This window comes from Rhinolophus ferrumequinum, chromosome 4 (genome assembly GCF_004115265.2).
Source record: "Rhinolophus ferrumequinum isolate MPI-CBG mRhiFer1 chromosome 4, mRhiFer1_v1.p, whole genome shotgun sequence".
In the NCBI taxonomy this organism is placed as follows: Eukaryota; Metazoa; Chordata; class Mammalia; order Chiroptera; family Rhinolophidae; genus Rhinolophus; species Rhinolophus ferrumequinum.
The window spans coordinates 72,552,963-72,697,141 of NC_046287.1; the positions used below are offsets into that span (position 1 = coordinate 72,552,963).

Here is a 144,179-nt window from a genome sequence, read left to right on the forward strand (position 1 = left end):
CATTAATTAATTTGCATACATTGAACCATCCTTTCATCCCGAGTATAAATCCCATTTGATCATGGTGAATGATATTTTTAATGTGCTGCTGAATTCTGTCTGCTAGTATTTTATTGAGAATTTTTGCATCTATATTCATCAGGGATCTTGTCTGTAGTTTTCTGATAGTGTCTTTTGTGTCTTTGGTATCAGGGTGAGGTCTCATAAAATGAATGTGGGAGTGTTCTTCCTCTTGATTTTTTTTTTTTTTTTGAAATACTTTGACAAGGATTGGTGTTAAATTTTCATTATATGTTTGGTAAAATTCACTAGTGAAGCCATCTATCTTATTTTCATTTGAGATTTTTGACTACTGATTCAATCTCCTTACTATTAATTGGTTTATTTAGATTTTCTATTTATTCCTCATTTAATCATGGTAGTTTGTATGTTTCTAAGAATTTTTCCATTTCTTCTAGGTGGCCCAGGTTGTTGGCATATAATTGTTCATAATGGCCTCTTATGGTTCTTTGTATTTCTGTGGTATCATTTGTAATGTCTTCTTTTTCATTTCAGGAATGCTTTTTGTTGTGGTCTTGACTCAAGCTAACCGTGCCCCAAGATCCCTGGCCAAACTGGGCCACTTTCTCAGCTCTGAGAGCGATCAGCTCTGCCTGCCTACCTCCTGGCTCACGAGTTGCTAGGTAACACAGCTTGCAGGTGTTCTCGCCTGCCCTTCTGGTCAGTTGGGGTTGGGGGCCACGTCTGCAGCAGGTGGGGTGATATTTCTGGCCCCTGCCTGGGCAAGACTGGGAGGGCCCATTTTAGGTAACTCCTAAATTTTCCCAAACAGGTTTTCTGGTCAGGAGGTGCCAGGAGCCTCGCTCTGCAGCAAGTAGAGGTATGGCTCAGCTCTTCCATCTGGGCCTACATAGACCAGGCTCCAGGGCCAGCAGAACTCCACCGTTGGGAACCCGAATTAGGCAGATCTGCACTCTGCCGAATTCCCCGGTAAGACTGCCGCTTCCCTGACTGCAGATGAGCAGAGTTGCTGGTTGGGACTCCTACTTGGGCCCTGAAGGTAGGAATTCAGTCCTTCAAGGCCTGACTGCCGGTCACCGGAAGCCCCTCCCACTTCTCCATCTCCATTAGATGCCCAGTGGTGGAGCCACACATTCCCCTTTGATTCCTATGGGGCAGAACCAGAGTAGGGGCTCCCATAGAGCCACCCACCCTGCTGGGATGCTGGCTGTCACCCGTGGGCACTCGCTGCCCACTGGAGGGCCTGTAGGCTCTGGGGAGACCGCCTGGCGTGGTGCTGTGCCGGACTGGGGAGAACCCATGCAGTCAGCGTCCAGCCAGTGCTCTTCCCTGTGTGATGTAGTCCTGTGGTCCTTGGTCTCTGTGGTGCAGGGGCTGCCTCTGCCTCGCTCTTGAGTTATGGGATTCCCTCAGTGTATCCTGTCTTTAAATAGTTGTTAGTTGTTCTTGTGAAGGGGAGCTGAGTCAGGACTAACCTATGGCTCCATCTTAGTGACGTCACTCTTCTCCCCTTTCTCTTTATTTTGTCCCCATTTTGGCAAAATTTAATATGCTATTTAAAATTTTTCACATATTCAAAATGTTGATATAGATCATACCTAATAATTGAAAATCATACCGTGTGAATGTTATTTATCTCCTTGCAAACATGGCAACTTTTCTCCACTAAGTTTCTTCAGATCAAAACTTCAGTTCACCCAGTAAAGTCTCATCTTTTTTAAATCAGTAGACAGGAATGATTCTGCTTCAAAAGTGCATTTTAGCAAAACAAAATCTTTTCAGAACAGAACAAATTTAGCAGTCAGTGGTCATCAGATGTTACTGTTAGTTAAACCATATTAACCAGTTATAATTTCTAAAATGATAGATGACAAAATTTATTCCACTGATTAAATAGAAATGACAATCAAATTCTCTAGGATTCTCCCTCATTGAAATTCCGACTAATTTTGCATTGTTATACTTCAGGGACCAGGCTGGTGGTTAGCCTACACTGTCTTAGTAATGTAGCCTCTGGAATAGTGACAAAAGGTTAATAAAAAAGCTAATATTATATGAATTCATATTTCAGAACCAGAGAGTAAATGTTGCTTCTACTTTATTAGGTAGTAGACCTGTGTCGGAGAAAAGTGAGTTATAAGTTTTAGCATTTTTTAAATGGTGACAAATAAGAGATTCCAGAAAAAGAGAGCAAAATTATAACAATTCAAAATATATTATCCAAGGAAAAGTTAAAGTGTTCATTAAACCTGAAAGATAAACTTAAGCAATTACAAAGCTCTTCAATTACAGAAATATATCTATTAACCAAAAAAGGGTGCATCTCAACAATGTGCTTTGTTACTAGAAATGTTGATAACAGAGTCAGAAGATGACATCGAATGTTTTAGAAAACAAATATGCATCAGGAAAGGAAATCGGGAAGGACTGCAGATGCTAGCACATGTGAAGGAACGGGGTCAGGGCTAGCCGATGCATGCTGTGACAGGGAAGATTTGTATTGATAAGCGTGGCTGATGCGAGAGGGCATTGCTCTGCAGTGAAGAAAACTGTCATAGTCTAGAATGGTTTTCAAAATGGGCAGTTTCCTTAATATATATTTGTAAAAGAAATGGCTACTTCCTGTTCTTTTAACTAAGAACTAAGAGTTGGGCTTTCCCTCCCCTTGTTCATTGCTACACTTTATAATTTGCAGTGGCACGCACCATTTCTTGAGTTATTTTTTTTATCTTAAATTGCACTGTTCCCTTATGTTTGGAAAGTGTTTCTTGGGTGTTCTTTGTTTAGGAACTCCAAAAGGAAGCTTCAGGCTGTGAGAAACACGGCTTCATCGGAATCCCGGTCCTTGCCGCTATCTTCGCTTGGAGCACACTCTCCACCACTGGGAGACCGACAGCTCAAATCCTCCACCCCGGACTCTTGATCGCTGTTGGCAGACAGGTCTGGATCTGAGCTTTTCAAATTGTCTTGTGTTAGAATCAAAGCAGAGTCTTCATCACCTTGTGAAGGGCTCCTGGATGGAAATGATTTTATATTCCCACAGTAATCCTGGGGCGTGTTGGCTGCGCTGTTGTCTGAGGTAGAAAACCCTGAGTGTTTGCTGGGTTCACTTGGCTTACTCTTCACTTTACTGTGATTTAACTGGACTTTTTGGATTTTTTCCAGCCTCTAAAAAAGAAATAATCATTACAGGGAAAAGTCATAAATAATTTATCTGTTTTACATATGCATGTGTTTAATATTCATTACCTTCCAGCTAGGTGTAATGTTAAGAGCATGGGATTTAAATGGACTTGGGTTCAAAGGTAGACTTTATGACATTGAACAAAACAATTAGACTCTGTGAAGCTTGGTTTCTTCATCTCTCATATATGGATGGTAATACCTGCCTTAGCATAGGTTTTCTGTAAAATGCAAAGAATAACACAGGTAAATTACCTGGCATCCATTCTCATTCTTTCTATACCTATGTGGTTTTACATAGTGATTTTCATCCTATGAACTCAAAATACCTGTTAAAGAATCAGGAATAAGGGGTCCCCTAATTTTAAAAATTGAGATATAAATCACCATAAAACTCACCCTTTTAAAGTATACAATTTAGTGGTTTTTAGTATAGTCACAAGGTTATGCAACCATTCACCACTATCTAATTCCAAAATATTTCCATCATCCCAAATACCTATTAGCAGTCACTCCCCATTCCCCCTGCCCCACAGCCCCTGCAAAACCACTTACCTACTTTCTATCTTGATGGATTTGCCTGGTCTGGATTTTTCTATATAAGCAGAATCATATAACATGGCTTTTTGTGTCTGGCTTCTTTCTTTTAACTTATGTTCTCAGGGTTCATCCACATTATATTAGCACTTCATTCTTTTTTCTAGCTGAATAATATTCCATTGTATGAATATCCACATTTTGTTTATCCATTGATCAGATGATGGATATTTGGGTTGTTTAAAATATATTTTATCAGATTGCATCCTTTGGTGTCAGTGTGTGTGTGTGTTATTTCATATTATATACAAAAGCACTGCTAGGCAGTATGAGGAACAGAGACAAATACAGATCTAGCCTTAAGGAGCTTTGAGCAGAGAGGCAGAGCTCATGTCAGAGGTAAAAATTATTTCAGAGGGCAGGGTGGTACAATTAGAGGGAGAAATCAGGGTAAGGTTCAGGGAGGAAGCAGCATTTTAACAGAACTGTGAAGGAATGAAACTTGCTGGATATGCTGGTGAGGGTTAGAGCATTTCTGGCAGGAGGGACAGTGGGAAGGAAAGCACAAAGGTAGCAAGGTGTGTAGTGTGTACAAGAAGCAGAGAACAGATGAATTTGAACAAGGGGAATAGTGGAGAACAAAGTTTAAAAGGTACATTAGACTGGAGTGTGGAAAAATCTCACATGACAGGCTAAGGAATTTTGTGTTTGTTATAAGGAAAAAGGGCAAAAGATTTTTAATTAAGGTACTTTTAGATATCCTAAGTATTTTTTTGTTGTTGTTCGTATTAGGATGGTGCAAAAGTAATTGTGGTTTAAAAGGTTAAAAATAATTGCAAAAACCACAATTACTTTTGGATCAACCTAATAATATTTTAACAAAAAGACTATTGGAATAGATTAATAGAATCCTAAGCTTTTCATAAAGCTTGATATCTTTAGGGAAAGTAAATAAAACTGGCCCAGTGATGACATGAGTGGACTTCGAATGACAAAGCTTTTATACCGCAGCTCCAGAATTCTAAAAACCTAGTCTGTACCTTATGTAAGTTGTCTATATATGTTTGTAATTCAAGGTCTCTCAGCCCTGGTGGCAAGTCAGTTATGGCACTCTAAAGATTCTCCATCAGAATCGCCAGGCTTAGATAGAGGCCAGGTAGGCATCAGGAGTTTTCATATCATTATGTAATTGTTTTATGTTATTATATAATTATTAAAAGTGGAGAATAGATTTTTACAAGTACATAGATCTGATTTTGTTTTTTTCACTTTGAATCCAGTTATTTTCGTAAATTCTCCAGAAAGAATTCATTTTAGTACTCTTATCAGTAACACACACACAACCCTGACGCATTGTAGGAACAAACAACTAGTTCAGTAAACCATGGAAGGGAGCCACAGGCCAGATGTCGGAAGTGTATTAAGTGCTGCTTAGGTTTGGGCTCCGGTTTTCTGGGTGCTCACCTGATGGGGTTGTCTTCAGGTTATCCACTGACTAAAAATACAAAACGGTTCTGCTGCTACATTTCACATATCCTGAGTCATGAGGCTTTCATGGAGCCGTGATCATCCAGGAATAAGCACAGAAAATACATGAACAAGAGCAAGTGTGTCTTACTTCTTCTAGGGCTTCCAGTTCCTCCTCCAGCTGCTGGGTTTCCTCCTTCACTGCCATGAGGTAGTCTGTAACTGATTGTCGGGGCTGCAGTCCCTTTTCAAAGCGGTTATACATTCCACTCCAAAACCTGCAAAGGAAGGCAGAGCTTTATACCACAGCATCACACTCTGTTAATTCACATTCTCAAGTCTGCTAAGGTATGGTTAACACCACAGTCCTAGCAATAACCAAATGCAAATTACAGGCTCAAAAAAGCCACTAACTTAAGGTAATTTCATGTTGATATTTTCTTCTTGAGGCAGTAAACTTCTTTTGGGGAGAGTAAATTCATCAATTTGTATATATGGTACTCAATTAGAAGGCCTACAGTTTTCTAAGACAGGTTGAAGTACCTTTTTTTTTTCCTTTTGGGGGGTTAAGAAAATGGCTCTTAGTTTTGAAGTAAACTTGGAAAATTAGTGATTAACATTTAGAATCTTTCAGCTGCCAAGGGAGTCTTTTAAATTTGAGGCTTGTAGCTTGTTTTGATCTTTTTTTTAGCCTACACAATAAAGCATAATGGAATACAAATGGGAATAAGTAGTAGTATTACCCTAGGGATAGCCGTAGACCCACTCTTTACTTAGAAAAGTACTCTGAAGGCAGACTCAGTGTCATTCGTTGTTTTCTCCACACTGCCTAGAACAGAGCCGGATCCGCAATGGTTTATTTGCTGACTGCCTATTAAGCACCAATTAGTTGCACTACAATTGATTGCAGTGTCTCAGCAGCTCTCAAAACTGCCGTTTTACACAAAACATGTAGAATCTATTGGATGCTACCCTGCTCTCCCCGTCCCAATATCATTTATTTCCACAGGGATATAGTTCCACTAGGACTTGATTCAGCAGAGAAGGAAGGTAAGCTGTGTCATGATCACTATCTAAACTTGTGATTCCACATTTAACTTATAAGGTACTTGGTTTATTGAGTCCATCTTTTCTTCCTTCGATTCTCCATCCCTCCTCCGGCCCTCTCTCTCTCTCTTTTTTTTTTTTTTTTTTTTTTTTGCTTTTAAATAAATTTTTAAGATATCATTATTACAAAAGATCAATTTCTCAAGATAATTCTGTTTAGGCGGAAAGAAGAGGGAGAAAAGACAATGGCAAAAATACCAGGTCAGATATTTAAAGCATCCTCCTTTGATGTGTTTTGTGTCCAAAAACAGCCTTGAAGCTCAGTGTTTCATGCACTTTGGCCTCCAAATATTAAACAGTGCCAGAGTCTCAGTTCAGAATCCTCCCTAGTGAGGTCCTAGAAATTTACATACTTGTACATGAAGTTGCATGGCGTTGTGGAGAGAGGTAGGGTTCCCCGGGTCTGACTGTGATCAGCTCTGAATAGAGGATTCAGGTAGTCGGCCCGATTCTTCCACAGGTGAGCCCATAAAGAATATGTTCTTTCTTGAATTCTGTTATTTAAAAAAAAAAAAGGAAGCAGCTTGACAATGACCTATCTTGGTTCTTATAAGTAGTTGAATACACTGGAAAGAGACCAATAATTGTTATCTGAACATCACAAGTCCCTGTTTTATAGCAGGGAAATTTACAATCTCTATGTCTTCATGGTACAGCAGAACACTGCAAAAATCTCAACTCTACTCCCTGTACTGGCCTGGTCAAAATGTTTCAATTCTTCTGCTCTGAGTGTAAAATAAAACTGCCGTGTAATTTTTGGGTTGTTTTCCCCCAAGTAGTCATTGAACTTTTATTATTTGCCAGGTACTACTTAAATGTTTCACAAATTTTCTCTCATTTAATCCTCACTGAATTCTGTGAGAGATGTCTATTTTACAAATGAGGAAACTGAGGCTCAGAGAAATAAGTAGTTTCCCAAAGTCATATAGCTAGTGAGTGGAATAGCTGGGTGTCAAACCCAAACAAATACCATTAAGTTGGCTAGTCTATCACAACATACCACAAATCTAGGAAAACAGGTGAGCTTAAAGGATACACTCTGCTACTTTTAAATCATTACATGTATCAGGAATCACACTTGAAGTTCCTTGGAGAAAATATTAACTAGAATCCACTAGAAAAAGTCTTTCTTCCTCTTCAGACAACATAAAATTAGTGGAGTCTATTTTAACTGGTCATTTCCAAAATTATATCTGATACTGTGTAGACCACAGTTAATCATTTTAATTTATGAAAATTTCAAAACTTTTCTCATTTGCTGTTCGTAAATCACTTTGCAGTTTAAGTTTTTGACTTCATAACTTATTTTAAAGTTCACACTTCATGTACTTTTTCCCTCTGGATAAAGGCAATGCAGTTTTAGTCTGAATAAAAAGAAGGACTTGAGTTTCAACTTTGCTTTCCAGGTTATATTTGCAATTCTTATTATGAAAATATATCCACCAAAGATGTCTAACTTTTTAAATACAAAAATCACTTTCTTGAGTCAAAGAACTTTCCTATCAATATTACTGTGTCAAATCTACCAACCTGTCTGTGACTCTCAGGCAGAAACTGGGGGAAATGAACCTGTACCTGTCTTTGTCAGTTGATGACATTAAACCATTTATGAAGTGATATCTGGAAAAAGAAAGCATCTTTAATCTGTCAGTACAGGTGTGTGGCTACAATAGTTTCAAAATATGAGAGGCCATCTGAAATTCTGTCACAAAATTACTTTACATAAAAATTAGAAATACCAAAACACTTACTTGAGTTCTCGTCTCTCCTTTTGGCTGTTACATAGGAAGTTTCCAAACTGGCAAGAATAAATGTGATGTTGAATGTGAATCAGAAACCTCTCATTGAACTCAAATGCACAGGGAAATTGTTCCATTAACTGCCAAACACACTCAATAAACTGGTCAATAACTGGAGAGATTTCTTTTGGATCACCATCTAGATTGCCGTATCTATAAAATAAAGTGTTAGAGAAAGTTTATGGCAAGGTTGGTTGGTTTGTTTGTTTTTATTAGGAAGCAACCCTAGTTCCTAAATAATTATCTTACAAATCCAGAATGCAGCAGAAGTGGGAAAAACAACTATAAATTCCAATTTCAAGAGAAACTTTGTAATGAAGGTCTGGGTAGAGAAAGGGCATATTCATGTTATAGTTACAATAATAACTATAGTTACTACTATAGTTAGTGCTAGAGATAAAATTAAAGGAAACTCCATGAAAAAAGAGCATTTTTTAAACCAAATTTTAAAGATATATCAGAATTTTTGAAATAAATCTACTTATTTTAATTAGTGTCTAGTGGGAGAGGGAAGAAACATCTAAGCAACTTCAGAGTTTTTCACTTTTCATTATTTGGGGGGGAAGGAATGAGGAAGAAAGATAACTTGAAAAAAGGTGGTTTCCCAAGTTTCTAGGGATATTTCCATCTCTAGAGCAGTATTAAAACTTGTCATGTAATTTATTAACATGTGACCACATTCCAATATACCTTTATTTCTCATATCTTTGTTTTTCAAGAGTACATCAGAGAATCTTGAAACTACTTTCAAGAGTAGATCAATGAAGCCTGCGTAGTAATTTACACTACTGTATGAATTTTAGAAAGAATATAAAAGGGTAATTTGGGTGCCATCAAGTATAAAACAACAATATGGAACCTCATCTCAGCACTGGATGATCAACTTGAGAAATAGAAATGAGCAGGGATCCGTTTAGAAGTTTTTCCAAGTGTAGAAACATTAGAAATTGTCTGCAAACTTCTCAAAAGTTTCAGTTCTACTCACCTTTGGCCGCCTTAAAAAAAGGTTGCCTAATATGCTCTTTCTTCATAAAACAATTATCCAGCTAGTCTTCAGCCATTTCCATATGTTTTCTGTCCATCTGTCCTCTATCTCGGATATTCTAACTCTCTAGAGTCAGTAGAACCCCAAAACTGGATAGAACAATGTGATCTTAAGAAGGTTACTTCATTGATTTGGGGGCTTTACTTTTCTCCTTTATAACAGTAGGATTCCAGAAAGCACAGAATGAATGCTCAATTAATGCTAAATACAAAAACTATAAAAATAAATGTGGGCGGCTCCATGAACTTTGAATTTATTTTAGGAAATACCTTGAAGCAGTCAAAAATGTACATTAAAATATCAAATTATTTGCATGCTGCCTAAATTTAAATTTTCGCACCAAAAGACTAGACAACACTAGCTACAGCATTTAACACTCAGAGATCAGAGAACACCAGAACACAGGTCAGGCATTATCATCAATACTAAAAACGGGAGGCTGGTGTCTCCAAAAACAGTAGCTTCTGTTTATTGAAATCCTCGTGTGTAAGCCAGGCAAGGAGCTAGGCTAGTTATATATACTTTTCAAAAATACTTGCTCTAACCCTGCGAAACAGGGAGGGTAGCCCCATTTCACAGATAGGAGAACAATGTTCAGAGACGACAGATGCCCAAGGTCACACAGCTACTAAATGCCACAGCCTGGATTTAGATCTGGAAGTGTCTGGCACCAAAGCCTGAGCCACTGTCCTACATTACCTCTCCAGAGAGGTCTGGGACAAACGTCACCTGTGACACACGTCTCAGGACAACCCAATTTACTCCCTTGGTGAAAAATCAAAGAGAAACTGTTCCACAGGCATTTCACAACTTAAAGTGAATGTTTGCAATTCAAAAATGGAATAATTTAGGAAATCAAATATGTTTGTAGGAGGAAGGGAGAGCCAGTCATTTCTAGATGAATGAACAAGCACAAGATTGCCATGGGGATATGAAAGTTAATTTGGGGAATGTAATCAATAATGTTGTAAAGATTTTGTAGGGTGTCTGATGGGCACTTGTCCCATTAGGGAGACCACCTCAGGGATGATGTAGATGCCTGACCACTGCACTGTACACCTGAAGCTGAACAATAATGAATGTCAACTACAATTTTAAATATGTATAGTTACAAGAAGTGGAGTTCAGCATTAGGGATAGAGACAGTGGAAATGTAACGGCTGTGTGTGATGTCAGAGGGGTAGTGGATGGGGGAGGGGGGTTATCACTGGGTGAGGGATATAAATGACAAATGTCTATTACATTGTTTTGTACACCTGAAACTAAAAAAAAGAGAGAACAAGCATTCTCCCTCTCTTCTGGAACAATTTAACATTAACTAGTTCTTACCAAGAATACTCAGGGTTAGAATTTCATTTATCTGTGATACAATGTATACAACAAAATCTGACTTTCTGAATAAGAGTTACAAAGAAACTTTAAAAATGAGGCTATTTTTCCTACTAATTGAGAACTTCAGAAATACTTTTTTTCATCATAAACATTCAAAATAACAAATTTTTAAATATTTCTCACCTGTGATTAAACTTATGACCAAAGGAAATCCAGTCCTTTTCAATTAATACCTACACAAGAAAAAATATAAATATCATGGAGAGAAACAAACGAGGAAAAATAAGAGACTACAACCAATAATGTTGAAGGACTCAAAGGTTCTTAGAACAGAAGTCACCATCCTCAGGTAGCCTGCAAACGAATAAGCATTCATTACCCACCAATAAAGAGATGCTTATCGGAAGGGCAGAGTTGAAGGTCATCCATAAGAAAAATAAATAGGAATGGCACGCAGAAGCCTCAATACTGTCACAGGTAATTGGAAGTTCTCTGACATTTTAATAATAATAAAAAAAAAAAAGCCCAAGAGAGGAAACCTGCCTCTTCTTGCTCGTCCCCAGAGTGCCAGCTGGTATTAATAAAGGAGATCTTCCAGGAGATCCCCCATTTGGCCTCTTTTGTCAGCATCTATCCCTAGTATGGTTTCAGGATCCACTGAAGCACTTTCCACCAAATCCTGGTTCGAGAGGCAGGAACCAGGTAATCTCCCGGTCATTAGGAAGTCCCTGCAGGCATTTTAGGAAAATGGTTCCAGATTAGCCAAAGCTTCACCATACCAGGCAACTACACAGATATTCTGCAGTTGGAAGCAACACGTCATATTTTGACGCACACATAAATGGTGCAGAATCTGAGAGGATGTACTCAGAACTTCAGCAAAGAACACAAAAACACTGAAATTTTCAATATTCTCATCCAGAGTTGTGAAGTACTACTTAAAAAATAAAAGCACTAAGTGAAAACAGTTTTTGCTTTCAAGGATTTTTGCATGCTCAATACAGAAAATTTTGTCTCCAAATTATGTTTTCAAGTGTTTTTTGTTCATGTTACCTCAAACTTGAAATACTTAGGAGCAAATGATGTATAAAACTCACTATTTTACAAATTACTAAATATATTTTATATTTGCCCCCAAATTCATATTTAATAGCATTGATTCTGATTGGCTGCAATACCCTCCAAATTCACCTCTATTCCCAACCTATTTCACCTTTTCCCTTTAATTCATCTTGCTGAGTATATAAGAGAAAAATAATGTTGACAAGAAAATAAAAGTTGCCGATAGTTGCCAAAGGAGACGTCCATTCAGTTCAGGGTCCTGCGTGGAAAGCGGCCCGGCGACCCCACTCACCGCGAAGCCAGTGGCCCCATGGCTTCACCATGAAGCCAGCAGCCCGGCGGCCTGGTGACCCCACTCACCACGAAGCCAGCGGCCCCGCGACCCACTCACCATGAAGCCCTGCAGAGTCCGGTAGTGCGGATCCAGCAGCAGGCTGGCCACCGAGCACACCTGAGCAGTCCTGTCCCAGCCATCGGAGCAGTGGACAAGCACACTTGCCCCTTCCTCTGAAACTGCCTGAAAACAGGATGAGCAAAGAGTCACACGAAAAATCTCATCAGAACTACATTTGATTTTATACTTACAGAAACAGGCAAAAACAAACAAAAAAACCATCCAAACCAAAAACTATTCGTTTATTTAGTGTTTATGCCTGTATATAGTTAGGGCAGAGCCAAGGAGTGGTTTGGTGCTGCTGGTAAAGCTTTTCCTTCCCACTATATCCAGAAGCCACCAGCCAGGCCATCTCACCTAAGCATATGTACTACATAATATGTACTACTTGTGCAAACTTATCTCCATGACATAGCTCCTAGCCCACCTTCAACCACCTCTCCTCCCCTCGCGGTTTCCACCTTAAGCCTTTCCAGTATTGAAATTCTGGATCTCCTACTGGCCTCAGTCATTTGCAAAAAGAAAAGACCCAAAAATCATAAATTGTAAAACTGAAAGTAGAGACAAAAGGATAAGAGCCAGTAATGGATCCAGGGGTCAGGAAGGAGGAGAAAACAAAGATAAAAAGTATAGCAGGAAGTCTCTGCTAAGAAAAGAATTTGTTTGCTATTGCAAATGTGCATGCAATTTTTAGCTGAATATCTCGACAGGAAACAAAAATTGGGAAATGGTGATTTTGTGATAGCATTTATCACTACCTGAAATTCTATTTTTATTCATTTTCTGAATCCCTCACCAGAATGTAAGCTCTGTGAGGGAAGAGACTGGCTTGTTCGGCAATACATCCTTAGCACATAGAAAAGTGCTTGGTACTAAGTAAATATCTGTTGAATAAATGAATCATCTAATAAAGGGGAGCATACCATGTCATCAGAAAAGATAATGGTGGTCTTTACCTATAAATCTAAGAGAAATTTGTATTTAAAAAAAAAAACTGAACAACAAAATAGACTGAATCAAAAAATAACTTGTATGGCAGTTGCAGCGAGATTCTTCCTGTGGCAGAATCCATCTGCCAGGTGTGGGAATATGACTTGTGCTTATGCCATCATTAAAAAGGAGGACCTGTTTACTAAGATGGAAGCCTCAGGCCTCCATCACTGAAATGACTCACTTTGGGGTGTACTCTCCTATAGAAAGTTCTTCCCTCCGTCTAGGACCACGCCTGACTAGAGAGAATGTTCTGAAAACATTTTACCCCTTGATTGCTGTGCTATCACCTAAGCACCGTCCTCTCTGGCAAAATCCCATCTTCAGAGGGCAACCTGGGTGGAGGTCTGCAAAGCAGCTCCCCACTCAGTGCAGCAGAGTCTCACAGGGCAGCTGATGGGGAGGAGACAGACCCTCCACCCTGCAGTCTGTGTGCTGGCCGGTCTGCCCCTCCACTTAAGTTCTCTGCAATTGCATACCTTTGCAATGAAGAGTCCTGCATCCATGATGGCCTTAATGTGCCTTAACCAGCCAGAGTTCTCTAGTCCCCACAGAAAGTCACTCATGGAGGGAGATTTAAGTTCACACACTGCAAGATAAATCATGTTACAAAAGCCAAATAAAAGCAATCTCTTATTTTACATGTGATCATATTTGCAGGTAGTTTGCTAATGATTCCTTCATTGTAGTATTTTCTGGAAGACTTAAGATAAATGCCCAAGCTTACTAAACTTGATTCTGTCGAACCATTTCAAGTAAAGCTTTCTACCTTTTTTGTTAAAGAAGGATGCTGCATCTGTTTAGAAGTATTATATTTGTAAAACTTAAACACCAATGTGAATGAAAACCATTGAATGTTACCATAGTTTGCTAATGGCCCAGCGGAGAAGATTTAATTACCCTTCCAGTATCAAAATGGGCCACTAGGGAGCACGAGTTAAGAGTGCTATGGAGGAGAAAAATCATATAACTGACTCCAGCACTTTCCTGGTTAGATCACTCCATCAATCAACCACTTCAGTTTAGGACCATAAAAACAAAATAGAATTACCCTAAAACTCTTAAATGGAAAGCACTGAATTCTTCTTGCCAACAACTCCCACCCGACAGGAGTAAAGCATGTGAACTTAAAAATGAGACCCCTTCATCCTGAACCACCTCTAGAGCATCAAGTTAAGGGTTTTCCCTTTGATTGAAAATGAAGGAAACACAGGATCCCAATGATATCTAAATTGACACAACTAAGGCAGGTGTGTAAATACGCCCATTATAGTAAGCAATTTCATCTCAGGAGCTTACCTTTCAGTTAACATAAACCATGAAAAAGCTTTGGAGCTAGTGTTCTGACTACATAACGAGTATTACATTCCAAATATGTATTTATGGGTTTTATAGCTATAAAGCCAGTTTGTGGAACCTTATAAATCAGCTAATAAAACTAAATAATGTTCCCTAGATTTTTAAGTATATTTTATTGTACTGTGACGCACTGACACAGGCAGAGAGCAGAGAGCCCCTTCTCCTACTTCTAGCTCTGTAATTAGCTGTATAATCTTGCACATTTCAACTCTTTCAATGTCTTCATGTTTAAAACGGAACGTGTACTAAATTATATCTAAGTACCCTTCCAACTCTAAACTCCCAGATTCAACTTTGATAACTCTTCAGAAGCACTGCGCATTTGGAATAGAGTAAGCCTTAACAACCATGTTTAATTTAACAGATGTCCTTCCCTAAAATATGCCAGATAACAGAGGGTTCATTGGTATTTCCTGCAACACAAAAGCCACACAAACAAATAACAAGTAGTTAAATTCTGAGTCACAGATGGCAGCAGTGATGAAGGAAATAACACCGAGATTCCAAGCAGGAGGCCTGACTTAAAAAAAAAACGTGTTATGAATATGTTTAGGCAAGATTCCAAACCCTTCCTTCCAAACCTCTGCCCTGAGCGGGAAGTATAGCTCCAGCAACCATCTGAGCAGCTGGAGACCTGAGCTCTCTCTGGCATCAGAGCAGTGTCCCTTTGTCTGAGGTCACAGGGCTGCCTCCTACCGACCATCACCAGCAGGAAAGCCCCATGAATGTCTGGTACTGTACATGAAAACCAATACAGGGAAAGGTGCTTTGCTGCAGCCCAATGACACATACCGACGCATAGAATCTGCAGCTCTATTGATCAGCCCCATGCCCTGGGCACTCAGCAGCAGGCTGAGTTTTCCAAGGTTATGGTGTCTTTAGTCATTAAAATGTGGTGTTACGAAACACTTAAACACATAAAAAAGTTTAAAAGAATGTAACAGACACTCAGGTTGGCTACAATTGCTTCAGATGAAAGAAAAGAAAAAATGTTACAAATAAATTCCATATTACCATGCTATCCTGCTTCTTCCTCCTAAGTTTGTTAACATTCCCAAGCAGGTTTTTGTCTCTTCACTACTTACACACTAGCTGTGTGAGGTTGGAGAAGTTACTTAGTCTCTCTTTGCCTCAGTTTCCTCAGCTGAAAAGTGGGATAATAGCTACTACATCTAAGGGTGGTTTTATGTTAGCCCGGATTATTATCGTTATCCTCAAACAATTTTATATTGTTTTTATATGTATTTAAAATTTATACAAATATACTATATAGCCTTTTGCAACTTGATTTTTTCATTCAATGTTTTAGTTTTGAGACATCCACATTATATGAATAAGTCACTTTCATTCGTTTAACAGCTATGTAATAGTCCACTCTGAGCATATAGCATTTACCATACCCCTGCTGTTGGTAGTTGTTTCCTCTTTTTCATTCTTCACAAACAGTCCGGCAAAAACCATCTGTCTACAGTCTCCGTGTGGAAAATCTTCCTGTACACGCCTTTCCATAAGTGAAATGGGCTGGGTCATAGGGTCCGTGCATCTTTAGCCCTGCCATGTATTGCCACTTGCTATCCAAAAGGGCTGCCCTGGTTTATAGGGTCACCAGCAGGGTGGGCGAGCTCCTGCCCCCCCCGCCCACATCCTAGCTAACGGTTGGCACTGCTGATGCTTCCTGTTTTGCTAATCTTATCTCTCTAATGAGAGACAAGAGCTCTCATCAATGAGCTAATATTAATGCCAGCTTTTTGTTCATTTTCAACCCAGAACTGCTCAAGAGCCACACTTCCATATTTTTGTGGAATGCCATAGACAAAGCTTGATGAAGATAAGGAAAAATTTACAACACGCCAAGGCACAGTGTGCTCAAGGAAGAGCAAAGAGACAGAAGATACAGGCCTAACACCCCAGCAATATGATAGAATAGAGCAGTGATCTGGAACAGACTTTAACATCCAGAGGATGCCCAAAAAATGTATACACATTTTAAGAAAGGAAAAAATTGTATTAAAATTGTCATGCTCAATACATACCAATAACAAAAGATGAATACGAGTCAAGTTTGACTTCTGCAATGACAAGAGGTGCTCAACGTGGTTACCATCACCGTAATTTTAATACAGGGTTTTCCTTTCTTAACGTGTATACATTTTTGGGGGCAGCTTCTGTATTTGAATTGGAGCACGAGGATGCTCCTCACGTCCCCATCCCTAGGGTCCCAAGTTAGGATTCACTACAGATATTTGCAGGATATTTGGAAGGCGGAAGGGAAGCCGCAGCACTGAACTCTGCCAGGCAGTGCAGACCCCCCTCCCCCCCTCCGCCCTGCCCCAGGAAGGCTGTCTTCTCCACTCCAGCCCGTCCTCACTGCCTGATGCCTCAGGTCCAGCTTTTCTTCCCGACTGCCAGCCCTACTGACCTCCCGGGGCCTCAGGCCTCCGCCCAACACCGTAGAAACAGCCTTCCACCAGCTCCCCTCGGGGGTCCGTTTGTCCTTAGTGACTTTCCTCTTACCCTCGACCACCACCCTCTGCGCCCCAGTGTCTCTCTACTACTAACCCTTGTCCTACCCATTCCGTCATCCTGCTTCCCGGAGCAAACACTACCGGACAGTGGTTCCAAGAGAACGAAGCCAAACAAAATTATGAGACAATTACTAACTTCAGGAAAGACATAAAGTTGTTCCAGAAAGGAAATTTCACCAGAGTACACAAAAGGCCTCAGCTATGAATAATACTTAATAATAATAATAATAAATGTGCACACTGAATAAGACGCTAACTCTCGGAGGGAGGCAGATGGGGGCGGGAAGCCTGTGTTGTGAGAGGTAGAGAGGAAAGTATATGAAGGCCTTTGCTCCTCTTCCACAGAGGGATGTCAACGCACACGATGGAATAATCAAGCAATAGCAGTGAACTCCGGTGATGCCAGAAATATGGAGACCGAGGCCTAAGGTACGAGCAAGTGTCTGCCCTGAAAAGTAGGAATGCAGGTGGGACACACCTGGAGCAGAGGGCGGCATGTTGTTGTTGTTGTTGTTGTTGTTGTTGTTGTTGTTGTTGTTAGAAACATAGAGCTATTTGATTTTTTAGAACTTTCTACAAGTGCAACACTGATGCGGAAAATAAAAATTAAATGGAAACAAAATCTGAAGCCCTCAGCCTTCACTGGAGGCAAAGCCCCGCCCCTTCCTTTCTCACACCCCACCCTTCACCGTGGAAACAGCTCAAGCTCTTAACACTCTTCATTTCTAGCCCCTAGAGATTTCCTCTTTTTCTTTTCGTTTTTCTAACAGTTCTTTTAATGATATAATTCACTTACAATTCACTCAAAGTGTACAACTCAGTGGCTTTTACTATCCAGAGCTGAGCATCCATCACCACAATCAATTCCAGAATATTTTTCATCACCTCAAAAAGAAACCCCTACCCATTAGCAGTCACCCCCATTTCCCCTCTCCCACCCCTAGGCAACCATGATTCTACTTTCTTTCTCTATAGCTTTGCCCATTCCAGACCCTTCAAATCATACAATATGTGGTCCGTTGTGACCTGCTTCTTGCACTTAGCATGTTTCCAAGGTTCATCCACGTTGTAACATGTGTCTGTATTTCATCCTTTTAAAGCCAAATATTTCATTGTATGGATACACCACATTTTTTTTTTCTATCCATTCACCAGCTAATGGACATTTGGATTGTTTCCATCTCTTGGCTATAATGAATAATGCTGCTGTGAACATTCGTGCACAAGTTTTTGTGTAGACGTGTTTCCGTTCTCCTGGGTATATACGCAGGAGGTGAAATGCTGGGTCCCGTGGTAACTCGAGGTTTAGCCACTTGAGAAGCTGCTGGAAGAACTGTTTTCCACAGCAGCTGGACCAGGTTCCATTCCCAGCAGCAGTATATGACGGTTCTGCTGTCCCCATCCTCACCAACACTTCTTACCATCTGTGGTTTTGTTTAGAGCCTTCCTAGTGGATGGAAAGTCGTATCTCACTGTAGTTTTGATTTTCTGATGGCAATGCCTCCTTTCCTGAATGTTCAGTTGTTCATTTAAGTAAAGTTTTGCTATATTTATCTGGCACTTCTAGGTGTTTTTATCAGACGGTATTTCATGTTAGCTTAATCAGCCATCTTGGGGGAACAGGAAGGCCTCCATGTTTCACTTAGATTTTAGTTTTATGTGAACTAATCCATACATCGCAGTAAAGTTAATGACGTGTACGTGGACAACAGCCTGTGCTACTGCCCAGGGCGTGAGCTTCAGGATCAGATGCTCCAGCATTCAAATTCCAGCTCTGCCCCTGCCCGACACTGCACCTGGGGCCAATTACTGGAGGATTTCAAGGCTCAGTAACTGGCCCTTCAGTAACTGGCCCCATTTTATTATTTGTTCACCCAGGATGGTGTCCTGAGAGGAGGTATTACACTCACCCAAATCTGTGAAAACTGATGTGCAGAGAGGTTAAAACACAAACTAACAATGACAGAAGGAGAACACAAGTCTTCCAATGAACAAGCCTAGAGTTTTTGCCACCATGGTTATGTAGGCGGGCTTAACTAGAAACAACAACAATAACAACAACAAAACTTCAAGAGTGCTTACCAATGCCACTCTCCTAAGTGGCAATATGGTGGCTTTTTATATAGTTGTGTTTCAATCTTCATAACAATCAGACAAAGAAGGGACTGTCGTTATCCTCATTTTATAAAAGTGGAAACCAATACATAGAGAAGTTCAACAACTTGTTCCAAGGTCTGAAGCTGATAGGCAGTGAGGCTGGATTCAGTCCAGCTCCACGATGGTGCGTAAGCAATGCCCTCTCAATCTCAGTGATGTTGTTTTTCATAATTCAAACAAGGGCCAGTCTAAATGCTTGGCTCCCTCATGCCATCAGCTTAAAGGGGATGCATTTTACCTAGAACTGTACGATCCAGTGTGGTAGCCCCTTGTCACATGTGGCAAGTCTGCAGTGAGACACGTTGTGAGTGTCAAGTATATTCCAAATTTCAGACTTAGTATGAAAAAACAAAATGTAAAATGCCTCACTGATAGTTTTTTTTTTTTTGATACTGACTACATGTTGAAACGATAATAGTTTGGATACATAAGGTTAAATACAATGTATTAGTAAAATTAATTCACCCATTTCTGTTTAGTACTTTAATGTGGCTACTAGGAAACTTAAAATTACAAATGCTGCCCTCACTTGTGACTGTCATTATACTTCTAAGGGACAACACCGATTAGATTGCTCCAGGAAGACTAACCTCATTAGAAGTCTTCGGACATTTTTGCACATGCATCCCTACAATAACTGTTAAAAGTATGTACCCGCTCATGCACCCTGGAAAAATGCATCATGATAAGATGGCGGGTGTGGGAAAGGGTGTGCTTGTATTTTGCAAGGTGGCAAAGGGGCGATTAGGAAGGGCAGGTGGGAGAGCACTGTTGGCTCCTGGATGGAGCAGTGTGCCAAGGCAGGTGACACAGTTTCGGAGGAATACACAGAGAAGCTGACATTCTCAGAGCCAAGCCGATTCCCAGAAAGCAATGGATCCAGGGTGTACATACCTCAGCAGATCTGCCCCTGAGCTCAGGGTGAGTGTACCCCGTTCTGAAGACAGACCTCTGAATCTGACACAAAGACAAAATGCCAGCCCCCAGTTCAAACTGAGCAACCCCTGCTTTCCCAGCCCAGCCCATGGAGATCTGTCCATCCTGAGCAGCCCTTAGGAGTAGTGCACCAGCCCACCGGGCGGCAGGATCACCTCTTACTGTGCATAAGCCCAGCAGGAAGCACACAGAATTCCAGCACCTTCTGTGAGCTCTTGACACTCCCTGGGCGCCTGCTGTTTGGTCTTTCTGTCCAACCCCAGGCCATGAACCAAAGTGTTCAACTTAATCCCAAAGTATGCACATTCCACCACTTAAGAGTCTCAGGACTCCACTGATTCTTTTTAATTTTCTCTTGCAAACAGTCTTTTTCACTAAACAGGCTAAACTTTCCATTTGTTATGGTAGGGCTTCGGGTGAGTTGGCATTCTCCTTTATTTCAAAATGTCCAGGGAGCCTGAGGGATATCTTGGCATCGAGACTCTGAAGCTCAGCCCAAGAACAAATGATCCTTTTCACCTTCTCTCCCCACAAGGCATAGAAATGACAGCAAGTTAAAAATAAAGACACCAGGCTTTCCAGCTAACCTGGAGACCGCCTGTGCCAAAAGCAAGAGAGGAATGATGGCTCACAGAACAAGGCCCTAAAATGTCCTGCCAGAGAGAATGTTCCAGAGCTCACACAGCCAGGGACAGGCTGCCGCATTGCTTGCCAGGTCAGCTCCTTTCTTCCCATACTGAGAATGGCTCTTTGCTTAACATTTCTGTTTTCAGCAACATTAAAACTGTAGACCTTCAGTAAAATAACCTCACCAGGTTTTCAAGCAAGGTAACCACGGAAAGGCTGTTTTCCTCCCAAATGTTGAGTGGAGTGTTAAAAGCAAACAGTTCTACAGATGATTAATACACAGGGACAGATGTGGGTACACTTGAGACTGGAACAATTAGTGCTTGGGATTTTAAATATAAAACTGGTGAGTTTGTTTGACCTCACCCAGGATAAGGCAGAAATACTGATTTGTTCACTCTTATTGCCAAACCCAAACCAATATTTACAAACCATTTTGCTGAACGAAGTTCATCTCAGCTGACATCAGAGGCATATGCCACTGATTACAGAGAGCTGTACTTACTAACCGGGAGTTTAATGCCCGCGTCTAATAATATTTGTTTTACATAACAGCACAACTTATCCCGTAAACATACATAAAAAAGAAAAAACATATCATTATGGATCCTGAGGAAATGTAAAGTTCACTTGGAAGAAAATAAGCCTCAATACGATCTTCCTTAGATACTTCCTGCATCAGTCTCATGTCTTCCTATACAGTTGTTGAGTGGGTATCAGTGAGTGTACAAAGATAGTCTCCGTTTGGGATTGGGCTTTCTCGCCTCCTAAGATCTGAAGTTGAGATGTACATGGCCCTTCCTTAATTACCACGCCTGACATATGCCTGAGTTCTGTTGATGTAGGATTTGTCGCTTTCACATTCTGGAGTCAAGCCCAATGAAAGGGTCTTCAGAGAATCTGCAAAGTGATAATACTGTCCTTGCACTGAAAGTCTAGCTGGTAAAACCATTCAAAGAGAACTTAATTATGGCCTGCAAACCAGAAATGATTGGTTAAGCCTGTTTTGCAGTCTCCCTCTTTTCCTTAGAGCCTACCATGGTGACACAAAAGGAACTTCTGAGCCCTGCAGGGAGTTGTATTCAATTTATTAATGTTAGCGGTGGTGGGTTCCGAACCGACGCCAACCGACATGGGCCCTCTTTGCATTAACTGGAAGGTGTATTTTAGCTTCTCCACAGGACACCAACAAGATTAATTATTCTTTAAAACAATCCCAGTTTTGTTTATGATGCTACTTTCTGGAACCTTTATACAATAATTCTATGAAAGCTATTTTTGTATAGCCTTGTTTTCTTTCAAAGAATTTCATGATGATATAAAATGGTAAAGTGCAATTAAGCCTAAATTCTGAATACCTGTGTTAGCATTGCTTGAATTAGTAGCATAGAAAATAGTACACACAGGTACATGAGTACATGTGTGTGTCCAGCTACTAATAAACACGCATGTGTGTAAATGCATGCATACACACATGCATGTTCTACCACGTTTCCCCGAAAATAAGACCTAGCCAGACAATCAGCTCTAATGCGTCTTTTGGAGCAAAAATTAACATAAGACCTGGTCTTGTATTACATTATATTATATAAGACCCGGTTTTATATTATAGTAAAATAAGACCAGGTCTTATGTTAATTTTTGCTCCAAAAGACGCATTAGAGCTGGTTGCCTCGCTAGGTCTTATTTTCGGGGAAACACAGTAGTAATACTAATTGTCATTGGCCTAAAGAAGATCAAGCAGAAGGATCATAAAAGAATGTCCTATTAGCATTTATTAGCTTTGCATGTGAATTTGGAGTCTAAAGAGATCATTTGCAGCAAATAAATTAAAAAATATATTTTCCCATTTTTATTACGTGGTTTTCTCTGTGTGTTCAGTCAACACAACCTTCCATCTACAGTAGATATAATGATCTCATTTTTAAAAGAGGAATGGTTTCAGGTACTCGTGACACAGCTGGTACATGGCAATAGGTATCTACTTCCTTTGACTCCAACTTCATGTTATTTTCACTACAAATAGAGAGTAACAAGGTCAGTATACGCACTGAGGTAGGATTGATGGTAGGGCTTAAGACAGGCTAAGGTCTAAACAGAAAACTTAAAGCAAAAGGAAACAGAGAAGTCTAGACTGGGAGAAAGTGTTGAGAGTCTGGGAAGTCGGGAGGATGTAAAATATTAGAAGTAGGCACTGGAAAGAAGGCCGAGGAATCTTACAAGAGCCAGATGTTGGCAGCAACTAACTGAAGTGGTAAAATAAGCAGCACATGCAGCAGGGGATGACATGGGTGGGGACTCATTCCATGCTCATCACATCAGCTAGAAAGCTGCCAGGACCAACACTCTCATGAAATCTCAGACCATATTGTCACTGGCAAGCAAATGCTGAATTGCCAAATCCCAACTGCAGCCTTATGGAAAAACAGCTCACCTTGTCACTAAAATTAGCCATATCTATCTTTAGTTTCATGGGAGATACTTTCTTCCACAAGCACTCAGTTAGTAAATGTCCCAGTTACCCAAAACAAGCCATCATGATTAACAAAATAATAAAACAATAATTCTAAAGGTAAAAAAAAAAATCAGATTAATTGTTGAATTGCCTCAGTGAATGTCAAAAGAAAGCAGAAGTAGGATAAAAATAACCACTGTTCTCTCATTAAGTCACTTTATTCCCTCTTGTCCTCTCCTTTGATAATTTCACCCAGAGATGAAGTCTGCCGCTCTGACACCCACTTAAAACACGCAGCCATCCCGCTTACCCAGGGATAGCCCTCAGGGACATCACTAATTAGCAAGCAACATCTTTTCTTTCTGCCTGATTGTTGCTCTATATGAAAAATCAGTTACTTCATTTTGTATTAATGAATGAAGCATTTTTCTATCCAATGCGTAGCACCTTGTCTCAGTAATTGTGGATGAACAGATGAATGGTTGAGATAACTGTGGAAGCTTCTAGTTATTATGTCTTTACTATAAGCAGGCATTGTGCCTGGTACTCTGCATACACTGTCCACCATACAGGGTATTATTTACTAGCAACTTTCAGATTGCAAAGTGTGGCTTAAACAGGTTTGCTAAGTCATCCACAGTTACACAGCCAGTAAATAACTGAGCTGGAATCCCGTCCACAGCACCTACACCCAAAGGGTTTTGCCCTTTCCTCTGTGCCTTCGGGCTGAGGATATTATTGTCTAGATTAGCTGATACCGTGTTTCCCTGAAAACAAGACCTAACCGGAAAATAAGCCCTAGCATGATTTTCCAGGATGACATCCCCTGAACATAAGCCCAAATGCGTCTTTTGGAGCAAAAATTTATATAAGACCCGGTCTTATTTTCGGGGAAACACGGCACCATCCAGCACTCTCTCAGCCACATTCTACATCTTCTTACAACACCACAGATAGCAAAGGACATATCCTTGGTCCCTTTCTTTCCTCTAGTGACCCTGAATTGGTGACCAGCGAAGCCTGACAGGACAGACCAGTTGGCCTAGCAGAAGATTCATTAAAAAGCCTTATAACTGTTGCTGTGTGAAGCTATCTAGCTCCACTTTAAGGAAAAGTGGGTTTTCTATGTGGAAACCCACGCCATCTTGCTAAATTTGTAGGGTGATGACCAGATTTCCAGCCAGGCCTTATTGGCTGTGTCATCTAAGAGGTCAGCACTATGGGGAAATTAACAGGGGTAAAAAAGTCCGAATGTGAAGAACTTAAAAAGCATTAACCTTCCCATAGCCTTTTCTTAGCTCATATCTGGTAGAATTTCACAGCATAAACGTAGAGGCTATGTCATAGGAAATACTTTAAAATGAAAAACTTAAACAGGAAATATCTTTAATGGGTTGAACGCCTCCATTTCTTCAAGGTTGAATTAGCCATCATCTCACCTACGCAGGAGATGAGGAAAAAGTGTCAAACAACAAGGCCATTTGAACTGATAGCTGCATCCTTAACTCTCTGAGCAGAGAGAAATAGTTCACGGAAACCTTGGAGCTGCGTGTGGTAGGAACTGTTCTTTCCTGACCTTGGTGCACCTGGGACAACCTGGCAGGGAGACCAGAGCAGGGTGTCGGATGACCATAACACCCACTGCAGTCGTGCCTCCCAGGACAAACTCAAAGCTCTCTGCTTAAACTCTCCTTTCTACACCCAATGAAGGTTCTGAATAATTGGGGATCAGAACCTTCACACAGCAGCACAGATCAAATACCATCTCTGCGGCCACCCGATTTTGCCACAACACTTTCTCCGTGGTCAGTGCCACACAATTCCAGGGGATATGACGAAAGCGGTTACGGTTTGGGTCCTGCTACAAAAATGTTCAATCTTTGAAATCGAACCTGCTTGGTTCCTTCACTGCAGGACTGCCCAAAGTGCTGAATCAACATTGGGCCTGTGTTCCCGTGCGCTGGACCCACTCCTAGCGGATCCACTGTCAGGCTGAGGTTTGTGTCTCTACAAAACAACTTGCTGAGAAAATGCCCACGGGCCTGACATGGCATGTATTTAATTATTTTTTTCATGAACTTGTGCTGAGTGGACACAGACCACAAGGCAAGCACTTCCATGCCTGGCAGATTGTGTTGTCTTACTCCATGTCTCTTGAATAAAGAAACAGAAAAGTTACCCCTAAAAAGGAATGTGACCTACCAAATACTTGCCTGACGGAGTGAATTAATCTATAGCCCCATTACCTCATCCATTCTCTTCAGTGCTTATTTTTAAACTACAGCATTGCTTCCCAAGAAAAAGTATAATGCACCTCACATTGGAAAGCACTTGATGGTTTGCAAGGAATTTTTTTAATAAGTCTGGCTTGTATTGTTTTACAAATACAGGAGATGAGGTTTGTCCGCGTTTACTCAGAGACTAAGGCAAGAACCCAAACCCAGGTCTTCAGACACTTAGGTCAAGACACTTTCTACCCAACCCGCTACCTACAGAGGCCATAAAGCCAAGTGGTAAAGCGTGTTGTGTCTGGATTCATACTAAGATGAAAATCTTGGTCCTACCACTTACTGTTATGAGCTTGCACAAGCTTTTTAGCCTCTGTGCCTCAATTTCTTCATCTGTAGAATGGGGATACTAAGAATAGGTACACCATGATTGCAATGAGGATTACTTGAATAAATGTATCTTAAAATATAAAACAATGTTTTATATTATAAGAATATAAACACATCGTAAAATAGTAAAACAGATTGAACATTAAATCACTCCATAAATGTAACAGCATCATTACCACGTAGGGTGGGTATCTGTGAGTCTGTCTAATACTGGAACCACAAAGCAACAAGGATCGCTGTAAGGTGACAGTAAGTACTAGGCTCATAGTCTGCTTTGTTATGTCATACTGAGAAGGATGTTTTTAAAAATGCAATATAAAAATATGTTTTAAATGTAATATACCAGACTCTGTAACTGTAGAAATAAACTGCCATGTTGTGAACCGCTTATGTAGGGTCCACAGGGCAGAGAACTGGGGGCAGCCTCTAGGACCTAAGGGAGGCCCACAGCTGACAGCCACCAAACCTCAGGGCCCTCAGTGGAATTCTGCCAACAACCTGAATGAGCCTGGAAGCAGATTCTTCCCTATCCAAACAAACATCCAGATGACAATGTTGCCCAGCCGTCACTTTAATTGCAGCCTCGTAAGACCCTGGGCAGAGGGTCCATGGGTTACTATTTATATATGAGAGATGCCCAGACTCCTGACCCACAGAAACTGTGAGATTTCATATCTATACACACACACACTCACACACACACACACACACACACACACACACACATATATTTTTAATGTAACATACCAACCATAGAGAATGTTTTATAAATAAAGAAGGAAAAAGAAAAAATGTACCGGTCATCCTTCCATTCTAATCCAATTATTTTTCTAGGCATTCTCTCCTACTCTTTCTTTATATAGATGATTTACCATATAGTAAATCACAGTATTTGTACAATTTTACAACCTAAATTTTTTCACTTACATTATCCACATTCTCTCATGTTACAATATACACATATATTCTTCATATTTATTATTTTTAATGGATATATTTTCTATCAAGAGACAGAGCAAATTATTTAATCAGTCTATTATTGCTGAATATTCCTATGGCTTCTAAAATTCTATTATAAATAAAACACTACTATAAAAATAGGCATGCATATTTCTTTTTAAAAACCATATTTTGGATTAGTCCCTAAGGGGAGGCAATATGTTATGTCTCTCTAAGCCAATTTAAATAACACTAGAAATATTTAAAGCACCAGTTTTACCACATTCTTTTCAGTACTGAATATTTTACTTTTTAAAAACTAAGTGAGAAATGGTACCTTGAGGTTTTAACTTCCATTTCTTTAATTCCCAAAGCAAGTTTAAATGTTTTTCTATAAATATATCTGTTTCAACTCCTTCCTCTTTTAAAAATTATCTTAAATTGAGTTGTCTATCCTTGCTGAGACTCAGTTTCTTCACCTGTAAAGAGCAGATAATACCACGGACTGCACACTATTGCTGTGAAAATCAGATACAATCATTGAAGTGACAATACTGGAGAAGCCTGGCACATGGCAGTTGCTCAAGTTTTAGTTAAATGAATAAATCAAAGAGTAAGGGTTCAGTTACATAGAAGCACACAGCGGCCAACAATATTAATCTAATAGTCACGTAGAATCCAGGCACTAAACAGGTAGTGGGAAGAAAGTACAGTTTTCTAGGCAACACCCAAAAGTTGGAGCATGTTGATTGAAAAAGGAGGAAGATGTCACTGCCGTGATGCCTTTCCCGTAAACACCTACCTACCTTGAAAACAGATATTTGCAAAGAGGCATTACAGTGTAGCACAGCCTCAGCAAGCCTAGACGTGAAAGTATTTCTATCTACACGCCTCTACCTTCCTCTCAGTGATTTCCTCCCCAACACCAAGGATGCCCTAGGAGACTTTTACCTCCACATCTGATGATAACAATTTCGTTGGCCTTGGAAAGAGCCCATTTCAGGCTCTTCTACTGACTGTTTATATATATATAAAATCAATCATCCTTTTCTTATTTGAAGGAAGAACCAATTATCTATATGATCAAAAAGGGAGCTGCTGTGGAAAGCACTTGATAAATTATAAAATTGCTACATTACTGAAAGGAATCATTATCTGATTGGGAGGTATGACTACCACAAAACAGTTTGATTTAGAACTTATAAATCACACAAAATTAAATCAGCTCTATAATAAAGGACCTACACAGGATATGAACTTGGTCCTAGATTATAGTTTCTGATGAAAAATCCCGCAACTCTTGCTCACAGACAGAACTATTTGCAGCCAGAATGTAAACAATTATTGTCCTCTGTAACTCTCAGTATCTATTCTGATAATATCAATAACAGTGGTGTAAAAAAAAAAAACCCAGAAGATAATAATCATGAATGAAATGTACTATTCCTCTTCCTCCCAAGAGACCAGGAGTCAAGCCTCTGATGCCAAGGACAGCTGTTCAAAGGAGGAAACACCTCAGAAGGTGCGTCTGATTGCATCACTTCATCAGCTGAGGCTTCAGAGTGGTTTATAATTTACTTGGTAAAAACAGATAGTCAAACATTGGTCAAGTCCCCTGAAAGGCATCCAGAATGCTGTCCTTGCTCATTGCACTGAGCTGGAAAAGTGATGCAGAAGCACCATAATCTCTTATGAAACAGAGAAGAACCTGCCCTCTGGACCTCAGTGTGCATGTTGTTTAGAAACAGTGAGTCCGACCACAGATATACGGACAAGAAATGGTTCCCAATAAGAACCAAATAAGTGCTCACTTAAAAACTAAAGTCAAAAGGATACGTTAGTAGGACTCTTAGGAGCTACTTTCTGCATAGAAGAAAATGTATGCTCTCGAAAGTCAAATTATGAAATTACGAAATGAAAAATACAAAGCATAGCAATCTATATTGTTTTAATGATTCTGATTATGGTGAACACTCTTCATACTAAAGTGAGACTATCCTTTCAATAACAGTACAAAGCAGGTCCAATTTTTTGACTCCTAAAAAGCAAACTGCTCAGGATAATCTCCAGAGGTTTAAGAAGCTCAAACAGTCAGGCCCAGGTATCGTCACTGTGACCTGAGACATGGCAAATTTCCCCTAGAAGTAAGATGGAGCTGCCTCTGGGGCGGTGACTTTTTCAGATGCAGGACGAGATTCCTTCTAACCGTTCAAATGCTCAATGTTAAAGTGTTTGCAAGCAGGAGCATCAAATTGTTGATTTCACAGGCTGCCATGGCTGGAAGAAGCCATGAGTCCGATCCTTTCATGTTACGGCAGGTAGCGGAGCCCCAGAGAAGGGAATGGATGTGCTCAAAGTTTCACAATGACTGACATGACCCAGGGAATCCAGGAAAGAGGATGGAAATGGGCCTGCCTGTGACACTCTCTCCTGCCCCACTGTTAGACTCTCACTACACCCTGTTGTACTGATTAAGCAGAGAACTGCCTAGTCACCGAGGGCAAATGTGTCTCCTGGAAAAAAATCGTTCAGCACTTTGTCCCTCTTCATTCCAGACCCCACACTTCCTTTTCAGACAGCCGCTTTCCTAGCACTCAGCTCCCTGTCTCCAGGGCTTTCCCCCCAAGTGCAAGTGCAGCACTGACAGCCTCTCTAGGTTCCCAAGGCACAAATCTTCCTCTTGCTCTTTGGTTTCTACTAGAGCCAGAAGTGGAGGACCGTGGTCACAGATTCCTCCTTGGGCCTTTGTCATCACAAGGACCACAAGCAGTCAATGAAGCTGGTTTTACTTGAAATGCAGAATTTCTGCTAATCAGCTTATGGCTGGTTTGGCCACATGAATGACTCTCCTATGTTACATAGTTGGTCATTGTAATTTCCTTTCTGGTGAGTATGTCAGTCTGTGTGTGGGTGTCGCACTGCACATGACTGTGGGGTAAATAGGGGTGATCTATGTGTGGGCACATTGCCATGGTTACTGCTGTTTGAAAATGAGGATTGGGACTCCAACATCCTCCCTCCTAATGGCAATTCAGCCACTCGGACTCAGTTTATGAACCTCATCTCCACATAAGATCAGTGGGCTGTTGCTTTAACTGAAAGGATATCTCCAAATGGCCTCGAATGTGGATCAAACTAATATCATAAAGGAGAAAGAAAAACTATCCCGGGGCACTTTTATCTCAGACGTTATATACCACTGGAGAGTGCCTGACTGCTAACCAAGTGACAAAAATCACTTCATGATGACACCAAAAATACGAGAAAGGCTGTTAAATGTTTAAAGAGTCACTGCAATATGATATCCTTCCCAACGTACCCCACCGAGGCAAACGGCATCATTGTAAAAACACAGTTTTAAAATCAAAAGACTATCTTATTCCATGTTGGCATTAAAACATTTAATTGCATTTTTTAAATTCCATTCATAAGGAAATGGTTTACCTTCCAGCATTTTTTGCAGACTGTTCCTCATGACATGGATGTTCTCTATCCCGATAAACTGAAACTTGATGTTGGAATAGTTGTCTTCATTCTCATAGCCTTTCCCTGCAGCGCGATTGGCCATGGCATTAAGCTGCCATGGACAGCAAAACAGAACAGTCACCAGTTATATTCAGCACATGAAACAACCAAAACATTTCATGGATGTCCACAAAAGCATTCACAGTGAATGTTTTAAGTCACTGAACTTAGAATTGTGCATTGTGCTGAACTATGTAGTTTCAGACCCACGTGCTCAGTTTGTTTTCAACATAAACTTGTTGATGTGGGGGACGTTTTCTGAGCTGGGAAGAAGCATTCTATGGATACACCCTTCCGGAGATGCCCCTCGCAGTTCCCAGTCACTGCCGAAGCGAATATGGAATTCTGTCACAGAGGCAAGTTGCCCTGATTTAATACCAGATATTACAACGTGCAGGTTGACAGAAGAATATCAGCAGACACAGCTGTCAACATAAAGGTCTGTAAGTCAAATGATGATTTCTTCCAGTATTATACTGCAATTAAGGCCACCATCCAATAGGAATGGATGCACCATTCCAATTTGCCTGCAAGAATCCTGCAGACATCCAATTAAACCTTGAGCAGGAACCACTGAGTATAATGAAGAGAGGGCATGCAGATGCTAAATCTCAGAGGCACGTCTGCCAGCCACCTTATTTAAATCTAGAGACCAATTACAAGGGCTTTCTGATCATTTTGATGACCATAATTTTGTACACGAGAAGTGGGGGTATCCTTGTGCAAACAGGGTTCAATAATAAAGGACTTTGAAGAAATACATTTTTTGCCCTAGTCCTGTGTAACTAAAATCAAGAAGGGGACAAGTCCTGCCTTAGCTGGGAAATACAGATTTCTAGAATGGAGGCATTATTGGTAATACACAATTCTTGCTGTTTGGCTAAGTGGGTGGGTAATCATGTCCTAGAAAACTGCACTCACTGGCCATTCTCTTCCTCTGCCACAAAGGGCAGAGGGCTCTCCCAGGCAGAGAACTAACACCAAGGACTCACTGCCAGAAAAAAATGTCAGTTTTTAGGACCACAATGCAGTACTGGGTGGCATTAATAAATACTTTTTGAAAAGCTAAGTTTAAAAAGCTAAATTAAGTTAGAAACATACATTGTTTGACCCAGATCTCCAACTTGTGAGAATCTAAAACAGTTAAAAGTACCAGCATCTAAAGATAGATGTCCAAAAATGTGGTTTATTGCAACTTTTTTTTATATAAAAGTACAAAACTAAAAACCTATGAATATTTCAATAGGGCTATGACTAGATAAATTATGATATATGCATGCCCTGGACTACTAATTGTACTGAGAAAAAGAAAGAGAAAGAGCGCGAGAGTGAGAGAGAAAGAGAGAAACTGGAAATTGGCCCATGACAGGTTCAATGAAAAGATTAAGCTACAGAATAATAGTCATATAATTATTCCATTTTTTTTTCTGTAAAAGCAAACCAACCTACAGATAAATGTTTATGTTTATGCATGTTTGATTAAGCAGAATAAAAATGGAAGACTAAGAAATCGGCAGTAGTTACAGCAGAAAGATAGAGGTGGCAAGTGGCAGGGGGACACTATCAGTACTCCTCTAGATACTCCTGTATTCCTTGTTATAAAGAAGATATAGGAGATTTGTGATTTAAACAACAGAAATAAAACATATTAGAAGTGAAAAAGAAAACATCAGAGGACAGCCATTGCCATAAAGAGCTCATGCTGGCACATAGGTCATCACATTTTCACCGTAGTCCTGCTCCATGATTGAGTACATGTGACATCAGCTGAGGCACATTAGCCCCTCAAGACACTGTTTCCAGTTTACAAAAGAGTGTCCCCTTTCTCCTAAGCATGCTATGAGAATAAAGGGTTTGGCCTTAATCAAGAAAAAATATTAAAATAATGTTATTTTTAAGATAACTTATGCTCATGCTTTAAATTTTTTAAATATTTTAAGGGGAAATTTTTTCTACAATTACCTTTAGACATTATTACTAAGAAATTATAAAATATCACTGATTTGTCTAACCATTTTCCAAAGCCGTTGGCTTATTGTTTACAACAAGTTTTTTACTAGGATACTTGCAAGTAAACTTCAGCTACATGGACCTTGGGTTTATTCTCTATCTTACATAATTCAAGTTAAGCATACTCACCATGTACTACAGAGATACTCTTTTGAAACAGTTCAATGAATAAAACCCAAAATACTATTATTATTATTATTTTAATCTATAATTAGGCCTCTGCTCACATTTTTTAAATAGTTGACTGTCTATGACTTGGGAAAATGTATTGGTAGTCTTTAAAAGCAAAGAAGCAACACAAGATGGCTTCTTGAAAGGCAATGGTACTTCTCATCATGAACAGAAGGTGGCACTATTTAACCTACCATCCAAAGGGTACTTTCTAAAAGTTTCCACACATTTCACAGGACATTTCATAGTATGGCAAACGCTGAACCCTCAAAGCAGGAAATACAGTTATATAATTAATACAAATGCAAGAAGTGATAGTGTCCCTTACATAAACGAAACACTATTAGGAAGTCTAATTTGGTCCTGTCCCTTTGGCTGAGAACTCCATTTAACAACTGAAGGAAAAGCTATTCATTTCCGCCCCTAAAAATTCTCAAACAGATAAAACAACAGAGGTAACTGTATTTTGGTTTCAATTTATGCTTAAGGAACACAACAGACAAATGAAAAGTGGGACTGGAAAGAGTGTCCTGTTTTCTAACCCAAGATCACTCTGCTATTTGATAATCTCATCATCTTTGGGTGCAGAAAAGCTCGTAAATGAAACAAAGAGAACCCACCATTTCTCAACAAACACTTCATGAACACCTACCATGTGCCAGACACTGAAAAAAATAAAATGATGGCTAAACTGTTCCTCCCACCATGAGCTTACACTTGAATGTGTAAAGGAAAGCACGTAGCACCAAAGAGGAACGGAAAATACCCAGCAGGACTGGGCAGGAACTGAACGACTGGTCAGAGGCAGTGACAGTGGCGGCAGTTCTAATTGGGAACAGCCCCACGTGGCCCAGGGGATCAGGGGCAATGTGCCATGAAGGAAGGAGCACTTGAGATGGGCTATAATACTCCGGAAAGATAGAGAGAGAAGGAAGGGTATTCCAGATAAAACAGAAGAAGAGAAGAAGTGAGGGACACAAATCAAAGGAGCAGGTGGGTATTGGAGAGCCAACCAGTGCGAACAGAGTGGCAGGATCACGTATGGTGGCAGTAGCAAGAGAAGAAGCTAGGAAACATTTACGGTCCTCTACTAACAGGCCCAATGAAGCTTAGACTTCATCTGTGGCAGTAGAAAGCAAGTGAAAGATCCTGAGCAGGTAAAATTGAAAAATTGGAGTTTCCGTGCCCATGACACAGAAGGTCCACTGGAATGCGACAGAAGATGTAGGCTCCACAGGGAGCGTGGCTGCCCTGTTTATAACCATATCCCCACGCCTCGACCTGGCACCTGACAGGCTCTCAATGAAGATTTATTGACTGGCTGACTGACGCAACAAAGGACTGAATAATGGAATGAAGTTGAGAGGGTTAACAGGACAAGAAAGTTAAGAAATAGAATCAGATTCTTCCCCTCACCCTAAACCAATCAATAAACATACGAAAACCATGAAATCAATAATAATCTTGATATCAAGTTAAAGGTCAGCCTGCTCACTATCTTAGTCTTGGCTTCTAAAATTTCAGCAGAGTACATTCTATACCTGAATAATGATAGGACCTGATCTGATGTGGTTGGGAAATGAGAATAGAAGTTGATCTTGGCAGCAGGGGGATTGGGCCACATCCTAGTACAGAGGGTCAAACGATGGTCCTTTTCTCTCTGTCTGTAACTGGTGAAATTGAAGAAGCTTAACATGTAAAATCAACATGAAAATATATGATTTTATTTCTTGCAACTACTGTCTACAACTGTGCTATTCAAAACCCTTCTTTTCTACCCCCTAACAACATATTAGGCAGAATTAAGAGCTTTCAGATTACTCTCAGGAAATCATCATCCAGTTCAATTTAAAATTCCAATCCCATGTGTGATGCAAAATTGTCCCTTTCCCTCATTACAGGCTATTTGGACTGGTGAAGGTTCTGCTCTGGTACTTCTTCCTTTTCCCCCTTCCAGGCTCTATCTGGCTTTATCTAGGAGGGAAAAGAGAAGAGGTAATATCTCTTTACAAAGCTGGACAAGACTGCAATTCTCTCTCCATCGGTTGTCGCTGCTTCTCTGGTTAACACTTACTGGCCATCACTGTCCTCTCTGGCCTAAGTATCTACATGCTGAATCTCCTAAGGCATGTCTGTGGGCCCTTGGGGGTAGGAGGTACACAGTTCACTGACACGAGAGCCACCTTGGCTTCCGCCTTATTCCAATCCCCTCGGCTTCCCTTCGCAGCATGTGACCCACAGTCACTTGCTGCTGGGCGCCTCCATGGGACAAGCCCTCTCAGGAAGGATAACAGTAAAATGAACAGCATCCTTCCTCAGTGTCCACCTGACACGTGGGAAATTCCTCCATCCTTGTCCTGCCAAAGAGAGGAAGAACAGACTGTTCCACTGCTGTCTCTCTCCAATTCCCTTTCCCCTGCTCACTACCAGTGGTGGCCATCAGCAAGTATGCTACATACGTATCCCACTAGGAAATGAGGTCCATGATTCTTCTCTTTCAGGCACCCCAACCCTTACAACTGATTATCGCAAATCTCCCCTCACATGACTCCGTGAGTAGAAACCACCTAATTACTGATTCCTGTAATGAGAGAAGAAAAGAAAAACTTCCAATGTGACAGATTATCTATACAACGGAAAAATCACTTACAAGGTGAAATGAGAAGCCATAACCGCAGAGCTGCCTTTGGAGAAGAAGTGAGGAGGAAAGGCTGAGTGTTAGCTGAGGCAGGCGCCTGCCTTACCTCCCCCCTTCTCTTTAGAGCTCCCCACTACGTCCCAAAGAGCTGGCGTCAGCACAGCGCACAGCCCTTCTTGCTCCTCTGGCCCTGGCCTGATTTTGGATGAGCTTGTAGTGGGTTCTTCAGCTCTGAGTCTCTAGCTTCACTGAGTCTGTGCTCAGAGGGGGCAATCCTCCTGGGTCTGACAGTGGACACAAGGCTCCCCTGGAGACTTTTGTCAACAGACAGCACCGTGGTCAAACAGGAGAAGGGGCTTTGGCGTCAGATAAGCCTGGATCTGAATCTGGGCTGTACCCTGAACTAGGTGCCGTTGGGTGAATCATTTAACCTTTCTAAATCTATCGTATCCATAAGAAGACCTTACCCATAAGAAGAAAAGAACATCTCCTAATTGGCAAGATTATTATAAGAATTAAATGACAAAGTGCCTGGCATTTTTACAAGCTCAGCAAAGTCCCAGAACAAATTAATAATAAAGTCATGAACACAACTGAGACAAGGTGAGTTATCTCTCATTTTACAACTCAACAGCTGTGGCACCAACACGATTTCATATCTTTTTAATGCACCAAATCCTAGCAGTAATTTATGACCTCAAGGTGTAGTGTTTTTGAGTGGATATTCAATACACGCTGAGGATCTCACTGGGTTTCCCTCTCACGATTTTAACGTCAACAAGCAATTCAGAAGGCTTACATCTGAACAGGCAGCACCTGGGGCGAGCCCTGCTCAAAGGACAAGAATGATCCCCGCAGCCTCCTAACCCTTCCTCTTTTTAATTAAAACTGGGAGCAAACCTGGCCAGTGCCCCATGCGCCACTGCCCACCATCTATACAAACATGAACTCCGTCTCCGTCCCCTGGCTACCAAGGAAGCCTGACATACTCCGGAACAAAAATCAACAGACATGATCTTGAAAAGAATGAAAGCTCTAAGCAAACATGTTAAAACTCATGTGGAGTGTGTTAAAACACGCGTGGGAAAATATGAACAGAGGGCACAACTTGTATGAGACACCAATTTTCTTTACTGGATCAGCATCAAACTTCTTATTTGCTGAGAGTAAACACACTTAGTGCTAAATATACCACTTCAAATCAAATCCTTTGGATTAATTTACTTTAAATCTGGAATATGCCCGGCTCAACAGCTGCCACGTTTCCCAGGAAGTTTACATAACATAGTACACATTTGCATCACCGGCCCTTAAATCAGTAGGCGAATCTGTTTGTCTTTATTTAAATCTGGGAAAACACGATAGGAGAAGGACATCCCAATCCAGTAAAGGCCCTGTCTTTCCTTCCTTCCTTGTCTTGTTTAGTCTTCAGTATATGTGTCTAAGAAGCAGGTATCCACCATGTCATTTCTGACTGTTAGGAAATTCAGAACAGCTCCAACTGACTTACACAAATGGTACAATGAAGATGAGGGAAAGCAGTCAAGGTTAGAAGGAAGGGGTTATAGGATAATGAGCCAGAAAAAAAAAGAAACAAACAAATCAAAAGAGCAAAGTAAAAGTCAGAGATTTTTCTGGCATCTTTCAGGTGAGAACCTTCAAGCAGAGACCCTGCTTTTTCCCCAGTCAGAAACGCATATGGTGTATGTTGTGCTTTGAGAATTTATCTAAAAAAAAAGGAAATCCTTTACATATAATCTGCTAGAATGTGGCCCAGCGGCAATGTCTGTTTCGTCATTGATGTCCACGACTGATCTGCTGATCTGGCTTCGGAGACTAACTCCAGCCTCACTATGCCACCCACATCTTTCCCATAAGTACACTTCCATCAGGAGCGGAGGGAACTGTTTTGAGGTCAAGGGTATGAGTAAGGCACTGATCTTACACCAGTAAAACATCAAATTAAATGATCCAGACCATGAATCACAACATGTAATGACATGAGGGAAGCAGTGCAAATTGTCAGGGTCTGAGTGCCTACACAACGGACAGTATCCAGTTCTCATTATTTTTCAGATCACCCAGGAGTACTGAGTAGGTCTATTCTTAATATCACTGTTCTTAATGTCACTGTATACTTTTAAGTGACGTGGGCTGTTGGTCATATTTCCTCCATCCTGCTCTAATATTTCTTATGTCCTTCTGTTCTTTTTAACAATAGCTTCATTGACATATAATTCACATGACATACAATTCATCCATTTAGTGTACAATTCAGTGGTGTTTGGTATGTTCACAGAGTTACACAACCATCATGACAATCTAGTTTTAGAACATTTTAATCATCCCAAGAAGAATCACTCTACCCATTAGCTGTCACCCCCCATTTCCCCGTTTGCCTAGTCCTAAGCAACCACTGCTCTAGCATCTTCTCTACAGATTTGTCTGTTTTGAACATTTCATATAAATGGAATCATATCATGTGTCCTCTGTAACTGAATTCTTTCGCTTAGCTAACATTTTCAAGGTTCATCCATGTTGAACCTATAGCCAAATAATATTGAATGGGTATACCACATTTATTAATCCATTCTCAGTTGATGGATATTTGGTTGTTTCGACGTTGGGGCTATTATTAATAATGAATAAATATTAATGTACAAGTTTTTATGTGGACATATGTTTTTATTTCTCTTGAGTTAGGAGTAGAATTGCTGAGTCATATGGTAACTGTGTTTAACATTTAAGGTTTTTGTGCTCTTTTAATCTTTTTATGATTAAAAATTTTTTCAAACTAAAGTTTATAAAGTAAAGGTTTCTAAAAATCTTCCTCTCGCCCCACAGGACAAACCACTGTTAACAGTTCAGTATATGTACCCTCAAATTTTTTTCAATGTGAAGAACAATATATAATTTTTAGAACGCAATTATTACATAAATGGGATTATATTGTACATATTTTCTGTTTCTTACTCTTATTGCTTAATAGTAAATCTTGAACACCTTTCCATACCCATATGGAAAGATAGAGCTCTGTGTACCTTTCTCTCTCTTATCAGTCATAGGTCCAGGTATATTTTCATTATTGGCAAGAAATTGCAATGCCAAATATATTAATTAAAGGCCATTTTGCTCTGTCAACTCATTTTGTCCTATATATTTCATGAACTTATAGGTGATTTTGTTTCCACATGTTCACTGGCATATCCCTCTGAGGACTCCATTTGTTGACTGGTTTGCAAAACAATGGGTATAAGGAGTAAAACTGGAAATTATACTGAACCTAATATTAACTAGAGTAAAATGTAAAAGTGAGTGAGATGGACTTGGCTTACCCCTTGATGATTAGATCTATTATTTCCTATTGGTTGTTTTATTAAATTATAGCATTAACATACGAACACATGCATAATTGTAAAACAGTATTTTCAAACAAGGGACAAATAGAAAGTTCTCTACCTCCCCCAATCCTCCCTTCTCCATAGAATTTTAATAGATTGGTGTTTATCCTTCGAGATTTTTTTCTATTTTAATAAACTTTTTTGCATTCTTATAGTTTGGCTTTTTGTACATAAACACAATAGCATACATATTATTTTGTGACTTTTTTTACTTAACATTGTATTTTGTAAATCTTTCCAAAGCATAGATAAAGATTACTTCAAGCTGAATTTGAAATAATATAGCTGAACACCTCACAAAAATTGAACTGCTCCTGCTCCATAGTAAATTTCATATTGTCCGAGCAGATCAGGTCATTTTAGAAATGAACCAAAAACTAGTTTGGTGTATTTAGGAAAGCGATCTCCAAAATTAAACCACATGCATTTGATGTGTTCACTATGTACTCTGCACACTGCAGCAGGGGAAATATCCAAAGTACCTGACTGAGACAGGAGCTTAGGATACCCAGGAAGCAGCCATACAGGGCAGCCAAAAGCTGACTGTGCAAAGAGGAACAGCCCCTTTGCAGATGAAGCAACCTGAGCAGGTAGTCACTTAGCTTTGCTGTGGGTCTAGTCTCATGATTCAGAGCTGCAAAGTCATGCATCAGAATGGTGACACTTACCTTAGGCCGAGTGTCAACGACGTAAATGAAGTCGCTTCCTGGATTGGCTTTCCTGATGGCCTGGAGCATCTGCTCATCCTCCAGGCACCGGGCGCTGAAGCCTGACAGGGGCTGGCTGCTCCGACAGATGGAGGCCTGAGGGGAGAGGCCATGGCAACACAACAGCGTCAGGCAACTGTGCAAGTGGACCCACCAGAGACCCGCTAGGCTACCTACACAACACTGGCTTGTAAAAGTATCATGCTAATGCCTTGTGGAAATCAAGGTTGCTTTCTTTTTAATTCAGGTCAAAGAAAACAATGCAAGGGCAGGCAGTGCAAAAAAGTTCTCTGTGTAAGAAATTAGGATATGTAAGGATGTTTGAATAGGATCGAAGTTATGAAATGTAAAGCCATTTAAATCACCTACTTTCCTTTTCATGGGTAGTGTCTCATTTTCCTGCTGAAGGTAGAACTATAAAGTCAGTAACTATTCTCCTAAAATTTATAGGCATTAATGGCAAGACTATAGTTAAAAAAAAAAAAGCAACAAACAACAAACAAAAAAACACATATTTTTAAATATTTCCCATCATTTTTTACTAGTCCCTTTAAAAACATCAGAAATACTGAAAACCAGTTGATTCCTAAATGTGGCCGCTTTCACTGTGATGACAGCACAGGCTGCTTCTGGCTGTGGCACCAAACAGCAGGCACAAGTCTAGGTTGACTCAAGTGTGTTAGAAGCAAGGGGTTTCCTCGAAATCAATCTGCATTCTATTCTGCAATTTCCCTATCCAGCAATTCTAACATATACAATAGCATAAACATCTCCACGAGTTCTGCATAGGCAAGTATAGATACATCTTCACAGCTACAAAACTTATATTTTCGTGGCAAAGTACTTTTTATGGATTTAGATTTCAACATTTAAATTAAACTCAAATCACCAAATACAATATAGGAATGACTCTTTCTAAGAATCTACACTGAGACCACGAGACCACTGTGCAAGAGGATGGAGGCAGCAGTGGTCACTCAGGAAGAGAACCCTCTCGCTTTGGGCAAGCGAAGCAGGAGAAACTTGCACTGAAAATAGTCCCAGCGGAGCCCGCTCAGGGCCTCTGCACTGCGGGGCTCTATCCAGGAAAAGGCACCCTAGCTCTGAGTTCAAGCACAGCTTAACTGTCCCTAAAGCTCAACCCAGGACAAGTTAAATAGAGTCTGGAATTCTCCAGAAAAAGGTGAACTTTGGTACTCCTCAGCAGAGAAGGCAGGGATGTTTCTCACTAACTATACCATCCTTCGGCTGAGGACCTGCTGGCAGGACTGAGAATCACACAATAGCTAGACCCACAGCTGGGCAGCCATCTACGAGTTCCAGTACCATTCTGTAACAGAGAGGGGCATTTATTGAAGTGCTTCAGGGGATTTGGGGCCTGCAGCCTGGCTCAGAATTCAGGAGGGCCGTGCACGGGAAAGAGGGAAGCAAAGCAAAGGGCCAGCAGAGTTGCTCCAGGGTTAATTCTTGAGTTGTTTGCAGCAAAAGTCCAACTGCCATGTGGAGGAGAAAGGGACCCGAAGGTCCAAACATGGACAAGAGGACAGCCAGCTAGAGGGAGGTCCAGGAGAAAAAAGGCAAAAGTGATAGAAGGAACCAAAGTGGGTTGGGGAACAAAAGGCAGCTGCATCTAATGGATCGAAAGCATGTTGCCACACATGGCTTTTCACAGTCTTTCATCCAGCGTCCTGTGTCTTCTGGTCTTCAAAGGGGTCAGGGTCTGTCTGCCACCCTACTCTGAGCGAATTCTGACTCCAGAGAAAACAATTTTGAGCTGGCTTTATCTGACACTTTATCTGGGTTAAAGAAATAAGAGTTAAGGACAGCTACTACCAGGCAATTTCTTAGATTCTATCAGAAGAGTTAGATGGGGAAGGGAACATATTTAAATGGTGAGAATTTGTCTGAGAATGCACACTCCACACCTAAACGCACTGAACTACTGGGACTCCACCTATGAAATGAAGCCAGTAACTGACAACTATTACTATTACCTTCAGGTTGAGAACAGCTAGCGTTCAGCAAAGGGTTAAGTCAGAACAGAGTTATACTATGAAATGTGGTCAATACATTAAACCAGATATATTAAACAGACTACATTTTAATGCTTTGTAGTTATATTGTCTTAATAATCTACAGATATGCTCAAATAGAATTCTTCATTGGCTCAATGACTGCTAGCATATAGTTATCAATTTTGTACAGAGCCGTAAGTATTCTCTAAGTGCATTTGTCTACCAGATAGTCAGTCTATGGAGAGAATAACACCATTTTCTGGAAGCATTACTTACTGATGTCAGTCATCTGAGAGCAAAGAGAAAACTCCTCAATGGTAAACTGTCATGAGAGCTTCTCATTTACGATACTACTAATAATTAAAGTACCCAACATTTTTTGAATGTTTACTATGTGGTGGGAAGTAATACAAGAAATTTTCATATTTTTATTTAATCTTCCCATTTACCAGATACAGTAAGATTGATTATTCTATACATCAGGCAACCAAGACACAGAGAGGTGAAGTAACTTGCTCAGGGTCACACAGCTAGTAATAGGGAAAGCCAGGAATCGAATCCAGGCAAAATATTTCCTGATCCTGGATTCTGAACCAAAATAATATAGCACCCATGAGCAAAAATAAGTCAGGAAGCATGATCCAGAATTAAGATGTAGCATTCAAGAAGATCTGGTTTTTATTCCAAGATTTGCTTTCACTTGCTATATGATCTTGGGTAATTTACCTATTGTCTCAGAACCTTGGTTTTCTCATCTATAATATGGGGATAATAATACCCAAACTACAGGATATGATGAGGTATATAACACTCCTAGAACTGTACCTATCACATAGTAAATTTCAATAAACATTACTTATAAAAGGAGGACAAGGTCTGTATTTTTCTTAAGGAAAATTGCCTCTTTGGAAATCTTCCAGAATATGATTTCCCAGAGATTTGTACTATGATTTGGGGAGACCATGCTATTAACAATTTAAAGCAAAACTGCTTTCTTAAAAATAATTAAATACTTAAGAAAGAACAAAGGATACAGCAATTCTAAGGGCTTGTAAATAACAAACACAGGCTTCCTAACACGAGTGACATTTACACATCACTAACCGTGATCTACAAAGCTGTTAATAGTGTGATATCCAAAGGGAGTCAGGATGGCTCTATATAGTCCATGTGTGTGGTATAAGGCCTAAAATTAATTATTATGTGCTATCTCGACATCTGGTAAAATTGGGAGGGCCTCAAATGGTCTAACAGCAAGTTCCCCTCCACTTTCTGCTCCCATGGATAAAGAGTTTTCTCCCAACGGACCAAGCACAATTCCTGTTCATCCTGACTAGAAGGTTTCAGTTCCCTGCCAGCGGTGGAATTACTCAGACAAGCCAATCACATCCTCCTGCAGGAACCAGGGATCACCTCATGTCACCTCACCCTTCATACTATAAAGCCTGCCTACCACAAGCCCCTCGGGTCTCACTCAGTTCCTGAGTGCAGCCTCCATGTGGCCCTGCCTGGCAGGCAGTGTCCTCCTCCCCTGGGCAGTGAATTTACCTGTGTAACTAATAAACTGTGTAGTGTCAGGTGTCATGTGTTCAACCATCCCAGTAACCTTAGGGCAGGAATACGAACCTCACCAACACGTGACCAGGAGCTGATTAAAACACCCCGTATGATAAAAAGCTGACCCAAAGGGAATTACGTACCATCAGCGGGCGCATTTATATCAAAGGACCCTCAACAGGAATTCTGGTTCATGAAATGATGTTCATTTCAAGCTTCTCTTTAATCTAATCACCAATTCCTACTACCCAACAGTAGCCAAGTGAAAATCTTACGTGTTCCTTTGGTAACAAAGTGATACGTGGGGAACAGCATTTTAACTAAGAAATGTGCTCATCTTTTTCACACGCATACATTCTATTGGGGTAGGAATACATACTCTTAAGTCTAAAATATCTAAAATCACAAAAGTGAAGAAAGAAAGATCGGTAAATTTACATAATTTGTATCTGTTTCCTTTTTATGGAAGACTGCCTGGGTTATGCATGGGTTTTGCTGAGCACTGATAGCAGTGAAACGCTGCTTTGACATTTCACGTGTCTGCCACTTAACCACAGAAATCCATCTTCAATAATATTTCCCTTTATAGAAATCCCTAGTCACATCAGTAGCATTTACATAATCAACCTTGATAGTAAAACCTAAATGTTGTTATAAAACACACATCTGACCACTATTCCGGGTGCATGTAGGTTTTAGTTCCTGGGGGTGGGACGCTGGCCATGTGTGCAGATTCACATTACGGATTTCCCTGGGGTGATGAGATCATTTAGCTTAGAAACACATCTCTGTGTGGAGCTTGTGAGAAGAGCTGAAACTTGAAGTCCTGTCTCCTGTAACGTTTTCAAATACAGGAAATCAATTGTTTTAAACTCTGACTGATTGCTGTATAAGTTCATTTCCAAGCCTGGCGATCAACTAAGAAGAGCACGGGCTGGGTGATGGGCATCTGAGGCAGTAGACGAAGACGCTGGCCTGGGCAGTCTAATCGCTAACAATGCGATTCCACTCTGAGACAGCTACACACTTGACCTTACAATACTCATGCCGACAAAAAAACAGCAACAAAAAACAGTTCTCAAGAATATCAAAACAGAAGAAAAAGAAGTAGGACAAATACTATGCTCACTTTTTAAATACACAACCCATCTCCACCTCTTAACAATGAAAGAATAAAATATCCCCGCCCCTCTTACTTCTTTATCATTAGATGCTACAAAAAAAGGTAAATGTTGCTGGCATCCTAATTTCAAGTACAGCATCAATCTGTAGTCATTCCACCATTTTTCTTTAAAGGAGAAGCACATCTTCCTTTGCCTCTCACCATTGTATAGGTTGAAATATATTTGAAGTCAAATAATACAGGACATTAATGAAATACTTGCCCTCCTTAGACCCCATTTCAGAGCACTGAGTGTAACTCTAAATAAGACAATTTATATCTTTTCAACTAACAGAACGTATACAGCTAAATGAATATTTGCCTTCAAAGGAAGCAACACAGAAGGCTAGATGCTTGCTCTGGTGAAGCTGGCATGGCCTGAAGTATTTCCGGAAGCCTCCGTTTAGAATCTGACACAGACCCTCCCCAGGTACTCCCTGCCTAGAGGTCTAACCATGGGCAGGCACACTCACACACACCTGCTGCAGTTGTTTACAGCCTCACTTGGCTTTGAATCCAAAACTCTATCATCTGTCTTGAAAACCGAACTTTTTCACCTGCCTCAAGTCAAATAACTTCTGAAGTGGGTGGCAAAGACCATTCTTGTCTTCCCAGATTTGTTTTCTTATCTTCCACATAATGTAACCATGATTTTTAGTTGTTCACATGGTTACCCATAAGAGTATATTTTCTCACCTGCCCTGTGCAGTTCTGACCAATGGATGTGAGCAGAAGTGTCATGTGGCAGTTTTGGAAACATTCCTCAAAAAGCTGTGAGCGCACCATTTAGCCCTCCAGTATCCACCAGCTGCCAAGTGGAGGTGATGGCTGGTACTAAAGTAATCTCTTACACCACGTACTGAGGGCCTAACCCTAGGCATAGCAGACCAGACAGGTGAGCAGGCCTTGGGTCCCTGAGGCTGAGTGGTGGAGAGCCAAGATAGCAGGCGTGGACTGCCCACCTTTGGAGTTTTATGTCAGCGAAAAAGTTCTCCTTATTAAGCCACTGTTACTTAGTTCTGTTAGTTGCAGACAAACCTAATTCTAGCTTTTACAAATAATATTAAAAAGTAAAACCCACTCTCCAAAAACAACGATTTCTTATGCTGAGGACACTCAAAAAAAGGTGCCACTAAAAAACCCAGAAGGTGCCATAGATTTGGGGGCTTTTCTAAAATAGGCATTGCAAAAGGTCTCTTGATGACCACTTAAAAGAGGCCACACTCAGGTGGATGATAAAGTTTAGGTTTCTGACTCGGTCGGTCCCATTACTTTATTGTCAAATAAATGTGGAAGGTCAACTTCTACATGAGATAAGGGTTCGAGCATAGTTGTGTTGTTCCTACCACACACAGCAATACCTTGAAGAAGAATTCAAACATACATGCAGAGCAGTTGGCCACTAAAAAATGCCTGTTGGTGATAAAACAAGAAAAGCATAGCATGAAACAAAAGCATGCCTGGGACTTACATGGTTATCTTTATAGTAGTAAGACAGGGCAGGAAATCGCCGTCTGCTCCGGAATTTGGAACTCCCCACTATGATGTGTGCCGTGGCCGATTTGGGAACGTACAGTTCAGTTGGGTAAGAATCACAAACCTGTCACAGGAAATACAAGGGGCTTTTTTAGGGAATCTAGTAATAATTGAACTCCACAAGGAGTTCTGTTCGCCAGACTTACAGGTTGCATATTTAAGTTTTCTTAACCAAGTTATAGGAGACTATTTTGAGGAAACCAAAAGCCACTTCAAAGAAATGAAATGCTGCTGATTCTATGAAATCATAGTAAAGGAAAACAAATACTCTTTAGCATCTTGTCCTTGTGCACTGTCCCTTCAAAGGGCTCTTCGCATGAGGCAAGACAGTGACAAATGAACATTTCTTTCATCCAAAAGGGGCAAATTGCCATTCTGTATCCCAGCAGCTGAGGAAACTTCAGTTGCCTATTTTGACTGAAAGGTAGCCTAACACTGAGAGGGAGACAACTTCCTAAAATGCAAGCACCAGAGGTGAAGTCTTCAAGTCACCATTCTGTCCCTGCACACACTGTATGCACTCCTGTCTCTGAGCTGGCCGTCAGCGGATGCCCTCCCTGGATACGCCTCCCCTCCATCTTCCCAAGTCTCATCCATTCTTCAAGAACCATCTCCCCTCCTTCAGGAAACCTCCTCCCTGAACTCCAGGCTCATGTGAATTTTTAGACCTGACTTCCTACCACACAAGATAACAGCTTTATTTTTGTTTCTTATGTGTCGATTTTGTAAGTGGTGAGAAAGTATTTGCTCTCTCTCTCTGTGCATCCCTGTCAGTGAAACTCTGGTGCCTTAGAATGATCTTGTAATTTAGTCAGAAAGCAACAGTTTAGAACCTGGTTCTGATTTGCCAACTTCATGACCTTCTGGAAGTCAAAGGACACTGAGTGTTTGGTTTTCTGATCTCTAAAACTGATATAAATTAGAAATATTGTCCCACATGATTGACAAAAAGATCAAATCAGATAACACCCATGACAAAGGACTTTATAAATGATAAGGTCTGACAGAAATGTTAGTGGTGGCAACGTTAATGTCAGTTGATTTGCTGCTAGACAGGTATTTTGCTTTGATATCAGCCAGTCAATCTTTTTGCAATGTGAAGATGGTTTAGATGGCAGTTCCCTGGGCTTCGCCAAAGCAACTGTTCATTTCCTGGAAGTCAAGCATCTTCTTGGGCATTTCAAGAGGACTCCTCAAGCAGGTGTAGCAACAGAGGAAATGCTTTACCTGCATATCTTCTGTCCATCACCATCCCCCCTTTCCACTCTGGAAAGATGAGACTGAAGGGAATGAAAACCCACCACAAGCAAGATCCAAGCCTGCAAAGCTCATATACAGGTAGCCCCCATATAACACAGTTGTTAGGTTCCTAAAAAATGCTGTGTTATGTGAATCCGTGATATATGAAACAAAGAACTGGTACAAAAATGGGGGTCAGGTTCCAAAAATTTAAAAAACATACTATTATATTTTTATAATTAAAAGAAATATCTTTATTAAAGCATTTTATACCAAAAGTATAACATATTAATATGTATTAAATAATGTTTCCTTCAGCATCACTACTAAGCACCATAAAACCAAGGGTGTTTTCTTTTTGACAAGATATCTTCATCCTCTGAGCTTAATACTCCACAAACCAAATGGACTTAAAATTCTAATAAATTTTAAAATTTTGCAGTCAAATCTGATACGACATCCATGCTAGAATGAAAAATTTCAAATGAGACATCTTTTGCTCTTAAAAGCTCTTATTACGCTTCGTGTTGTTTGGGGATTTCTCTAATTCTCAAACCGTGTTAGAATGAAACAGTGTTCTAGGATTACGTGTTGCATGAGGGTTTCCCCCAATTCTCGAACTGTGTTAGAGCGAAACCGTGTTGTAGAAGTGCCGTGTTATACGGGGGTTACCTGTACATGGTTCTGTGATGATGCCCTCCCTTGCCTGCTGGCACTCATTGTCACTGGACTTATGAGCAACATAGAGTAGGAGATAAAAAGCCCACACAAGTGATACTTCCAGGCTCAAAGTGTAATTTCATTGTCAAAGTCATTTTAGGGAAGATTACCAAAAACTTGAACGTGGGTTCTGGCACTGACACACTGGAGGAAAATCCCATTCCAAGAACAGACAGCACCACCTACTTGGACCCAGAGAGCTTTTACCAGAATCGCTGGCACAAGACACTATGCTTCCTAGTTCCCCATGCAAATCTGTTATCTGATCCTCGCTTAGTCAGCTACACCATTACTACACAGACCACACCTGCCTGTCTGAGGTTCAAGAGACATGTAGTCACTGCCCCAGACTAATAACATTTTCTTAAAATAAGTTTTTACAAGGAAATTGGTAGGTTTTCAGTCAGTTGGGGATTGCCTACTTTCTTCCTTATAACAACACTAAGGAATGGCAAAGTTATTTATGATTCAATGAAATAAGAATAAGGAAGTAATGGGTGAGAGTTCTCATTACGCTTATTACATACGGCCTTTTGAATAGCAAAGAGATGAGCCAGGAACTCTGGAGCTCCTGCCAGATCCTCTTGTGGCCTCTTAAGGCCAGAAGATGCCCAGCTTGGCCCAGGTTGAGGCTCTAATATACACCATGTCTGGTATGGCATCAAGAGAGGAAGTATACACCCAGAGCCCACTCTCCTTGATACTCTCGGCCCCAACCTACTCAGGGTCCCCTTTCTTCACAAGGAGCAGGAAGACCCTCTGCCCTCTCATAGCACCTGGGCTCTCTCTCTGCACAGAGTAGGAAAAGGCAGACCTTTGGGGTTGGCCTGTGCAAGGGCCACGTGCTCCACAGCCTGAGCCGAGACATCAGTGGTCAGACTTCCACAAGCTGTCATGCCTCCTCTCTAGGAACACAAGAATGACAGATACAGGGACTCCTGCTTTCCCCTGAACACTGGGTCTAGGGGAAAAGACTCCAAGCATCAGAGCTTAAATACAAGGCATTCTGATAAGCACTTGCATGAGAATCTCTAAGAGGAGCTAAAACATCCTTGGAGGAAAGTTAGACTCATGGTGAAAACTAAGACAGGTTTCAAGATACTTTTTCACCAACCCGGAAAAAAGTAAGCACATCCTGCTCTCATGAAAGTAGATAGAACTTTCAAGTGGAAATTAAAATAACAAGCCTGGAGAGCACTGACTGCTGTCATTTTTATACAAGCCACTCAATTATAGTCAAAATTCTGACAATGAATAGTGCACAGCACTATTCACTTTGCTTTTATGCCACCAAATTCTGAAACTATTCAATACACTTCACAATATTTTGTCTGGTTTGGGAAATCAATAGGAAGATTACGAGAGAATACGAGAAGTTCAGAAAAGTGGAAAATGCTTTCCTTGCGACTTTTCTTTACACTGCCTGAGCCAATGAAAAGTGGATTAAGTTGAAATCATTTCTGCATTATTTTTTTTTTGTTTTTTATCAATAAGGAAATGATTTTCTTTGTCCTCCACGAAATAAATTAGCCTGCCTAGAGTGCCTGCATGTCTTGGTTGGCCTTGCCAAGAGGAATCTTTTTTTGTTAATTCTTTCACTCACTAAACAAGTTTTTACTGAATATTTATTATGCTCCAGGCATTATGTTTGGCGCTAGGGCAGTAATAAACACAAAAGAGTTGTTGACCTCTAGAACTTCGCATTCCCAGGACTACTGATGTTTGTTGACCTGCTAATAACCTTCCAGTCAATGAATCTTCCATTGCAGGGGAAGATCCATCTGCGATGGTATCCACGACATCTTAATCAGACCTCTGTACTTATTGAGGACTAATCACTCAACTGAGCATGAAAGTGAATTGTAAGGAACTGAGCTACACCTACGTAGACAACTTTCTTCTTAAATATTTACGTCCTAAATTTTATTTCAAGGAATTTACAATGTAATGGGGAGAAGAAGGTATGAGCAGCATAAAATGACTTATATGCTGGCGGGGGGGTGCCAAAAAAAATGCATACATGTGACTTGTATTCATCTTTTGTTATTGGTATATATTGAGTGTTACAATTTTAATAACACTAATTTCCTTTCTTAAAATGTGTAGACATTTTTGGCAGCCTCTGTATAAATAAAATAATACATAACACATAAAACATAGCAATGTGATCTATAGATGATGCATTACAGAATTATACACTTGAAAACTACGTAACTTCACGAATCGTTGTCACCCCAATAAACTTTAAAAAGAAAAACCATAGCTGTAAAGACCTAACACAAACAAAATTTTTAAAAAATGACTGGTTTGAATTATACTTTACACTTTATTCCAAGAGAAGTAGATTAAAATTTTAACCTAGTAATGAATGTCAATTATTTTATTTAAATAAAGACAATTTCAAGAGTTAGGTACAAAAGCATCTTAGTTTAGAGAGTTAGATTACCATTCACAGTGTCTTATAAAAAGGGAAAATAGTAATGACGATAGAGATGATATTTATGATAATAATAATTATCACAAGTAGAAAATGGCAGAAGTGGTTCTGGAACCTAAGTTTTTGTACTCCATGTATGGTTTTATTTCCACCATGGGCAACAGCTTCCTCCCCATCAGATGACATCACCAGCCCCACTTACCTCAAAGAATTTGTGGGAAGAAAGAACTCTTGGAAAAAAAGGAAAAAGTAAACATTTTCTCAACCATGAGGTTAAAAGCCCAAGTAATAGATGAAGACACAACCTTCTCAAATGACTATTAGACATTTTTTGAAAGAAACAACTTTCAGTGTATTTCTAAATTGGTAATAAATAAGGGTACATCATCTTTCTTCCTATTTCAATATTTGTAAAATCAGAAAATTCCCTAGGTTTTCATCTTTCCTGTTTCAACACAATTTGTGCATTGTTAGTTTTGGTTTGCCATATGCTACTTTTGAGAAGAAATGCTGAGTAACTCATGTTTTGCAGTCTCTACAGTGTGGGACTTAAGTGACTAAATGTGAGTCATGTTTGTGGTGCTAATTCTAGAAGAAGAAAAAAATCTCATCAAAAATAGGAAGAACCTCCTTTCCCAAGAAAATATTATTCCCCAAGATTTTCTTCCTCACCCAAGGGTGTATCATATTTTTTAAAAAAGGACATCCAATTCCAATTTTCTTTACTAAACTTGCGTTTTTCTTTCTTTCATTTCAAGGCTAAAAATTCACTGCAAATGTCAGCTTTAGCGTGAGAACAAACTATCTGACTCCATTAGTAAGATACTGTATAATGAATGAGACAAAAAGACCCCAAATGCCTACTTACAGTGTAAGGTTATGGTTGTCAGATTTAAGTGTAAGTATGAAGAAAATTCAGTATCATGAAAACATCCACTCTATCCCAAATAATCTATAAATTCAAGATATTCAGAAGAACAATGTGAAAGGACCTGACCTGTAAAATACCAAGATTTATTACAAAACTATAATAACCATAATTATTAAAAATGTAATTATGGAAATTATATAGTGTCAGATTGTATCGTTAGCAAATATACCAGGATTTAAAAAAATATATATGCTAAAACATGAAACAAATGGGAAAGATTGACAACTCAAAACTTCTGAGAATCAAAAGATGCACTAGGAACAGTATATAACTATCTTCTAAGAGGAGATATTTGCAACACATATAAATGAGAACAGATTATTATATAGAGTATATAAGGAACTTTTACAAATCAATTAGAAAAAGACAACCTTATAAAAAAAAAGATGAAAAATATGAATAAGCAATTAACAGAAGAGTCGACTTGAATCATCAATAAACACAAGCTCAAATTTGCTAGTGATGAAGGTGTGCAAATAACACCACACTGAGACCCATTGCACACCGACCAGATTGATATTTTTTCAAAATTTAACTATATGATTAGTTAATAAAGTCACATGGTTATAGAAATGAGTAATCTAAACGTCTAATAATTGGGAATACTTAAGTATATTATGTTACTTTCATTTGATGAAATGTTTTATGGTCATTTAACTGACTGATATGAATACTGTGTAACAATATAGAAAATCCTTATGCTAAGATGAAGAAAATAATCAGCATTCAAAATATGTGACCAGAAATTATCAATTAACAGGAGCTAAGACATAAATGGTCAATCAGCACATATAAAGCTTCTTGCCAAAGCTTCTGGTCAAAGCATGCATATTAAGTTTAAATGAGAAATCACTTGTCCCACTATTAAGTTGTCAAAAGATATTTTGAAGAAATAATCTCTTGACTAGTGCGGGTCCCAAGGATCAAGCATTTTCATACATAAATGTTGAGAATTTATATGAACTGGTCTAACCTTTCTGCAGTTCTTTTTGACAATATGTCCAAAAATGTGTGTCAAACTTTTGAACTAGAAGTTCCACCTCTAGGAATCTGTCTTTAAAATAAAGTATTTTAATGTGGACAAAGGTATAGGTACCAGGATATTCTCACTATGTTATTTAAAATAATAAAAAAATAGCAATAATATAAATGTCTAAAAATTGGAGGTTAGGTAGATAGAATGTAATTTAGCCATATTATGTAATATATAATGTTTCAAATAATATAAAATATATATTGACAGGAAAATACAATATGCTCTTGAAGAAAGGCAGAACACAGGCATATGTAGTATGATTCCATTTTTGTTACACAAATTTGAACAGTTCTTTTTCCTCTATATTTTCTCATTTTTAACAATGAAATTCATTACTTATAGAATAAAAAAGTTGCTAAGCTATGCAGATGAGAAAAAAAATCTGAGGGAAAATTTCAAAACCTAATAAAAAAAATGTCAGGGCAATGGATGGTGGGTTCTTTCATTTCCTTTGTTTTTTCTTTTGTCTCGCTTTTATAAATTCTCTGCAATGTTCTTACTTTTATTACTTAAAATATTTAAAAAATTAACAGGGAAATCAACACTGATTTCTAAACCCATCATTATGGGCTTAGAGTATATGGAATTAGTTCTGCCACTCCCATTTCCCTCCCTCTCCATATTCCTTTCTGCAAGTGTAGACACATTTCTCTAGGGAAGTCTCTTGGTGACCTTGTGTACCAATCAAGAGTTCAGAGAGTACAGAGGAGCTGGTGCCAAACTGCCATCAGCGTCTCTGCGACTTCCCCACTAATCACTCGTTGTGCTATAAAAAGACTTAATGGGAGAAGAGGTCTTGGCTGGCTCTCCCACTAACTGCTTGGCCATGAGGTCTGCTGATGGGCTTGTCTGGATTTCTATTTCCTCAACCATTAGAGGAAGAGTGTGGAGGGGATGGTCTTTGAGATCCCTTTGTTCAAACTTTCTGATACTAGAAGGTAGGAAATATAGCCAAGAGAGATTTAGAAATCGACATATTTGTGTCTACCAAGAGCTATAAAAACTAAAGGAGATCAAGCAGAAGTCAGGCTAAGCTACGTGAAACCATAATTTCATGTGGATTAATTATCTGGCTTTCACTAAATGCTGCCACTTACTCTGTAGTCTCTATTCACATCACTGAGCTGCCAATAATTATTAGGGAGGCCCATGCGCTTGTATTCTTCACTAAGATCAATCAGCATCCAGCCTTGTTCTCTTTCTTCTTTATCCAGCTTGGGGTTGAATGAAAAGCAGTATAACTCCTCATATTTCACTGCAAGAAAAGGGAGAATAAAGCATAATCAAGCTCAACGAAAGCCAGAACCAAATCTCCCCCAAACAACTCTGTCTGGGCTGGACCACACCGAAAGGCCAGCCCAGCTCCTCCCCCCTTGGAACCTCCCAGGATCACCTCATCTCTGTGGGCAGGGTCACCCACCTCCTCCCAGCAACCACACGAAGACCTTGGGCCAACTGGATTCAACTTTGCAAGAGCTACTTTCACTTTAGAAACAAGGCCTTCTCCATTTTGCACTTTTTTTTTAAGTTGCTTTTGAAAGCAAACATATTTTCCAGACCACGTAAGATACAGAGCATAAATATTAATTAGGAATGCTTGTAGTCATTAGACATCAAGAATTCAATTTGTTTATGTCTATCGAGCTTGGATTTGGGAGGGCATCTGGGAGGTAGACAGAGGGCTAGGCCACCGCCACATTTTGGTGCTCATGGTATTAACAAGGAAAACAGTTGAAAAAGCTGTAGAATATATTTAAATGTTTGTACTGAAAACATTTGCACTTTCAACAACTACCTAAATGCCATAATTGTACTGCTTATACAATATTTATAGGATTCATATAAAAATATCAATTCGTAGTGCATGGCACGCTGGTCCTGAGGGGCAAGTTGAAAGATGTATGATGAAAGTTTTCTTTCAATTTCTGCCAAGATATCTTTGTCCTTATGCATCGCCTTTTATGCTTGTGAGGCCAGACCCAAACCCACCACCACCACTACCAATAAGATCTAAGATTTGGTTTTCTTGTTCTGGTTTTCTTTGATGCAGGAAGCATCTAGGCCAGTGCTGTCCAACAGAAATGTAATCAAGTCATACATGTCATTTAAAATATCCTTATAGTCACATTAAAAAACTAAAAAGGAACAATGAAAATTTACTAATATGTTTTATTTAGCCCAATATATCCTAAGTACTTTCATTTCAACATGTACATAATATAAAATGTATTGATATTTTATGTATTTTGTTTTGTACTGTCTTTGAAATTCCCTATTTCACACTTACCAGCATGTTTTAGTTTATTCTAGCCACACTTCAAGCTCTCGACAGCCTCATGTGGCCAGTGGCTACCATATTGGATAGTGAAGGCCTAAGCGCTTCTGGTGATAATAAATCATGGCAGATAATGCACTGAACCTTTGTTTCATCCCAGATTTGTTCTAATTAAATGTATACTCCATCTAGTAGGGACCATGATGGGCCTCATTTTACAGAAGAGAAATCTGAAGAAAAGATAGGTTGAGGAATGGTCCTACGGTCACACAGCTAGTAAACGGGGAGTCTGGATTTAAATTAGACAATCTGGTTGTACAGCACATACTCCTACTCCCCACACATAGTGCTCCTCCAGGGCAGGTCCTTCTCTCTTCTCCCCAGATGGACCTCTTTTGTATCTTTTCTTTCCTTGTTCCATCCCCCTGATCTTCCTGTTTTTCTCCCACAGATTTCTTTCTCCTCACAGTTTTCTTAGGTCCCCACATTTATTCCTTAATCTGTTGATGGCATTTAGCTTGGACAATTTAATTCTTCTGAATGTATGTATCAGGCCCTGTAAAGAATCTCACCCCAGCAAAAGGCCACGGTTACACACAGGCAGCCTGAGATCAAAATTCAGTGTGTTGTGATTACTATTGAGATGACTCATTTACAAGCAAAAAGAAAGATATGGATCATATTTGAAGTACCAGACTTTTCCTTGGACATGAACGCTTCAGCATATTGAAGACTGTGGCATATCAGTGCGATAAATAATCTATATTCTATTTCAGTCTCTCTTGATGTCATGTTTGTAAACTTCAAAATTTAGATTACTGATGATTTAAGCAAATAAGAAGATATACACAAATAGGTATATGCACACAGAAACACAGAGTAGATAACGTTCAGCAGAAAGCATGTCTTTTTATCTTAGCTAATTGAGCAGACAGCATATAAAATTAAGATTCTGTTCTGGGAACAGTTGGCTTGACACTGACACATCTTTTCCATCACTAAGTACCATTTTCATGACTCAAGCTTCTGATATCATAATGTTAACCGCAAATGCAATTTGTTTAAGATGCCAAAAGAACCTCTTGAGAAAGCCTCAGTTCCCTCAGTGAAAGAAGACCTAATGAATATGGAGTAATAATGCAAGTTAAGTTCTCTTTGTTAAATATTTACAAATAGGTTTAAAGGTAGTAAAAGAAACAAATTCTATGACTACTGATAGTTTTCTGTGTGGGGGCTCATGCTTCTTGTCATTGGGAAGAGGCAAGGAAATTGTACCTAAATTAAAGCAAGAATAGTTTATAACAGGCATCGAGAAGATCACTCTTGAACAGGGATACATTAGAATGGGGTGCCACTGAAATTACACAATTTTTTTCTTTCAGTTATTTTTAAGGAAAAGGGTGACCAACCGTAGCTCCAGCCCAATTTAAGTATCATTCTACATGTGGGCAGAGAAACCTAGACTTTTGTCAGTCAGGGCTCAGTTCGTTAATGTGGACAAGCTTCCTACCCAGAGGCCAGCCCAGGGGAAGCCTTCAGCTGAGGACTGCCTACTCGGAGACATTAGAAGGTACCATTAACACAGGTGCGAAGTTTACTATTTCCCATTTACAGTATTCTGTTCCCCTCCCCTTCATCTCCTGTGAAATACCTGGCAGAATTTTCAGTAATTGGCAGGAAGGTAAGTTCAAACCAAGAGTAGACTATGTGAAATAGATTCTTCACAGAATCTGTCAGCACGGAGAGAAACTATCTGTCTGTGTTAGGAAGGGCAAATCCCTGATTTGTCATCCACTCCTAAAACAGACGTGTTAAATATTCCACTGGCTTTTCGCGTCCCACAGTCTGGGCTATCACATCCAACACAAAACATCGTTAGCAGTTAGTGACTGCAGGTTTCAACATGAGGTGCAATTAATTAAGGCCTCACCACCAGGGCCCCATTACTAGGAGGACACAAGAGCTCCTCCAGTAAGAAGCAAATAGTCAACACGTCTTAGGCTGGGGAAAGAAACTGAATGTGCACCTGTTTTCTGAAAAAGTGGAAGTCATTCTAGTATTCACTTTATTGACCTACTTAAATCATGTAATTGCTAAACAAAGGCAGGCTTAAAGGCTTTTCTCTCTATTTAGAAAGGAAAATGACAATTTCTAAAATACTACATTAAATTAACGAGTAGCATTTGGTGTATGTTTCTAAAAAAGCCAAATCAGTGTCTCAGAACTAAGCAGACAGCCTAAGCCAGACCCAAACATAGAGGTGCATGTTTTGACTGGCATTATTTTGTTCTGGCACTGTTGTTCATCGTGCATCCCTTAATAGAGGGAGGCACGCGCCACTATGATCACTTCAACATCAATTGCTCTCATCCACTCCTTCACTCACAGATAATCCCACTTCCTAATTCTTGGAGATTTACACCATCCTGGAATCACCAAGTCCACAAATGGCCCTGTCTCTGTAGCCAATTTCTACTGATTCCTTCCCATAAAAAAAGGGAAGGGGTGTTCATGGCACCAAATAAGAGAGCTATGGGTAAAACAAAGCAATTAGGGAAGAAAGAAAAATAATTTAGTTTGTTGCCCAGATTTCAGGATAAAGGTTATGAAAACATAATATTTAGGGGAAAAAATATGGGGGGTGGGGTAGATTCCTTCTCATTATAGATTAACTGGGAGAAACAAAAGGTAATTTAATATGAAAATCAAAAGCACTTTAAAAATCAAAAAGAAACTTGTAACGACCAATGTAAAACCTAAATAATAAAACTATATTATTGACTTTTCCCTTACAAAAAAAATTGTTTCAAAAAAAATCTAAAGGAGAAACAAACATGAATCAGCATTAGCAGAATGTGAAGGGTGGGTAAGGGAACGGAAAAGTCATCAGAAAGACACAAAAATGTGGGGTTTTTTAGACCCAAAAGAAAGCTAAATTGCTCCAAACCTTCTGCTTATTTCAGGCACCTTAAAATAAATGAACTTGAAAACCATTTTACACAGCTATTATTGAATTCTGTGTATTTAAAATAAAAGTCCTAAGGACTTTCCTGTCTATTTTCAACAAACAAACGCTCAAATGAAGCATGAGGACTGTGGACGCTAATGCTTAGTGGGAAAGGACTGCTGGACCCAGAGACTAGCCTCACTGTAAAGGAAATCACCACTGTGAAAACGGCTTAAACAGCAATGACTTAGACAAGCGCTGTGAAATGTCAAATGAAGCAATTAGGAGATTTTAAAAATCATAGTGAATAGAAGAATTGGGGACTAAGATGAACTGAAAAAATAGTTTAGTAAAAATGTGAAAATAAACAAAAGAGGATTTAAACACTAAAGGGCCCACAGACACTACAGAGGGAATGATAATTGCTACAAAAATAAACAGCAGGAGGCAAATTAGAGGGAGACGAAAAGAAGGAACATGGGAAAAATGGAAGCCCTCACTAGTACATTGGATTTATGGTATTAACTTATTTTCTCATCTGGGCCACACCATTATTTTAACCTAGGTTATTTCTTTACTAAAAATTAAGACGTTTACTGCCTTTACCCTTACATTATTTTTTTTTACTGGGATCTTTATAGTCCATGAACAAATTCTTATAAATCTTAATTCATACAAAAGGCAAACCAATAAAATCTCACCAAATTTTTTAGTAATTTGATTTTTACCCTTATCTCAGAAATACTAATTCAGGGAAGAGAGACTATCAAGAACTTTGAAAATATCTCCTTCATAGGCCTTGACTTAAATGAACTCCCAAACATTTCTTCTTTTTTACAAAAAAAAAAAAAAAAAAGTCCTCTATAGGACCTTGTGGTTAGCTCTGTCCATGAGGGAAGCTGAAAATATGAGATTTGTGTTGGTGACTAACCGGAATAACCACAGAGAGCTATATTGTGCCACTAGAATTCAAAATATACCACACATACACACACACACACACACACACACACACACACACACACACACCCGCCTCTCTTCTGGTATACCTAGAGGAGTGTGAGGTATATTTTGTAAAAGATCCTCAGATGGTTCGGATAAGCCTCTACTAACCCTAGTTGAGACCCTCTCTACATTTCCCCAACTCCACCCAGATTCAAAATGCTGATTCCAAGGCTATGGGCTGTAATCTGTCCTAATTTTAGCATTGCCTTTAACATTAAACTGCGAAAGTACTTAGGTTCTGTGTCATCTTCCCACACTTATTACAGTACTATGTTTTATGTGAACTATCATTTCTAATTCCAATGTTTCAAACTTCTGGTGGCTTTTAAAAATCTGTTAAGGTAATGGCTTTAATTAATTACTATGTTTTCCTTCTTTGGCCTCCAAGTCTAGTACCTAACTCCTAAAACTTCAACTTTATGAAAAAGTGTTTATTTTTAAAATTGTGGAACACAGTGATTTTCCTCCCTGGGGAACCTCACAATGCAAGTCTTGGCGCTGGTTGTCATCGGGGGCCAGAGCCCTCACTGCCACTGTGATCTTCCAGCTGCTTAGCCCTTTCCCAGGTCTCTGGACTATTCCTAAATCTCATTAATCTGGTCAGAGCACATTTATTACCCAGTGACACAGAAACTACTGGCACACAACTGTCCTCATATTCTCGGTTGCATACAACCTAACGTACATCTTCCCAGAACTCTGTTCCAATTATAGTGCCCCCTCTAAAAAGTTCAACTGCTTTTCTGGCTACCTCTGCAGTTTTTTTTCAACACACTAAGATGAAAAGCTGCCTTGAAAAAGGAGCAAATAAAGTCAAAATCATCAGATTCTCACAGCTCCCTGGCATCATTCAAATTATGTAACTTTAGTTCTTAGCTATCTATAGATATGGTCATATAAGAAATTGAGGACGCCTATAAACCAACCAAACGCCTTGATGAGTTTATAATCAAACTTCTTGTCCCAAGTCACAAAGCATTTAGCAAAGTAACTACAAGCCCATATGCTATTTCCTTATTAATGACTTCTGGGTGTCACTACCATGGATATTACTTTTATATAAATGATGTCTTTTCACTGTATTCTCCAAAAAAACTTAGACGTGTATTTCTTTCAAGTAAAAGAAACCCACAGCTCACACAAGCCACACAGGGAACAAGAAACACTTCTTTAGAAATGTGTAGTAAGCTAGAAATCTGAAGACCCAAGAAAAGAGATATAATGAGAGTAGCTGAGAGTACATACAAGGTGTGATCAAACAATACGGTGAATGTTGTTTAAATAAAAACAAGATTATTGTTACAGTAAAAGACACATTGTCATTAATCCCCCTCAAAATACTCCCCCTCGCTTCAAACACACTTATCCCATCATTCTTGCCACTTTCTGAAGCAGTTCTGGAAGCCTCTTTCATGAGTGTCTTTAGTTACTCTGTCGTGACTGCCTTGATGTCCTGAATCATTTTGACTTTGGGAAAGAGCCAGAAGTCCCACGGTGCCAGATCCCGTGACTAAGGTGGATGAGGACACACCATAATGTTTTTATTTGACAGAAATTGCTGTATACCAGAAGCGATGTATGACACGGGGTGTTGTCATGATGGAGGATGATTTACGGCACACTTTAAAACACACTTTCTCTCAACTGTAGCTCACACCTGACTGACTACACCGAACAGATTAAAACTTGTCATACACTGTTACTAAGGTTTGAAGAGCTGCTTCCCATATTGAAGATCCCTACCTTTCTATTGGATGGCATTTGGCAGCCGCACTCACTGTATTTTGTGATCACAACGGAAAGGCTCCATGTCACACATCGCTTCTTGTAGGGCTATTTCTGTCAATTAAAAACATTACGGTGTCTCCTCATCCACCTTATTCACCGGATCTGGCACCCTGCAACTTCTGACTCTTCCCCAGAGTCAAAATGACCATGAAAGGAAAACATTTTGAATCGATTCAGGACATCGAGGCAGCCATGACAGTATAACTGAAGACGCTCATGAAAGAGAACTTCCAGAACTGCTTCAGAACATAGCAAGAACGATGGGATTGGTACGTGTGTTAGAAGCGAGGGGGAGTATTTTGAGGGAGATAAATGGCAATGTGTCTTTTACTGTAATGATTTTTTTTTAATTTAAACATTCACCATATCTTTTGATCACACCTCATACTTTTCAAATTGACCAAACATTCTTCCCAGGAAACTTAAGGAGGTTCTGTTGAGAAGAATCAACAACATACCTTCAATATTCACTGATACTAATCTTGTGAAACATCTATTACTATCAAAAAGCAACAGAAACCAAACCTTAAAGGCCCCAAGAGAGAGAAAATTGCACTAGAATTGTTTGAAATCAATGTTTTCCACACAAAACAATTTGTCAGTTTGGTCTTAGACTTCAATCAAGGTAGTTCAATTATCAGAGTATCAAAAGGAAATAATTTTAAGATGATTTCACTCTGAAAGGAAATCACACTATAACCCCCACTGAGAAAAAGTGAATACTAAGAACAACGAAAGAGGTTCATACAGTCTACAACTCAGAGGGAGACCCTAAAAGACAAGGAACTATACCATTCAGATTTCTTGGCCTCATCTGAGGCCTCGGACAACATATAATTCCAAAAACACTATATAATTCTCAAGTACTATACAAATTTCTTGAACGTGATTTGTGAACTTTTTAAGAGAGGGTCAATACTGAACACCGAGTTGCCCTACCTGGCCTTGTAAGACGTATCAGAGAAATGTACACATCATGACAGTCTCTCTCCTGCGGTATGATGAGTTGTAATAGCTGGAAGTTCTTGCAACGAATAAGCAGAGGGCATCCAGTAGCCGTTGTTGCCTGCTTTTCAATGGTGGAAATCTGACTGTGAAGAATCTACAACCAAAGGTTAATGTAGATAAGCTAAGCACAAATAGCTGATAAATATGAAAAGGACTAACACAGACCTCGGAGACACACAGATAGACAAGAAACACTCCCCAACCTTCAGCTGGCTCAACACTGCACTCAGATGACAAGAACTGGGATGTTTTGGGAAAGAACCAACAGTCTAAATTTATCATTGTATTTGTCAACGCCAAACTTTCTGATAACTAGGCTAATTATTTGAAGCCAACTATTCCGCATACAATTTTGTGCAAGTGCAAGTAAGGGAAAAATATTTTGGTAGTCAAATGTTGATTGCAGTGAATAGCTAAAGTTAACTAAGATCATGAGAAGTTAGTAAAATAAATCTCGCGATCAACAAAAGTTACAGATGACTCAGCTGGGAGGAGCCGCCATGCTCCTGAATCCACATGGAATGCCGGAGTTCAATAGCAAGCTGAGCTTGTTGTTTTCTAAGCTGTTGGTGATCAGTCAGGCTGCAGAAGACATTTATTTTAAAGGAAATCATACTGAAGGGCATTTCTGGTGTTTCAGGAGGGTCTCTGCTCAGTCCTCAATGGCAGCATTTCTTTCTTTAAATTTCTCCCCACGTCGTCTCTGCCACCTTCTGCTAAAAACATAACCATGTCTACAGAATACAGGAAAGGCAAAATCCATAATTCAGGGACTCTGGCTCTGGTCCTACTCTCCTAGTTGGGTGGCTATCTAAAATAAAAAATATCTAATGGTCTCAATATTAAGTAGCAGACATACCTTACAATGGGGCTCTTTCATAGCTTTCCTTTTCTTTTTTTGATTTTTAAATTATCAGAAAAGTGGAGACAATATAGTAAAACGACTGTATCTGGAATATTGACATTATTGAATCACTACTTGTCAGCTTTGACAGGAAGCACTGGCTATTTCTATCTTAGAAGATGGCCAAATAATTGGTGTTTAAAATGAATAAGCAGATCAAGGAGATTTGACTCTGTACAGAAAAGGCAGAGGTCACATTCCAGAAACAGTCCTTTGAACATGCAAACACCAAACACCCACTCCCTGCGCCCTGAGGACAAACAAAAGAATGGAGACTCAAACTTTTTATTTCAAACAATGGAAAACATGTAAAGTTCAAAAGAAGGAATGCATACCCATGTTTCTTTTCTTGTGTCAGTTGCATTTTCCACGAATATGACATGAGTAGCCGTCAAATACAAAGTACCTAGGGCTGCTTTTTTAGAAGATATTCGATCTACCAAGCGGACATTTTCAACCTAGAGAAATCAGTTTGACAGTTATACTAAAGCACAATAGGTAGGCACAAAAGTAAATAACAAGCAGGTAATCTTGTACTTAATCTAAAATATAATTTTGAGAATTTCCCAATAACAAACAAAATTTGCCCCTTAATGAGATCTTAGAATATGATTCTGTATATCAAAAGATAAAAATTCATCCATTACTTAAACATACCATTCAATGTACCACAAAAGATTTATAAATCCTATTCATTAAGGATACCCTTTCTGTATTTTAAATAGGTCGGCATTTTTATTTCATTATAATTACATAATTCTAATTTAAGGCAAGAAGTGTATGGGCATCGAAGTTCTGAGTTTACACAATAACCATGTATGAAGTTCTCAATTAAAAAGATAGCATATATTTGTCTATGCGTATGTGTCTCTCAGTTGTAAAAATGGTCTCAAGGTTGTCTGCTTCCACATAAATGAGCATGAAATGTATTAATAAATACACATCTGGGAGCAAAAAGTGTCAGAGAAATGTTCTGCATGTTTACAAGGAAAATCTCCCAAATTAAGATGCTCACATTCATTTATAATTAAATCCCTCTAATAAATGGAAGTCTCACCATGGAGCGAATTTGAACTGTTAGGAGAGTTTTCTGGAAACAATTTTTATCAAGCATACAACTCTTGTATGCAAAGCAGTTGCAAGGTTATGTGCAGTCGGATGGAGATGTAATGGGAATGACAAGACAATCTCGACTGGGCAAGTGAAAGCTGAAGCAATGCTGACTAATAAGGCAGAGCCAGATGAACATGAGTGTAATGATGGGATACTCAGCAATGCTTCTAGCTACTACTGCTAAAGAGCAACCACCTACAGACACTGGCTCAACCCTCATCCCTCAAGTCAGGATGCTTTCTTGCTTCCACGAGGCAGCTGAGGGATTAGTGAATTCTACTTGTTCCATTCTTTAGCCTAATGTAGAAGCTGTGGCCCTGGTGTAACTGGAGAGTCCGCAGCTTCTCAATGGCTCCAGGGAAGACCTAGGAGGGTAGCGGATCTGACGAGCACGCCTCAGGACAACTCCAAGGGCAAACAGCACTCAAGACATCCAAAGCCTCAGTCTCCTCCCAGCCCTTTGAACCAAACCAGCCTTCAGAAAAGAGCACATAAGGATGCCATCCCACTTCTTCCCCATTTCCAGGGATATAATGAGGTAAATAAAAGATTAGGTATTTAAAATATTTTCCTTAGTCATACCATTCACTCTGGCGTGGTTGTATAATTCCTGAGGCCTTGTATGTTATGAATGGCTATGTAAGTTTAAGATGTCCGTTTAAGAACAGCGTCCTTAACCTATCAGCTCACGGTTTGAAAAAAGTATTTCGTTTGTTACTGATGTGCTCCACATTCTTTCATAAGTTTGTTCACTGTCTCTTTTTGAAATCATCTTCATATCATTGGTTTACTTTCCTACTAGGCAATCATCACTTCTTATATATTCATAAGAACTGTTTCTATAGTAAGGATAGTAGCCTCTGGCCTAATTTTTATGTGTGTTTTATAACTGCCTCTTTACCAAACTGATTCTAATAATTTTTTCAAAAAAGTCTCATGGATGTTCTGAGAGGAATATTTTCTGTAATAATTTGTCTCTTCCTTTCTAGTATTTATACCTCTTTTTTCCCTTTGGTTAATGACACCGTGTTTCCCGAATATAAGACCTAGCCGGACTATCAGCTCTAATGTGTCTTTTGGAGCAAAAATTAATATAAGACCCGGTATTATTTTACTATAATATAAAACCGGGTATAATATAATATAATATAATAAAATATAATATAATATAATATAATATAATATAATATAATATAAGACCGGGTCTTATATTAATTTTTGCTCCAAAAGACACATTAGAGCTGATTGTCCGGCTAGGTCTTATTTTCGGGGAAACAGGGCATTGAGAATAACAGTAAGCAACAGTGCTAACAGCAGTCAGTCACTCATGTTGTTTTTGTTTATTTTTTTCAATAACACTTTTATTGAGCTATAATTCGTATACCATACAATTCACCCATTTAAAATGTACTATTCAACGGTTTTAAGTACCATTAAGCTCTGTGTATATCATCACTGTGCAACCATTATCACGATCAATTATAAAACATTTTTTATCACCCCAAAAAGAAACCTTGTAACCATTAGCAGTCACCCCTCATTTCTCCTCCAACCACCTCAGCACTAGGCAACCAACATTCTACTTTTTGTCTCTGTGGATTTGACTATTCTGGACATTTCATATAAACAGAATCATACACTATATTGTACTTTGTGACTGGTTTCTTTCAATTAGTAGCATGTTTTCAATCTATGTTTCAAGTTAATCCATTGGAGATTTTATCAGTACTTCGTTTCTTTTTATTGCCAAATAATATTCCATTATATGTATACACCACATTTTATTTATCCATCTGTCAGTTGATGGACATTTGGGTTACGTCTACTTTTTTGCTACTGTCAATAATGTTGCTATGAAGATTCTTGTACAAGTGTTTGTGACGACATGGGTATTCATTTCTCTTGGGTATACAACGTCTGACAATGAAGTTCGCGAACGTATTGCAACGAGGTTGCTAATCGTCTTTTGATATCAGAGGGATTATTCATTTTGAATTTGTACCAAGTGGACAAACAGTTAACCAAGTTTACCATTTGGAAGTGCTGAAAAAGCTGTGTGAAAAAGTTAGACGACCTGAACTTTTCACCAACAATTCATGGCTCTTGCATCACAACAATACATCAGCTCACACGGGACAGTCTGTGAGGGAGTTTTAGCGAGTAAACAAATAGCTGTATTGGCACACCCTCTCTACTCACCTGATCTGGCCCCCAATGACTTCTTTCTTTACCTGAAGATAAAGGAAGTATTGAAAGGAAGACATTTTGATGATATTCAGGACATCAAGGGTAATACGATGGCAGCTCTGATGGCCATTTCAGAAAAAGAGTTCCAAAATGCTGTGAAGGGCGGACTAGGCACTGGCATCAGTGAATAGATTCCCAAGGGGAGTACTTTGAAAGTGACCATAATGGTATTCAACAATGAGGTATGTAGCATTTTTTCTAGGATGAGTTCACGAATTTAATTGTCTGACCTGGTACATACATATACACCAAGGAATGGAATTGCTGGGTCAGATGGTAACTCTTTGTTAAACCTTTTTAGACACTCGCAGACTGTTTTCCAAAGTGGCTATTCCACTTTATATTCCCACCACCATTGTACGAGGGTTCCAGTTTTCCCAACCTTTGCGAACACTTGTGATAATCTGCTTTTACAACCATCCTACTAGGTGTGAGATGTTATTTCATTGTGACTTTGATTTGCATTTCCCTGATGGCTAATGATGTTGAGCATCTTTTCATATGCACCTGCTTCCAATATTTACCACTGGGTTTGATGTTGACACTATTTTAAAATCACATTATGGAAGTGAGTTATTAGTTTACTAAGAGTTTTGACTTTTGAAAATCAGGAACAAACGTTATGTCTTTTTAATATGTATTTGGATAAATATTTGTTTTTTTACTTTAGTCCTATGTTATCAATAATTATAATAGATTTCTTAATCTTTAAAGAAGTCTTTAAAATATTTACTATGGATCATTCTTCCTATAGAAGTGAAGGAAGCCATACCACTTCGATTATTTTTAGAAAACCTCAGTGGAACTGAACAAGGTTCACAGATGGTGGTAGATTAGAGTAATAATGAGATTTTTCCATGTCTTCTTTTTAACTTTGGATGTTGTTGCAGTTCATTCTAAGATAGCCAGAACATTCTTGACGGTGACTCTAGTCGTCAAATCTAGATAAAATGAAATAAATCTCAAGAGTTTTGGCACCATCTTAAAGACCCACTGATTTAATAACTTTGCCTCATTGTTTGGCTAGATTTATTCCATCTCATTAACACACATGATAAACCATACGGTAATAAGGTTTCTTTCGTACTTGGAGAGATATGACTCATAGGAAACTACCAGTTTCTCTAGACAGAGTTATTTCAATTCATTTGCATGTTCCTAGGAACTCCATATTGAAGACAAAGCAGGTATTCACGCTCTGCAAATGGCAGTTCATCTATGCAAAACACATTACAGTATATCATTAATTTGGGGGCGTACATTTTTTTTATGTCCTGGGTGTACATTTTTTATTTCTGAAAATGGAATGCATCTTATGATTAATATGGTAAGACACCATTGTGTCATTTAATTGGCAGTGTTTTTGTCTTTCTTTGTGGTACATAATATCTTGGTGCATCTTACAATCACTAAGGTTTTAGATTTGCTGCAATGCAGTTAAGTTTGTAGTCATTGGCATATAAATGATATCTGAAACCATGAGACCTAAAGAGGTTAGTTACCTGGGGAGAGCATGTAGAGCAGGGGTGTCCAAACTGCGGCCCGCGGGCCAACTGCGGTCCGCAATCCATTGTTAATTGGCCCGCAGCAAATTCCAAAAATATATTTAGTTTACGTAAATAAACCAGGTGAGGCAATACGTACTTCACCTCGATTGAGTGGTCCGGCTGTTTGTGTATTTTACCGCATATGGTCCTTGGTAAAAAACGTTGAAAAAAGTTTGGACACCCCTGATGTAGAGTGAGAAGAGATCTGAGGAAATCCAACATTTAAAGGTTGGATGGAAGAAAAGGAATCAGAAAAGCAAACTAGGAAGGAATGGTCAATTAAGAGGAACATCAGGAGAGCGTACTGTTAAGGGAAGGTGCGCAGACTCATTAGGGAAGGTGCGCAGACTCAGCGGTTTAAGAGAGAAAGGGTGTGTATGCCACACACTGCTGAGAGATCAAGTAAGAGAAGAACTTTAAAATGCGCATTGAATTCAGGAACCTGGAAGAGGCTGGTGGCTTTAGCAGGCGTGGTCCCGGGAGCACTGGCCTCAGAAGCCATAGCAGCAGCGGGAGGAGTGCGCTCAGGAGAGCTGAGAAAGTAGAGGTTCTACTGCTTGCAGAAGGAAGGGTGGGATTGGGCCGAAGCCAGAGGGGGACAGCCTGGCCACTCAAACTCCATCCCAGAGCAGCAAAGAGCCAAAGCATACAAAGAGCTTTCCAGAAGCAACTGGCATGTCAAGATATTTTCAAGAAAGAAACCTATTAATGTTGCCAATGAGGGCCATCTCAAATTGTGATTCACACAGGAAAAAAAATAACTCCCATTAGGAGGAATTTGTGAGAAATAACGTTTTAAAGGATTAGAAAAAAGAGATGAGGATCACTGGGAAAGGACTTATCCTGCTTATGTTGGTCTCTCCAATCTTATGAAGCTTGTTACCCTAGCTTTAAAAACTGTTTTTTTAAAAAATTATGAAACATATACTTCTTTATGTAAGGTTTTAAGATTCAGAAATATAAAAGGAAAAAAAGAAAATCATTCCTAGTCCCATAATCCAAAACAAACACTCTTCATCTTTTGGTGTATTTTAGAAAATATTTACACCTCATTTTAAGCGTTGTTGGATTTGGTAGTGAAGTGCCAGGTGCAATAATCCCAGGGAAGGGGAGAAAGAATCTAATCTGTCTTCTGCTTTATGAACCTTCCCTTTGCCCCAAATCTTCAGGGGAATTGGTTATATACCATAATACCTTGATGTGCTAGAGAGGGCTGTATAATTAAGTAAGAGGAGGGTTCTAAATCTGCACAGCTGTGTCATGGAACAGAGATGCAAAAACATATGCTGAAACAATCTGTAACCTGAATGAATTCAGGCACATTATGTCAGAGGTGACTACGAAAACGCAAACCAACAAAGGAGTTGGCAGAAATTCTGGTTGGGGAGAGCAAGCTTTGGACTTCTGAAGGGAGTAGAATGAAGGTGTTCAAAATAACTTTATCCATATCTCATGGAACGGGCCAGTCGCAGCTGTCACTTGGTTTATGTAAAAATTACCAAAATAAAAACGAAAACAATTACAAATATTGTTTAGACTACTTACTCCATGTCATGCACGATGCTATCTATCACTTTGCATATCTGACCTCAGGGAATCCCTGTAATACCCAGAAGTGAAGTCCTTAAACACTCCCCACTTCACAGTTATGTTTAGAGACCTGACATGTTTCTCCAACCTGGAGCTAAGGTCTGCATAGCCCCAAAGCTCAAGCTCATTGCTTACCCAGGCAGTGAGCACTGGTGAGCCTGTGAGGTCACGTTAGTCCTGTTATTCAAAATTAATATGTTTAGGATAATCAACTCACAATTATTTTAAACAACTTTATGCATGAAATTAGTATTAGAAAATAGAATGCTTTGAGGCAAAAGCATACCATAAAACGAAATTCACAAACCCCTTTCAGAATATACTTTGAGATAAACTAAAAGACAGAAACCCCGGGAACAGGGTGCAATGGCCTACACTCTGGCCGAGGAGATGTCCCGGACTCTCAGGACTCATCAAAGTGAGAACACCAAACATCCAATGCCATTCAACAAAACGTCTATGTGTGACACTACACGAGGACAAAGGTTTTGTCTTCCTCGAGAATCGTACAGATTCAATGGAAAACACTGTGCCCCAGTTTAATAGTCTTTTCATTCCCATCCCTGCTTAGTTGGGGTTAGATTGAGGAAAAAGAAAAAAAGGTTTTGTCAGCTTTTCTAGGCCAAGGCTGAAAAGCTTCAGAGAAAATACCGGGCCCCACCATAGCAGTGCCAGGCCTGAAATGGGATACCCAGCTGAGGAACACGAGTCCAACTTGATCCTTCCCTCGCTGCCTAGAATCAGGAGGACCCTGTAAATCACCAAGAGATGGAGCCTCTCTTAGCAATTCCCCATCACGCCGCCTTCCAATTGCAACCTTCATAGAATATGAGACTTTACTTTCTCTCCTGCAGGCCGAATACTGGACTGTTGAGTATTTGGGGTTCCAGAATCATCTCAGACTATCTAGAAAAGTAAAGCTGTTCTGCAGGACAAGAAGCCCAAAGTTCAAGGTAGGGTTACCTTTTCTTGAAAAGGAAAGAAAAAACGAATGGCCCTGGCCACCAGCTTTGCTTGGGCCAAAGACATTCAATATCATACAAATTAGGCTGTAGGTCACTGCCATTTGGGGGAAAGAGATCCAGAGGTTATTCAACAGGGAGAAATCAAAATGTCTGCAGCAGCCAAAACCAAAGACAAGTTTATGTTCTAATCTAAGAAAAGCAGCTAGAAAAATAGTTTGTCATGCTAAATCTGGTATCATGACATTTCCTAATTCTACCAACATGAAAAGTAAAGTATTTGTGAGTCAGAAGGCCTGAGGTCCGGATCTGATTCTGATTTTGAAACTGAACTATGAGGGGCCAGCAGCTGAGTTACTATCTCTGGGTTTTGACTTCTCCTAAGGCCCTACTGGGGATTGAATGTCCTTCTCTATCCTGACAGGCTGAAATTCTAATTCAGTGGTACCACATAAAAAAGTTTCTAAGCACGCAAAACAGCAACGGTGGAAATATACACAATAATGCCTCAATATTAAATTGTCCAGAAATTCAGCCACTCAGTAATGTGGTTGACCAACAAAACTCTTGTGATTTCCTGAGGAAAGAAAGCACCAGACCCAGCAAAAACAGATGCTGCAACAGTCTCTGTAATTAGCCCAGAGGCTGCAGTGATTCCCAGTGTTCGAGGCCCAGTGGAGAAAGATGAATACGCCATGCCCATGCTACACCACCCACCAGCCTGGAGAGAAGCTGCCTGGGCCACACTGGCTTGTTTTCAGTCTCCAGGTTCCCTTCTCTCACTGAAGTTCTCCTCTTTCCTTCTTTGGGAGTATTAGGAAATCACTGCCTGGAAATCCTAGACTACTTATTAAGACTTCCTGAGTTATTCACTTCTGACAATTATCACTTGGTTTCAAGTCTGAATGAATCTTCATTACTGTAGTATTTAAAAGATAGTATTTTCGTTGCCTTTCTTTAACAAATGACATCAGATTGCATTTTTTTAAAAGCATTATATTTCATCTTAATGCTTACCAGACTGTTTAAGATAAACTGAAAGAAAACATTATGTGAAATAAATGTTTACTTCAGACTACCAACCTGGTTTCTGAAAACATATGTTAAAATCTATCTAGTCATCCATCTACTTTATATATATATATATAATTTTTAATGGTGATGTTCAGGCTACATGACATACAGACCAATTTGGCTCCTTAGTGCCCACCCATCAAAATTCCACACCACTCATCAGAAAGTGGCTAAGTGACAAGGAGAACTTATTCAGAAACCAACCTTGAGACAATTAAAATAATGAGAAGTTAAAAGTAAAGACAGAGTCCATTTTTCCTAAAGTGTATTTGAAATGCACACTATTAACGTAGGTCCATTACATTGTGCAGTGGTTAGCACGGTGATGAGGAGACAGTGGTGGGCGTTCCACTGCTGAAGCTCCCAGAGAGGGAAGCCATCCTTCGGTATCCAGTCTTGGGTGTGGAGGCTGTTCTGGATTTAGGCAGTGCCCACTCCCTCAGGCCCTCACTACTAATCAGGCCCACCCAAGACGAGCTTTCCAGAAAAGCTGATGGTAAAGAAGGAAGCACAATAGTGGCAGATTCCTTTTAACTTCTCCCTTGAGCAGACGGGGCAAAAGAAGGAAGGGTAATAATAGTAACAATACTCACTACCTTTTACTGAGCAACTCCTCACTGTCAGGTATTGTCCATATACTATTTCTAACCCAAGCTGGAAGGAAGACATAGTTATTCAATTTTACAAATGAAAAAATAGAAGTGCATGAAGAATAAATCAATGGTGCAAGTTCTCACAGCTAGAAAGTGGCAGAGCCAGAAGTGTCTGCCTCCCACATCTGCTTCCCTGGACCTCCCTGAGGTTTACCTCTTCATTCCAGGCCTACTACTGTAGTTTTAAGGAAAGGCACCATGGTTCAAAAGCCTGTCCTCCATTTTTCCTAAGTTTCAATTAGACAGTAATTATGGTTGACAAGGAAAAATATCTATCTAAAACAAAAGTATTGATAATTCAATATAGAGAAGCTTGGTGGGGCATTTTAACTCCCTGCCTGTTCATTTCATTTTGTCTACAGGGCCAGATCCCCCTGGTATGGAAGTCAGCCTTGAAGAGTCTGGTTTCCCAGGATTAGCTGGCCAGAGTCTTCAAACGTGCACCATTTTGTTTTAGGTCAGAAGGTGCAATGACCTGCAGCCTGGGCAGAACCACTTCAGGAATCAAGTTTCACTTCTAACCAGCCATGCATTAATTATAGAAACATCCACCCCATTAGAAATTCCGAGTGGCCTTATTTATGGTAGGTGTCCCTGTGTTGCTAAGTAAGATATTTTAAGTTTCTACCCATAGCTCCTGGACAATGAATGAATGATTCCACCTACGAGTAACTAACTGCATGTGTAAGAAAAAAAGAGAAAAGGTGTACATCTCAGTAACTGTTAATAAACGGTAATTATTAATAAACAAATCTACAAAAAGACTTTAGAGATTTAACTCTTGTTCCCACTGAATGACCACCTCATGTCTGTGATTTCATTTCCCCTGTTAAAGTAGTGTTAATGACAGAGTATGCAAGAAAGATTGACTGCCCAATTATAGTTGTAAAGTACCTTGGCAGAGAAGAAGAAGAAGTAAAGCAATCAAAAATTCTTCAGACAATTAGAATTGTTATAATCTCTTAGAATAGCAGGGAAAAAAAGCATTTGATTTTTCCAATTTCAAAAGAAGCATTTTCAATATTGTATTATATATCTGAAAGCTATTAAGAAAGTACATCTTCAAAGTTCTCATCAGAAGATAAAAAATAATTTACTATGTGAGATGATGGATATTAGCTAAACTTATTGTGGTGATAATTTTGCAATACTCATATATACATATATCAAATCATTACATTGTACACATGTTAAACTAATATCGCTCAATAAAACTGGGAAAATAAAATCATATTATAAAATGTTACATAATAAACTTGTTTGCAAAAATAATTAAAAGTAAAAAATTTTAAAAAGCACTTTTTTTCTACGTAAATAAAATTGCTTAAACAAGTAAAACGGGGTAGTCATGAAGCTTCTGGAGGTTTCTATCCCAGCTATTGGTAGAAAAATCAGGAACACCAACAATCCTTCTCCCAAAAGGCGGATTTAATCTGTTTAAAACTATAAAACCAATGAAAGTATTTTCCCAGGACCATTTTATTCAGAGGTCAGATATTGGAGCAGAACTGAGGGAAGGGTAAGAATCACAAAGCATAATCCAAGAAAATATATGATATGCAACCAGAAGAAATACTGACAAGATTCTGCCCTTCATAAAACCCATATTGTTAATATAACAGAGACAAATACTCATGGGATACAGACACTGAAACGGCATGCAAATAATCCTATTTTCAAGCTGCCTGAAAAAAATAACTCTTTTAAAAATTTATCCTTCTATGAAGCAAAATTGTGTTTAAAACATACTTAATACAGTCAGATGTAATACAACGCAAGGTACCTGCAAAAGAACCATATGAAAATTGGACAGCTGCCATCCATCAGTTCAAGTCCTTTTCTCTGGACAGAACCAGCTTCAGCCTAGATAACTGAAGTAGGAGGGTTCAGATTTAGAAGGATTAAAACCCAGGTGGAAACAGACTCATGATCCTAGGGGTTTAGACAGACTCAGGAGTAAATATTGGCATAAAAATTCATCCGAGTAATCTTGATCTCATTTTTACAAGTAAGGCTTTTGTAAAAGGAAGGATGGGTTCAGCCGGACCATTTTGTTATGCTGCTTGCACAAAAGGACACTGAAAATGAATAAAGATCCTGGAATTGTATGCATGTTAGAAGGATATTTAGTGTGTTAGCCGCCAAAGTAAAGAATGTACGTATTTCCCAATTTGCTGGAAAACTTAAGTCCTTTCTCCACATTGGAAATAGAGTGCTTAATATACATAGTTCTATAGTTTTTGAGCCATCTACAAATCTTGAACTAATTCCAATAAGTAAGATTATACTCCTTGAAAACTGTCAGCTTTGCAAAATTTGCTTTTAAAAGAAGAATCAAATCAGTCAACTTTCCTATACAGATAAGGATATTTTTATCAAGGTGAAGAAAATATCTCGATGATCTCAGATGACCTTGAATGCCTATAAACGGGCAGGTTGTTGAGTTCCATCTACCTATACAATTGTTAAAACAGTAGATTTGACTGACATTCAACTAAACTTAAAAAATGCCCTGAGAGGGATAATGAAGCTAAAATAATGACACAGAGCCATAACTACTTAAGTAATGAGAGTGCTAAGAATACTTAGAAAAGGCAGAGAAAAGGGAGCCCATGTTTGCTCAGAGGAAACTATAAACATTATGCCAGCAGCCAACTGTCCTAAATAAAAAGAGTCAGGAGCTTGAGAGCTTTGCACGGGGCCCATAGAGTTTATTTTGGTAAGATGACCCTGGATGTGTAGGCTTCAAAGAACATGTGCTGTTGAACGAGAGGACAGTCCCAGGACTTATTTCAACACCACCTTAAAATAACCTCAACCAAAAATACCATTTTCAACAAGCACAAATAAGAGAAAAAGAAGAAAGATGTTAAGAGGAAAATAAATGAAGAACAGATGCAGGGCCCATTGTTACTCAAAGAATAAATGTATGGAGTGACCTTTTCAAGACAGCTGTTTTAAAAAAAATAGTCACTTAAAAATATAAAATAGTAATGGAGAATAAGACCTTGCTATGAAGCAATATAGAAAGTCAAAGGCTTGCTTTATTACGATAATGATTTTCCTATAAAAATATATTTCTAAAATTCTAAAATGCTTCTGAAGTTGACATATTTTTGACAAAGGCACTAACAGCAAAGTCTAAATTGCCTACTTCTATAGTTGTTTGGGAATTATGGGAAAGTATTTTTCCAAAGGCAGGTTATGCCAAATGGAACTTACTATTGGTTCAAAGAGAGGAGACAGCCTGGGCACAAAGAGACCCAAGCTGTACACACCCCCCTCCCACCATCCTCTGGCAAGCACCAGTGCCAGAGGACGAAGGGGTACGGCCCATCCACCCAGGGCAAGGCCAGGTTCCAGCTCATTTACACAATCCCATGCCTCACCTCTGGGATTCAAGCCCCCAAGGACAGACTCCATAATTGGCACCACATTTTTCTCCTTCTTCTCTTACAGTGCAACCTCTGGTTCCCCTCAGTCCAATTCTGGGAAATGAATATAAAGAATGTCTTGCAGACACAAGGACCGGAGGAGGCCTCTTCCGAGGCCCAATAAGAAAGGCTGCACGAGTGCCCTGTCACCAGTCCGCTCACCCAGGACAATTGTTCCCTCCAGCCTAATTCTCAGGACCTGCCTCCTTTATGCCACCTCTCCTCAACCACTCCAGTCCCTGGCGATTATTCTCTACCCTTTGAATTTCTGTGACACCTCCAATCATGACTATTTACTTCCCATTTTTCCCACATTGCCTATTACATGCTCTTTTAACTCTACCACTCTCATTGTTTCCAAGAACATCTATTCTCAAGGAAGGCACCAGATCTTCTTTTCTTTCCAATATTCCCTGCAGAACCATGGACGATGCGAGGCCCACACTTACCTTAGAACATACATTAGAAGAAGGAAACAGGACATACAGTCCTTGGGTTCGTGGCTTCCTGAAATAATAGACCATTGCAATGACTTCAGAGCAACATAACAACCTTCAACTGTGGGATGCTTAAGGAGAGGGACTACATTTTTCTTCCATCTTTGTATCCTAATGCCTGGCACATGTATATGCTAAAATATCTGTCCAGTGAATGAAAACGAACAACACTATGGCACAAATGAACAATATGAGGGCTTGTAGACAGAATCAGGTATGATTAACCAGGAATGCTTTATTACTCAATTTGAATTTTCAGACAAGAAGGTTAGTAAAATTCAATTGTGGAAGATGGAGTAAGTACAAGAAACACAGATAAAAATAATAATAATAATTTCATCTGCAGAAGTGAAAACTAAATGCCATGTACCTAAAATGGAACTGAGACCTTTACTTTTTTCCATAACTGGAATACAGTATGTCATGGTAGTTGAACTAGCAGTCTTTAAAAGCTGCTGTGAACACAAGCCAGCAAGTAAAAATAAAAGCTGTACCGTTAAACGAGATTCAAGGTTTTAAAATAAAATCCAATTAGTCTGCACACTGGGGAGAGGTTGCCCAGTTGGTGTAGAATCTGAGAAGTTTCCAGAAGGTTAGTTTGTCTTTGCTCTAGGTCATCAGTTCCTTGTGTGCTAGCTGTATATGAATACCTAGCTCTTCATAACATTCTTTATTTGGAAATTTGAGACTCCAAGATACCAATGTCCTGCCAGTGAAAGGGGATAGCATAGAGCCGAACTTCGAGTTACTGTGTGAGATTGTGTTTTCGTGCTGTCAGTTGTAATATGCTTTGTGGGAATCCTTAAGGATTAAAGTTTTAGTGACAATGTTTTTAACTTGAAAGCCCGGTTTCCCTTGCAAAACTAAAATCTGTGAGCTTGGACCAAATGCAGGTATAACATTCTTATTGGAAGCCATACTTATATTTTCTTATAAAGTCTTTTGAATTAATAAAATATTAGCATCCTTACATTAAAAAATAAGGCAAAAGAAGAATAAGACACAAGGTTGTTGAAAGATACTGGAGCTTGGATACAATGTCACATTAAACCATGTCCTTGATTCATTCAGTCAAGTAATATTCACTGTGCACATCTACTCTGCGCCAGGCCCAGAACATTCTGGGTGTTGGGGATCCACCTGTGGCCAAGGCAAAGTCACTGCTCACAGGGAGCTTGCGCTCTGAGGATGGGTGGACAGGAGAATGGGAAACAAATAGGCACGTTAAAAACAAAATACATATACACGTGCCAAAAGGTGCTAGGAAGGAAATGAAAGCAGGACAAGCAGTTGGGTATGGAGGGCCGACCCTCAGCATGCCCAGGGAACGTCTTTTCTAATACAACGACTGGCTCTTTCAGTCGAGAACCAAAGTAAGTGGAGGAGCCAACCACGAGGAACTTTGGAAAAGGAGCCTTCCAGGCAAAGGGAACAACACATGAGAGGACCTGAGCAGGAACTGCTTCCGCATGTTCAAGGGTCTACAAGAGCAGAGTCTGTGAAGGGAGGCATAGCAGATGAAGTGCTACAGCAGGCCAGGGCGAGCGGTGAGCCTTTCCAGCACAGTGTTAGGACTTGGCTTTCTCTCTGTGGAGTGTGGAAGCAACTGGAATGTTCACGGGGGAAGGGTAGCAGGATCTAGCAAATGGATCTTCTAAAAATGGAAGATTTTCCTAAGGTCTTGGCTTCCAGTGAAAAAAACATATATAAGCATTTTAAAACACTGCAATGTTATTTTTTATTGTTTCATTCTTACCTACGATGTAAGTTCCATAAAACTAGGGACACTGTCTGTTTTGTCACCACTGGATCTCCAGGCCTAAAACAGTGCATGGCATACAGGAAGCATTCAAGGAATATTTGTTTAAGGTACAAATAAATGAATAAATGCATGGCTACTGTCTCTGAATCTACCCACTTAGCTCAAGAAAGCAGAATCTCTATACTCCACTACTCAAACTCGCTGAACAGCTCACTTCAATGTGAAAGTCAACTGCACCTGCAATTTCTGCATAGCTTGCGCTTTGCTATATGCCCTTAGGAAGGAAACGTTCTGTCATAGCTTGGCAATAAAATTTATGTCTCCGGGAATCTCTAATAAATAGTGTTTCTCCTCTTGAAAAAGAGGAGAAAAGTAAACATACAATTTTCATAAAGTTGTCAAAGCCTGCCACAAAATGTTAAGTGGGGGTTATTTTTAAACTATTTTAAGTGGCTGTGGGAGGAAGGGTTGGGTTTATGTCCTGGGAAGTACTTTTACTCCCAAAGGCTTCAACTAGCTGTCCACCAGGGGAAAGGGCACTAGGGAAAAAAAAAAAAGTTTAGACTGTTCCTGGCCTAAGAAATACAAAATGAGCTTCTTGGACTCCCTCTGAGTATAATATAAGAATACAAACATGAACCATCACATGAGACAAAGTCACGGAATCCTGGGTGTTTGGTCAAGAGGTTTAATTTCATGCATAGTTCACAGCTTGTCCTGTTCAGAATGGAAACACTGATAAAAATAAGCTTTAAATATGGATGAGAAAATATATGTCCATCTGTTCTGTGAAAACAAGCATTCCAGACACTGTTTTGTTTGCGGAGATGTTAACAGAAGTGATAACCCAACCCAATCAGTTACTAACGTAAGTTCAATGGGAAAGGTTGAAATTTGCTAATAAGTAAATAAGTGGACAAACATAGGAGGTTACAGTTTCATGCCTTTATCATTCCTCACCAATGTTTCAAGGCTATAATATAATCCCTTAATTACATCCCTTTCAAAAATTTAACCGGTGGCACAAATGTTACCATGTTACTTTTATCCACTAAAAAAAAAATTTAAGTGTGTTTCTCAGTTTCTTCACACGTCCACTCCAAAATACTGTCCCTCAGGAGTTCAGGGTAATGTCACTCAGACGCTGTCTGTAGGGCATATAAACCACTGCAGACTTTCTGAGCAAAACTTGACACCTTTCCCAAAATCCAGTCTTTGCAGAGTGCCTTCAGAGAAAAACAATAATAAACCTACTATATGGTGGGGAAGTAAGTCAAATGAAATGTTTGGATTAAGTAAATTCTTTTTATTCTCAAACTTCACAGTTCTATCAGCATACAAACATGTGACCACCTCCTTTTGCAAAGATTATAAAAAAGAAAAACAGTTTAAAAATGTACTAAATGCAATGTTAAGTACTCTAAAGGTATTCTCTCACTGAACCTCCTCATAAGAGATAGTTGAGGAAATCAATGCATTGAGAGACCTCAAGTGACTCAATCAAGATCATATACCTGGCTATATAGTCGAGACTGTGTGGTACACATTTGTGACAACATGGATGGACCTAGAAGGTATTATGCTAAGTGAAATAAGTCAGACAGAGAAGGACAAATACCATATGATGTTACTTACAAGTATATGTGGACTCTATGGAACAAAATACATGAACAAACAAAACAGAAACAGGCTCACAGATGCAGGGAACAAGCTGATGGTTGCCAGATGGGAGGGAGGTCGGGGGACAGGGTGAAAAATGCGAAGCGGTTAAGAAGTACAAATTGGTAGTTATAAAATAGTTATGGGGATGTAAAGTACAGCATAGGGAATATAATAACATGGTAATAACTATGTATAGTGCCAGGGGGGTACCAGACTAATCAGGGGGATCACTGTATCAATTATATAAATGTCTAACCACTATGCTGTACACCTAAAATTAATATAAAATAATATTTAATATCAACTGTGATTGAATTTTTTTAAAAAAACGACTATGTGGTACACATTAAAAATAGACATGGAGATAAAAAGAATAGAACCAAGTGTCCAGTAAGAAACCCATGCATCTTAAATGGAATAAGTCTTTTTGATAAATAGTGCCTGGACAAATGGAATCCCATGTGCAAATAAATGAATTTGGACCTCTACCACATATAAAAATTAACTCAAAATGGATCAAAGACCTAAACAGTGTAAATCTTTGTGACCTGGATTAGGCAATTTTTTTTTTGTTTTATGTACACACATACATACACACGCGCGCACACACACACGGCACTTAAAGCACAAGCAATCAAAGAAAACATAGGTCAAGGGTAGGTCAATTGGACTTCATCAGAATTAAAAACCTTTTTGCTTCAAAGGACGATAAGAAAGTGAAAAAAAGAAAAAGAACCCACAGAATGGAATAAAATATTTGCAAGTCATATATGTGATAAGGATCTATTATCCAAAATATATAAAGATGTACAATTCAACAATAAAAAGAGAGACAGCCTAAATGAAAATGAACAAATGCCTAGACTATAACATAAAAAAAAAAAATCTTGACCATCTTGAGTTTGACAATGACTTTTTAAATACAACACCAACGACACAATCTATGGAAGAAAGAACTGATAAACTAGACAATTAAAATTCAAAACTTATGTATTGTGAAAGATACTGTAAAAAAAATGAAAAGACAAGCCACAGATTGGAAGAAAATGTTTCAAAAGATATTTCTGGTAAAACCAACCCAATTAAAAAAATGGGCCAAAGATTTCAACAGACACCTCACCAAAGAAGACATACAGATAGCAAATAAGCATATGAAAAAACACTCTTCATGTCATCAGGGAAATACAAATTAAAATAACAATGAGATACTACCACACACCTATTAGAATGGCCAAAATCCAAAATACTGACACCACCAAATGCTGGTGAGGATATGAAGAAACAGGAATGTTCATACATTACTGGTGGGAATACAAAATGCTTCAGCCACTTTGGAAGACAGTTTGGCAGTTTCTTACGAAACTAAACATACTATTACCATATGATCCAGGAATTGTATTCTGTGGTTTTTACCCAACGAAGCTGAAAACTTACATCCACACAAAACCTGCACATGGATGTTTAAAGCAGCTTTATTCACAATTGCCAATACCTGGGGGCAACCAAGACATCCGTCAGTAGGTGAATGGATAAGTAAACAGTAGTACATCCAGATGATGTAATAGTATTCAGCAATAAAACAGAAATGGGCTATCAAGCCATGAAAAGACATGGGGGGAACTCAACTGCATTTCTCTAAGTGAAAGAAGCCAATATGAAAATGCTACGTGGTGTATGAGTCCAACCATATGACATTCTGGAAAAGGCAAAACTATGGAGACACTAAAAAGGTCAGTGGTTGCCGGGCGTTAGGGGGCAGAGAGGGATGAATAAGGGAAACCAGGATTTTTTGGGCAGTAAAACTACCCTGTAGGACACTATAATTGTGGACACATGCCATTATGAATTTGTCCAAACCCATAGAATGTACTACACTAACAGTGGACCCTAAGAGTCCATTCTAATGTAAAGAATGGACTTTGGATGTTAATGATGTGTCAGTGTAGGTTCATCAGTTGTACCAAATGGACTCCTCTGCTGGGGGATGTCAATCCTGGGGGGGAAGCTATGTCTGCACGGGGGGCAGGGGATGTATGGGGATGCATCTTCTGCTCAATATTTCTGTGAACCCAAAACTGCACTGAAAACGTCTATTAAAAAGCAAAGGATTAGAATAAATAATTTCTACCAAGAAGATACACAAACGGCTAATAAGCACATAAAAAGCTGCTCAACATCATTAGTCATCAAGGAAATGTAAATCACAGCACAATGAGCTATCACTTCATGCCTATTATGAGGGTTATTAGAAAGAAAGCTGACAAGAACAAGTGCTGGCAAGAATATGGAGAAATTAGAATCCTCACACATCGCTGTTGGGACTATAAAACAGTACAGCCTCTTTGGAAAACAGTTTGTCAGTTTCTCAAGAGATTAAACATATAGCTTCCATATGACCGAATAATTCTAATCCTGGATACCCGAGAGAATTGAAAACATATGTTCACACAAAAGAACTTGTACATCAGTGTTCATAGAAGCATTATTCACAATAAACAAAAAGTGGAAACAACTCAAGTATCTATCAAATGATAAATGGATAAACAAATGTGGGTATATTCATACAATGGAATATTATTCAGCAATAAAAGGCATGAAGTTCTCATCCATGCTACAAATATGGATGAATCTTGAAAATGATATGCTAACTGAAAGAAGCCAGTCATAATGGACCACGTGTTGTATGGCTCTGTTTATATAAAATGTGCAGAACAGGAAAATCTGTAGAGATAGAAAGTAGATGAGTGGTTTCCAGGAGTGTGGGAGAGAGAAATGCAGACTGAATACTAATGGGTATGAAGTTTCTCTTGGGGGTGATGAAATTGTTGTGAAATTAGATAGATAGCAATGATGGTTAGAAAACATGTGACAAAACCCACTGAATTGTATACTTTAAAAAAGTGAATTTTATGGTATCTGAACTATTTCTCATTTTTAAAAATTATGCCACCAGTAAAAAAACCCCATATATCTAATAAGTAAGTGATGGAGTAAGAATTTAAACTCTGGGCACTGACTTCAGAGCCACATTGCTTCCCAATAGCGTGCTAATAGGTGATGTACATTTGCCAAATTAAACATAGTTGGAATTCATTCATTCATTCATTCAACAAATTCAGTCACTCAATAAGTATTTATTGAGCACTGGTTACATACCAGGAAGTATATTAGTTTGCTTTTTGCTTTTTATTGTGGCAAAATACGCACAACATAAAATTTACCACTTTAACCGTCTTTAAGCATATAATTGAGTGGCACTAAGTGCATTCATATTGTTGTACAACGATCACTACATTTCCAAACTTTTTCATCACCTGAAACAGAAATTCTACAACTATTAAGCAATAACTCTCATTTTCCTTAACTTCCCCCCAGTAAACATTATTCTACTTCTGTCTAAGAATTTGCTCATTCTAGATACGTCAGATAAGTGGAATCATATATTTGTCCTATTTTGCCTGGCTTGTTTTACTCAGCAAAATGTCTTAAGGTTTCATCCATTTTGTAGCATGTATCAGAACTTCATTCCTTTTTATGGCTGAATAATATTCCATTGTGTGTATATACCACATTTTGTTTATCCATTTATCTGTTACTGGATACCTGGATTGTTTATATCCTTTGGCCATTGTGAATAATGCAGCTATGAGCATAGGCCTACAAGCCAAGTATCTGTTTGTGTACATTTTTAATGTTTTTGGGTATACACCTAGGAGTGGAATTGCTGGGACATATGGTAATTCTATGTTTAACTTTCTGAGGAACTGCCAGAACTGTTTTCTACAGCAGCTGCACCACTTTACAGCAATTTCCAAGAGTTCAATTTCTCCACATTCTTGCCAACACTTATTTTCAGGTTTTATCGTTTTTTGTTTTTTTTTACAATAGCCATCCTAATGGGTATGAAATGGTATCTCATTGTGGTTTTTATTTGCATTTCTCTAATAGCTAGTGATATTGGGCATCTTTTCATGAACTTATTGTTGATTTATAGACCTTATTTTGAGAAATGTCTACTCAAGACCTTTTCTGTTTTGAACTGATCTGCTTGGTTTTTGTTGCTATTGTTGAGTTGTATGTGTTTTTTTGTTTGCTTTTTGAAAACAGATGCAAATAACTGAACCAGAGAAAGCAAAGCAAAGCAGGATGTTTCCCTATTGCGAAGGAACCATCCAGCGTGTCTTTAAATATTACACTCCTCTCATGCTGGAAAACGTGTTTGTTTATAGTCCGTCTTGATGGATGATGGACTGTAAAGAACAAAGATTAAACCACTGGAAACAAATATATTATTTATATATCATACAAGGTTTGACAATTAAGTTCACAAGCTTGTTGTAACAATGTTGCTAACCTTTTTTGATATCAGAAGGATTATTCATTATGAATTTGTACTAACTGGACAAACAGTTAACCAAGTTGACTATTTGGAAGCGCTGAAAAGGCTGCAAGAAAAAGTTAGATGACTTGAACTTTTCACCAACAATTCATGACTCTTGTATTACAGCAATGCACCAGCTCACACGGGACAGTCTGTGAGGGAGTTTTTAGCCAGTTTTTAACAAATAACTATATTGGAACACTCTTCCTACTCACCTGATCTGACCCCCAATGTCTTCTTTCTTTATCCAAAGATAAACGAAATATTGAAAGGAAGACATTTTGATGACTTCAGGACATCAAGCGTAATACGATGACAGCTCTGATGGCCATTCCAGAAAAAGAGTTCCAAAATTGTTTTGAAGGGTGGACTAGGCGCTGGCATTGGTGCATAGCTTCCCAAGGGGAGTACTTCAAAGGTGATCATAGTGATATTCAGCAATGAGGTATGTAGCTTTTTTTCTAGGATGAGCTTGCGAACTTAATTGTCGGACCTCATGATATATAATAAAATATTCAGTATTATTAAATAGTTCTTTAAAACAATGAAATATATAGGGAACTATAACCTCCCATACAAACATGGTTTATGAGAACACTTTTCAAAATTTCTGCTTATTGACTGGATTTATGTACATCAGACGCTTTTCTAAAGAATTTGAGACCTTTATAAAATATATATTTAAAAAATAGCCCTTTAAAAAAAATAAAAGGATGCCACTCCTGTATTGTCATTCTTTAGTTCCTTAAAGAAATACCCAGATTTTATAAAGGAAATCACCTGTGTGTCTAATAGGACAAACTCTTACGTCCCAAATTGAGCTCCAGATTCCCTTTCACCTCACTCCTTGCAATCCTCTCCTCCCCTAATTGTCCCAACCTCAGAATCCATCCTTCCAGTGCAGGGGCATAACCCTGGCATTACGCTTGCCTCCGCATTTGCTCTCCTCTCATATCTACTCCATCAGTGAATCCTCACCACTCTGCTTTGAAAACATATCCAGTTTATTCCTATCTCTATTGCTACTGCCCCTTGGTCCCTTCTTTCCATTTCTGCCTACCCTCCCACCTCCACCCCGTTTATTTTTGCCCAAGATCTTGTTAAATTTAAGTCAGAGCTCTGATCCCTTCCATGGCTCTCTTCACACCCAGAGTGAAAGTCTGACATCATCTTCCCTGCTCCCTCTGAACCCTCATGTTCCACAACTACTCCACCCCTGCTTTGCAGCCACACCGTCTTTCTGCTATTTCTTGAGGACTGCAAGCACACTCCTACGTCAGGGCCTTTGCACTAGATGCTCCTGCTGTTTTCCTTAGATATACAGATAGCGTGTTCCCTAGCTTTTTCAGGTCTCTGCTCTATTGTCATTTTTCAGGAAGACCATATTACCATCATAAGTTAAATTTAACAATCCTAACTCACTCCAACCAATATCTTCCCCCTCCCCTTGTATTTGTTATTTTCCTTCATGGCATTTTCTCCATCACACACACCCAACACATATACAGTCTATATCCCTTTAACTTGAAAGCTACTTGACAGATACCTGCATTTGTATATAAAGCATGCTGGAGTGAATGAATATGGATTCTTAAGTTCTATGACACACAACGTGTTCTGTGTACTCAAGCCACACTCCAGACAGACTTTGTCACAGTTATTTATTGTAGTGACAAAATTGAGACAAATGAAATATCAAATACTAGGGGATTAACTGTCAAGAACTATTAAGTATCTGAGATTTTAACCTGCTTGCAACAAAACAAGTTAGCCTCCCTCAGTTTCTTGATGCGGAAGGAAGACACAAGACGCCTGGGGCAGAAATCAAAGACTTTATTACTCACTGCACATGAGGAAGCATGAGCTTTATGTTCACATCAGCTCCCTATACCTTCTGAGTCTAAGAGGCAATATGGAGCAGCCCAGATGGATGCAGCACACAGAGTTTATCTCTGTCACAGATATGGAAACTTAGAGCTTACAGTTTAAGAAAAGTCAGTCTTACCAGAGATCTGCTAAGCAACCCTGACCAACCTTTGCCCCCGAGGAAAACATTATCTTTATCATCCTGGATAGAAAACAAACCTGCTCTCTGCTCCTGATAGAGAAACTATTTCTGTCTTTCAAGGTTGTTCTCTAAAACCATCCTTGAAAACACAGGTCAGAACAAAAGTGCAGAAATATTTAAGACCCACAGAGAACTGTCTCCCAACACTAAATAACTTCTTATGCATCCACACAGCGTGAGACCATGTGGTTATGACAAACTGCTTTTCAGAAGAACGTTTAATAAAGTCAGAAAAAAAATTATGGTGTGACATATAAAAGTCAGGTTCTCACACCCCAAAATTACAGAGAGAGAGAGAGAGAGAGAGAGAGAGAGAGAGAGAGAGAGAGGGAGAGAGAGAGATCTAATTTTGTTTTATATTGCTTTTCTATTTATATGTAAAGAAAAAGGCTGGCAATATATACAAAATCAACAGTAATTTTTCATGAGTGTTGAAATTGTGCATGTCTTATTTTCTTTCTGTTGTTTTGAATTGCATTTCCTGTAACATATCACTTTTATAATCAGAAAAAAGTCTTTTTTAAAACTATACATAAATTCGATGTCAAAATCACAGTGACAAACGTAAAAATGGGTAAGTTGGACTACATCAAAATTAAAATCTTTTATGCTTCAGTGGACACCATCAAAACAGTGCAAAAAAACCTGACAGGATGGGATAAGACATTTCCAAGTCATATATGAGGTCTGACAATTAAGTTTGCGAACTCATCCTAGAAAAAGTGCTACATACCTCATTGTTGAATATCACTATGGTCACCTTTGAAGTAACCCCCTTGGGAAGTTATGCAGAGATGCCAGTGCCTAGTCCACCCTTCAAAGCAATTTTGGAACTCTTTTTCTGGAATGGTCATCAGAGCTGTCATCGTATTACCCTTGATGTCCTGAATGTCATCAAAATGTCTTCCTTTCACTATTTCCTTTATCTTTGGGTAAAGAAAGAAGGTATTAAGGGCCAGATCAGGTGAGTAGGGAGGGTGTTCCATTACAGTTATTTACTGGTTAAAAACTCCCTCACAGACAGTGCCGTGTGAGCTGGTGCATTGTCGTGATGCAAGAGCTATGAATTGCTGGCAAGAAGTTTAACTTTTCACACAGCCTTTTCAGCACTTCCAAATAGTAAACTTGGGTACCTGTTTGTCCAGTTGGTACAAATTCATAATAAATAATCCCTCTGATATCAAGAAAGGTTAGCAACATGGTTGCCACAAGTTTGCGAACTTAATTGTCAGAACTTGTATATGATTAGGAATTTACATCCAGAATATATAAAGAACTTTTGCAACTCAATAATTAAAAAGATAAATAATCCAATTAAAAAATGAACACAGGGGCCAGCCCGGTGGCTCAGGCGGTTGGAGCTCCGTGCTCCTAACTCCGAAGGCTGCTGGTTTGATTCCCACATGGGCCACTGGGCTCTCAACCACAAGGTTGCTGGTTCAATTCCTTGAGTCCCGCAAGGGATGGTAGGCTCCACCCCCTGCAACTAAGATTGAACAAAGCACCTTGAGCTGAGCTGCCGCTGAGCTCCTAGATGGCTCAGTTGGTTAGAACGCATCCTCTCAACCACAAGGTTGCCGGTTCGACTCCCACAAGGGATGGTGGACTGCACCACCTGCAACTAGCAATGGCAACTGAACCTGGAGCTGAGCTCTGCCCTCCACAACTAAGACTGAAAGGGCAACAACTTGACTTTGGAAAAAAGTTCTGGAAATACACACTGTTCCCCAATAAAGTCCTGTTCCCCTTCTCCAAGAAAATCTTTAAAAAAAAAAAAAAAGAACACAAAAAATTGAATAGACACACTTCTCCGAAGAAACTATAAAAATGGTCATTAAGCACATGAAAAGATACTCAAAATAATTAGTCATTAGGGAAATGCAAATCAAAACCACGATGAATACCACTTCACACCAACGAAGATGAACAAAATAAAAGATAGACAATAACAAGCGTTGGCAAGAATATGGAAAAATTGGAATCTTCGTACATTGTTGAGGGGATTTTAAAATCGTGCAGCTACTTTGGAAACAATTTGGCAGTTCCTCAAAATGTTAAACATTGGGTTGCCATATGATTGAATAATTCCACTCATAGCCAACTGAAATTCCATTTAAGAGGAATAAAGGCATATGTCCACACAAAAACTTGTACTCACAAATTCGTAGCAGCATTATTCATAATAGTCAAAAAAACAGGAACAACACAATGTCCATCAACTGATGAATGGATAAATAAAATGTGGCAAATCCATAGAATGGATAAAAAGAAACAAAGTGCTGATACATTCTACAACTTGGATGAACCTTGAGAACACTATATTATAATACTAAGTAAAAAAAGCAAGCCACAAAAGACCATATATTATATGATTCCAATTATACAAAATGTCCAGGAAAGGCAAACACATAAAGACAGGAAGGAGTACATTAGTTGCTGGGGGTGACAGGAGGAGGAAATGGGGAGTGACAGTTAATAGGTATAGGGTTTCTTTTGAGTGATGACATATTTGGGAATTAAGTAATCGAGATGGTTGTGTAACTCTATGAATATTTTTAAAAGCACAGAATTGTATATTATAAAAGAGTTAATTTTATAGTATGTGAATTCTATCTTTGGATATATATATGTGTGTGTAAATATATATATATATTTATATATATATATTTATATATATAGTATGCACATATATATATATGCATACTATACACACACACACAAATACCAATTATTAAAATGGAAAAACATATAAATAGATAATTCATAAAAGTAAAATGGTCAATAAACATATTTTTGAAAACACATCAACCTTACTAGCAATAAAAAGTACAATGAAATAACAAGATGCTATTCCACCCTTTAAATTAGCAAATATTTTTAAAAATAATAAAGCAATGATGATACAGTGAGAAAGACACTGATTCTGAAAATTGACATAACATTTTGGGAAAGTCATTTGGCAACATATATCAACCATAAAATTCTTCATCTTCTGTGACACAGTAATTCCATATTAGGCTCTATCCTAAGGGAGTAATCACATAAGCATATAATAACTACAAAACAAGATGTTCATCATAACATTATTGTAATAGCCTCATAGGGAGATGGTTTACAGTGATAAAGACATTTTCATAAGATTAAATCAATCATATAGTCTTCTAAAAGCATGTTTTTAAAGACCGCAATATGGTAAGTTAAAAAGCGCATCCCACAAAATTGAACTGGGTGATTCTAAATTTCTAAACAAACAAATAAAAAGTTTGAATATTCATACAAAGAAAAAAAACCCGATGGAAATATACTCAAATATTAACAGTGGTTAATTTCTATACTGTTTCTAATGTAGAATCAAAAGTAATATACTTTTATAACCTGAAATTATTTGTTAAACGAAGATAAAGAAGACAGACCATTTATTGCCAATGGTATAAAGGTGGTGAATGACACAGAGAAAGTCAATCTTCTCATGCTCTATTGAGCTCTCTCTACCACAGAGAGAACTTGCAAATTAGATCACTATTTTCAAATGGGGGATATGAAATTTTGTAATTATACGTTGGTGAGTTTGACATTAATTCTAGGCAAGATTCTAAAATGGCTCCTTTAATGGAATTTTGTATGAGCCTAGAAAAGGAAACCACCAATCTGCAGGAACGGGAAGGATTCACTCAGTCATCATCGCAGACTACTCCATTTCTTTCTTTGAATGAGCTACTTGGAAAGGTGATGGAGGACGAGTTCATCAAATGGGAGATAGATGGCACCAACCTGAGAGAACTAGTCAATCTGTAACCAAAATCAAGATCCTGAGAAATGGGAGCAAGTGGCTTAAGTCCCTCAGAAGTCTTATCCACCTATCTAGCTTCTTTCTTGGATAAGATCATGGATGAGGTAACAGAAGACAAGCTCGTTAGAGAATGGTCCCATACTGAGAGGAATAGCATATGTGTATCAGGACCCAAAATCAGAATAAGGGATTAAGCAATAAGCTAAATCCAATGAGATAATATTCAACAAAGATAAGTGCAAGATACTATCATTCAAGGGAAACTGAGCTTCACAGCACAATGGGCGGAGACAGCTGAGGGTTCTCTTCCACAGTAAGCACACCAGAAGTCCATTGAGATAGAATGTGATAATAAATACAATTAAAAAATAGTTATCAAACTTTGCTCTTTCCCAATTCAACCAAACTTAAAATAATCATGTTTTTGTAACTCATTGTAAAGTAAGCACCGATATAAAGGGACTTAAAACCAAGCCACTGGTTGGTTGACAGAAGAGGAGGTGCGAAGTAATGACTTAGGTAGGAAGAAAGGGTTTGGGAGATGGCAGCATCAAACGAAATACTTGAAGGGCCATTTCCTGGAATGAGGGTTGATATATTCAGTAATATCCTAAGGAAGAGAGCTAGACCCAATTACTAAAAAGTACAGTGAGACAGATTTTGACTACATATAAGGAAAACTTCTTAACGAAGTTTCTTCTTAATGAAACTTCTTAATGAAGAGTTGTCCATGGTCATTATGAACCGCCAAGGGACACAGCAAGTTCTCTGCATCAGAAGTATGAATTTTGGGGTAGCACGATACTTGGCTCAGAGGAAATTCACACGACTCTAATCCAGCCTCTCTTGCCTGAAATGCCTCCATGTCTTCTCTGATGTGTCCAGACTCTGCTTAGACACCTTTATTCATTAAAGAGATAAACTAATTCCTCTTATACATACATGCTGAATTGTGGGAAAGAACTTCTGTATATCGAGCCAAGATCTTCTACTCTGCAATCTGTACCCTTTACTTCTGCTCTCTGAAACTATTACAAATTTGCTTAAACCCTGGGACATATGAGAGGTTTTCAAATACTGAAAGACATCATGTAATAAGAACCTTTATAAAACTGTAGCTACTCTCAGTCATTCCACCCTGGACAATATACATTAAGAAAACTATAGGAGGGACTTTAGGGGCACAAAATCCAGACCCCTAATAGTGGAGAAAGGTTAAGCAAACTATAGTCAAATGAACAACATGCAATTATTAAAACAATGAATAGGTGGATGACTTCTGAATATAAAATATATATACAAAATAACGGTAGACAAAAGTGCAATAGGATAAAAAACATTCTATTTACGACTATATAAAAAGAGCATATTATCACACATTAGAAGTGAATTTGGAGTGATACAAGTATAACTTCATACTCATTGGGTTGTTTTTCTGAGAAATTTTATAACAATAAAAATCTATATTCCCTTTTGATGTAAGCCTGTCTATTCACACTACTTAAACAATTATTTCCAAATTACTTACATCCTAGATACTATATAAATAATTCTATATTGTTGGATACATATGAAGAAGAAAGATTTAGTTGCATGATATGCAAGACGTAATCACAATTTCCTCAAAAAATTAAACATAGACCCCAGTAATTCCACTTCTAGAATACACCCAAGAGAACTGAAAAATTATGTTCACAAAAAAAGCAAATATGTGACTGTTCTTAACAGCACTGCGCATAACAACCGAAAATTGTAAACAACTTAAATGCCCATCAATTGATAAATGGATAAACAGAACATGATATAGTATCTACTGAATGGAATATTATTCTGCAGTGAAAAGGAGTGAAGTACAGATACATGCTACAACTTGGATGAACCTGGAAAACATTATGCTAAATGAAAGAAACAAGCCACAAAAGGCCACATATTATATTATTCCATTTATATGAAATGTGCAGAATAGGCAAATTTCATAGAGAATGAAAGTAGACTAGTAGTTGCCATGGGCTGGAGGAGGAAATGAGGACTGACTACAAATAGGTCCTGGGTTTCTTTTGGGGGTGATTAAATGTTCTGAATTATACACAGTGGTGATAGCTCCACAACATGGTAAATGCCTGAAAAACACTGAATTGTATACTTCAAAATGACTGAAATCGTGAAATGTTATTTGAATTCTATTTCACTAAAATTATATAGCATCACAAAATATGTATCATATACATGCTATGTATTTTACACAACATATTGACATTCACACGTACTTAACACTAGTGCTATTAAAAGATTCACAACATTGTAACTAGTCATTGGCACAGTGCACATGACACCTGGATTGCTAAAGCAAATACTAAAAACTGAAGTGCTGAAATCAAGAATTATTCATTCCTTCTATTATTCGATTATCAGTTGATTTACTGAGTGTTTTTTTGGTGCCAGGGACTGTGTTAGGTGCTACGGACACCGGGACGAACAAGATATGATCCTCACCTTCATACAGCTCCTGGTTTAGCAGGGGAGCTTGACTCTAAACAAACAACCACTCAAATAAATATAAAACTTGCAACCAGGGCATGAGGTGAAATACTGGGTGCTGTGATAGAAAACACAGGCAGATGTGTTTTAGATGAGGAATTGGGCAAGAGCCTCTCTGAGGAAAATATATTTAATCTGACAGATGGGAGATTTCGCCAGGTAAAGAGTGAGGAGAAGAGTACCCCCGGGATGAAAGGGCAGTGCAGAAATTCTGAGGCCAGAGAGCACCTATCACCTTTGAGAAATCCACGAGGCCAGTGATGATCAGTGGATAGTTAATAATGAGAAGACTGTCACCCAATGAGGCTGGGGAAGTGAACAGGAGTCCGTCCAATCCACGCAGGGCCTAACAGCCACACTGGGGAGCCTCACTTTATATCCTGGGTACGAAGGGTAGGCACCCAAGAATCTGAGCAGGGAAGAAACATGATCCATTTGGGTCAAAAGCATCATCCAGGCTCCCTCTGTGGGAAAAGGATTAGAGAAGAGCAAAGAGGAAACTAGGAGACCAGTTAGGGGCCTATTAGAGCAGTGGCTCAGATGAGGGGACAATGGTGGAAAGGAAGAAAAGACATTTTCAAGGTCTGTTTTGGAGTTTTGAAGGTCATCACATATTCTGTTTTACAACTGAGATTTACACATGTGGGGGAAAAACATGTCTTCCAGAAAGACCGAAGCACAAAACGATTACATAGCCAGACACATTATCCTTAGACACATTAGCCTCAATCCAGTACCAAACCAGATCCTACAAATGGGTCAGGCTGTTTTTAGGAGCACTGAAGCCTTTTCGTACAATTAAGTAGTACTTGAACCCAAATTATCCCTATTCTTCCTGCAGGGTATTTCTTACAGGCAGGTTCTCAGAGTGGAAAAGCAAGCCAGTGTAGTAGAAACCCAAAAGTTTACTGTGATGCATCCAGGTAGTTCCTGCTGTCCTCACGTCAACCCTACTGCAAACCAGCTTGTCCTTGCAACACTTCTCTATGGAGGCACCACTCTGGCAGAAAAATACCCTGCTTAGTATATGCTCTATTAAAGGCTTCAGTTAAACACACACACACACACACACGAAGAAATATGTGCAATGCATTCCTGATTATTCATGTGCATCTGTCTCCTTAAACTGCACTCCCGGGACTGAAGCTGAATGCAGAGGCTGTGATAGATTTCACACCGTTTACAAAGAATAAATGAATGAGTTGCACTGTAGTAGGAAAGCAACTGTACATTATACATGCATGCATTTCATTTCCTCTTAAAATAAAACCTTCCTAGCCACATGATAAATATAACTTTAAACCCACAATGGGTCAGGTAAACAAGTTTGTGTATATTCCTTATAAGCCACCCAAGACATGAAATCAGGATGTCTAAGGCAAGCTACCAATTCAGCACCCCCAGTGTATAATGCAAACAAATAATAAAGATACATCTGACCATCAATAATTACATATGTTGTAATACACGCTCTATAAGTTGTCTTGTTCTCTTGTCCATCTATGCTGTGAAAATTAGCACTTAAAAATGTAAAATGAAAAGAGACGTTGTTTACCCTTGAGGAATCATTTCATCCTTTCTATCTTTATCAGTGTTAATGGTTTCAGCTTCTTTGAGGTTGTAATTGATTGATTACATCCTGTTTACACAACTGCATGACAGCTGTCTCAAATGCTCCTGTTCCTCCTTGACTCCTTGCATGTTAAGATTCAGCTCTTCTAAGAAGGTTTTCCTCACCCTTCATGGTACAGCTCATCTTCCATCATTCTCCGCAAACCACCCCACAACCTGCTGCTCCTTGTATATATCTCTATCCATATTTACAACTGCTTCTCTTCCAGCCTGGGAGCTCTCTGATGCTTTGTGCTCCCAGGACCTAACAAGAGCCTGGCATGTACAAACGTTTCAAATGCTTGTGGCATGAAATGAATGAATGAATGAATTGGATTCACCTAACCTATGCAGTTTTATTTCCCCCCACCTGCATTACCCTAAATGTTAATTACCGTCAAGTCAATGACACTTTAGACAATTCTCCATTTCCCCACACTCCTTTCCATTTCCTGATAGAAGGGGATTTCTTATTTGAAATACTACACTGCTTAGAGGTGTTTCTAAAAAACAGTTTTAAGAATAAGTGATAATATTGCTTGCCGCTCAAGTTTACACATATGGCTTTGTACAGAGTGCGTTTGAATATGGACTAGAAAGGCCTTTACTCCTCAAATTCATATTCGATAGGAAAATGGCATCCTATCACTCTTGCTATTGACATTCGCATCACCTAGCACTCTTACAAAGGTCCCCTTCGTCATGACAAAGGAAGGACACCCTTGTCAAGGGCAGAGAGAATCCATGAGTTAAATTCATCATTCTGGAATAAATTATTTAGCACCACTTAAACCCTGAAAGCTTTGAGCCACCTACCTTGTGGTTTCTGGCACTCTGTTCTACGTTTACAATTTCCCGATTGTGAAGCAACAATTTAATTTCACCATGCAAAAGCAATACAATTTAAATTTACTGTTGGAACTGACAGGCTCTCGTAAACGAGAAGATTTATTGTTCCACTGACAAAATTATAAAGCTGCTTTTACAAAAAAAGTACTTAGGAACCACTCCAGTAAAATGAATTCTTCTTACTGGACTTAATGTATCTCCTCCTGCCAGGAGATGAATGCGATCCCTGGGGCTAAGTTCTGACTGCTCAGACTCAGCTTTGACTTAACTCTGTCAAGGGCTTAGATTTTTAATATGAGATTGTCCTGGAAACACAAGGATTGTGGTGGTAGTAACAAGAGATCGCCAATAGGCTTTTAAAATATATTCTTTCACTAGTTTAGAGTTTTTATTAGACAGGAATGTGGATCACCTTTTTTCACTCTAAATTATATAATTGATACAACTATGAGTAGGAAGGTTTGGTACAACAGTCAACGCTCCCACTGTTATTTAACTGGAATGATCAGGGACCAGTCACTTTTGAGGGGCAAAAGCTGGTGTTTGAAGTACACCAGGGAATGAATCTTCTCCCCAAAGAACGAAACAGGCTGAAAAAGGCAAGAAGACCGAAGGATTGATAATATCATTAAACCTACAGTAAATATTAATCATTTGCCCTGTGTAAGGTCCACTGTGGCATATAGCCTGATGATGGGAAAGCGGAAAAGGGACTTGGGCTGGTCTGAACCCTTCGATTTAAGGAGCTTCCTGAATGCATTCAATTCGCCTGCACATAACTCAATTCCTTGCACCTGTCATTAGGAAGGCTTGTTTCTCTTCCAACTGCTCAGAGCATCCAACAGAAAACCAAAAAGATTAAAAATAAATAAATAAATAAATAAATAAATAAATAAATAAATAAATAAATAAATAAATAAATAAAAAGAAGACAGCAGCAACCTAGTGCGGGACCAGAAGGGAGCGTTTATCAGCAGATCAGCAGCCCCACTGTTCAACAGACAATTGGGGTTTCCTCCCATCCACCCCTATGTCCACTGCGCACCCCCAAGGACAAGAGGTTCGATGCAGTAGAAGCCAAGGCTAGGCCTGCGAGGCAACAAGAGAAAGATGCGGAGGTGCACAGCGAACCAGGAGATGCTCGGGCGCCGCCTCCAGCCTCGCCCCCGGTGCTGACTCGGCCAGCGCCCAGCGGAGAAACCGGGCCTCCCAGAAGCTCAGCATCCCTCTTCCCGCTCCCTCCTCCGCCCGCGCCCGTGCCACCAACCTTGGGGGTGCGGATGTGCTCCATGATCCGACCAAGTCTACCAGGTCTTGGGCGGACGCTGCCTCACGCACCTGCGCGCATCTACAGCGGGAGGGGGCTTCGCGCTCGGGAGCGGGTGGCTGTGGGGTCTGGCTCCGCCTCCAGGTGCAGCGGCGCCCGCGCACAGCGGGCATGTGGGCACGAGGCGCCCGCGCGGCCCTAGAGCGTGCGCCTTTGCGCTTCTGCCACCTGCCCTGCCTGCCGCCTCTCTGCCTCATTTCTGGCTGAAGTCGCCAGAGCGAGAGCCGCTTGCTTCCTTGTACGAGAGGCAGCCAACGTAATACTGTGGGGCTACTGTTCCCCAACACACAATGGGGGCCTTGTGTGGGGTGTGGCCTTTTGGAGGAGAGGTAAGGAATACGCGCTGCCCCACCAGCCCATCGGCTTCCTTCCAGAGCGTCCCAGGAGAGATGCGACTTCAGGGTAGGGCCAGAAAAAAGGCGGCTACAGGCACTCCGGATCCAGTATGTCCTCTGTCTGCATATTTCAGCATGTGAGCAGCAGGCGTAGCATTCGGAATGAGGGTGGAAATAGCAGCAACACTGTTAACGCCGTGGGAGGTGCTCTATTAAGTCGAGCACCTCTCATCAACCTGCCGACAGCACGGTTGAACGGTTGGAAGAGAAGCTTTTCCTTGACACCGTGTTGGCTGCTCATTGGCCATCTTCACTTAGCTCCAACTGAACAGGAAGATATAGAGACAAGGCACCCGTTCTAAGGTACCACTTTTTCATTTACCGGATGTTAGTAACAGTAGCTGTTGCCAATTGTTAGTATTATGCCATTGGAAAAAACCAAAGAGAATGAATGCCCTCCCCCCCACACACACTTTTTCTTGCAACCCAAGTTGTAGAATGCTCCACCATAACTAAAATTTCATAAAACTGTGCTATAGTTCTTAGAGTAATATCGACTCAGTTTTTTCCCAGCTTTTACTCACCTCTTTCCGACTAGATAGTAAATTCTTTGACTGTAGCGACTGTTCTTTATCTTTTTTTGTCCAGTGCCTCGTAGGCACATTGCAGCCTTCCAAATAAATGTTTATTTAATCAATACAGTGTTACATTTTTAAGTTCTCAGATCTCCTTCACATATTTTCTGTCATTTCATCCTCCTACTGTTCAGTAAGTCAATTGGGACAAGTCCTATCAACTGACGTTTGCATACGACAAAGTTGACCCAGGGCTATAATTTATTCGTTCCTAAAGAACACCAGGAATAGAGAGTCAGGGGCACTCTGGTCCCAACTCAACACTGGCTTCTATCTCCTCATTGATAATGAGGATGATCTCAAGGTAGCTTCTGGCCCCAAATTCCATCAGTACTAGAAATCCTATCTCCATTTGGGGGGATGCATTTTGAGTGGTTTAATGATCTAGGAATTATGTTATTTCAGGACTCTTCTATCCCTGTACTGGTGGACTAATCATGAGTTTACCTGGTGAGTAATTTTTGCATACATATATTTCTGACTTGTTGCATATTAGCATATGTTTTTTTAAAGCACCCAAAAGCACTAATTGGTAGGTGAAAAGATATAAATCCAAAAAACTGAAATAACCTAATGATAAGAAAAAATTTCCAGGATTAGTTAAAAATATGCATCTTCCATTAACCGTGGCTATAAAATCACCATTAGGTTAAAATATGTCAAGAATTATATTCCAATTTTAGGATCAATTAACATACAACAAACTGAAATAAAAGAACAATAGGGAAAGAAATCTCTATAAGTAAACACTTTAGCTTGAGCTAACAGTTTTCTGAGGAATCCTCCTTGACTTGTCCCTCTGCCCTGGTCACTATCCAGGTTGTTAAACCACAAACTATGTTGACGTTAGACAGCCATTCTGCACTTTCTGGTACTTACACTGCCTCATATCCCCAAGTTTCACTTCCTCTCCGAACCACCACCCAGTGAGGTAGAAGAGATTGAACGAAGCAGCAAGAGTTGGAAAGCAGTAAGGTGAAGGGACCTAGGGTACATTGAAATGGCTGACTATGTTGATCTTAAGTAGGGCAAAAAGTGGAACTAGTCATTTATTTACTTAAGAAACATTGATATTAATTAACTGATGGTCATGCCCAAGGTATGATAGCAGACACTGGGAGATTGAAGGGAGACCCAGTGAAGAGTTCCATGATTGTGATATAACATCTCGGTATAACACCAAGGAAATGAAAAGTAAGCTAAGATGGTACAGGGCATATGGAAATGCCAAAAAAAAAAACCTCAAAGAAATTGATCTACTGTCTATTTTTTCCATATTATACAGAAAATAATGGATAGACTCAGGTTCATACACTTAGTTCTTAAAGGTTGATATCTGGTGCGTCTGGAATGAACCATAGGATATTTAGATGGATGCTGCATCTCTGAGTCTTTCCAGAGCAGAAATCTCTCTATCTGGCCTCAGAACCAAGAAATGAGAAGGGAGAAAAAACTTATTCTTCTAATACTACATAATTTGCTCATGGATTTACACCAATTTTCTACCCAGAAACTGGCTATTTTTCTTCAGCATGTGTTAAACCTGGGTAGAAAATAAGTATATTTCAACAAAACTATTTTCACCATCAATCAAAATATCAGACAATGGGGTTAGTACCTAGTTACCTGCATATTCATCAAATGACTTCCCATTGCCAAGGGACATCATGGCTGTCCTCATTTTATCATTAGTGTAGCAGATTTCATTGATTTTGACCTTTGTGAAAATGGTAGATAAGACTGTACACAACATTATTTAATCCTTCTGTCTTTCATGGGCACACAGAACACTACACTTTTCAACCCTGTTACTCTTGGGTGGGGACATGTGACCAGTTCTGGCCAATAGACTGTGAGAAGTGACATGTTACTTTTTGCCAAAGCTCTGCAAAACCTGTGTGTGGCCCTTCAGCTTTCTTTTTCCCGGTCTTGATATTTGGAGGACAGCTATTGAGATTATAGAGAAAATAACGATGATAAATAAATTCATCCAAAATATATGACATGACTGTGGCCCAAAACTATTCAGCATTAGATTGAAATGAATGAAGAGAGAAATAGACTATTTCCTTGAGTCATTCCTTGGAAGGGAGCTACTCTGAAGAGTCATAGCAGATTCCTTTGAATGAAAAGAATACCTTTTTTGTGGTGGTTGTTGCATGAAAGCCAGTGAGACTTAATGGTTAATTAAGTTTCGTACCTCGCCTAGCCTAACCTATGCTAACTTTATAGAGAAAGGAATTTGAGAGAGTTAAAATAATATACTATCTCTGTTTCTGTGTTTCTGATCTTTTTGAAGGGGGTTGATAATGTTGTTAAAAAGCTCTAAACATGTCACTTGCCAAAGCCTAATCTACTTTATTGTATATTACCAAACTTCTTCTGGAGAACATCTTCTTCAGAAATCTTTATCACATAGATAGTCTAGTTGTAAATAAGATTACTATAGGAATTTTTGAATAAAAAGTTGATACTAACTGGGAACTTACCCCAAATCCTGTGATCATCAGGGCCTGAGGAGATTTGGATACTTATCAAAAACTTGCAAGACTTTTTCCAAAATACTTACATTTCTCCTGAGGCAACTAAAACTTCTGATCTGGCAGTGAAGCCAAGAAATGTTTCCTCAGGGGGTAGTATTGCTAATGATTACAAACTCAATAAAATCGTATTCAGCACGATTAAACCACAGTGGTCCATGTTCTGTGTGGAGGAGGGCACACATCTCTGAACAAGCCCAGTCTTAGCTAGAAACATATTAGATATTCAATATGATAGGGATTCTGCTTGGGAGTCAATAAATAGCACACTCACCTTCAGGATTTTTATAAACTTGATGACGCAAAGTATCGATGTCTTCTTTGGCCTATCCCTATGCCAGATATGCCAAACAAGCACTCTGTGGACTGCCGGCAGCTCTGGCCTTCTTCTAGGAACCAAAAGAGAAACTCCAGGCCAGCATAAAAAGAGCACTGACTCTGAACAGGCAATGTTTTGAAGTTGTCTCTTATATTTTGTTCTCCCTTCAGAAGGTGTATCGCGCAAGCCCAAGTCTCTGTCCTCAAATCACTTAGTATTGTTGATTGCCTTTTGACAGCCATCCCCTCAAGCATCAATTTTATGCCCATTGTTCCCAAATTAATACTTCCAGTCCTCAATTCTCTCTCTGTCTCACATATTGTATTTCCATCTACCTGCTGAGTACCTCCACTCGGATGTCCCATCAATGTAACCACCTTGGTGGGGTTAAGAAAGTGGGTTCTGGAGGCAGACAGGCCTATATTTGAATCACAGCTCTGTCGTGAGTTAGCTATGTAACCTAGAGCACATTTTTTAATTGTCAGCCTCAGGTTTTTCATCTGTAAAATGGAGATAATGATAATATCTGTATTGCTTTGTTTCTCAAGCTGAGGAGTAAGTATCTCTATATATATGAGAATGAATGTTTATTATATTATTCCCTATGTTTTTGTATATGCCTGAAGTATTCAAAATAAAAAACAGAATTGGTAGCAAAAAATGGGGGCTAATTAAACCTTCTTAGGGTAGATGTCACAATTCAGTCAGACTGAGCATTTAACATGTTTTGTGACAGATGTTTATTGAGCACTCACCTTGTGCCAAGCACTGGGCATAAATGCGTGAACCAAAGCAATCACAGTCCCTGCTCTCAGAGTGTTTCAGTCTAATAATATCTGCCATTATTATTATTATTATTATTACCTTCCACCTAATATCAAATCCTCCTCATGATTTCATTACTTCTTTGCTTCTTTTGTTGATCTCAATCACTCAAGCTCAAAATCTTGGAGTTTTGTCTCTTACTCCTCCCCATTTCATCCACTGGTCCTTCCCCTTCCTTCTTCACCATCATTACTCTAGTTCAGATCCTCAGTGCTTCTTCCTGGATTGAATATTGGCCTCTGCTGCCAGATTCATCTTTCTAAAAGGCAACTCTAATCACATAATTCTCCAGCTTAAAACCTTCAAGTGGTTTACAATTGCCTTCAGAATGAAGTACCATTTCCTTCTTTTATCCTGTTAGGTCCAGCCACATCCTACTACTCTCTTTTATAAATGCAGGAAAGTAAATCACTGGTACTTGGTAGGTGCTTAAAAAATATTTTTTGAATGTATCCATTAATCAACCAATCACTTTCTATAATCCTGCATTTGCTTATCTCTATGCCTTTGCTCACACTGTTCCCATCTATCAAGTCCTTTGAGGTTCATTTCAACATTCACTTCAACATTCCCTCCAGATGGAATTCTTCCAAAATAACTCTTGTCTGTTCATTCCAATAAGCAGAGATCATCACAGAGAGTTTATTTTCATCTGGAAGTGTAATTTTATGCATCTCTGTCACAACTTGTCCATGGGGGCCTTGATCAGTCTACTACTATTCCAAGAATACCACGCTGGCCTACTACACTGACAACATCATGCCGATGAGATCTGATGAGCAGAAAGTAGCAGGTGCCCAAGATGCCTAAGTAAGGCACACACGTGTCCCAGGGTGGGAGATGTATTCTAGGAAAATTCAGGGTTCTGCCTTCTCAGTGAAGTTTCTAGGGATCTGCGGTAGTCTGGGACTACCAGAAATAGCTTCTGTATCATGAAAAACAAGTTGCTTCACTTTACACCGCTACCACTTTGTGCTCTAACCTATTACTCAGCTAGCCATATGGGCTACTAGCTCTGAGTGGGGCCTAAAGCATGAAAAGACTCTCTGACTTGAATTGTAGTGGAAACATATCAGCTACATGGCCTTTGGACACCAGCAGAAACAAATGTGCTCAGATGTCTGCAGCACATAGGGATGTAGTATGGAGCCTCTGGCAAGCGACAATCGAAGAAACACAAGTCGTTACTCGCATGGCCCACTACTAGTCAACCAGTGACTTCGTACTAATTTTTTAAAGTTGTTTTTTTTTAATTTTTAATTGTAGTAAAATACATACCACAAATTTTGCCATCTTAATCATTTTTAGGTGTATAGTTCAGTAGTGCTTACAACAAAAGCAAAAATAAACGAATGAGACTACATCGAACTGAAAATAATTCTGCACAGCGAAAGAAACCATCAATAAAACAAAGAGTCCACCAGCCAAATGGGAGAAGATATTTGCGAACAACACCTCCTACAAGGGGCTCATACACCTCAACAACAAAAAGCAAACAATCCAATTAAAAAATGGGAAGAGGACTTGAACAGACACTGCTCCCAAGAAGACATACAAATAGCAAACAGAAATATGACAAAATGTTCAATCTCACTAGCTACTACCTCACACCTACTAGAATGGCTATTTTCAACAAGACAAGTAATAACAAGTGTTGGAGAGGCTGTGGAGAAAAAGAAACTCTCATATACTGCTGGTAGGAATGTAAATTGGTACAGCCGCTATGGAAAACAGTATGGAGATTCCTCAAAAAAGTTAAAAAATAGAATTACCATAGAACCCAGAAATTCCTCTTCTGGGTATCTACCCCCAAAAAATCTGAAAACATTTATCTGTAAAGATATATGTACATCTATGCTCATTGCAGCAGAGTGTCCTTCGATAGAATATTGGGTAGAGAAGATGTGGTACATATATACAATAGGCTGTTACTCAGCCATAAGAAAGGATAAATACTGCTATTTGTGACAACTTGGATGGATCTTGAGATTATCATGCTAAGTGAAATAAGTCAGACAGAAAAAGTCGAGAACCATATGACTCATATGTGGGATATAAAACTGAAAGCAACAAATAAAAAAAGAAACAAAAACTCATAGATGTAGATAACAGTTTAGTGGTTACCAGTGGGCAAGGGAGGAATAGGTGGTAGAACATGGTAAAGGGGATCAAATAAATGGTGATGGAAGGAGAACTGACTTTGGGTGGTGAACACACAATGCAATATATAGATGATGTAATACAGAATTGTATCTGTTAAGCCCATATTATTTTCCTAACCTGTGTTACCCCCAATAAATTTAATAAAAAAAATTTTTTTAAGCCAAAAACCAGATACAAAACTATATACAATATGGCCTGAATTGTGTTTCAAAATGAGTATGTGCGTGTGTGTGTGTGTGTAAAGAGAGAGAAAATAGAAGAAAGAAATTTACAGATATAACAATTACATCTGGGTAGTGCGTTTGTAGGTGATTTTCATTTTCCTTAAGTTTTTTTTTACATTTTACAAATATTCACATTGTATATTTTAACAATTATAAAGAACATGTATTTTAAAATGTCTTTTCAATAAAAACAAGTCATAGTCTATAATTATGACACAGTGTCATGAGTCAAAGTCAACACATTTGTGAAAGATACATTTTATTTTGGTTTTTTTAAAGCAAGACATAAACTGGATACCGAATAGTTGTGAGACCTTCAAAGTGTATGCTTCCTAAAATTTCAATCTAAAAATAATCTTTATGAGAAGCAATCCTTTTTCAAGGATAAAATCAGGCTTGCTTTCCATGAGGAAACCATAAAAGCAGATATCCCAAATGTATAACAATAGCTGGAAAAAGATCTAAGTTGTCAGAATCTTGGCAATGTTGTTTTTACAGAAAAGTGAAAAAAAAGATTTTTCTGTGAAGTTCAGTTAGGTTTGGAGGAATATGTCCTGGTGCTTTAAAGCCAATGTTTTGTTATTGTTAAATTATTTAGTTGATCTTTAACTTTTAATCTGGAATGTATCTTTGGTGTTTGCTTAATAGAATGAGAAAATAGAATTTACATAATTAGTAAAATCTTACCTTGCTTTTTTTAATTTAGATACAGATGGTAAATATTGGCAAAATGTACATAATCATGAATCTCGTAGCAAGGACAATTTGAGTTTTCTAATAAACAGATGTAAGAGTTGTGCTTGGGCTACATTAGGGTTTCTTATGGAGATAATGAGTAATTTTGAATGCTGGCTCTGCAAGAAAATTCTCCCTTTTTTTCTTTGGCAGAGAGAATACTTTTGCAAACAATAGCCATGAACAAGATTTATTCAAAATGGTGAACTAACAAGAATATGATCTGGATCTAACTTGTCAAGAACCACCTGTGTTTGCATTTGGATTTGGCAGTCACTCTTGACTGTCTTGCCATTGCAAAGATGTACTTAAAGAGCCTGAACGCAGCACAAAATCAGAGGCCCATTACTTGCAGGTAGAACAAGTCAAGTTTACTTTCAGTGTTTTGTTCCTGATTATCCTGCCAATTTGCAGGGAGTCTCCCTGGATAATCACCAATTTATGAATGAGTTGTAAACAATTCATGTTGTAAACAGGCTGTTTGGTGCTCAGATTTCACAAATAAATATAGTCACCTTTCTGGGCCATTCCTCAGAAGTGTATGCAAACTGGTACTAATCATGCTACTACTTACACTGTATCGAAATCACATTTATAAAATTACATCTGCATCAGAATGCCTGGGGTCTGGCTTGACCTTACATTTGTAGGAACAGACTTCCTACCTCCACCGTAGAAGCAGAAGGCAGCAGTGGCCTGGGCATCCTTAAGAGATAGGGGTGCCAACAGAAGCGACTTCTCTTGAAGACCAATATCTTAACTCTTTCTTCTTTAGGTTGTTAGGTTAAAGAACACTTGGAAGTCATAAAGCTTCTTAGATTCCATGGTTCCTGCAGACTATTAAACAATATTCTACTAGGATATAGAATTACATGTATGTAACTATATATGTAGCTATTTTTGCAGTCATATAGAGAAATATAATATCTCAACCACAATAATGTGTCCATAAAAGAGCCTTTTCATAGGCTGTTCCTAAATTTTGTGGTAATATTTGTTAGCAATTTGTTCATTCATGTTGGTCTTGGGAACAGCTGACACAAAAGATTTTAAGAAAATTTATAGGAAAAAAAGTTAAATAGAGATAATTCTAGTAACTTTCTGAAAATTGAGAAAAACTGATCTTATTCTATTTTTTTTAATTAAAATTTATTGGGGTGGCAATGGTGAGTAAAAGTACATAGGTTTCAAGTGTACAATTCTATAATACATCATCTATGTATCACATTGTGTGATCTTGTTCTATTTTAACTGATGGTATCCTGGTACAACTTTTGAAAGCAATCTTTAAACTCTAAAAGTTTTGAATTAAAGAACTAACGAGAAGAGGAAGGGATGGGATTGATTCAACAGTGACTCCCATGACTTTATATTTAGTACCCACCTTTGTGTGTCCAGTACCCCTGAAAACCAAAGCAGGACAATTGACTCACGATAGACTAGACAGTAGAGCTTCCATGACTAGAAAGTTTTAAAATATGACAAAATACCTAATAGTGGTAAAAATTGATATTATTTGTCCTTTTCAGGATACATAATGCATACACTGAACACCAAAACGTAGGGCAAATGCATAGAGACAAAAAGTAATTTGCTAAAGTAATTTCTCCTCTCAATTCTACTTCGCTTAGCTTACTTGAAGTGGCATTGATATGAAACAAAGTCAATTAGCTTTAACATTTTGAGAAGACGCTTGCTGGAAAAGCAAAACAATTTGCCTCGGATTGAGCAGGAGAATGTGACGATGCTCATTGACTGTACTGAAATATTTATTGAGTGAAAACTGAACACCTGACTCCTTTGCGCTTTGAAAGCAGAAGCTGCTGCAAAGCCATATTGTTGGCAGTGGTTCTGGGAACTTCCCTGAACCTTCAGATTTCTGGGGTGTTTGCAGTGAGAATTCTCAATCCTTAATTTAAAGATTTTTCCATTTCCACAAATTAGTGCACTTTATCAGTCATGAGCTTTGACGATCTAATTCTAGCATTTTTTTTTCTTTACCCTCATAATTCAATACATACTTGACAGACTTAAGTTCAAAGTACATGGTTGCAACTAAAGCTAAACACCTGATTGTGACTAATTATTTGCATCTGCTATAATTGTAGCACCAGTGTCACTTTTCTCTTACTAATTATTTAAAATAATGGCAAAATACAATAAAATATTCAATCAATATTAAAGTAATTGTACAAACATTTCTGGACAAACCAAGAAAGCATGGTTTAAAATAATGTGTTGACTGACCTTCAAGGTCATTGTGAAACTCCTTTAAATGTTTGTTTATCAGTTGATAAGTAAAAGTTGAAAGTCCAAAAACTTGGGTCACCGTTATGGAATATATAAAAGTGCAGGTTGTTTAAAGTCATGTAGCTTATTTGTAAGTCAAGGTATTACCTTTATTTCTTCACATCCTTCAAGCAACAAAACATACTTTTTTCTGGGGAAAAAAAATGAATGTCAAACTTTTCATTATAATACTATGGAGAGCGAGTAATCCTTTAATACAAATTTATCTCTATAAATAGAAGATATAAAATACATGTATACACACACACACACACACACACACACAGAGTTCCTTGCACTAGGAGAGGTTACTTCCTACAAACTTAATTGAGAAGTGCATATAGTGAGGCTGAGATTATTAATACTTTTCTCAAATTGTTTCTCTTGTAACACAATGTAGGCACTTTCCAGGAAAATAACTTTATTTTATTTATTTTATTTTTGTGAGATTTTTATTAAAATATAGCTAACATTCAATATTATATTAGTTTCAGGTGTACAGAATAGTTATTCACCATTTATGTACCTAAAGAAGTGATCACCATAAGTCCAGCAACCATCTGACACTGTACCACACTGTCACAATATTATTGACTATATTCCCTATGCTGTACATTATATCCCCATGACTTATTTGTTTTATACCTGGAAATTTGGACCTCTTACTCCTCTTCTCGTTTCCCCTTTTTAAATTTTTCAGTGACAGTTGACATTCAATACTGTTTTATGTTAATTTCAGGTGTACAGCATAGTGGTTAGACATTTATATAATTTAAGAAGTAATCCCCCGACTAGTCTAGTACTCACCTGGCACTATACAGAAAATCACTTTACTTTAATCTTTTGGAGCTTAAAAAAAAAAAAAGAATTTTCACTTATCATTGGAAGCTGTAAAACCAATTATACTCACAATGAGTGTTTTGTGTTGTTTAATTATTTTTGCTTAATTTAGTTTTGCTTTATTTCACCCTAGTGAGAGGCATGATAATGGAATATTTAAGAGCATGGGACTCAGGACCCAGGCTACCTGGGCTTGAATTCAGGCTCTCCCACTTCCCAGCAGTATAAGCCTGGGAAGTGCTCAACTTCCTTGTGCCTCAGTTTCCTCACTTGTAAAATGGGAATTAATAACTGGATAACTTGTGAGTAATCAAGGAGTAGTGAATGCAAAGCAATTAGTATAGGACCTGTCATACACCCTTCTCCTGGGCCCAGCTCCTCCTCCATTTCAGTTCTCTTTTCTAGCTCAAAATAGGCAGAAATGAAAACACAGTTCTTAATGGCACCAGAGGTATTTTGGACAGTTAATTCATAGTGCAAGACTAAGCAACAAATTGCAGAGTATTTATTGTCCTTGATGTCTGGGCACTAAATGCCAGTCGAATCCTCCTGTCGTTGTGACACCCAAAAATAGTACCCCCTCCCCTCCCGCCAACCACAACATTCACAATTGCCCATCCAGGTTAAGAACCACCGTAGATATGTAACACTTACTTTCATTGATGTCAGCTAAAGATTATGGGGGGGAAATGGAAATAGTGGTAGATGAAGTAGAGAATAATAACATTAACAGCTACTGTTGGTTGAGTCCGTACTATATGCTGGAGCTTGTAACAGACCTGTAAGGAAAGAAAAAAACTACGACTTAAACACTAAATAATTAATCCAAGTCACAAAGGGATCCAGGTGGTACCGGAACTTGAATTCATGTTTATCTTACGGCATATTGTGTGCTCTTGCTCATCAAACTAGATCGTTTGCTGTTTCAAGTTAATTAAACTAAGTCAGCTGAACTTCAGACACCTCCATCAGTTTGACCGAAGACCAGATTGGGTGCAAAGTTAACACACTTATCTATACGTCTATAAAGCATAGCTGGAACAGATCTGATTTTGCTCACCCTGAGCCTTGGATTCTTGACTTTAATACTTAGGTCATGTTCAAGCAGTTTGTAGATATGTATGCATAACAATGTCTACAGTGTGTAAAGTGACAAGAACATAACCTGGAAGTCTCTGGGTCTTTCTAGCCTGTGGATATGGCTTCCATTGGTTCATTGTCTCTACTTGCTCAGACAGAAATTCCTGCCTCCAGAAATGTTCCCCTCCAGCATGCCTAGGCATTCCTAGAAGCTTGCTCAGATATGCCCAGGATCACGTGTTTTCCTCAAGCTCCACTCCAGCCTCTGTCTTATGAAACCCCCACCTGGGAGATACCTCATCATCGACATCACTAATGGAGCCTTCGATGAGAAGATTAATAGCTGTGCCAAAGGAGTTGTTTCCTGGCACTTCCAGGCTGACCATTTTGAAGGGCCAGAGCCATGCGGGGTTTCCCACAGACGTGGGGAGGGTGCCTGTCTTCCCAACTCTGGGTCACATTGTTCTGAGCCGCCTGCAAAGAACGTCTGCTTGAGTCCTGAGTCCACAGAATTTCTCAGGAAGCTCCTTTAGTTTGGGGCTCACCCATCTTTCCACTGGTGCTCAAACCTGTCTGATGAACCAGACAGGGAGCAAACAGTATGGCAGTCATGCTTCCCACTCTCCTTGTCTCTAAGAAAATAAAAGCAAAACCCCTTATTTTGGTGGTTAACTTTATGTGTCAGCTTTAGTAGGCTAAGGTGCCCCCGTTGTACAGTATAACATCCGTCTGGATGTTGTGTGAAAGTTATTTTTTAAGGTACAATTAACATTTAAATCAGTAGCCTTAGAACAAAGCAGATTCCCTCCATAATGTGGGTGAGCCCCATCCAATCAATTGAAGGCCTTTAGATAAAAGGCTAAGGTCCCTGAAGGAAAGAATTCAGCCCCGAGACTATCGTAGGACTCATGACTGCAACATCAACTGCTGGACGTTACAGCCTGCCAGTCTGCCCTGCACATTCGGGACTTGTCAGCCCTATAACTGTGTGAGCCAGTTCCTTAAATCAATCTAAATAGAGATCTAAATATAGATATTAGATAGATATATAGACATAGAACAGACATATAGAAAATATATACTATAATGGGATATCCTAATAGGATTTAGGATAATAGCATATAGGATCATAGAATATATAAAGGATAATAAGATTATATTGAAATACATATATTCCCTATATCTCCTATATATATATACTATATCTATCTACATCTATATCTATATCTAATATCCTATTGGTTCTGTTTCTCTGGAGAACGCTGACTGATACACTTATCCTATCCTCTTTCAGACCACCCAAAAGTATACAATTATAGTAACTCAAACAGATGCCCACAGACATCACCTGCTTGCAAGGTCAGCAACCAGACATTGATCAATTACCATTTTGAGGTCCTCTGAAGCGCCATTTTATGCTGTAGATTAATGATTTATAGGAGATACATGGTGGGTTAGGATATCAGTCTCAGTTTCTCTCACCTAGGCCTCTAAACAAGTGTTGCTAAGAGGATACCTCCTGTGCTGGTCCTGTCTCATGTTGTTCTTTCCCCAGCCAGTTGGCACTGGGATATATGCTTCTTCAAGAACATTCCTGCTGCCACAATTTCTATTTCTACTACTACTATAATTAGCCAACATTTATTGACCATTTCCTCTTTAACCCAAATGTCAGCTGGGATATACTCACTCTCTGAGATAAAATTAGCTTGAATCCACAGCCCCATGAAAGTCCAAATTTCTGCAGATTTTTAAATGAGAAGTAAAGTCAACACAGGCTCTAGTGTCCTGTTGCATCTCTTCCATGGTATGTCATCTTAGACTTACACTCAGCTTTTTTACTCTACTTCTATCTACAAGCTACTCAAACCAAATATTTGAGAATATATATGCAATACTGAGGATTTTTTAGGACTTTTAGGCTTGCTTATGTCCCAGTACCCAACACAGAATCACCAATCTAAAAATACATATTAGTGTAGTGAACAATATTTGAAATATTAACTGAAGTTTCCTTTCTTTACATTTCCTTTTACCATTATCTTTCCTCTTACTACTGAAACAGCTGTAATATCTTTTGTGTGCTCTTAAAAGGATGTCAGATATAAGCCTTTGAGTAGCAGAGTTGAGCTGAGAGCCACAACACCTGAAAAAAATGTTTTCTGGCTTCCAAAAACTTAGCTTTGATTATGTAGAGCCAAAGCCTGAAGGAAGAAGACATAAAGTTTATTCTCAAACAATATATGGGGAAGAGAAAGATGAAGAGCCCATTTTCGGCCACACAAAGAGGGGATAAAAGACTTTTGTTGGGTCCCCAGCCAAAGAAAGTCAAAGGAGAGAAGACAGCAAGAGAGAGTTTATGAGTGTTTCTGGAACCTGCTCCCACTCTTGGCCTAAGCCAAGTCCAGGTAGGGAAGGCAACTGGAAATCCAAGATGGGTTTAGGGAACCCAAGCCAGGGAAGGATTGGGCCTTCCTTCTCAGAACATAGCCTGGGCAGACTTCGAATCTTTCAGAGGAACTCTGCATACATTCTGGCACCAGCAAAATCTGAGAGAGATGCCCGGACATCTGGCCCAAGCACAGCCTCATGTGCTCCCTGGGTGATGTGGGGACAGCGGCAGAAGATTATCTTGGCCCTGAGAGGGGGACGAGGATGATACCCAGGCCAGTGGATGTGAAGGACGCTAGATCTATGCCCCAGTGAGCAGGACTCAGAGTGGCCTGCACTGAGCAGATAATCTGGAGGCCTTTTAGGAGGACAGTGGTCATTTCAGCAGGACATGCATTCAGAGGCTGGTGGGATAAGTTGCAGTTTCGTGGCTGTCAGAGATGCACAGGGATAAATGGAAGACTAGGCATCCTTTTCCCCTGATCTGGATGATCATTAAATTCTTTCATTTTGGAACACACATCACCTCCTGGGCAGAGAGGAGGAAAACTTGAGGCAGAATAGGAAATGACTGAGAAAATAGCCATAATCTACAGAGTTGCAAACCCTAAGTATCTGAGTTCACCTTGAATGGGAAGATTACTTTTGTCACTACCTATTAAAAGGGGGGATTCAAATTTTAGTTCAATTCTAGAAAAAAGAAGAAAGTTCCAATTCTGCATACCTGTGTAGTATTGGGATAAGTCTATCAAAGTTTCACTCAAAACATCTGTCATTCCTGCCTTTAAAGTGCTATTTCACTCACCCGCCATGTTTCTTACTGGCCTTTCACCCAGCCTTTCTTTTTCTCTCTGACTCTCTACTCACAGGCATTTCTCTGCTCCTTTTACACCAAAATTTCCTTGGGAACTCCAAATTCTCTTTTTGTAATGAGCAAGGCAAGTCAACACTCCCCAGCTCTTACTCTCATCGCATACCAACAAATTAAGTCTTTGGCAGCTCAAAGCGCTTTTCCATTGAACAGAATCTGTCCTTAAAAGTCACTTAGGGATATGAATGGCAACTTTCTCCTTTCACAGCTATATACCAGTAATGTGCCAGTTGCCCTATGTATTTCACATCACAATAACACAAAAAATGAAAACTGATAGGATCTCAAAAGAAAATGGAGGGAGACATGGTCAGAAAATGTGTGGGCAGTACTCAGATCTGGTCTCTGTGTCCCCATTTCCTACACTAGTAGCCACTGTATTGCAAAAACTTCTAGTCTTTGCCTATGTGCTTGCTTAACGTCCTTGAGGATTAAGTCTTGATTCCATTTCTTCTGAAGGCTTGGAGTTCTTCCAGTCTGCTTTGCCTGATTTACTGGTTAATGAAACGGCTGATGGCTGGTTGACTCTGTCTCTCCAACTCAAGAGCTCATTATCTGTCTTTTCATTTTGGCAACTTTCTCAGCAGTGCAATCAGCCTTGCTGCCTTCTGAGGCCTGAGGGAATCTTTTAATTCCTCTTTGATGAGAATAGTCATTTCCTGCCCTGAGTTTCAACTGAAATTTAATCATGAACATTTCCTGCACATCTCTCTAGAAGCAGTAGCTAATGGATGATATTACTGTTGAATTCTTATATGTTCCCCGCTGTGGACTACTACGGTCACCCAAAGCAGTGTTCCTGTAACCTCCTTTGCCAAAAATTCCTCCAAAAGGGAGGTGACTTACAATAAATCCCAACCAATGTTCTCACAAGTAAATGGAGGAAAAGAGAGTTCTGTAAATAGGTGGGAGCACCCAAAATACTTTGCCCTAGATTTGAAAATTATGTATTTGGCAATACCTAGTCGCTCATGAAAAGTAGACATTTCATATATTTTCTCATTTCTATAAAGACTGAAGAAAAAAGCACATTGCATTTAACCTTGGCAAACCAATTATCATTATGAATTTTATCTGTGTTAAGATTATTTCACTCTTAAAAATTAATAATTTTTAAGACTTATTGAAAACAATCATAGCTAGAAAAATAATCTTTCATGAATTGATAAACTGTGCTACAGGAACTAGGCAGTCAAGTAAATAAAACTCAAATTTAACTTAACGAATTTCTCTGTTTTAAAAATCTATACTAGGTTGGCAGATTGCTTTAACAATTAAAAATCAATATCAGATTAAAACAAAGTCCATGTTATCATCTTAATAGATGCAGAAAAGTAATTCCACAAAAATCCAACATCCGTTCTTACTTTTTTTTTTAAAGGACACTCTCAGCAAACTAGAAATAGAAGGAAACTCAACCTGATAAAGGGCATCTACAAAAATTACAGCAAATATCATATTCAATGATGAAAGTCTGAAAACTTTTTCTGTAAGAAGCAAGTCAAGGATGTCCACTCTCACCACTGTTATTCACCATTATGCCAGATGTCTAGCCAGTGTAATAAGGCAGGGCCAAGAATGCAGAGATATCCAGATTGAAAAATAAGTAAACCTCTCTTTATTTGCAACTGACATGATTCTATACACAGAAAATCCTACAGAAATTACACACAACAAAAGCTATTAGAACTAGCAAAGAAGGTGAGCAAGGATACAGGCTACAAGATCAACACAAAAACCAATTTTATTACTCTATACTAGCAACTAATAATTAGAAATTAAAAATAATACCATTTACTATACTATTAAAAATGTGAAGTGGGGATAAATCCAACAAAAAAATCTAACAAATCCTTATATTGCAAAATACAAACATTACTGAGAGAAATTTAAAGAAGATTTTAATAAATGGAAAGTTATACCGTCTTCATGGATTAGAGAACTCAATATATAATGTTACTCCCCAAATTTATTTGTACATTTAGTGCAATCCCAGTCAACATTGTAGCAAGTGTTTGTATGATTGACAAACTGATTTTATAAACCATGTAGAAATGCAGAGAACCTAGAATATTGAAAACAATTTTGAAAAATGAGAACCAGTTTGGAAGACTTACAGTAACTAACTTCAAAATTGTTAAACTACAGTAATCAAATCGAATTTGCTTAAGAATAGACATATATGGTCATATATGGTCAATTGACCCACACATATATGGTCAATTGATTTTCAACTAAAGTACAAAAGCAAGTCAGTGTAGAAAGGATAGTCTTCAATAAATGGTGCTAGAAAAATTAGATATCCATATGCAAAACTGATCCATGCTTCATACTATTCAGCTCAAAATGGATCATAGATCTAAATGTAAAACCTAAAACTATAAAACTTCTAGGAGAAAATCTTTGTGACTATAAGCAAAGTTTTCTTACCTATAACACAAAAACACAATCTACTAAAAAACATCATAAATTGGGCTTTATCAAAATCAAGAAATGTTTTCTCATTGAAAGACATTTTAAGAGAGTGAGAAGACAAGCCAGTGCCTGGAAGAAAATATTTGCAAATCACATATCTGATAAAGGATTTGCATCCAGGATTTGTATATAAAGTACTCTCAAAACTTGGTAATATGAAACAATACAATTTTTAAAAATGGGTGAACCACACATGGAAACAACCTACATATCCATTGATCGATAAATGGATAAAGAAAATGTGGTGTATATATACATAGTGGAATGTTATTCAGCTATAAAAAATGAAAATCTGCCATTTACAACAACATGGGTAGAATTTGAGAGCATACTAAGTAAAGCATGTCAGACAGAGAAAGACAAATACTGTATGATTTCACTTGTATGTGTGATCAAAAACATCAGACGCATATAAATAGAGTTGTCAGGAGCTGAGGGGTAGAAAAAATGGGGAGATGTTGTTCAAAGGGTACAAACTTCTACTTATAAGATGAATAAGTTCCAGGGTCTAAAGTATGGTGACTAAAGTTAACAACACTGTATTTTATACTCAAAAGTTGCTATGAGAATAGAGCTTTAATGTTGTCACCAAAACAACGACAAAATGGTAATTATGTGAGGTGAAGAATGTGTTAACTAACCTTATTGTAGTAAATATTTAAATCATCACACTGAACACCTTAAACTTACACAATGTTATATGTCAATTACATTTCAACGTTATATGTCAATTATATATCAATAAAGCAGGAAAATTATTTTAAATGAAAAAATGGGCAAAAAATTTGAACAAGCACATCACCAAAGAAGATGTATGAATGGCAAACAAGCACATGAAAATATGATCAACATGATTAGTCCAACAGGGAAATACAAATTGCAAATGGATAAAATTAAAAAGATTAACCATACCATGTGTTAACAAAGATGTTGAGCAATTGAAAGTCTCATACACTGCCGATGGCAATGTAAAATGGTACAAACACTTTGGAAAATAGTTTGGCAATTTCTTAAATAGTAACATATAACTTCTACTTGACTCAGCTATTCCACTCCTAGGTATTTACCCAAAAGAAACAAAAGCGTGTGTGCATACAAAGACTTATGAGTATTTTCTGCTCTTGTTGGAAATCAATTATAAGGAACCAAATATGTAAGTTCTCTTGTGTATTAAACCTGCCACATACCTACCCGGAGTGATCTGCCTCCTTCCTTCTCTCCTTGCCCTTCATGTATAGGGGCCAGTTTTACGTTCACGGGGGAACTCTGGAGTTTGTGGACCAATGCTAAGCAATACAGCTACATTCAAAATCGGTTACCTAATTCAAATTGCCATGTTCTGTCCTTTCTACTAGGTTATTGACAAGATCATCATGTTAATGGGGATACTGATATGGTGCCATCAAATAGATCACTGGGCTTTTTTCAGACAGAGGCTCACATCTGGTTCAAGAGAGCCATGGAAGGTACCTGAGTCCTGAGTTCAGGGCAATAATATATCTCCCTTTGGCCATCACACCATTGGCTATAAATCTATGACATAAATAGAAATGCTGTTGGAGAAATGGAAAAGACTATACATTTAGGTTTTTTAAAGCCCTACAAATATTTCAATCCTTCTTTCTTTGAGCCAAATAAAAATTCTCAAATTATTACCTTATGGAAATAATCAACTCCTCAATAATGGTTAAAAACTTTTACATTTAATTGACTTTGGGTTTACTGTCAGCCTTCATGACAAACTTGGAAAAAGACACCGGGTCTATGTTAGTTCATTTCACAGGGTAGCTGCTTTGCAAATGTTTGTTGAATTGACCAATTATTCAGATCACCAGATATTTACTGAACTAAACTCTGTAGAGGCTCCAAGAAGAAAAGGTCTCTGTCCTCAAGGAGTAATGACCTTGTTGGGGAGACTGGGTACAAACACTTGCTCCTACTGAGAGTCAATAATACAACAATTCAGAATAATAAAAAGCTAGCATGTTATTAATTGCTGGTAAAGTGATGAGAAACATAGTGAAAATTTTCTGAGCAGAAAGCAATTATTCAAGCATAGATATTCAAGTGTACATTTCACATGAGAAGATGGTTTGAATTTGATCTTAAAGGGTGGCTAACCTTTGGGTAGGTGAAGGTATTAGGAAGGGCTGCTATGAAAGACATGAGAACAGGAAAACGCAAAGATTTCCTTCCTGAGAGCCTGTTTTTCCATGGGAAATAGAGTGCAAAATTATTGGGGTGAAGTTGTTTATGTCAGAGCAATCAGTGGTCTTTATTGATCTCAAAGAAGCAAAATGTCTCAAGTACTCTTTAGGATTTCGGATACTAAATAAAGTAGCTGAGATTCGAGTTTTGAAAAATCAGATAATCACTTTGTACTGATTTCTTTAGCTACTTTTTAAACTACACACTGAAGAAATATCATTTGGAAAAGTAATTATTATCTTTTCCTAGAGTTTAAATTTAAAGTTTAGCTGACATCTTAGTGTCAATGAGTTAAAGTTCAATTATTTAAATAATCAACAGATTTGTTTATTCCCCATTAATATGAGTGCTTATAGTAATTTTCAATATGCTGTATTTTTTTTTTAAAAATCCCAAGTGTTTTTGTCTTTTATAAGCCACTTTGTTTTTTATTTTTTCAACTTCTATATTTTTAATTGAGATTATGTTCTATGTGGAGAATAGTTTTCTGTTTATTTCTCTTTAATTCATGGCAGCATATCAGTCTTAAAGGTCATTTTCTCTTCCCAATAACTTGAGGTTCAGTTTGGTTTCTGAAGAACCTTGTCACGAGACAGTTTTACACAGAACTTGTATCCTAAGTTTCCTGCATATGTGCCCGTCTGGAAATGACAACAAATTGGTTCTTAGAACTAGATTGCCTGGTTTTGAAATACACACTTCCTATACAAGAATGAGACTAGAACAAAAACTTCATTTGCTGAGGGAATCTAATAAAAGAAAATGAAAGGGAACATATCTATTATTGGAGCAAAAATTGTCATCTTCTTTCTAAATAGCACCAGAGGCACATGTGAAACATACTAAGAATAGGAAAAAAAAAATCTTATTTATTTATTTTTTATTTTATTGTTAATTTAGCTTGTGTGAGGCAGCTGCAAATCTTCACTTTCATGGAAACAATCCCACACCCTCGTTCACCCCAAAGACTTATTTTCTTCCAACTAAGAACAAATTTTTTTTTTTCCTTTCATAAGATCATGGAATTCTGAAAGTTAGAGATCGTTCAGTCTAATTTTGTTAACTACATGGACAGGATAATGAAGGAAAATAATGGGAGCATCTACCCACATATCCCATCTTGTGCTCATCTCCAAGCTAACTACACTCCAGCAGATCTAAAAGATCTGGTGATTTTAGGACTCCATATCTTGGCACAGGCAGTTCCCCTTGCCTGGAATGACCAGGTCCTTCCTCATCGGGAATATGCCTGCTCATCCTCCAAGGCTCAATTCAAAAATCATCTCATCTATGGAGTCTTTCCCAGTTTTCTGAGGCAAGCACTATCTCTATCTTCTGACCCTTGTGTTTTCCTGGAGTACCTGGTTGATACCTCCATCATGGCACTTGTCACTGTGTGTATTATGTGTATTATGTGTATTATGATAATCTGTCATTTCACACACTAACTGGACCATGAGTGGCTCTTTTTCAATCCTTCATTTTTATATATTCATTGCTTAGCATAGTACTTGCCACATAAAACGATAGTTAATAGCTGATAATTGAATGATTGGCCGGAACTTGCATGCAGCTCTCCTTGCCTCCAAATAGATTGGTTATACATTCTCAGATCTGTTTCTTAGCTAAATTGAAATCATTACTTGAATCATGATTCCAAGCCCCACACTTTTTGGATAGTAAACTAAATTAGCATAGTTGCTTGTTTTTAAGCTTCTTCGATATGTTTGTTGGATAAATTACTAACCACAACTAACTATTCATTAAATTGAAGGAGTATAGGGTCATTCTGACTTCACCCTAAGAATATTTAATCACTGGACTCAGCAAATTTAAAGTAAAATTGGAGTTTGATTATTTTTGCCTTTTGGTAAGAAATTTCTTTGTCCTAACTAAATATGATTAGGCTTCATAATCGAGTTTTTGTAATTTCTTATCCTCATACTTGTGCCTGGGGAGTTTTCCTTCGCTTGGAAAGTCTCCTGTCAAGTATTTTAGGGACTAGGAAGGACAGAGAGAAATATACATATATCTTTCTAAAATATTGCCAAGTACAAGATATCAAAATTTTTAAATTTAATTTTTTGAAGTCAGCTCTTATCTTCCAATCCAGTGGTAAAATGGAAATTATTTACTCTGGGAACTCTGACTGCCTTACTGAGTAATCATTCCTGCTGTGACATGAGGCCCCAGTTCTGGGTTCCTGTGTTCTCTCCATTGCGATATCATTGGTTTTATATGTTTATTTAAAATGAGCCAGACTAGTATACACATTTCAGCTCCGAAGGAAAGGCCACTAACCTGTCTGAAAGGGGAACTCATTAGGAGTGTTGGACAAAACTTTTGGATAAAAATCAAAGGCTACATAAAGCCTGGTAAAAGCAAACTCTGTAAGCAGACATGGAGCCAAAAATAAATGTTGTGTATTGGCAACGGCTCAGGGCTCAGAAGTTAGGCTTTGAAACTTCTGGTATAAGTTTCAAACTTTCCCTGTAAACTGAAAATATTAGTATTTTCAGTTCATTACAGTACTAAGTAGTTGTTCCCTGGAGAAAAATACAGAAATTCTAAATGCTATTTTTATCTACTTTTTTCCTCCATTAAGCCAGTTGGTGCATTTGTTTTTTAGATATAGAAACCATAGTCTTTAAAATTCGCCTTATGATTTCCTACAGAGAGTTTTACCAAAGGTGAAATAATGTCTTCTCATATATCATGCTACCACATTTCTTCCCCCTGAAATACAATGTGACTGTAGCACTTGTATATCCTGTGTCTGGACACCAGAATGTTTTGCCCTCTTCCTTATTCTTCATAGATAAATAGGCAAATATGTGTATGTTGTATATATGTATATATATTTGTGTGTATACATACATGCATATATATATGTACAAATATATATGTAGAGAGAGAATTCTATTAAAATACATTTTTAAACAAATTACCAGATAGACCTTATTGACTATTAAAGGCCTATGATAGACGCTATGGAAATAATCATCTAATAATAACATGTGAAGTATATTTTCTCATTCTGCATCCCGGTTGTACCTACACATCCCATTTCACCTGGAAACAAACGTAGAGACATATTGGGAAAAGATGTTTATACATATACATCCTGGAAAGAGCAGGAAGTAACTGAAAAATCTCATGAGAGCCTTTCTTGAGACCAAGCCAGGCCAGTTTGGTAGATTCCAGATGTTTGTGAGCTTATTATAAACTTGGAATTGTTATCTGAACCCTGACACTCACCATTATTTCATCCCTTCCCCGCCCCCACCTGAATATTTGAGGTAGTATGTCTTTATACCTTGGACTTAAACAGGGAAAACCCAAAGCACCCGTGACCCTGGCAAAACCCTTCACCAAAATCTTCCTTTCTATCTTTTGCCTTCTCCTTAAACCAAGAAAGGCACCAGGTTGCTTTCTAAAGTTTTCAAAGTCTGAATTCTAGTTTTCAAATATTGTTGCTGTGAATCTAGCTTTTTCAGGAATTGTTTTGACTATTAGAACACTGAATTATTTTCTCTCCCGAGTGAAAACACCAGGAGCCAGGCTCTGCAGAACAGACATCAGATCCCTAACCTTCTGCTGCTCCCTCTCCCTTAACCCAAACTGCCACAGTGTGGAAGAGCAATTACATGTTTTCCAAATTATTTGAATAAAAGAAGAACTGTGTGTGTGTGTGTGTGTGTGTGTGTGTGTGTGTGTGTGTGTACATATATATGTTTTGCAAATAAAAGAGAAAGTCTCTTTCAATTGGAAGTGTTCTCTGTATAGCTTTAAATACAATGAAAGGCCAGCAGATAGGAAACCAATGCCTGGAGATAGAATAGCACCTGGAAATTTGCATGAGTTGTCCCCTTACCGTGATGACAGTGACACACGGTGATTGGATGTAGTCTGAGCTTCCTCTTCCTCTGTGAAGTGACCCCTGAGCTGGTGTGTCTTTCCCATCACAGTCAATCACTTAACCACGTGTAGAACCTTCACTACCGTCAGGTGGTTCTGTTCCAAGAGGAGATTCACTTTAAATCTAAGAGTGTATTTTCGTTCATTGATTTCCACACCCAAGTCCACTGAAAGTACATCAATTAGCAAAGCCTTTCAGCATATGTATGTCACAAGATGTGTGACATTGTTAAGCAAAGTCGGCAATGATGACTCAAGCCCAGTTAAGTTACAGGGAAAATCAGCAGTCACCCATCCATAACCCAGTTTTCTAGAGGCAAATTCTAGGGTAAGAAGAGCTGCCTTAAAAGACTAAACACCTCAGTTTGTATTATTGAAGAAAAATGTGTGTCTTATTAATAACATTTAATAAATAAAATGTGTATCTTTTTTATTTTCTAAAATGGGTCATTTTCTAATGATCACAGACTAATATGTGAAAAGATCGCTTTTAGGAAGAATCAGTTGATTGCAGCTATGGTTTTTTGTTTTTGTTTTTGTTTTGGGGGGGGGTCGCCCAACCAATGATTTTCCAAAAATCGAGTTTCTTTTACCCCTTGGAAAGCTACTTTAAAGTACTACAGATTATTTTTGATCTTCTACTGTGTTTTTATGACTCTTGTTATGTGAGGTTGAGACGACTTTGTGACATGTGTCGGACTCAAATAAGTGCAACAACAGCCAAGACACAGAACTAAACAAAAGCATAAATAAAAACCATTTCCATAACATCTGTTCCCAGATCTCTGAGCCTGAGTAGCCTCTGCGCAGCTTAATCAGTTGCCGGTACCCAAAGGAGCTGTTTGTTCTGTGGCGCTGGAAGGAAACCAGCATGTGCTGAGGGAGTGTCCTTGGTGCTGAGGTCACAGAAGGCTGAGCGCTGTGGGTGGGTAACAGCCAACCAGGTGAGGAGAAGGAAGGGCTGCAGAGAGAATCGGTGAATATGCATATGTAGGCATACGATGAAATGTCAGAGGCGGTTTGGTTCAAGGGCCATGGGAAATGTACAGAGAATAAAGACAAACTTTGAAAAGAGTTGTGGTACGATTGGAACATGAGGAATAGAATCCAATGAAGTGTGGAAACTCAGAAGAAAATGCGGGAGACGGGGAGCTGGGTTAACGTAGCAGGGCAGGTCAGGTGGTGGTGGTGGTTGAGCTCCAGTAGTGGAGTCACAATTTGGGTGTGTAGTGTTTATTATGAGTAGGCTCCAGATCCAAAGGTGGTGGGAATTGGTGGGGCACCTTTGGGCCAGGGATCTAAGGACCTGTGAACTTTGTTTTTTTCAGGTTGTACTATTAGAGCACTAGAGTCCCAGATCCCTTTCTAATTTCTGTTCAATGCCACCTGCAACTTCTAATATTAGTCCTCAGTGATAAGGGATGAAAAGAATACAGAGCCACCTCTATCGATGAGATCGCTATTTGAAGGGTTTGGATCTAAGCTATCAGAGGCTCTCTAAATTTTATACGTATTAGTCACAATGATGGGGAGTGAGGAAACTTGTTTAATATACAAAACAACCCAGAGATCCATTTTCAATAGATCTGGCGTCAGAATCCAGAAATCTGTATATATAACTAGCATTCTAAACCATTTTGATCCGGGCCAGTGGCTGGCACGTACGCAATGTGGTACCAATTAGAAAAAGTCACCTGCCCTCGGTGGACCAATTTAAAAAGCTCTCCTTCCCCCAGTCCCACACACTCCTGCCAGACAGCACTCCCCAGCCAGCAGCACTGGTGGAATTTCAGCCCTGTCTCCTGCCCACTTGGCTTGGGCGGAGTACAACCTTTACAACCTCCTTCAGTTTAAATGTTGGCCTTGAAATGCAATGTGCAAAAACATACTTTAATTCAACGTTTCCCATACAGCCCCGACGATAACAACGTTCAAGTAACTTACTAAAACGAGGGATCCCTGTCTCCCACCCCAAGCCTATTGACTTAGGCTCTTCAGAGGCACAGATGGGAAATGAGTATTTCTGACAAGAGGCTTGGTCATTCTGATTCTCAGAGAAGTTTGGGGAGCCCTGATTTGAGAGAACATAAAACACTGGTTCAACCTTTGTCCTTGATGTGGACATCTCTTTGTTCTCTCTCCTGAGGAGATCAGAGGCACCTTTCTAAACCAGATCGTATTGCTTCTTAGAATGGAATAGAAAAGCATAATAATGTGGACGGAGAGCAGACTTGAAAAGTGTACAGTAAGTTCCAATACAGGGAACAATGACAAGCTGAAACAAGCTACCCATTTTCATGGCAGAAGTTAGGAATACTTCCTTGCATTTTTAGGTTTAAGAAGCTGTAAATATGGGGTTTGCACCCACAGTGCCTCTTCCAGTTGCCACATGCTACAAGATTACGGATGAAGTGAATTCAACATTTTCATGTCATCAACCCTACACATTTTGAACACTTTAAGTTGTAAGCTTATTTGATAATAAAATTTATTCATAAAGTTAAAGGATATGTCTCACTGTTTTCACTTTAATTTTATAAAACAATACAGAAATAGTATGTCCAGGAAAGAACAAAAGATTGAATAAAACTGTTAGAAGTAGATCTGATTTATATAATCTTATTTCTTAAATGTCTTTAAAAAACAGCAGAAATGTGAATATAACACATGCTTTAAGAGTCCAATAATTTTCATGTGATGACCAAATCCCTATAGCATGAAACTTTATAGGACCAGAATCCTACAATGTGTGTAATCTGGAGTTGCTACTCGTCAGTGTCTTATTCTAAAACAAAACAAAAGAAAAGAAAAATCTCCATTATGGTGACCTGCGAAAATTAGATTCTATTCCTAAAGGTATTCTGGCCAAGAACTGGATTAGCAATGGATAGATGGTTGTAATATGAGTCAGAATAACTGTTTGATGTTCCTGGCGGGTATTTGTGACAAGCAGGGTCCTTGATTATTTGATGGTCTAATGACCACTCATAACCATGCCTGGAGATTTGGTTAACATTTTCAGGTTTTGTGTTCTTCTGCAGAATTCACAAAATTGATTCCTCATGAATGTAAATGTTCACATCTATTTCAGGAGGAGGGTACCCATGCTGTGAATATCTGTTAAGTGATAAACATGAAAACCCAACATGAAAAGACTATTCTAAGTCAGGTCTGCTTTTAGAAAAGACAGAATTCTTTGTGAGCAGCAAATGGAAACCTTGCCAACTATCTGATTGAAACGCCAAAGGTTTGAATGACTCAACTCTGTTTATGGAGTAAGGGTGCCACAGAGGCTGAAGATATTGGAAAAGCTTGCAGCCATGCTTCCTTCCAAGGGCGTGGTGCTAAGAAACTCTTGCCATGCTGCTCTGATGCTGCTGAAAGGCAGAAATGGAATGGGGATTTTCTCCTCCCAATAATCAACCAGAGTTTCATTAACATTTAGATTAGTTTCTCTGAGAAATAAATTTTAGTCTTTTAAACTTATTTTTGTAATCAATATTTACAAATTAAAAATAAGAAGCATATTTTTTTAGAGTTAATTTTTAAGGCATTTATTTCTTTCGATGGCATTTTGGGTTGCTCCACTTTAGCTCATCGTGTGGCAGATTCTTGGGTATTCTGTCACTGTCCAGTGTCTGTGTATGACTGAGTTTACCTATAGCCTGGAGTGGGTACTGCCACAAAACTGGCAATGAGCCTGTATCACATTATAGTATAAAAATAGATACTGACTTCTGAACTACACATATAGACTAATAGCTACTGCCCCAGTTACCTACTCTAAACTAATCAGATGTGCTGTTAAAGGAAAGAAGCAAGCAAGAAATCTTAAAAATGGTTCCTTTAAAAAATCTGTGAGTTTGGAAGCTCTGTTAGTGAGAAAAGTAACAAGTGGTATCTATTAGGGAATGGTTAGCTTGGGGCTGACTTCCAAGTATAGTTTGCCTACCACTGTGGTAATATTGCCTTTACCTAAATACTTTTTCCTTCCCCTAGTTTCTGTACTTCACAAACTACCAAAACTCGGACAAGGTGAAATAGATAATAAGAAAGAACTATCCAGGCCCAGATATTTTCACTGGAAAATTTTACCAAGCATTCAAATAACACCAATTTTGTATTAATGCAATTGCTTTCATAAAGAGGTAGTACTTCCCAATTCCTTTTACAAGGCCATTATTACCCTGATATCAAAACCAGACAAAGACAACACACACAAAAATTATAGACCAGTAGTTCTCACAAACTTAGATGCAAAAATCCTCAACAAAATTTAGTAACCCAGTAATGCATAAAAAAATAATACACTATGACTAAGTAGAATTAATTCTGGGTATACAAAGTTGGTTCAATATTTGAAAATCAACCGATGTAACCCGCCATATCAACAGGCTAAAGAAGAGAAGTCATATGATCATATCAGTGTCTCTATTTGCAGACAACGGGATTGTCTACATAGAAAATACGTAGGGATCTACAACAAAACCCTAGAACTTAAAAGTCAGTTCAATAAGGTACCATGATACAAATCAGCACACAGAAATTAATTAAATTTCTATGTACTTACAATGAACAAGTGAACCCAAAGTAAAAATGCAACACCATTTGCAATTGCTCTAAAGAAAATGAAATACTTAGACATTAATCTAACAAAATATGCACTAGGTATATATAATGAAAATTATAAAATGCTGACTAAAGAAATCAAGTAAAATTTCAATACTTAGAGAGACATACTGTGCTCATACATTGGAAGACTCAATATAGAAAAGATGTCAATTCTGTCTAAATTGATCTATAGGTTTAACACAATTCCTGTCACAATCTCAGCAAGGTTTTTTGTAGACATAGACAAGCTTATTCTAAAATTTATATAGAAAGGGAAAAGCCCTAGAATAACCAAAACAATTTTGAGAAAGAAGAATACATTGGGAGGAATCACTCTTCCCAAGGGTAAGCCTTCCTACATAGTTACAGTAACCAAGACTGTAGTACTGGCCAAGGAATAGATACATAGATCAGTGGCATAGAGTGGAGACCCAGAAATAGATCCACACAAATATGGATTCAATTTATTTTTGACAAAGGAACAAAAGCAATTCAATGGAGGAGATATAGCCTTGTAAATAAATGATGCTGGAGCAATAAATGGACATCCATAGGCAAAAACAAAACTGTAACCTAAACCTCACACCTTATACCAAATTTAACCTAATATGGATCATGGAATTAAATGTCTGACATAAAACTATAAAACTTCTAGAAAAAAAATAGGGTACAGTGTTTGGGTGTAAGGACTAGACACAAATTTCTAGACTTGATTAATAAATGAATAATTGATAAAAGGAAAATTAACAAGTTGGACCTTCCCCCAAATTTAAAACTTTTTCTCTGCAAAAGACCTGTTAAAAAGATGAAAAATAAAAATTGTAACTGGGAGAAAATATTTGTAAATCACGTGTTAAACAAAAGACTTGTGTCTAGAATATATAAAGAGATACAGTCTTTTTGGAAAATAACTTGGCACACATACTTCCCAAGCCTTTTATGTAAGGGTCTCCCTTTTGGGACCTCTAAGGAGATCATCCTAAATAAGAAAAAAAATGATGTGCAAGAAGAAATTTTTCATGATGTTATTTGAAATAATAAAAAATTTTGGATGCAATCTAATTTTCCAGCATAAGCAAAAGGGTTAATGACATCAAGACATGCATCTATCCAGTGAAATTCCAGCTGTCATTGAATGTGATGGTTAAAAATACAAAGTAGCAAAAGGAAAAATGCATATAAGTTAATAAAAAGGACAAAATCAGGGTGCCAAATAGTATGCATTACATTTTTGCCAAAACAGAGGGCATGGACATGTGTAAGAATGATATGTAGGTCAGTATGATAAAAATTTGGGACTTTTTGCTTTTCTGTATTTTCTATGCTTTGTAAATATAATTTTATTTTTCTAACTCAAAATAAACAAATAAAATTCCCAACCCTTCCCAATGTTGACAACATTTATCACTTTGAGCAGGTTCAAATGCATAGCTTTTATATAACATCATGGCTGTGGGTGCTTGGTGGAGGGGGTAAGCTGCATTGGTCACGCTTGCCTGTTTTTACAGTTGGTCTGAGGTCAGTATGATACCAGGGAAAAGATATTTTTTGCCTTCTGCTTTCTATTTCACGTGGCCCAGCACTCAATTTAGCACTATTAACAATCATGATTCAGCTATGTTATGGGTAGTATGTGCCAGGTGAGCTGTCTGGGCCCCTAATCATCACTTATTACATTGTTTCTGAATTCTAAATCACCGTGAACAATATTGAAAAAGACCCTTGTACACTGTTGGTGGGAATGTAAAATGGTGCAGCCACTGTGGAAACAGAACAGTTTCCTCAAAAAATTAAAAACAGAACTACCATATTATCCAGCAATCCCACTTGTGGATATATATCCTAAGGAGGTGAAATCACCGTCTCGAAGAGATACCTACATCCTCATTATTTACAAGAGCCAGAATATGAAAATCTAAATGTCCACTGACTAATGAATGGGTAAAGAAAATGTGGTATATACATACAATGGAATATTATTCAGCCTCTACAAAGGAAATCCTACCATTTTGACAACATGGAGGACATTAAGCAAAGTGAAATATGTCAATCATAGGACAAATACTGCATAATGCCTCTTATATGAGGTATCAAAATAAAACTCAGAAGCAGAGGATAGAATGGTAGTTGCCAGGGAATGGGGCAAGGGGAAAATGCTAAATGGGTATAAAGTTTCAGTTGTATAAGATGAGTAAATTCTAGAGATCTGCTGTACAACATGGTGCCCATAGCTAACAGTACTGTGTTGTGCACTTCAAAATTTAAGAGGGTAGATCTCATGCTAAGGGTTCTCACCACCACCATCATAAAATAAAAAGCAAGGGGACGCAAGAAGTCTTTTGGAGGCGATGGCTATGTTTAGTATGTTGGTATCACAATTGTATACATATTTCCAAACTCATTAAAATGTATACATTAAATACGTGTAATTTTTAATATATAAAGTGTATCTTAATAAAACTGAAAAAAAGAGCACTGCCTTTCCTGGGCAACAGAATATGGCTGCTCTCTGTTCTATGTTGGCAATAAAAATCTTGCCTATAACATATCCCTAGTGCTAGCAGATGCAATACAGTCTTCCAGATGCAAATCTATTAATAATTTGGCAGTTTACAATAAATAAACAGTAATGATAATGTCTGTATCTCTTTATATTTTAATGCTTTAATGTGGATCCCTTTGCATGTGTTTTTATAGGTCTGATGAACACAAGTGTTGATCCCTCCCCACTTCATAAAAATCAAATATGATTTGAAGGCATAACATGTGATGGCAGTTAAGCCCATGGAAATTCATTCGGTATTATGAATCCAGGTATTTCCCTGGAAATGAGCAAATTTACCAGGAGATAGGTGTCTGGCCGTAAGAGTGCTTACAATATTGTACATTTTCTTCAGGTATGTTGTAATTCATCAATACATATTCATTTATGTAATTGTTTAATGTCTCTCTTCCACTCAATTTGAAAACCAAAACTCATAGCCTAGCTCATAGTTGGTACCTGTTGAGTATGCACAGAAATAATAAATGTGAGATTATAGGTACGTATTGAATAGAGAGGATAAAACTAATATTTATGAGAATCAATTATGTGTTAGGAACTGTGTATGTTTTCTTATTTAATTCTTTTTACAATCCTTAAGCCAGCTACATAATTGCATTTGAAATAACGAAACTGACTATATTCAATATGGTTGCTGTCCTTATCATGGTGATTACTTCTTTAGGTATATAAATGTTGAATAACTGTTGTGTATACCTGAAACTAATATAATATTGTATGTTAGCTATATTTTAATAAAAATCTTTTAAAAATAAAATAAAGCATAGGCACAGACAACAGTTTAGTGGTTACCAGAGGTTACCAGAGGTTAAGGGGTAGAAGAGGGTAAAGGGGGTCAAATATATGGTGATGGAAGGAGAACTGCCTCTGGGTCGTGAGCACACAATGCAGTATATAGACGATATATTATAGAAATGTACACTTGAAACCTATATAATTTTTCTAACCAATGTCACTCCAATAAATTTCATAAAAATTTTTTAAAAAAGAAAAGAAATAATCAAATTGAAGTTCAGAGAGGTTGAACCATTTACCAAAAGTAACACAGTTCGTTTTGGAACCCAGGTCTATGTGACCTTAAATACTTTGTTTTTTTCTACATCTCACTGCCACCTTAAGCCCTGCTGAGAGGAAAGGATTTAATAACCAAATCTCCTTTAGAAGGGACTGGAAAATAATTGTGGGGTCATCTGTGGAATTAGCTTAATGGAGAAAAGAGACCAACTAGCAAATATGTATTTTATGAAGTCCTTGCCTGAAAAGTCCACATACTGCTGGCTGTGTTGGGGCTGAACTCCAGCCACTGTCAGGTTGGAGAAAAAATGACAGAGAAACCCCTAGTCCTAGAATCATTGTCTTTGAGGGAGACACTTCTCTCAAGGGTTACAATGGAACGTAATTCATGCCACCATAAAGATGTCCAGTGGATTTTTCTTGGTAAGTCTCCTTAATCCCACTTTGGTTGTCACACAACAACTTTGAAAGGTGCCTGAAGAACTTTTGATGCTATAATGACCTGAATAGTTAAAATAGTTTAAGTGCTCTGCAAAACCCAATACCATTATATCTCTGTTAATCTCCAATCATATCTACTTAAATTGATTATAGGGCCACGTATACTCTATTAAGGAACAAGAAACAAAGGAACAAGAAACAAACGAGGTGTGCCAGTCACCTCGACAAGACCAGCCATATTAATTCCTTCAACTAAAAGTCTTTTATACCTGGTTGTGTGCCCGATGTGGGAATGCAAGACCAAAGAACAGAATCCTCCCTCATGAGGCTAACACTTTAAGTAATTATTAACAATAATCAAAGTCTGACCAAAATCCCCTGAATAAAAGCCTAACAGACAACTAGGAATGAGAGTTACTTAACTCCATAGCTGACAAGCTTTGTTTACCTGAAGAGTTAGAGAGAAAAGTAATCGAATACATTATGTTCCTGTAGAAGAGAACAGATTTCTCTTTTTCAGGCCAAATTCCTTCTGTGTCCCTTGAAAAAACAATGGAAGCAAAAAGGCAATGGGCAAAAGGAGTAGTGAGGATTTATTTGGCTAAAATTTTGTACCAATTGCCCATTTCCAAGAGATAGGTTAATGATATATGTTAAGCCACACGAGATTAGTGTAATTCTTCAGATAGTTTAAAACTAATTATATACTTAAGTACAATTCTGTCTTAGAGTTCCATTTCATAAGGATAAAGTCTGGTTTAGAAACTGCTCCGACTTCAAGAAGCTCGTGCAAATACATTTTGATGAGTTGAGTGTAAGTGAATCAGAAACATATGGATTTCATTTGCTTTGTAATACATATGAGCTTAAAAATCAAGTGGAACAGTGGTTGTCAAACTGTGTTCTGGGAAAAGCTTAGAACAGTTTTTCTCTCAATCAGACCCAATGAAATCCTTTTCATTTGTATTCTTAATGAATTCCAGTAAAAACTTGGCACAGTTCTGAATTTTACTTTTTCTATTTTAATGTCTCATTTGGGGATATACCTCATTTAATAACCTCAGGCTTTAGGGATGACCTTTGCATTGCTTATGATTCTCTATCGAATACATAAAACTAAAAAAAAAAATCCTGTGTTCAGACTTACTAATTTAAGTGGAAGTGAAGTTGACTATATCTATTTCCTTTAGTGGTTAGTGGATGGATAGGAGAATAGAATTTTATTTATAGAAAATCAATATTGCATTTGAAAGGAGGTTCAGGAATGTGGATCTTGCCATATTATCCCTCAGTTTGCTGTAGAATTTTATATCTGAATTTTTCTATACATTAATCTGATTGATTGTTTTCAATTGAAAACTCTTGGAAAGTTAACTGTGTCAGTTTTATCTGCTTTTATGGTGTTTAAAAAGTCCCATATTTCTCTAGGACCTGATTGATGATCAATGCAGTTGCATTAAGAGAGTTTTCAAAGCATTATAAGACCTCACACTTTATTTTAAAAAAACCCTCAAAACTCAAATAACTCATTATTCCTTTATTACAAAATTTAATTTTTAAGTGCCAGACATAAAATCAGCTGTGGTTAGAATTGCATAGTATTACTTTTCTTTCTTATTAAGTAAAATTTTATTTGTACTCAAAAAGAAAAAAATTTGCCTGTGTATGTATCCTTCATGCTTTTTAGAGAGGTTTACTTTTCTCCAGAGAAGTATAAAACTACATGTTCTTGAAATGATTTTTATAGCTAACTCTATGGTCATAGGAGAGCAACCATAATTTTTAAATTCAAACCCCTGTAGAGGTGCCATGGCAGTCCCTTTTGCATACACAAAGTCAGGTTACCACTATTAACATTTAATTTAAGGAAAGTTGTTAGCCCTTTATACATTTTCGTAACACAATTATTTAATATTAGCCTAATATTTATTTTCTTCAAGCTGTAGTTAACAGTATAAATGAGAACCTGTCGAAATGGTGGGTCTCTGAATAAGAAAGTATATATCACCCTGCACCACCTATCCATCTTCTGGGATAAAGTGTATTCAGTACAAGGAATAAAACCTCATCAGTCTCTGGGCGTTGCAGCTAGTGGACACTTACAGTCTGTTTTTCACTTAGGTATTTGCCTAACTCAGTTATCACAAGAATTACCCAACATATCCAGCTTGTCAACTGGTTTTTGACACCTATGTCAACACCAGATAGAAAGCAATGATTGCAGCTCTCCAGCTACACCCCTCCACACACCCCCTGACATCGCTAATCACAGGGCTGCCAGCTGGGACATATGATCAAACAGTTTAGCCTTACTTTCTTTTCCCATAAGTTTTGTGTAAAGTTTTGCCTTTTGTATTATATTCTCTTTTAACCGCCCCCAACCATAGAGACATAACCCAAGCTTTCCTAAGTATTAAAAAAGACATCTTTTTCATCTCTTAGAAAAAAAAAATCAAGCAATATATTAGGATGCCTAAAGCAATGTTAGAAAATTTGTCTTTTCTAGTAATGTACCCTGTGTACTTTTGAACTTGTGCAGGCTTGGGACACATTTCATCTTGTTGACAAATGGTTTTGACAACTGACAGGTCACTGTCTTGCTGCCTCTCTAGCTACATTTCTACTCACGTCTGTGAAATCACAAGGTCAAAGGACAAGTTGTCCTAAGTACTGAACTCCTATATTTGTCCAGTGGTGAAGCATGTTTGAGGCAGATACTACTCTCCTGCCAACTGCTTCAACCTTGACCCACTGGACACCTGCCACCTTCATTACACAAGCAGTGATGCATTAGCGATGTATCTCTTCTAAGGTTTACATTCTTCTCAAGACATCCAGTTGGCTGGGGAAACTTCCAGAGAATTTCCATTACATATAAGCAATGTCATGGGACTTGCTTTGAGAAGAAAATAATAATGGAAAAATCATGATATCTAGTCTGAGTTTTTTCCCTAGCTCTGCCACTAACTACCGTGATGGTCTTTTTGGAAGACATTTAAATTGTCTAGGTCTCAGTGGAAATATAATGGCTGTATGCAATGTCAGAGGGGTAGTAGATGGGGGGAGGGGGGTTATCACTGCGTGAGGGATATAAATGATAAATGTCTAACTATTACATTGTTTTGTACACCTGAAACTAATAAATAAAATAAATAAAAATAAATTATCTAGGTCTCTATATACTTCTGTGTGGAATGAAATAGCTGTATTGGGTCATGCCAGAAACTCTGCTTTCAGTTTTTCAATGCACCTGCATGGTTTATCAATGAATAGGGAGACCACAACAAGAACATAAATCCTAGGTTCTCTGCTGTCCTGTGACATGTTGGATTACCACTTGCCTCATTTTCTTGGAGATAATAGTAGAAACATAGAATAAAAATAATCTTAGGAAGTTATCTAATCCAAGCCACTTACCTGATCACATAGGTACATTGTGGGGACAGAGTCCCAGAGAGCAGTTTCCAGGCTCTTGGCCTCACATGGAAAGGTGCTGGCTCAGTTATAAGATGGCCATCAGCTGTAATCGGATGGCCATCCGCTGTGGCTGGGTGGCCATCAGCTGTTACCGCTTAGCCATTGGTCACTAATATTACTGCCGTGGCTACACTAGGGGGTGGGTTGGTTGGCAGAGAAGTGGGCTGCGGATTGCGCATAGTGTGGAGCCTGCTTCCTGTATCTCCAACCCAGCCGCCAGCAAGAATATAGTGGTATGAACCCCTTATCCATGGCTCCGTTGATGTTCCTTTTTGGCCTCACCATATCCTGCGTTCTTATGCTGGGAGCGAGACCAGAGATCCTGCATGACATACATACTTGTAAGAGTGTTGACTATGTTGCAGGTTTTATTTGTTTTATCACCAGTGAATTTCAATGGGAGAGTACAGGCCAAAGAAATGTGTATAGAGTTTTTCTTCTTTGATGATTATATTTCCTTTTTATAATTAATCATAAAAATGAATTGAATGCCCAAGCATGATTTACTAAAGAATAAAATAATATGTAAACATCAAATTCCAAGTATATCATAAGTGTAAATAGAGAACACAACACAACCCGCATGAATGCAGAGTTATCAACCAGTGTGTGCTGGGACAAAGGAACCTGAAAAATGATTTTACATAACCAGCTGCAAAACAGAAGTAAATGAGAAAGATCATTATCTGAAACCTTTTTTATTAGACTAGCGATCCTGTCACCTCTAGTCCCAGGACACTCTTTATCATAAAATGTTGTCAAAGACTGTCAGGAAGCCATGGGAGCTCTCATATCATTAAAAGAAAAAGTACAGTGGCACATCTGGTAAACCTATTTCCAGGACAAGCACAAAATCATACGTCTGGTATAAAATTGATTAGTTTTGTTGCTAAACATAGAGACGAGAACAAAATACAAAGATATTCAAAACTGTACTCCTTAGAGAAAAAAAAAAAACAGGTAGACCTCACAGATACGTCAACAAGCTTGGCAAACCAACTACAAACAAAGTTGAAGGCAAATATTATGCTCAGAGAGAAAATGGAATTAGCTCCTCCAAACTCCTTTTACTAAATGACACGGTCAATGGTAAATATTACAAAGGCATCCAGGGGTTGGGTTAGATGGGTAGCATAGAAAGCAAAGGAAGAGCATTCCCCTTGAAAATCTCTTAGGATGGTGATGTTGGGATGTCAATGTTTACCACTTCAAAGACCAACGATCTCTTACTTAATACAACAAAATCAGTATTCCTGCCACATTGGCACAGATCACGCCTACTTTGGTTACCATTGGATGAATTAGATGGATTTCATTAGATAGATTTCATGATGTGCAAAATAACCACTTAGTGCAGTGGAATGAGAGACACATGGGGTCATAGAACAGCTTAGGAAGGAAGAACAGACTCTCAGCCCCTATTTCATGCTTAATTTGAGGCATAAACACATGGAGTAGAAGAGTAGGTGGAACTGTACTACTTTTTCTGTTTCTCTCTCAATCTCTCTCACTTCCTCTCTGTGCATAGAGTTGAATACTCCTAAATTAAATTGTGCAAATTGTGCAATACTTTTGCATCAATCCGTTTTGAAATGATAGAACAACTCTGTGCATGTCTTCATATCTATCAGAGTTCACTTTGCTCTTAAATAACTGATGTGGAGTTCTTGACATGTATGTGAAGGAAATGTGCTTGACAACTTTGCTATAGGAGAAGATATATTGCAGCTAAAGACTATTTTGTGAACTAGATATCAACTGAAAAAAAAATGCACTGAGATTAGTGTTAATATTAGGAATGGATGCAGCAAATTAAAAAAAAAGAAGAGCACCTGGATGCCATCTGCAGACTTATTTACGGAGGACAGTTTGTAATTCAAAAATATGCTTCCTAATGTTGTTCACCTTGAAGCTTGTAATGATAATGAACTAAATTGCAAACATTTTCTCAAGTAGCTTATTCAGTGACATATTTAGTCCCTAAACAGAATCTCCTTCTCCCTCTGCACCTGATTCTTCATGTGAATCTACTACAATTATTTTTGCCTTGGGGTTGGCGAGGGGTGAGGAGAGAGGCAAGGAGGAAATGCAGCTGTCCAAGTGTTGGTAGGATAAGTTCAAATCATCAGGGAAGGTTAGGACCTTAGTTCCAAGCTATATTCACCAATTCCTTTATAATAAATCAAAGCTAATATTTGACCCCAATTTCTGAATCTGTATCTTGATTATCTCAGAGCTCAGAGAGAAAAGAAATTAGATTAATTCAGAAGCCCAAGCCCATGATGCATCAGTCAAGAGACTTTGTAAATGCACTAGCAGAACTAACAATGAGTGGTCAAGATATCATAGGATGATGAGGTTTTTGGGTTGGCTGAAGCATTTGGTGACTGCAAGTGAACGGCAGGTTTTATAACTAATATATTGCAAAGTCTCAACTCACTAGTATATATAGAATAACAATCCCCCCCAACTGTGTTTGTTATACTACCCCATTTCTGCCTGAGTAATTCAATTTTCTCTCAGTCCGATTCTATAACTTTTCAAGAACTTTATTAGAGCAGTCTCAATTCAGTTCAGTCTCAATAAAGTCCAATTCTTTATTTCTCTATCAGCTTTATTGAGGTATTCTTGGAATACAATGAACTGTACGTGTTTGAAGTATATAATTGGATAAGTTCTGATACATATAAACATCTGGTTCTTTGACCTACAGAATAAGTTATATGTTATGAAAGACCAAATGAAAGTCTTCTGAAAATGCCTCCACCATCCATGATAATAAATTAAGAGGAATATCACATCTTGAGCAGAATGGTAGAATACAGGGGCTGTGGTCCCTGTCATACCCCATTTAAACTTAATTTAAAATACACAGGTCAGGTAATGACTTGGGGACTTTGTGCTTCCCAGTTCTGCAACCTTTACCTCTGCTGGGCCAAAGGTCCTCATTCCTGGGAAGGAGAGGAATCATTTCTATGAGGGAACAGAGTAAGGGCTCCGCTGAATCTTGAGTTACTTATTTTCCTTGTCGTTTTCAGCTTCTTATTCCAGAAGACGAATAAGCAAAGCAAAGAAGGAAGACCTGGTTAACATGGAGATACAGGGTTACTACTATGTAATAAGGACAAGGAAAGCTATGTCTTGCATCCCTTCGTAGGAGCTTTCTCTGGTCATGAATGCACTTTTTTACCTATGTTCTGGGGTAGTTAACAGCCCCTAGGAGAAATCCTGGACCAAATTTGATGGAAATTATCCCATTTCTCTCTCCCTCAGATAATTCTGAGTTATATCATCTACACTGTTTCCCAAAGGACTAAGCACCACTTGTCGATGTAATAATTTTCTAGATAACACATCTTTTATTAGCTTCCTTCCTTTGCTGTCTTAATCCCCTATTCCCTTATCCCCCCAAAATAAATTTCTGGCAGTAAAATCCTTGTCTCAGTGTTTGTTTCTGGGAAAACCCAAATGAAGTGTTCTAGCTAATTGTCCTTCCTTTAAAGACATGTCAAGAACATTTTTAATACACCGTCAAGGTGGTCGTTAGCCACGCACACTTCAGTAACCATTGCGGTAATGTATACGTAGTACAAAACAGTGTTCTGGTCACTTGCAAGCTCATCATCACGACCCAAAGGTACAAGAAAATGTCTTCTGCATAGTCTCTTTAAGAGTCCAGGAAATTGCATGCTAGTTTTAAAAATCCATTTGAAATACTTATTTATAAATACATACATACACACAGGCGTTTTAAATGCGGGTACTTAAAAAGACAAATTCCGGTTCTTTAAGAATTGTACCTCTGTGGAACAGCTTGTTTCACCCTTGAATCCTCAATGAAGCTGCTTTGCAGGCTGCGTCAATTATATTCTGCCTAAACCCTTTCACACTGTCGTCCACATGAATGGCACTTCCTGGGGTTATGCAGGGCAAAGCTAGCCAGACCTTATGGGTCTACAACATACAGTTGAAAAACAAATGTTTACCCCCTTAAATATTCCTGCCAACCCTTTTTAAATATAAAATGATGTGAAACATTCTATCAAACTGCACCTCCCCAACCAAATGAAAAAGGAAATGTTAAATTTTGACTGTTGAAGCTTTTATTCAATACCGGTTTTATTGTCCCAAGCTACTTTATCTAATGCTGGAATGTCCTCATTGAATCATATTTTAAACCAGTATTCTCTGTGATTCTATATGCGCCTTAAAGTCTAATCGCATTGGAACTAAATAAAGGGGCACTGTCAAGTTCAATTTAGCCAAGATTACCTCTTCAACAGTACTTCAAAGATTTTATTCACATAATTTAGACAGGAGGATTAGAATATGCGCTCAGTTAAAAAAAAAGATTACTTTGCTCGTCTGATGATCATGCAGAATCTTATTGCTAATAAACTCTTTTGTATAATTTCCCACACAAACAAGTGGAGTTTCTCATGGGAAATATGCTTATGTAACTTTTTTGAAAGAAATTTATATTAACTTTGTATTTGTTTAAAAAACAACAAATAAAATAGTACCTTAAAGGGAATACCATACTAGAATAGTACAGAAAATGAATAGCCACTAAGCCTGTAGCAAATGGGTTTAAAAATAATTTTAATAAATGATTTCAATTGACTGCATGATTATATGGGTAACCTTTAGAACAGATGTTGAAAATTTGTAGCCCTGAGGCCTAATTCAGCCTGTATTTGTGTATTGCCTATCTGGCTCAGTGTTTTTAAATGTTTGTATTCGAATGCTTTCTCAGTTCCATAGCCTCTCTCTCTCCATCTTACTATTATCAGATGCCTAACTAGATTCAAAGTTTGGTGTTATCTGCCTGGCCTTGTGGGAGGCTGAAATTGCAGCATTGGAACTGGGGGCCCAGTAGATTTTCCTGAGACCCATACTTAGATGTGTTTCATAACAAATGCAAACATATTTTTGCATACTTTCAATAATTATCACATACTTACATAGACTGCAATGTGATTGAGAATTTAAAATTAAAATACCGTGATTTCAAGATTTTTCTCTCCTCTCCTATTTTTCTTCTGCTAGTTGTTTGCACTAAGGATCCCCGAACTGTAAGAATGCTAGAAAGATGGTCGACAGAGGGCCAGCAGAAGGGGAAGCAGCACGATCAGTGTGCTGAAATCCTTTCAGTCAATTAGTGGATCATGGGTCACGTTCTGGCCATCATTGCTGCTGACCCGTGGCGGTGGCACCAACTATGAACCACTGTTGAAGGGCTGCTTGGCAAATCAATCCGGTTTAATAGAGTCACTTTTTGCTTAAGGCAATATACATATTCAATGCAATTCCTATCAAACTACCAACGACGTTTTTCACAGAAATAGAACACATAATCCTAAAATTTATATGGAACCGTAAAAGATCCTGGATAGCCTTAGCAATCTTGAGAAATAAGAACAAAGTGGGAGGTATAACAATACCTGACATCAGATTATACTACAAGGCTACAGTAATCAAAACAGCATGGTACTGGCATAAAAACAGACACATAGATCAATGGAACAGAATAGAGAGTCCAGAAATAAATCCATGCCTATATGGCCATTTAATCTATGACAATGGAAGGAAGAATGTACGGTGGGGTAAAGACAGTCTATTCAATAAGTGGTGCTGGGAAACCTGGACAGGCACATGCAAAAAAATGAAGCTGGACCACCTCCTTATACAAAAATAAATTCAAAATGGCTTAAAGACTTAAATGTAAGATCTGAAACCATAAAATTCCTAGAAGAAAATATAGGAAGGAACTTCACAGACATTACCCGGAGTAAGATTTTTACTGATATATCCCCTCGCGTGAGGGAAGTAAGAGAAAAAATAAACATGTGGGATTACATCAAACTAAAAAGTTTTTTCACAGCAAAGGAAACCATCAATAAAACAAAAAGGGATCCTACTGAATGGGAAAAGATATTTGCCAATGATATATCTGATAAAGGGTTAATATCACAAATTTATTAAAAAAAACTCACTCAACTCAAGTCCAAAAAAACAAACAACCAAATTAAAAAATGGGCAGAGGACATGAAGAGACATTTTTCTAAAAAGGACATACAGATGGCAAACAGACATATGAAGAAATGCTCAACCTCACTAACTATCAGAGAAATGCAAATAAAAACCACAATGAGATACCACCTCACCCCAGTCAAAATGGCTATCATCAATAAATCAACAAACAACAAATGCTGGCGCGGTAGTGGAGAAAAGGGAACGCTTGTGCACTGTTGGTGGGATTGCAGATTGGTGCAGCCACTATGGAAAACAGTATGGAGGTATCTCAAAAACCTGAAAATGGAACTACCTCATGATCCAGTAATTCCACTCATAGGTATCTATCCGGAGAAATCCAAAACTCTAATTCAAAAATCTTTATGCACTCTTATGTTTATTGCAGCACTACACACAATAGCCAAAACATGGAAACAACTGAAATGCCCATCGGTAGATGACTGGATTAAGAAACTGTGGTACATTTATACAATGGAGTATTAAGCAGCCATAAAGAAGAAAGAAATCTTACCATTTGCAACAACATGGATGGACCTAGAGAACATTATGGTGAGTGAAATAAGTCAGACAGAGAAAGACAAATACCATATGATCTCACTTATATGTGGAATCTAAAGAAAAGAGTAAGTGAATGAACTAATTAGAAACAGTTTTGGAGACATAGAGGAAAAACTGAGGGTTGCTAGATGTGCGGGGGGGTGGAGATAAGGGGGAAGGTGAGGGGAGTAGAAAACAGTCGGTAACCACAAGATGGCCACGGGGTTTTGAAAATTAATTTGGGGAATGTAATCAATAATGTCGTAAAGATTTTGTAGGGTATCCGATGGACACGTGTCCCATTTGGGAGACCACCTCAGGGATGATGTAGATGCCTGATCACTGCACTGTACACCTGAAGCTGAACAATAATGAATGCCAACTATAATTTTATATATATATATATATATATATATATATATATATACACACACTCACATATATATGTATATGTGTGTATATATATGTATATGTATATATGCATGTATATACTTACAAGGAGCGGAGTACAGCATTAGGAATGGAGACAGTGGAAATGTAAAGGCTCTGTGCGATGTCAGGGGGGTAGTGGATGGGGGGAGGGGGGTTCCCACAGTGTGAGGGATATAAACGATAAACGTCTAAGTATTACTTTGTCTTGTGCACCTGAAACTAATAAAAAAATAATTCTCAAAAAAAAAGGAGTCACTTATTTTAAAACCTTGGTTTATTTGTTTCAGTGTAATGTTAAAGATACTGCTATATTACATGATTTATGTCTATAACCTGAAAATTAAGAGTTAGATTTTAAACTTTAAATGGTATCTGGAACTAAATTTCACACTGATGGGGGTGTGAACTGATGCAAAACCTTAGTAACTTAAGTTGTTCCCTGTGGTTTTGCTTATTTATGTCTCTCCTCACAATCTTTTGGAGAAGTTAAAGTACTATTATCTCCCCCATTTCACAGGGAAAAATGCAGTTGACAAGTTTTTTCTCATATCATATATTTGGTGTAGTTAGCAACCAGAAGGATTAATTTGTGCTCTTTGCTGCATGTGCTGGTAACATGCATGTGCCTTTTTATTTCATGATCTCTTGCAATTAGGGCAGGATGTTACTCAGGTGTAGCCTGGCTGTAGAAACTGTCCAGTTCCATGTAAAAGCACAAAAGGGCAGTTTCCTCTAAAACTTCTGGAGAAGATGCACAGTTGCCCTGCAGACTGTGGTCTAATTTGATATTCGAGACTAGGGAAGAATCTACATGAGAGCCGCCAGATTCAACGCATCTATATAACTCCAGGTGTTCTCCTTGTGACTTGTATGAAGAAGCAAAGTGGACCAGACTGCTCACCATTTCGTCTAGGACAAGAAAAGGGGGAGACGGTCTCCTTAATTTGTTGGGAGGCATGAATCTGTGCCCATCCAAATATAAAAGTAAACAGGTGAGAACTTTTAAAATATGTTCTCTGAAGCACTTCTCCCCGGAGGTCTTTAGGACTCATTACCAACTGAGAGAGCTTTCTAAGGGATGGATCTTGTGAGCCTAAGCCAGACAGTTTAAGACATCAAAGTCATGATGAGCAAGGACCTAACTCTCCCTCTCCCTTCCCCTCACCACCAGACGTTAATTTACTTTTCATTGTTTGATTTCAAAGATTTTAAATTTTGATGAGGCTAGAGAGAATCCCTGGAAGGTGCTAGACAGGAACATTTTCCACATGAGTATTTTGAGACCCAAGTTTTGCAACTTGGAATTCACAGCATTGTGCAAGAACTTGTTGCTAAGTGGAAATTAGAATTTAGATATTCTTTAAGACTTGTGCGAGAACTTTTGGGTGGATGATTCTATTATAGCTAGCTTTACGAATATATGGCATCGATGGTATGATCTGAAAGGTTTCAGTTCAGTATCTTAAAAGTTTGAATCTACTGCCTATCCTTCCACCACTGTGCCGTCATTCCTTTGGGACTTGGCGACTTCGCAATCATGCAACCCTTTTAGTGACAGAACTTGGAATTGAACCAGATTCTCTGAATTTCACATCTTGGGGTTTTCACTTCATTTTGATGCTGACTTTTAGCTAACAGCTCTTGAGAACAAGAATGGGACTTATAGGAGAAGCATGGCTTCAAAGGGGTGAGGGAAAGGTCTCAGGAGGAAGTGACAGGGAACTGCCAGAAATAATTAGGTTCCAATAAAGAGATAAATCTACTCGCAGGTAAGACTTCTATTCTCTTTTTGGAATTGAAATATCCCTCCTTTATTTGACTGAGTGTATGACACACTTCGTCTTGACAGTATCCCAGTGAAATATTTTGTAAATGGAAGACGAATTTAATATGAAGAATTGTAACACACACACACACACACACTCCCCTGCCTTGGACATCTCAAAACCAAAGCTAAGAATAAGTATTGTCAAATCAGCACTGCGGTGGCCAGAGAAAGCAACCACACTCTTTTTAAACATAATTACACTGTCTCTGTTATTTTGTCATAGAAATGAAATTAGCAGGACGCTAATTTCTAGCAGTGACTAGAAATGAAAAACAAAGTCAGAGCTTGGAACAAGAGTAAGTAAAGGAGACCAAACATCCCAGTTTCCCTATGACTAAAGGGTTTCCTGGAACCTGGAACTTTCTGTGCTAAAACTGGGATGGTCCTAGGAAAATCAGAATGATTGGTCAACCTTGGTAGGTGGCAAGTTAAATAAACACTGAGTTCTGTGCTTTACATAGGTTGGCCTCTCCATTCAAAGGTTTACCCAGTTAAGTAGAAGGTATCCTCAGTGAAAACACCATGTAGGGTCATTGTCCAGGAACATACATTTAAAGCATGCTTTCTGGAAGCTTAGTCAGAAGCAGTGCAAAGATATGGCTGGCAACATACATGGGCCTTTATTTTCTAGCTTCAGGTCCTGAGTATGGCCAAGTCTGGAAGAAAGCAGTGAGATAGAGATGTATGAAAAGCAAGCAAGACATCATTCTGGAAGTGATTGAGTGCACAGAGACAGGATATGTATAGACCCAAGTCCCTGTCAGGGCATGGCACTCACCCCAGATAAATTGGTCTACACATTGTACCCCAAGCATACTCAGTGCCTTCCCACCTCCTCTGACCCAGAATGCCTTTCTCTTTCTTATACAGCTGCAAAAAGGAAATACTCTGTCTTTCAAGGATCTTTTGAAATTCCACTTCTTCACGAAAGGCATCTGTGACCTTTAAGGATCTCTCTCCTTTAAGCACCCACAGGATGCTTTAGTCATTTGGTATTTACCCTCTGTTGTATCAATAACTGACTTTCCAATCTTATCTCCCCAGCTGGTTTGAAAAGGGTAGGCGAAGTCTGGATCATTCTTTCCTTGTAAAAAAGGCCTCTGGTCTGTTGCATTGAGCCTACCTCAGAATAGGCCTATCCAATATCTAAAGCAGCATTGTCCAATAGAAAGAGAAGGTGAGACACATTTGTAATTTAAAAATGTCTAGCAGTTTCTCTGAAAAGAAGTCAAAAGAAATGGGTGCAAATAATTCTAATGATATGTATTACTTAGCCCAATAAATATATCCCAAACATTATTTCCACATGTAATCCATATGCAAAAAAATTATTAATGAGACATTTTTACCTGATTTTAACTATACTAAGTCTTTGAAATTCAGTGCATATTTTACTCCAGCACATCTCAATTTGGATTAGCCATAAACCAACTGCTCAAGAGCCATATACGGCTAGTGGCTACTACATACAGCACAGGTTTAAAAGATAGGTAGAGAAAATGTACTGAGGCAGTTGATGGAGACTTTATATGATAGAAGAGTTTAGTTTCATTCTATAATCAATGAGAAGATACCACGAGTTTTTCAGAAGACTGCAATAACTTGTCTTAAGATGATGAGAATAGAGATTAGTGTAGTGAATTCATACAAATCAAGAGAAAGGATCGTACCTGTGATGAAGTATAAATGGAGGAATAGTAGCAGAACTTTGTGACTGATGGAACATAAAAAAGTAAAGGAGAGAAAGTAGTAAACAATAACTGAAGGCACCTGGAGTACCAGGAGAATATTAAGAAGGACGATAGAGAGATACGAGTCTAAGAAAGAGTTAGGTTTGTTTTCAACCATATAATTTCGGGTTCTGGAAATTTCATCTTACCAGAGACACAATTTAGAGCAAGGATGAAAGAGGAGGGCTGGCAAAGTAGCTTTTGGAACCAATGCTGAGCCTTAGGAATGGATAACAACTAAGGTTGCGAAGGTTGATGGAGATAAGAATGATTCAAGAATTTAATCTTAACAGTTCCATAGTCAGTAGGCAGGACAAAAAGTTATCAGGATGGTAGAAAGAAAACAAAGAGATCATGCGAGCCAAGGCAGAAGACAATTTCTAGACAAAAATGGGGAGGAAGTAGAGAATTTGAGGCAGATGTGAACTGAGAAAAGTCCATTGGACATGGTTGGGAAGCAATTTCTAGAGCAATTAGAATCTTTGTCAAGGCTGAAGGAAGAAAGAGAAGGATTTATATCAGTTGAGCTCTCTTCTAAACCCCCAGTTTCCAATCCTTAGAGCAACAGACTGACTGAAGGTGTTTGGATTGAGAAAGCTGACTTTTTTGAGGAGATACAGACCCAGCAGGAATCCTGGCAGAATGAAACAGAGACCAGCACAGAGTCAGTGGAGCTCTAAGCGATTCTTGATTAATGGCCAAGGAAAAGAAAACCCAGAAATAAGTTAAGTGAAGGGTGCAGGGAAATTCATAGGGAGAGCAGTGCAGGACAGAAAATCATGGCGAAACCATTATTTGGTTTTAGATAAAAGACGAGCAGAAAAAAAAAATTTAAAAGATAATTTGTCATTATAAGGACTTATTGTATTTTTTCAACCACTTTTTCAATATTTTATTGTTTACCTTAAAGGATGGGTAAATGTGGAATGTGTCCAGTGGAAAGTTGTCTTTAATTTTTTACACATTTTGAAAGGGGGACGGGGGTGGAAAACAACAGTGGCCTGAAAACCCTTGAAACTCTAGTGGCCTGGAACTCCAATAGAATCCTGTTTCTCTTTCAAGCCTATTCAATTATAGCACAAGCATCAGTATCTAGTATACATCCATATGAAAAAAAACAAAAACAACAACAACAGCAAAAAAAAAACACACAAAAAAACGGGATTTTTTTTGTCTTTGCTGAAATAGCTCCGAGATAATGGAGTCAAAATTAGAACTAATGAGAATCAACTCATTCAGTCTTGAAAGTTAAAGGAAATCCCTTACTCATGGACATGAGCTTTACTTTGGGTTGTATTTGGCAAGTGTAGGAGTACAGGATGTGAAATTTATTCAGCTACAAAAGTCCCTTGAAAATCCCTGCAATTTCCTTCGGAGTTCAGACGTACATAAATGCTTCTGAAATCTTTGGAAGATGATGATCTAGGTTACTCCTGCTGAAAATGACTAAATTGGATTTTCTGTTTTCATTCCTAAGGATACCAACAGCTTGACAGATGACAGCGAAAAGTGATTGAGGTATTTCTGAGAGGGGGAGGTGGGAAACGGGGAAGGGCGGGGTGAAAGCATTACTTAGCTAAGAAGATACTAATTCCATTCCAAGTAGCAGGAATAGAGCAATGCAAAAGGAAATGCAAATGAAGATGAAGTCAAAATAGCTTAATTCATTTCAAATATTTTGTTTCTAAATAGTCTATTCTATTTTCCCTCATCTATCATAGTCCATTTTAGAGATTCATACTAGATCTGAGAACATTCTCTTCTTTCTACATCAAAATACATTTTAAAAGTCGAGAAATAACCAAAGATCAGATACAGGATTCACAGTTAATCAATAATTTCAAACAGGAAAAGGAATATGTAAGTCAAAGACTCTAGTGTGTTCAGATATTCATCAAACATCTTGCTTGTTAGAAAGGACTTACTCATTTTTGCTTAGAGATGAAGTCATTTTTTTATTCACACACAGGAACACAGTGTGTTCTTGTTTCAGGAAGTACCCACATTAGATGGGCAGATTACTAGACAAACTCAGAGATTGGTATTTTGACTAAATTGCTGGTTTCTAAAAGTCAAATAGTTTACTCCAAATCATTGTGCTGCAGCCTAATCACAAACCGTCCCTTCAGGGTGTTCAAATAAAAATATGTGAGGGTATAGTTTCTTAAATTTAAAAATTAAAAAAAAAAAGCTCTATTAAAAAAAAAGGTGAAAAATTTTAGATCAGATCCCTCATCCTTAGAAATGAGAAAAAAGTTTATTGAGTCGTGAATCTTCACACTCTTGTGTAGTGCCTCCAAGCCCTTATGGGGTTGAGTGAAATTGGTGTTCGAGTCAATAGTATTTTCCTTGATGTCATTAATGATTATTTGCCTATGGCATCTGCTATTTACTGTAAAAATAAGTTTATATTGACAGAGTCTCTATTACTTAGGATACTTACTAAAACAGATGATACCTTTGAAGCCATGGTGCTATTTAGACGTCCACTTGTTTAATGTGGTCCATTGATGGCTCCATGATGTACATGAACTTCGAAAATGATCACTGAGATTTTCTACATGTGCCATTTTCTGGAGGGAAGCCCCAAACATTTAATCAGATTCTCTTGGGAATACATGTCTTAAAAAAATTAAGAATGATTTAGAACATGACATTAAAAATGTATGTATAATGCATCAATAGGAAAAGGGCACTTTACCAAAGTTAATAGTATTACTTACTAATTAATGAATAAAGAGATATTTACCACAGTTATAAACAAAATAGACTTTTCTATCAAACAAAAATAATACACACTCACTGTGTATTATTGAAATTCAGCGTCTGTTTTGCCTCCTTTTGGATTAAAATGAAGTTTCACATCATGGCTTTCATTTTATCAGAGATTCCTAAACAGTAGCACAATATGAGGAAACTTGATTGTGTAATTTACTCTCTTGGAAATAGCAAATGTCATTTCCTTATAGCCCACCTCCAAACAACCATTACT

General features: G+C 38.5%; 1 protein-coding gene and 1 long non-coding RNA gene across 2 annotated transcripts; one reads left to right on the forward strand and one right to left on the reverse strand.

Moving 5' to 3' along the window:
* Positions 1–460: 460 nt before the first annotated feature.
* LOC117021375 (uncharacterized) lies at positions 461–2,940 on the forward strand. Its single transcript, XR_004422851.1, has 3 exons — positions 461–683; positions 833–1,060; positions 2,809–2,940. It is a non-coding gene; the product is annotated as an uncharacterized LOC117021375 (long non-coding RNA).
* On the reverse strand, positions 2,675–95,032 carry MTMR7 (myotubularin related protein 7). Its single transcript, XM_033104450.1, has 14 exons — positions 94,611–95,032; positions 61,901–62,023; positions 60,593–60,755; positions 52,736–52,893; positions 45,211–45,339; positions 38,967–39,101; positions 29,998–30,130; positions 13,417–13,526; positions 11,945–12,070; positions 10,675–10,724; positions 8,067–8,267; positions 6,669–6,809; positions 5,360–5,486; positions 2,675–3,189 (listed from the first exon to the last, which is right to left on the reverse strand). Exons 1-14 carry the CDS (start codon positions 94,632–94,634, stop codon positions 2,827–2,829), a joined length of 1,983 nt encoding a protein of 660 aa, XP_032960341.1. The 5' UTR covers positions 94,635–95,032; the 3' UTR covers positions 2,675–2,826.
* Between the last annotated feature and the right edge of the window lie 49,147 nt (positions 95,033–144,179).

Excerpts from the sequence above, each read along its gene's own strand:
- MTMR7 (XM_033104450.1), bottom strand. The coding sequence starts at position 94,634 with ATGGAGCACATCCGCACCCCCAAG. Across the intron at positions 60,756-61,900 it reads ACACAAGAAAAGAAACATGG|ATTCTTCACAGTCAGATTTC; the intron begins GTATGCATTCCT and ends CTTTGGTTGTAG. Across the intron at positions 8,268-10,674 it reads GGTCATAAGTTTAATCACAG|ATACGGCAATCTAGATGGTG; the intron begins GTGAGAAATATT and ends TTTATTTTATAG.